Genomic DNA, 144,179 nt, shown 5'->3' with positions numbered 1-144,179 from the left:
ACAAGCAAAATGGATAACTGTATTTTTCTCAACTGCCTATTTTTCCTCCCTTGATTACATTTGACTTAACCTCTTCCTCCATATGTTTTTCCTTCTCATTTCCTCTAGCTTCTGATTGGCACGATGGAAGAATCAAGCATTTGCAGGATAGGAGTAAAAGCACGTATGCTGTGTAAATCTCAGTCAAAGAATAATCTTCAGCATCGTGACTCAAATCCTGGTGGCAGAATTAGCAGACATTCACTGGAAGAGGATGAAGGCAATATCTGTATAACAAAGAACAGGAGTTTGGCGAGCCCAGTGTACTGCATCCATGTGTCAGGAGAGGAACCTCCTGGGCCAGAAGGTGGAACAGATCCCTCTGATAGTCAACAAGATACAAAGTGCAACAGGAACGAAGGACAAACCTTAGGTAATAATTAATCTCTGCTAGTGGTGGACGTTTTCACATGTTACTCATTGTCCTTATATTTTCTGCAGCACAGGTGATTGTGGAATGTGGCCTGTTTGAGGTATGTGCTGTTTAGCTAATATATCTATTTTCTTTGGTCTGCTGTAGTTATATGCAGGAAGCAGAAATGGCAGAGTAGGAAGTTTACTTACCGGAACCTTCGTCATTTCTCTGAATAATCAAGACTTGTTTTCCCTAAAAACATTTGTGGTCTTTGATTTGCCTTGTGTTTGATCTTTTAACACAATCCAACCAATAATTACTGTGAAAGCTGTTTATGTGCTCGATTTTCTTGAAAGAATATTCACTGAAATTTGGAAGTGACAAATGTGATCTGTTTTCTAGAACGTAGGTTAATAAGACTGGATTTCAGAGGATGTTTTCAGCTCTTGTGCTGTCTTGTTTTGATAGTTTCGCCTAAGAATGTGATATGTTGTATTTCATGAATGAAATCTGAAAGCCTTATTTTGCCTCACTGATTATTCCTCATTTTTTTATCCTGTTATGTGTAATGTTTCCATTGTCTGATGTAAGTGACTTCTGCCCATGATTACAACTGGGATTTTTTTCATTATCAATTTTATGTTATCCTTGAAGACTTTAAAGTTTACAGAAATAATTTTTAAACAGTATTTGAAACTTCTTGAAATAAGAATAATTCCGTCAGAAAGAAGAGCTCTAACAGTGTATATAAAATACAGCATCAGGTTCAAACTGTTTTGTTTAAAAGTGCTAGAGTTAAAATCTTCATCAAATTGCAGTTCACTACACTGTTATTTTTTTCATGTGCAGTATTTATAGTGTTATGTGCATAGGAATGTATTCTCTTTGAAGTCAGCCTCTTCCTCCCTCCCCCAATCCACAGCAGGCAATAAAGTACACCAAATATCAAAGTGTCCTTCAGATTAAAAACAACAACAACAACAGAATATCTCACAGAGAAGAGTGAACATTTTAGAAAATAAATAGGTACCCACTCCCAGAGAAAGAAATAAAACATCATCACTTACCTCAAAGCAGCATTTTTCCCTCATGGATCTCAGCCTCTACCTTCTCCCTGACACATTAAAAAATCAAATAAATTAAAATAATAAGCATTCCAGCTATCAAGGGCTGAGTTGTGCTGATAATTTATATAATGTTACAATTTTTCCTGTTACTCTTAAAATGACATATATACATATATGAGTGTGTGTGTATACATATATAATTTTTTAATTAATATTTGCATATAATACTATATTAGTTTCAGGTGTACAACACAGTGATTAAACATTTATATGATTTAGGAAGTGATCACTCTGATAAATCAGGTACCCAGTGGACACCACACATCATTATTACAGTATCAGGAACTATGTTCCCATGCTGTAGTCTACATCCCCATGTAATTACTATTTTGTAATTACCAATTTGTACCTTTTTAAAACCCTCCCCCTTCAAATCATACTAACCCCCCCACCCACCCCCTACCCCCGTCAAGCAACCATGAAAATGTTCTCTGTATGTATGAGTTTGTTCTGTTGGTTTATCGTCTCTAGATCCCACATACAGGTGAAATCATGTGACACCTGCCTTTCTCTGTCTGATCTACTTCTCTTAGCACAATACCCTCTTGGTCCATGCATGCTGCTGCAGATGGCAAGATTTCGTTCTTTTTTTGGCTGAGTAACGTTCCATTATATTCATATACATGTACCACGTACCCTTTATCCATCATCCAATGATGGACACTCAGGTTTCATCCATACCTGGACTGTTGTGAATACTCCAATGAACACGGGTGCACAGAACTCTTCAAAGTAGCATTTTGGGTTTCTTCAGGTAAATTTACAGAGGTGGGGTGACTGGGTCCTTCTTTGTCTTTTGTTATATCCTTTGATCTAATGTGTATTTTGTTTGATACCTGTATTGCTAACCCAGCTTACTTTTGTTTGTTCATTTCCATTTTCATGAAATGTCTTTTCCATCCATTTCATTTCACTCTGTCTTGTGATCTGAAGTGAGTCTCTTGTAGGCAGTTTATGTAAGGGCGTTGTTTGTTTCTCCATTCAGTCACCTTGTGTATTTTAGTTGGAGCATTTTATTTAATCCACTTCCGTTTAAAATATTTGTTGATAGATATGTAGTTATTGCCATGTATCTATTCATATTTTTGATCTTTTGTTCCTCCTCCTCATCTGCCCCCAGCCTACGCCCCCGTCCACCTGCTCCTGCTTTCTTCTTTCTTCCTCTTCTTTAAGAAGTCCATTTAAAATTTGTGTAATGCTGGTTTGGTGGTGATGCCCTCCTTAAGCTTTTTCTTACCTGGGAAGCTCTTTATCTGTTCCTCCATTCTAAATGATAGCCTTGCTGGGTAGAGTAAACTTGTTTGTAGGTCCTTGCTTTTCATCACTTTGAATATTTCCTGCCAATCCCTCTGGCCTGCAAAGTTTCTGTTGAGAAATCAGCTGTTAGTCTTGTGGGAGCTCCCTTGTAGTTGACTAACAACTTTTCTCTTGCTGCTTTTAAAATTCTTTGACTTTCACATTTGGCATTTTCTTTCCTTTTTTTAATTAAAGTTTATTGGGGTGATATTTGTTAGTAAAGTCACATAGATTTCAGGTGTATTTTCATTATGATGTGTCTTGGTGTTGGCTTCCTTCGGTTCTGCTTGTTTAGGATGCTCTGTGCGCCCTGGGCTTGTATGTATATCTATTTCCTTCACTGGATTAGAAAATTTTCAGTGATTATTTATTCACATAAGTTTTCAATCCCTTGCCTCTCTTCCCCTTCTGGTATCTCTATCATATGAATAGACACTTCATGTTGACCCACAGACCCCTTGAACTATTACATTCCTCCTCTTTCCTTTTTTTTAATTTTTATTCTGTTTCTTTGTGGTGAGCTGATTGGCTGTTTTCTGATACCTTATCTTCCAAATCATGGATTCAATCATTTGCTTAATGTAATCTTATACTATTGATTCCCTCTAGTCTTCTTTTTAAAAAAATAAAAGTATATTGGGGTGACAATTGTTAGTAAAGTTACGTAACTTTCAAGTGTACAATCCTGTACTACGTCACCTATATATAACGCTATGTGTTCACCACCCGGAGTCAGTTCTCCTTCCATCACCATATATTTAATCCCCTTTATCCTCATCTACCATCCCCACTCCCCATTTACCCCCTGGTGACCACTAAATTATTGTCTGTGTGTATGAGTTTTTGATTCTTCATTTGTTTGTCTTGTTCCTTTGTTGTTTTCAGTTTTATATACCACATATATCAGTGAAATTAAATGGTTCTTGTATTTTTCTGCCTGACTTACCTCGCATAATAATCTCAGGATCCATCCATGTTTTCACAAATGGTACTGTGTTATCTTTTCTTATGACAGAATGGTATTCCATTGCATATATATATATATATATATATATATATATATATATATATATATATAACATCATCTTTATCCAATCTTCCAATGAAGGGTACTTTAGTAGTTTCCATATCTTGGCCTTCATAAATAAAGGGTCAATGAATATTGGAGCACATGTATGTTTACACATAAATGTTTTCAAGTTTTGGGGGTCTATACAGAGGAGATGGATTGCTGTGTCGTGTGGTAGTTCTGTTGTTAATTTTTAAAGAAATCTCCACACTGCCTTCAATGGTGGCTGCACCATTCTGCATTCCCACCAACAGTGTATGAGGGTTCCTTTTTCTCCACAGCCTCTCCAACACTTGTTATTATTTGTCTTGTTGGTGATAGCCATTCTAACTTGCGTGAGGTGATATCTCGTTGTGGTTTTTATTTGCATTTCTCTGATGAATAGTGATGTTGATCATTTTTTCATATGTCTGTTTGTCATTTGTAGGTCCTGTTTGGACAAATGTCTCTTCAGGTCCTCAGCCCATTTTTCAATTGGATTGTTTGTTTTTTTGTTGTTGAGTTGCATGAGTTCCTTGTTTTAGTTGGGATAGTAGCCCCTTATTGGAGGCACTGTTTGCAAAAAATCTTCTCCCGTTCAGTTGGTAGCCTCTTTATTTTGTCGATGGTTTCTTTTGCTGTGCAGAAGTTTTTAAGTCTGATATAGTCCCATTGATTTATTTTAGCTTTTACTTTCCTTTAGGGTCAAATTCTTGAAATGTTCTTTGAACCCACGGTCCATGAGTTTAGAACCTATGTTTTCTTTATGAAGTTTATTGTTTCAGGTCTTATGCTTAAGTCTTTGATCCATTTTGAATGAATTTTGGTAGATGGTGACAGACAGCAGTCCAGTCTTTTTTTTTTTTTTTTTTTTTGCACGTGGCTTTCCAATTCTGCCATCACCATTTATTGAAGAGGCTGTCTTTTTTCCATTGTATGTTTTTTGCTTCTTTGTCAAATTTATCTGTATGTATTTATGTGGTTTTATTTCTGCGTTATCAATTCTATTCCATTGGTCTATGTGTCTGTTTTTTCTGCCAATATCATGCTGTTTTGATTATTGGTGCCCTGTAGTACAAGCTAAAGTTAGGGAATGTGATACCTCTAGTTGGTTGACTTTTAACTATTCAGTCTCTTTGGTAAAATGTTCTTTTTGTTCTTTGATTGTGTTTCTGAGTTCATTAAATAGCCTGCCTACGTTTTCTTCCTTGCTTTTTTTTTTTTTGCTTTTTTTGTTTCTTCAGAAGAGCAATCTTGAATTCTATGTCATTTGAGTCATATATTTCCATGTCTTTTAAGTTCATTTTCTGGAGACTTTTCATTTTCTTTCTGAGCTGTCTTGCTACCTTTTCAACAGGTTATTCATGGCAATTTATGAATTAATATTTAGGTTCCTAGATATCTGCAAGAGTATGTCAGCCACAGTTGATAGGAAGAGACCTTTTGCTTTCCAGTAGGTGTTGGTGGAATATTTAATTTTCTCTCATGCGGTTGTGTTATATTTTCTCTTGCACTGTTCTGGCTTCTCTCATGATGGGTGGGGTCCATGGAAGGTGGGCTTTTTCTTCTGTGAGCAGGTTGCCTGGGTCTCAGGGCAGCACTTCTGTATAGGGATGTGGAAAGCTTCTGAGTCCCAAAACTCTTCCTGCAAACATATTCAAAGACTGGTGTTTTCCTGGCTCTGTTTAGCCCTGCAGAGTACCTCCAGAGAGACGGGGTGGGGTTGAGGTAGCTCTGAGCTATGGCGGTGACTACCAGCACTGTTAATCTCGCACCTAAGCTTCTTTCTCTTCTGCTAGAATTAGTTGTCCTGTGAGTCTGTGGCTGCAGAGCTGCAGTTCTTAGAACATTAAATATTCTGTTCTTTTGATGTGACAGTGCTACCATTTCGCTTCTAGCACGTGCAGGGTTTTGGGTGGAGCAAGATCGGAGGGTGGGAAGGTGTCAGATAGGTTCCATGCCTATGTTTTCTGTTCTCTGCCTGTCAGTGAGGACTTAAACTACCGTTCTCAAGCTCATCAAAATGGCGGCGTGAGATGAGCCTCTGTAAAGCTCCCCTGGAATTTACAACTAATCGAATAACAATAACTCCACAAAGGACACCCTGCACAGCAGACAGGTAAGATGAAGAGGCCCACTACTGAATTCACCGAAAGGTGGGCAAATCGCGCAAGTGGGGGAGGAGAGAAGGCAGAAGTGCAGAGACGGAACCGCCGTGGGCGCAGGAGGCAGACCTAGCTCAGTGCTCCGAGCTCGCAGCATCCCGGAACTCCCGCAGCTGTGGGAGAGAGAAGAACTCAGACTTCTAGGGCTCTGCTTATGGCCCACAGGGCTGATGGGGCAACATATAACACAGCTGAAACCAACGCTCACGGCAGAGACCTCGCAGAAAAGACTGAGGGAAAAAGGCTGAAAACAGTGGTTTAAGCCCTCATGCCGAACAGAGAACAGAAGCCTTAGGCACTGAGACTAGCCGCCACTCCCTACACTCCCAGAGCTCGCCCCACTCCCACATGCCAGTGCTAGAAGTGGAACAGTAGCAGTGTCAGATCAAAAGAACAGAATATTTGCTGTTCTGAGGACTGTGGACCACAGACACAGATTCACAGCCCAACTATTTCTGGCAATGGGGAGGGAGTTGAGGAAGCAGGATCGGCTGTGGTGGTGGTCGCCGCCATTGGTCTGGACCACCTCTCACAACGCACCCCGCCCCTGGCCCCACCTATCTGGGCAGATCCCTGCAAGAGTAAACAGAACTGCTGAAACATACAGGTTCTGAATCGGGGGCAGGAAGAGCTTTGGAACTTCAAAAGCTCTCTGTATACCCACAAGGACACTGCGCCCTTGACCCAGGAGAACTATTAACAAAGGAGAAGCCCATCTCCCAGGGATCCCCCATTGTGTGAGAAGCTGGACTAGAGCGAGAAAACAGCACTACCATGTGAGAGAGAAAGAAAGGCTGCAGTCGGAGAGAAAATAAAACATTCTATGAACAAATACTGGAAAACAAAAGAAAGACCTCTTCCTATCAACCTGTTGAAGAAGCCACTCCTGTAGATGTCTAGGAAGAGAAATAATAAATCAGTAATTGCCATGAATAACCAAGGCAACAAGACAGCTCAGAAAGAAAGTGAAAAGTCTCCAGAAAAGGAACTTAAAGATATGGAAATGTGTCACTTAAATGACAGAGAATTCAAGATTGCAGTTCTGAAAAAACTCAACGAGATTCCAGAAAACACAGACAGGCAGTTTAATGAACTCAGAAACGCAGTCAAAGAACAACATGAGCATTTTACAAAAGAGATTGAAATTTTAAAAAGAACCAAATAGAATTTCTGGAGATTAAGAACTTATTAGAAGAAATTAAGAATGAAATAACCAGCTTAGGTAGTAGAGTTTACCAGATGGAGGAAAGAATCAGTGACATCGAAGATAGAAACCTGGAAATTACACAGATGGAAGAAGAAAGAGACTTGAGACTTAAAAGAAATGAAAGAACTCTACAAGAACTTTCTGACTCCATCAGAAAGAACAATAGAAGAATAATGGGCATATCAGAAGAAAAAGAAAGACAGAAGAGAACAGAGAATATATTAAAACAAATTGTCGATGAGAACTTCCCAAACTTATGGACAGAACTGGATGCTCAAATCCAAGAAGCAAATTGAACACCTAATTACCTCAATCCCAACAGGCCTTCTCCAGGGCACATTGTATTGAAGCTGTCTAAAATCAACGACAAAGAAAGAATCCTCAAGGCAGCCAGGGAAAAGAAGACGGTAACCTACAGAGGAAAGCCCGTTAGATTATCATCAAATTTTTCAGCAGAAACTATACAACCCAGGAGGGAGTGGAACCAAATATTCAAACTATTGAAAGAGAGAAATTGTGAGCCAAGAATAATATATCCAGCAAAGATATCCTGTAGACATGAAGGAGGAATAAACACCTTTTGAGACATACAGAAGCTGAGGGAATTTTCTAATACACGACCTGTAATACAAGAAATACTAAAGGCGGCTATTTGACCACCATCAACAGGGACTATTTGTGACAACCAAAACTCAAAAAGGGGCAGAGTAAAGGCCTGAACCGGAATACGGGAATAGAGAAAGTAAGCGTGCTGAAGAAAATGGAATACTCTAAATATCAAAATTTCTTTTACGTTAACTTAAGGGTAACCACTCAAAACAAATCCAGAATTGAAATATGTACTGTAATAAAACAAGAAACAGAGGGAAATATCATAGAATACCACCACACAGAAATAATAGACAACAACAAAAAGGCAAAGAAACAATGGAGACACAGCCTTACCAGAAAACTAAAGATAGAATGACAGGAAATCCTCACATATCAATAATCACCCTAAATGTAAATGGACTGAACTCACCAATAAAAAGGCACAGAGTAGCAGATTGGATCAAAAAACTAAACCCAACCATATGCTGTCTCCAAGAGACACATCTCAGCTACAAGAACAAGCATAGACTCAAAGTGAAAGGGTGGAAATTGACACTCCAAGCAAATGGTACCCAGAGAAAATCAGGTGTAGCCATAATGATATCAGATGAAACAGACTTCAGGTGAAAAAGATAACAAGAGAAAAAGATGGACATTTCATAATGATAAAGGGGACTATACAACAAGGAGACATAATAGTCATCAATATTTATACCCCCAATCAGGGAGCATAACTACTCAAATACTAACAGAACGAAAGGGAGAAATGACCAAAACACAATTATACTAGGGGACTTAAATATATCATTGACAGCTATGGATAGATCATCCAAACAGAAAATATAAAACGAAATAACAGCCCTAAATGACACATTAGATGAAACAGACATAATTGACATAGATAGAGCACTTCATCCTAAAACATCAGAATACACATTATTTTCTAGTGTACATTGAACATTCTCAAGGATAAAACATATATTGGGACATAAAATCAGCCTCAGCATATTTAAGAAGTTTGAAATCATACCAAGCATATTCTCTGATCACAGGGGAGATTTCAAGAAGCTCACCCCTCAGGGACATTGCTGTAACATAATCACTGCTCTAGTGAAATCTTGATTTTAGTAGCTGTGTTCCTCAATCCTGACTGGATCTTTTTTAGGTTTTGGTTTTCTGTTAACATTTTTATGTTTCCCATCACTTTGTTGAAGTTCTCACTCAGATCATAGAACATCCTTAAAAGCAGTGTTTTGAACTCTGCATATGGTAACTTGCTTGTCTCCAATTTGTTTAGTTCCTTTCGTGGAGCTTTATTCCATTCTTTCATTTGGGACATATATCTTTGTCTCTCCATTATGGCTACCTCCCTGTGCTTGTTTCTCAGTATTGGTTAAGGCTGCTATCTCTCCAGGTCTTAGTAGAGGGGTCTTATGTAATATGTGTCCTGTGGGGCCCAGTGGCACAGTCATACTGGCCACCAAAGCTGGGTGCTCCAGCTGTGTCTCTTGTACGGGTTGTGTGTTCCTTCCTGTTTTGCTTGAGCCTTGGTTGCTGCTTTCCCATCAGTGGAAATGATTGACGCTTTGGCTTGTTGGTTGTGAGGATGGGCCCTGTCTACAGTGGAGGTGCTATTGTGCAGGTGCTGATCCTGTGGAGCAGGATTTGCTTTTGTGGGGCTCTGGTGCCTGCCAAGTGTACCCACTGGCTGTGTCTTTTGTGAAGATGATTGGATGGTGCACTGGTGTGGTCTGATGCAGGCCACCCAGTGTGTTGGTTCTGCAGCCCCTGGGCAAGAGCTGTGTTGCTTTTCAAGATAAGTGCTGGCTGTGCCCTTCCTTGGTTACTTGGTATGAGCTACAAAGTGATCTGCTGATGGCCACCACCACACTGGGCTTGGACGTTCCTGGGAAAGGCTAAACTGCAAAGAAGCTTTGTGCTGGTTGTGCTGGCTTGGGGCTCCTCACCAATTGTTGTCAGGATGGCTGAGGCCAGATTTGCTTGTTTGGGGTTTCTGAACCTATTCGAAGTTATATGTAAATCTGCAGTATTCATCATTAACAGGCTGTTTGTATGGAAAATTGCCTGCAAGTATCTTGGGTGCGTCTGAAAGTCAGGTGGGGCAGGGTTTCAATGAGTCACCAGTGCAGGGTGAGTGTTGTTAGCTGGATTGATTCATGTCAAGATGACGAAAGTAGTTTTTTAAAAACTTTTCCTCAAGGGTAGAGCTGATTTGACTTTTTCTTGGCACTAAACTTGGTTAACACCCACAATATGCTTAGTAAGACATCACAAAATAATCATAACTCAAATGATCTCAAGGGGTTATGTACATTTTTATATAGGCAGTGTGTTATAGCTACACAGCTTTTTGAATTCAGAGAGGAGGGAGCTTTTAAAATCTCTCACAGCCTTTGTGAAACAACTTGGAATCAGTGGTTAGGCAAGCATTTTTAAAAGCTCAGTAACTGTTCTTACTTTAAGTGCTAGTTAAGTGCTGGTTTTAAATGCTAGTCTAAGTGCTAGTTAGCTAAAACCAAGCAGTGCTAATCAGTAAGTGAAGAAATTTGGGAGTGGGGGCTACTAAATCATAATTTGAAAATAGGTTCTCTAATTTAGCAGGTGGCTCGATAGCAAATCATAACCTTAAATTATATTCTGGATGTCTGAACATACAGCTTATGTAGAACTTACTGATTGGATTAATTTTCTGTTATGGTAAATTTTTCTTGTATTTTATTAATCATCAGGAAAAGACGTATTGTTACTGATGCAAGCCTTAAGCACTCTTTCAACTCCAGAGGAGAAGCTGGCAGTTCTCTGTAAGAAATATATCGATCTCGTGAGTATTAACGGAGCAAGATCTGTATAAATAGAGCAAAAATTGTATATGCTTGGCAAACTTTTAAAATAGAATATTGATACAGCTTTAAATGTAAAATTATATTGTATTTGAGAATTGAAGGGAAGAATCTCGTTTCTTAGGACTTGTGGTGATGGTCAGGCTTTGTTTTATGATACGATGCATAGAACATTGTAATGCTTTTCTGAGATGTGTGATAGATATCCTAAATTTAGTGAGCCTCTGCATATCTAGGTCAGCATTTTCATTTGTATGTTTACATGCCTGTCATTTGGGAGTGGATGATGTCTATGTTAAATTCTAGACATGAAATGCTATACATGAAAGAATGTTCGAGACAAAAGATTTAACCATTTTGATTGAAATTGTGAGTTACATGATACAGTCTTAAAAAGTACTCTTTCTCAGGAAATATTTACTCAGCATGTCCTATATGCCAGGCATTTTTCCTTTTCCCATCTTCAAATCAGTTGACTCATGAAGGAGTTTGTTCTGGCCTATGTTATTTCAAGTAGCAGCAGTTCTTTTTTGGGGTTTATGGATGCACTGTCAATGTGTAAACTATGCCATCATTTTAAAAGAAAAGAATGGGAAAGTCATAGAACCCTTCAAGAACAGTGTGAGAAGTCTATGGGAAAGTAAGTTGTAATGTAAGTGCTAAAATTCTTAAGTTTTGTGAACTACTTATGTGACTTATAACTGACAGCTTTTGTGCACATTCATCTCTTATTTATGTATCTATATCATAAACATTTCCTTGTTCTGTCAATAACTGGCTCTTACAGCTGGGACAAGTATAGTTATTATTCCTCATATTGTGCACGTTTACCACGTTTAGTAGCCTGTCACTTTCTGATATGGTGTGAGAAGCAGAAATCCCTGAGCATCAATGAAATGGCCTACAACTGTCCAAATGCAAGTATGGCAGCCATTAGTGTTGTTGGATTGCTGGCTGCCAGAAAAAGAAGTTTAGCATAAGGATATTTCGGAAGCTAGTCTCTCTGGGTGTAGCCACATGATGAAAATGAAGTGAGCTGTTGTAGGAAAAGAAGACCAAACCCAAAAAACAGAAAAAGAAAGTTGTGCAAATGAATGAAACTTAGGTAGAAAAGTAACAGAATCCACGGTTAGGTCGTTGTATCAATAAGTATTATCGATTGCTGTGCATCGACTTAATTTTAAGGTCCGATATGCAAGACACACCACCACAAGCCAGGATAAAGGGGTTAAAGAGTTTTATTACAAAGCAAAAGTAAGTAAGACAAGACAGAGATTAGGGGAATATATCATCATACTACTAACAGGCAAGGTCCAGGTCTGGAAGCACATGTCTTTGAAAACGTGGTGGTGGCTCACACCCAGGAGATCCAAAGGCTGTGATGAACTGAGAAACACCTGTTAAGGAATTCATGCACAAACTCGCTAGCCTTAGAGTCCAACAGAGAAGCAGCTGCTGAAAAGCCTCCAGACTCCATTAGAAAGGGATTGCTAATCTTAACATCTTGGGCTTAGGGACAGGGTCCTGTTGGGATACTCCTCAGTGATGGAAACACTGGTGCACATTTTTGCACCCTCTTTTTAACTCAGTAAAGCTGCCTTGTGCCTTTTCTTCACCTGTATAGGCTTTTTTTTCTTTTTCAATTTGTGTTTTTGGCGAGTCCCTCCATTGAACTTTCCAGTGAGTGTCGTTTTTGTGCTTTCCCTGTATCTTGCTTAAGTCTTTCTAAAGGCAGCAGGAACACCATTTCTTTTCTCTTTTTCCTCAGTAGTTGCCATCTTTGCACTTCACCTGTGCCATCTTCACACTCTACCTGTGCTACTATCTCTGGGAGGGTAGGTTTTACACGTGTCTGGTGTATGGTTTTCCTGTCTATTGCCCCCGATCTTCTGACTCTGGAAACTGAGAGCGTGTATTTCTGGGGCCCATGGGCTTGTAAAATCAGGCAGATGGCATGCAACAGACTACCACTCACAGGGCACTGCACAGAGCAAACTGAGACATGCTCATTATTTCTGAGGAAGAGGTCTATTTTCTTGTGCAGCAGCTTTGGCCTGAAGGCAGGCTTCCGGTAAGGCACACTCCTGGAGGTGTGTGCTGTCGGGGAATGGAGCTGTGGATGCAGTATTTGAGCTCTCACTATGTCTTGCTGCAGCTCCCAGTATCTCCTAGTAGGAAGATTATACACACATCTGGAGTTCTGATTTAGGGACTGTCATCCAGGGGGCACCTTCAGATCTCCTGCTGTGGTGGCCAGGAGCACTTAACTTTGTGTTCCCAACGGATTGCATATATTTGCATTCTTTAAAAGTCATTGGCTAAGGGTCAGGGACCTCCAGAGTGGTGAATGAGATTCTACCCTGCACCCCCATTGGGACACTGACAGGTCTTGTCACACCGTCAGTGGCTGGAGCTAGTAAAAATGAAATAGGCTTCTTGGAATGTCATCAAAGTTCAAGAGATAAGTAAGATGTGAGGCACAGTTGAACAATGGGCTCATCTCTTACACGAGGCCTCCACTTCAACACTGGGAGAGGTGGTTGTTAAATCTTATGTAGAAAAATAGTAAAGAGTATCAGCAAAATGAGGAAATAGAGGCATGTATTCTACTGTGTTTCCCCAAAAATATGACCTCGCCAGACAATCAGATCTAATGCGTCTTTTGGAGCAATAATTAATATAAGACCTGGTCTTATTTTACTGTACCATTAGACCGGGTCTTTAATATAATATATAATACAATATAATACGATATAATACAATATATAATATAAAATATGGGTCTTATATTAATTTTTGCTCCAAAAGACTCATTAGAGCTGATTGTCCAGGTGGGTCTTTTTTGGGTGGAAACAGGGTCAACGAAAGGTGAATAAAATCTCAGAAAAAAGAAAAAAAAATCCTTAATGAATGGACATGAGTCCTTGCCTAACAAAGGGTTCAAAGTAATGGTTATAAAGACATTTACCAAACTTGGGAGATGTATGGTTGAATACAGTGAGAATTTAAATAAAGAGGTGAAAAATAAGAAAATTGCAATGAAAATAACAAAACTGAAGAATACAGTAATGACAATGAAAAGGACACTGCAGGAGTTCAGCACCAGATGACAGGGAATGGGAAAATGATCAGTGCACTTAAAGACAGCACAGTGTGTTTCAGGCAGTCAGAGCAGCACAGATAAAATAAGAAAAGTGAGGGCACCTTAAGAATCACAAGGGACAAACCAAGTGCAGTAATGTTAGCATCGCAGGGGGGACCTAGAATCAGACCAGAGAGATAAAGTGGTAGAGAATTTATTTGAAGAAAAATGGCTGAATAGTCCCTAACTTGGGAAAGGAAACACACATCCAGATCCAGGAAGCATAGTAAGTTCCAAAAAGGACTGATCACAAATAAACCCACAGCAAGACATATTATACTTAAAATGTCAAAATGTAAAGACAAAGAATAAAGACGCAGCAAGAGAAACTTTGTTATGTACAAGAGGACCCTATTTAGACTATCAGCAGGTTTTCTAGCAGAAATTTTCCAGCCCAAAAGGTCAACAACAAACAAAAGAGCTTCCAAGTAAGAATACTCTACTGGCAAAGGTACCATACAGAATTGAAGGAGAGATAAAGTGTTTTTCAGACAAAGAAAAGGTACATGAGTTCATCACTAAACCATCCTGTGGATTACTTATACAGTAGTATGAAGCTTAAATATAAACGGTAGGAAAACATATGGTGAAAGGAGAACTAACTGACTCTGGGTGGTAAACACACAATGTGATGTATGGATGATGTATTACAGAATTGTACACCAGAAACCTATGGGATCTGACAATTAAATTCAAGAGCTTGTTGCAACCATGTTGCTAACCTTTTTTTTGATATCAGGGATTATTCATTATGAATTTGTACCAAGTGGACAGTTAACCAAGTTTATTATTTGGAAGTATTGAAAAGGCTGCATGAAAAAGTTAGACGACCTGAATTTTTCATCAACAATTCATGGCTCTTGCATCATGACAATGCACCAGTTCACACAGCACTGTCTGTGATGGTATTTTTATCCTACTATATTGGAACACCTGCCCTACTCACCTGATCTGTCCCCCAATGACTTCTTTCTTTACCTGAAGATAAAGGAAATATTGAAAAGAAGACATTTTGATGACATTCAGGATATCAAGGGTAATACGACGATAGCTCTGATGGTCATTCCAGAAAGAGATCTAAAATTGCTTTGAAGGGTGGAGTCGGTCCTTACCTTTCCAAGGGAAGTACTTCTAAGGGGACCGTAGTGATATTCAGCAATGAGGTGTGTAGCACTTTGTGTAGGGTGAGTTTGCAAACTTAATTGTCAGAACTGCGTATGTAACTTTACTAACAATTGTTAATAAATTGTTAACAATTTATTAACAATTGTTAAATAAACTTTAATTTTAAAAAATAACAACAACGGTAGTAACAGTAATGGTAATTACAATAATTAGTTGAGATAAACAAATAAACAATGTAAAATGTGACATCAAAAACATAAAATGTGATGAGGTCAAATAAATATATAGAGCTTTAGAGTGCGTTTAAACTTACCAACTAAAATAGAGAGCAAATACAGGCTTTATATGTAAGGCTCATAATAACCACAATGAAACATCTATAGTAGATATAAAAAAGATGAGAAATGAATTTAAGCATACCTCTAAAGACAGTTTTCAAACCTCTAAGGAAGAGAGCAAGAGAAAAATATCTAGAAATTAATTTACCCAAAGATGTGAAACGTCATACACTGAAAATTGTAAGATATTGGTAAAGATTTTAGTGAGACACAAATAAATAGAAACAAATTTTGTTCTCATGGATGGAAGAATTAATATTGTTAAAGTGCCCATATTACCCAAAGGAATCTACAGATTCAGTGCAATGCCCATGAAAATTGCAGAAGTATTTTTTAAGAGGAATAACCAGCCAGGTCTCAAATTTGTTTGAAACCGCTAGAGACTCCAAATAGCCAAAGCAAACCTGCAAAAGAAAAACAGAGCTGGAGGCATCATGCTCCCTGATTTCAAACTATATTACAAAACTATAATAATTTAAACTGTGTTGGCATAAAAACACACAGAGTTGAATGGAATAAAATAGGAGCCCAGAAATAATCCCATGCATCCATGGTGAAGTGATATATGACAAAGAAGCCAAGAATGTGCAATGGAGATAGAACAGTCTTTGATAATTGTTACCTGGGATGATTGGACAGCCACATGTAAAAGAATGAAGTTAGAATACTGTCTTATACCATATCCAGAAAGGAACTCAAAATGGGTGAAATAATTGAATGTAAGACCTGAAACCATAAAACTCCCAGAAGAAAACATAGGCAGTAAGCTGCTTGATACTGGTTTTTGTCTTCAATTTCTGGATATACCCTTAAAAGCAAAGGCCAAAAATTAAATAAATAAAGATAAATGAGACCTCATCAAACTAACAGCTTTTGCTTGGCAAACGAAATCATCATCAAAATGAAAATGGGAGGGTACGTTTGCAAGTCATATACCTCATAAGATTAATATAAATATATACCAAGAACTCACACTACTCAGTAGTAGGGAAAAAAAGCTTACAAATAATCCAACTAAAGATGGAGAGATCATCTGAATAGACATTTGTTCTCAGTTTTTCTGTTTTGTTTTTTACTTTATTAAATGTTTTCCTTTTTTTTTACAGTTGACATTCAGTTACAATTGACAGTTGACATTTAATCTTATGTTAGTTTCAGGTGTGCAACATACTGGTTAGGCATTTGTATAACTCTCAAAGTGACCCCCTCCTCGCCCCTGGGTAAGATGAATAGACGTTTTTCCAAGGAAGACATATAGATGACAAAAGGTGCATGAAAAAATGCTCATTGTCACTAATTGTCAGGTAAATGCAAATCAAAACCACAGTGAGAATTACTGTGTGACCTCAGACCTCTTAGAATGGCCATCATCCGAAAGATAAGAAATAAGTGTTGAGAATGGGGAAGAAAGGGAACACTTGTGCACTGTTTGTGGGATTATAAAATCGTGCAGCCACTGTGGAAAACAATATGGAGGTTACTCAAAACATTAAACAGGGTTACCATGGTTCAGTAATTCCACTTTTGAAATTTTATCTAAAGGAAACAAAAATGCCAAGTTGTAATTCAAAGCAGAATTATTTATAGTAGCCAACATGTGGTACAACCTAAGTATTCACTGGTGTATAAATGGTGAAATAGAATATGTAGTGTGTGTGTGTATGAGTGTGCATTATGTATGTGGGTGTGCATATATGTATACACAAACATACACAGAAGGTCTGACAATTAAGTGTGTAAGCTCCTCTTAGAAAAAGTACTGAATGTCACTACAGTCACCCTTGAAGTACTCCCTTTGGGAAGCTATGCTTCAATGACAGCACATAGTCCACCCTTCAAAGGGGGTTTGGGACTCTTTTTCTGGAATGACCTTCAGAGCTGTTGTCATATTACCCTTGATGCCCTGAATGTCATCAAAATGTCTTCCTTTCAATATTTCCTTTATATTCGAGTCAAGAGAGTAGGGGAGTAGGGAGGATGTTTCAACACAGTTATTTGTTTACTGGCAAAATCTCTCTCACAGACAGTGCCGTGCAAACTGGTACAATGTCGTGATGCAAGAGCCATGAATTGTTGGCGAAAAGTTCAGGTCGTTTTTATCTAACTTCTTCAAGCAGCTTTTCAGCACTTCCAAAGATTAAACTTGGTTAACTGCTTTTGCAGTTGGTACAAAATCATAATGAATAATCCCTCTGATATGAAAGAAGTTTAGAAACATCATTTTGACTCTTGATTCGGACTGAAGGGTATTTTTCAGTCGTGAAGAATTGGCTGACTTCCAGTGTGCACTTTGACGCTGTGTTTCAGGGTCATATTGATACACCCATGTTTCATCACATTGCCCAAAGCTTTGCCTTGCCTCTTCTAAAGGTCTTGGCAATCTTCAACTCCACTTTGCTTTTGTTCATTGGTGAGCTTCTCCAGGACTGTTTTTGCCACACACCTTTCTCATGACAAAATTTTTGGTTAAGACTTTCCTGTTTCCCTATCAATGTTTACTTGGTCTGCTATGCTTCTCAGAGTTAGCGGACAATATTGATACACAATTCGACACATTTTTTGCAATGTTTTCATGAGTTCTGCTTCTTCATTACTGAGCATCCTGACCTCTCTTCATCAGTGACTTGTTCTCTCTGCTCAGAAAAACATTTAATCTATTTGTACACTGCCGTTTTCTTCATGGCATTATCCCCATATACATGGACTAACATTCCCTGTATTTACTTCCATTCTTGCCAAGTTTAACAAGAAATTCAATGTTTGTTTGTTTCTCTAATTTAAGCTCAGAAATTCTCATGATGGCAGGCAAGAACACACAACAACAATAATGAACAGCACTCAGCAAGACACCACCAGGTTAACACGAACTGAGACCCTGATATACCAAGGTTATGAAATCTTACCGAGCTGTTTGTACAGTGCTACAAATGTAAGCGCGTGGTGACATATTCACAAATTGAATTGTCAGACCTCCTGTGTGTGTGTGTGTGTGTGTAATATAAAATATATATAGTTATGTAGCATACTATTGTGTATATGTATATATGTAATATTGCTCATACATATTGAATATATATGACATGTATATAGTTATGCAATATACTATTACATATATACACATGTGTGTGCTATGTATGTATGTATGTGTGTATATATACACACACATATACATATATACGCACACACACATGTATGATGGAATACTATTCCGTCAAAAAAGAATAAAATTTATCTTGCCTTGCTGGACCTTGAGTACACTATGATAAGTGAAATAAGTCAGACAGAGAAAGACAAATACTGCATGATCTCTCTTATAAGTTGAATTCAAACAAAAAAGAAAAAGAAAAACCTGTTTTGGTACAGAAAACAGATGGATGGTCTGGGGCTAGGTGGTGAGAGGTGGGTAAAAGGCTTGAAGGGGAGTCATAATGTACAAATTTACAGTTACAGCATAGAGATGTCATGGGGATGTAATACAAACCCTGGTGGCTATGGTTAATAATAGGGTTTTGCATATTTTAAAATTGCTGAGAGAGTAACTAGAATGGCTATCATCAGGAGACAAATAATAACAAGTGTTGGAGAGGCTGTGGAGAAAAAGGAACCCTCATACACTTTCGGTGGGAATGCAGATTGGTGCAGCTGATATGGAATTGTGGAGGTTCCTCAAAAGATGAAGAATAGAATTACAATGTGACCCAGTAATCCTTCTCCTGGGTATCTCCCAAAAATATCTGAAAACATTTATGTGTAAAGATATATATGTTCCAGTGTTCACTGCAGCTTTATTTATAGTGGCAAGACACGGAAACAACCAAAATGTCCTTCCATAGATGATTGGATAAAGATGATGTGGTATATATAAATAATGGAATACTATTTTGCCATAAGAAAAGAAAGGTGATATTTCATTTATATACCATGTGCGATAATATGGATGGTTCTTGAGATTATTATGCTAAGCGAAATAGGTCGGACAGAAAAAGTTGAGAACCATGTAATTTCACTGATATGTGGGATATAAAACTGAAAGCAACAAAGGAATAAGACAAATAAAGAAACCAGAACTCATAGAAACAGACAATAATTTAGAGGTTACTAGGGTAAGGGGGGAGGAGGTGTTAGCTGAGGGCAAATGTGATCAAATATATGGTGATGAAAGGAGAACTGTCTCTGGGTGGTGGACACACGTGTGATATAAAGATGATGTAATTGTACACTTGAAACACATTTAACTTTGCTAACTATTGTCACCGCAAGAAAATACAATTTTTGAAAAGTCTGCATAAAAAGACTAAAACGTCTTTTGTAACTATGTGTGGTTACCAATGTTAACTACACTTATTGGGATCCTTTTACAATATACACTTCTCAAATCATTATATCATACTCCGGAAATTGGTATGATGACCTTTTTAAAAAGTCAAATGCAAAGAAAGCTAAAACAAAGGAAAAAATACGAGTAAAAACTGGAATTAAGTAATGTGAAAAGGAAAGCAAAGGCAGGATGCACATAACAGTTAGGGTTATAAGTATCTCCAGTCTGGGAATGCCTGGGCACAATAGGTAGAGCTAGGTAATTGTTAATATTTAGGTTTTGTGTTGGGTGGAAAGTAAGTCAATAGGTCTTGCAAATATCCATGAGTGTATCATGAATCAAAAATTGAGATTAGTCCAATTCTGTGTACCCGAAGCCCAGAATATGAAGAAAAATTACCTATATGTATACCCACTATCTGGAGGGAAGCTATTCTTCAAGTTTGTGTCTTTTTTGTGTATGTATGTATATGTATATATATATATACACATACACACATGCATATATATACATATATACATGTGTATATGTAAATATACATATATACATGTGTGTACATATATACATATACACACGTTTGTGTGTGTAACTATTTAGATATGTGTATTTTTATACAGATTGGACATATCTGTGTATGCATAATTTAATATGTTTCCATTTCCCATTATCCTGTGAATGCTTACACGTTTATAATTCTGAAAAGCCCATTTCAAATAGATAACAAGCACTGGGGAAACTTTCTAAAGGCTCTTGGCGTGTATGTGATTTCAGGAGTTACAGAATCCATGCTGTTGTGGTCTTTTAAGGAAATACAGGCATTAGAGGTATCACACATTAACATAAAAGGGTTTTGGTTTCCATTGGCATTGCCACGACATATCTACATGACCTTGGGAAAGTAACATCTCTTGAGTCTTGTTTTTGACATTTTTTTTTTTAATGGGGGAAATAATTACAAGATGAAGTATGGGAAGAAGGTATACTACATGCTCAGTACATAATGCTTATTAAATAGAAAATACCTTCTCATTGTTTGCACTTCTTTGACTATAATATATAATATTTTTACTTTTTTTTTTAAATTAAAATTTATTGGGGTGATAGTTGTTAGTAAAGTTACATAGATTTCAGATGTACAATTCTGTAATACATCATCTATACCTCACATTGTGTGTTCACCACCCAGAGTCAGTTCTCTTTCCATCACCATATATTAGATGCCGTTTACCCTCTTCTAGAGCCTCCCTCCCCTAATACTCTCTGGTAATCCCTAAACTATTGTATTTTTCTCTGAGTTTTTGTTCCTTCATTTGTTTGTCTTGTTCTTTTGTTGTTTTCAGGTTTGTATACCACATATCAGTGAAATCATGTGGTAGTCTACTTTTTCCGTCTGACTTACTACCCTTAGCATTGTAATCTAAAGATCCATCCGTGTTGTCACAAATGGTACTATTTCATCTTTTGTTATTGCCAAATAGTATTCCATTGTGTATATATAGCACAACTTCTTTATTCATTCATCTATCGAAGGACATTTTGGTTGTTTCCATGTCTTGACCACTGTAAATAAAGCTGCAACGAATGTTGGAGCACACATGTCTTTATGGATAAATGTTTTCAGATTTTTTGGGTAGATACCCAGGAGAGGTATTACCGGGTTATATAGTCACTCTATTCTTAATTTTTTGAGGAATCTCTTACACTGCCTTCCACAATGGCTGCACCAATCCAAATTCCCACCAACATCGTATGAGAGTTCCTTTTTCTCCACAACTTCTCCAACACTTGTTACTATTTCTAATTTGATGATAGCTATTGTAACAGGTGTGAGGAGGTATCTCATTGTGCTTTTCATTTGCATTTCTCTGATGGTTAGTGATGTTGAACTTTTTCTCATATGTCTGTTGGCTATAAGAATGTGTCTTTTTTAATTTATTGGCAAAATGAATTGTTTTTATTTATTTATTTTCCTAGATATTTCATTGTTAATATATAGGAATGCTATGGACTTTTGTACATTGATTTGGTAACCGGCAACTGTATCTGTTGATTGTTTCTAATAGCTTTTTGGTGGAGTCTTTAGGGTTTTTTTATATATAACACCATGTCATCTGCAAAGAGTGACAATTTAAGTTGTTCGTTCCAATTTGGATGTCTTTTATTTCTTTCTCTTGCCTGATTGCTCTAGCCAGAACTTCCAAAAGTATGATGAAAAGCTGACGTGATAGGGGACTGTCCTGTCATGTTCATGGGTGGAGCGAAGTGCTTCGGTATTTCACCATTAATTATGATAGTATCTGATGGTTTATCATGTGTGGCCTTTATTACGTTAAGGTATTTTCCTTCCCTACCTATTTGATTAAGTGTTTTAATCATAAATGGTGATATATCTTGTCAAGTGTTTTTTCTGTATCTATTGATATAATCATATGATTTGTTTTTTATTTTGTTTATGCGGTGTATCACATTAATTGATTTGCATATGTTGAACCATCCTTGTACCCCTGGGATGAACCCCACTTGGTTGTGATGTATAATCTTTTTTATGCATTGTTGCATTTGATTTGCTAGATTTTTGTTTAGGATTTTTGCACCTGTATTCATCAGAGATTGGTCTGTAATTTTCTTTTTTGTGTGTTATCATACCAGGGTTTGGTATCGTGGTAATGTGGGCCTCATAAAATGAGTTAGGGAGTATTATCTCGTCTTCAATTTTTTTGGAAAAGTTTGAGTAGGACAGGTATTAAATCCTCTTTGAATGTTTCGTGGATTTCACTGGTGAAGCCATCTGGTTCCGGACTTTTGCCTTCGTGAAGGTTTTGGATGACTGATTCAATTTCCTTACTGCTGATCAGTCTATTTAGATCTTCCAAGATCAGCCTAGGAAGGGTATGTTTCTAAGAACATGTCCATTTCTGTAGCCATTCATAGTGTTCTTGGATGATCCTTTGTATTTCTGCGGCATCCATGATAACTTCCCTTCTTTCATTTCTAATTTTGTTTGTGTGTTTTCTCTTTTTAGCTTGGTGAGTCCAGCCAAGGGTTTGTCAATTTTATTAATCTTTTCAAAGAACCAGCTCTTTGTTGCATTAATTTTTTTCTGTAGTCTTTTTGTTCTCCATTTCATTTAGTTCTGCTCTGATTTTAATTATTTTCTTCCTTCTGCTGACTTTGGGTTTCATTTGTTCTTCTTTTTTCTAGTTCTTTAAGGTGTCAACGAAGGTGTTCTTAAAAGCTGTATATATGTAACCTAATGAAAGTGTTTTTAATATCTGTGAATATGGTTCTTGACAGGCTTCTTGGGCATGAGGTACTCGCTTTTCAGATGTCTGACTTATCGACATCTTTTCTTCATGAAAGCTTTATTGAAGTGTCAGGAAGACTGCCATTTTATCTGTTAGGGTACAATAGAGAAATTTGCTCTGTATCTGTAACATTGTGTTCTCATGAGAACTCCTGAAAATTTGCTCTCTGTCTGTAATGCTGTGTTCTCAAGAGGACTCCTGAGGGCTGGTTATTTGTTCAGCAATTAGCTTTTTTACGTTCTTGTAGAAAAGTAAAGCTAGGCGGTGTTGATTCATAAGAAGATTTCCTAAAAGATTCATTTTTGTGTTTAAGAAAAAAGACATTCAAATTGGTTTTCTTTGTACAGTTAATTATTTGTATACTTTCCTACCACAACTGAGTAAGGGGGTATTAGAAAAGGTTCCATGAGTGTAATTCCAATACTTTCACCTGTGACTTAGAAGTTTTACTGCACTTTCTAAATGTAACTTGCTTGTTACTTTAGCTGGAGGATAACAGAAATAATCAGAGGGGAATGAAGATTCTAAAGAAGACACAAGCTCAGATCATGAAAGAGACAGTTCATTTGCATAGTAAATACAGCAAGGCTACCTTGGTGAGAAGCAAACTAAAGTCTCTTTGCAGGGAACTTCAGTGTCACAACAAGACATTAAAGGTTAGTTGGTTCACTGTGCATCTATTTGAAGTAAATCCTTGCTTCACTTTTTTTAGTGGCACTTAGTTACTATTATGGCTCCTGGGCTATTTCGAACCTCTGGTACATTAGGTTCCTGAGAGAGAAGAGAGGTCTTTGTGGGTTCTCAGACACCTACTACCTTGATGTGTATCTTTCTTGGGCTAGTGCTGTGCAGTGAGGTCATTGTAAATCTAAGATTCCCTTTCTATGTAACTTTTGTTTTCAGATGCAAGGTAGAGCTCCTTCATGGTCCTCACATTTGATCACAGGGGACCTAGTGTCCTGCTCAGGAATGTTATGTCCACAGTTCTCCTGCTTAGGAAGCTCAAGGTTGCCAGATATTCTGGTGGTCATTAATATAGTTGATTACCATGTTGTCCTTGCATAAGCAGGGAACAGTCTAGCTGAAGTGAAGAAACGAGTAGCAATAGACTTGACTCGGAAATTGTTTGAGAATGAAAAGCAGGTTGTACAGCTCTGCTATGGATGCTGATTGGCTGGTTTACTTAACTACTCTCTGGCCTTCTTCAGCTGTTCAGTTGCTAAATACTTGATTGAGACTATTACTTTTTCCTTGGTTGATGATAAAGGAAGAGGGAGCAGGTTATCAAGATTTGCATTGACAGGGAATGAAGGAAAGAGCAGAATCATTAGAAGTAATCCCCATGATGGAAACGCGTCTGCTTTTAGCAATAGGTAAGAAGGTACAGTTGAAGTATGATTTCAAGTAAGCAGAATCTCTAATTACCCTATCACAGCAAACACCCACGGTCCTAGAATGCAGGACCCTTCATGAAACTAATCCTCACCAGTGATGAGGGTGTTCTTTTCTTGCTTTTGAAACCCAGGATTTTGATAGAATAAAAATAGATGGTTGTCCCCTGTCCTCCACAGCAAGTCAGCGTTTTGACTGCACTGACAATTGTTTAGGGAAAGATCTTTGATGCTTATATCATAGGAAGAATTGAAAGTAAGCTTTTTAAAATACAGATTCATTTGTCCCTTGCCCTCTATGGGATGGAAGGTGTAACACAAAAAGTAAACTGCTAGATGTGATAATCTCTTCCAGCTGATGTGATGCAGTTGATGTCCTGCCTAACCACTGAGTAGGGTAGTTAGGAAAATAATGTATAAGGACCTAAGCAGACTCTGTGGAGAAGCTCCTCACTTGTACTTCAAGTGCAGGGAATATCCATCCAGATGGTTAGCAGGGTACTTTGTATATCTGATTATTTACTAAGGAGAATGTGGTTGTTTTTAAGTGAGAGCTTCTGGTCATAGATCAGGAGAAGGAATTGTCAGCCAGAAGCAACACCTTGGGCAGCAACACCTTGGGCAGCAGTAGCATCTTTTTTGAGTACTTTATCTATAGGTTTATTCTATTAACATTAATTATTTTGGATAACAAGGAAGAAAATATGCAGCAAGCACGAGAAGAAGAAGAAAGTCATAGAAAAGCAACTTCACATTTCCAATTTACTTTAAATGAAATCGAAGTACAGCTGGAACGGTGTGAAATACACAACACCAAACTCCATCAGGAAAACATTGAATTGAGAGAGAAGCTGAAGACTCTAACTGGACGGTGCACACTGAGCAAGGAGGTAAAGAAAGACCTTTTCTTTATTTAGCTCATTTTACCAAAAACATTTCACTATTCATTGCGAACTTAAAAATCATGTCATAAGGCAGCATTTTACAGCTTTTGTATGTGCACAGTGGAAGTCAGCAATCTTAGGAAAGGACTAGACACCATGTGAATGAAGGGCTAATTGGGATTGTCACAGGCATTAGTGGATTTGGACAAGTGAGGTAATTTTCAGGAGACAGGTTAAGTTCTACTTGTTTGACATGCGATACGGGAATAAGGTGATTTTCATATATAGATTGTTTTTTACCCCATTTCCAATGTAACAATAAATAATAGATATGTGGCCCCAAAATACCTAATATGTCAGATATATGATAATCTGCTACAATATATAATTACCTTTGCATTCCACCTTCTATACTGTTTGGAAGGGAAAAAAAATAAAACATGGACCTTTTATTCCATCACCACTCCTCTTAGTGTCCACTTAACCGGTGAAGAAAAACTTTAGAGGAACGATCTGTGGCTGCTGAACCTGATCATTGAATTTATTTTATAAGCTACTATGGAAGTCAAATAGTGTCTAGATTGGAAGGCAGTTTGGTGTTAACCTGCTCGTTTTAGTTTCCTGCCATTCAGTGATCAATTGTGCAAGGAGTAAGTGTTTTGGATTTTTCATAGGATGCGTCCCCTGCCATTATTATGCTAGAATTTAGTAAAGTGGTGTTTTTTTAATGTTTGTTGCATTTTTACAGAATAACAGATTAAAGTTAGTAATTGAACAGATTAAAGTTAATAATTGAAAAACTGACCAATTAAAATGGGTAAAGATATAAGTTGTGTATGAGGTCAGACAATTAAGTTTGAACAACTCCTAGAAAAAGTGCAACATACTTCATTGATGAATATCAGTACAGTCATCTTTGAAGTACTCCCCTTGGGAAGAAGCTGTGCTCCAATGACAGCACCTAGTCCACCTGTCCAAGCAATTTTGGAACTTTATTCTGGAATGACCATCAGAGTTGTCGACATGTTATTCCTGATATACTGAATGCCATCAAAATGTCTTCCTTTCAGAGAAATTATGAGCCAAGAATAATACACCCAGCAAAGATATCCTTTAGATATGAAGGATGAATAAAAACCTTTCCAGACATACAGAGGCTGAGGGAATTTTCTAATACACGACGTGCACTGCAAGAAATACTAAAGGAGGCCATTCGACCAGCATCAACAGGGACAATTTGTGGCAACCAAAACAAGAAAAGGGAGAGCGTAAAGGCCTGAACTGGAATATGGGAATGGAGAAAGTAGGCATGCTGAAGAAAATGGAATACACGAAATATCAAACATTATTTTACATAAACTTAAGGGCAACCACTCAAAAAAAATATGCAGGTCTGAAATATATACTGTAATAAAAGAATAAACAGAGGAAAACATCATAGAATACTACCACACAGAAATAATAGACAACAACAAAAAGGCAAAGAAACAATGGAGACACAGCCTTACCAGAAAAGTAAGGATAGAATGGTAGGAAATCCTCACATAACAATAATCATCCTAACTGTAAATGGACTGACTCACTAATAAAAAGGCACAGTTGGCAGATTAGATCAAAACACTAAACCCATCCATATGCTGTCTCCAAGAGAGACATCTCAGCTACAAGGACAAGCATAGACTGAAAGTGAAAGGGTGGAGATTGACACTCCAAGCTAAATGTATCCAGAGAAAATGAGGTGTAGCTATACTGATGAAACAGACCTCAAGGTGAAAAGGGTAACAAGAGACAAACATGAACTTTCATAATCGTAAAGGGGACTACACAACTAGAAGACATAACAGTCATCAATATTTTTGCCCCCATCAAGGCAGCACCAAAATATACCAAGCAACTACTAACAGACCTAAAGGGAGAAATTCACCAAAACACACTTATCCTAGGGGACCTAAATACATCATTGACAGCTATGAGCTAGATCATCCAAACAGAAAGTAATTAACAAAATAGGAGTGCAACATGACACATTAGATGAAATGGACATAATTGTTATTTATAGAGCACTTCATCCTAGAACATCAGACTAGATTTTTTTCTAGTGTAAAAGGAACATTCTCAAGGTTAGACCACATAAAACTAGCCTTAGCAAATTTAAGAAGATTGAAATCATACCCAGGATATTCTCTGATCATAAGGCTTTGAAATTGGATATCAACTGCAAAAGAAAGCAGGAAAAACAACACATACATGGAGATTAATCAGCATACTTTTAAAGAATGACCAGGTCAAAGAATAAATTGGAGCAGAGATCAAAAGATACATAGAAACAAATGAGAATGAAAATACATCCTACCAAAATTTTGGGGATGCAGCGAAAGCAGTTTTAAGAGGGAAATTTATATCATTACAAGCCTATCTCAAGAAACAAGAAAAATCCCAAATAAGTAACCTAATTTCTTACACCTTAAAGGATTAGAAAAAGAAGAACAAATGAAACCCAAGGTAAGCAGAAAAAAGAAAATAATAAAAATCATAGCATAAAATAGAGAACAAAAAGACAATGCAAAATATTAATGTGACAAAGAGCAGGTTCTTTGAAAAGATTAACAAAATTGACAAAACCTTGGCTAGACTCACTAAGATAAAAAGAGACTACACTAATAAATAAAATCAAAAATGAAAAATGGTAAGTTATCACGGGATGCTACAGAAACACAAAGGATCATCCAAAAGCTTCAAGCAAGACTATATGCCACTAAATTCAATAACCTAGAAGAAATGGACAAGTTCTTAGAAACATATAGCCTTCCAAGGTGTACAATGAAGAATTGGAAATGAGAAACAGATGATATAGGAACATTTGTGACAAAATTGATGGATCTTGAGAGAGTAATGCTGATCGAAACAAGTCAGACAGAAAAAGCAGAGAACCAGATGATTTCACTGATATGTGGTATATAAGCCAAACCTTTAAAGAATATCTAATACCAATCCTGCTCAAACTCTTCCAAAAATTGAAGAAGAGACAGTACTCCCTAACTCGTTTTATGAGGCCAACATTACTGTGAGATACCAAAATCTGGTAAGGACAACAGGAAAAAAGAGAACTACCGACCAGTATCTCTGATGGATACAGATGCAAAAATCCTAAACGAAATTCTGGCCAATTGAATGCCACAATGCATTAAAAAGATTACTCATCATGACCGAGTGGACTTCCCCCACGGGCACAAGAATGGTTCACCATACGCAAATTGATGTATCCATCAATGCGATACATCACATAAACTACACAAAGGACAAGAATCATATGATTATATTAATTGATGCAGAAAAAGCATTTGACAAGATACAACATCCATTTGTGATTAAAGCATAATAAAATAGGTATAGAAGGAAAATAACATAATAAAAGCATGTATGACAAACCCCTCAGCTAATCTCAGAATTAATGATGAAAAACTGAGCCCTTTGCTGTCCGTTCAGGAACACGACAGGGCTGTCCCCTATCACCTCTGTTTTTCAACATAGTGTTGAAAGTCCTCGCCAGAGCCATTAGGCAAGAGAAAGAGATAACAGGCACCCAAATTGGGAATGAAGAAGTTACATTGTCACTCTTTGCAGATGACGTGATGCTATATATAGAAAACCCTAAAGGCTCCACCAAAAAACTATTAGAAACAATCAATGAATACAGGAAAGTTGCCAGCTATGAAATCAACATACAAAAGCCCATTGCATTCCTATATACTAACAATGAAATCTTAGAAGAAATAACAAGTGTTGGAGAGGCTGTGGAGAAAAAGGAACCCTCATATACTGTTGGTGGGAATGCAGACTGGTGCAGCCATTATGGAAGGCAGTGTGGAGGTTCCTCAGACCTACCATATGACCCAGCAATCCCTGTCCTGGTTATCTACCCCAAAATTCTGAAAACATTTGTCCATAAAGACAAGTGTGCTCCAATGTTCATTGCGGCTTTATTTATGGTGGCCAAGACATGGGAACAACCAAATTGCCCTTTGATCGATGACTGGATAAAGAAGTTGTGGTATGTATGCACAATGGAATACTATCCGTCGGTAAAAAAGATGAAATTTGTGACAACATAGATGGGTCTTGAGATTATAATGCTAAGCGAAATAAGTCAGCCAGAAATAGCAGAGAACCATAGGATTTCACTGATATGTGGTATATAAACCAAAAACAACTAAAGAACAAGACAAAGAAATGACAAACAAAAACTCATACACAGATAATAGTTGAGTGGTTACCAGAGGGGAAGGGGGGAAGGAGGTGGTAGGTGATGGTAAAGAGGATCAACTAAATGGTGATGGAAGGAAAACTGACTCTGGGTGGTGAACACACAATGGGATTTATAGATGATGTAATACAGAATTGTACACCTGAAATCTATGTAACTTTACTAACAATTGTCACCCCAAATACTTTAATTAAAAAAATGTCTTCCTCTCAATGTTTCTTTTATCTTCGGGTAAAGAAAAAAGTCATTGGCAGCCAGATCAAAGGAGTTGTGAGACTGTTTCTATAGAGGTATTTGTTTACTAGCTAAACACTCCCACACAGACATTGCCCTGTGAGCTGCTGCATTGTCGTGATACAGGAGCCATTAAATTGCTGGTGAAAAGATCAGGTCATCTAATTTTTCCACACAGCCAGTTCAACACTTCCAAATAGTAAACTGGTTAAGTGTCAAGTTATTACAAATTCCTTATTAACTATCCCTTTGATATAAAAACAAGGTTAACAACATCATGGCAACAGTTTCATGAACTTAATTATCAGACCTTGTGTGTATTTTAGCACCAGAAAAAAAGATTCTGATGTTTATCCAGTTTAAGTTCAATTAATTGTATATTGCTCTGTTTTTAAAATTAAAGTTTATTGGTGTGACAGCTGTTAGTAAATTTACTTAGGTTTCGTGTGTACAGTTCTGTAATAAATCATCTATATATCAAACTGTGTATTCAGCACCCAGAGTCAGTTCTCTTTCTTTTCTTTTTGGGGGAGGTGTGGTGATAAAATATGTATGTATGGACATATTTTTAATTAAAGTTTATGGGGGTGACATATGTTAGTAAACTTACATAGATTTCAGATGTGCAAATCTGTAATACATCATCTGTATATCATATTTGTGTTCACCACCCAGAGTCAGTTCTCTTTTCATCACCGTATATTTGATGCCTTTTACCCTCATCTACCACTCCCCTAGGGGCTCCTTACCTTCTGGTAACCACTAAACTATTCTCTGTGTCTATGAGTTTTTGTTTCTGTGTTTCTGGGTCTTATTCCTTTGTTGCTTTCAGTTTGCAGTTTTATGTCCCACATATCAGTGAAATCATATCGTCTCAACTTTTTCGACTTACTTCTCATATCATAACAATGTCAAGATCCATCCATGTTGTCTCAAATGGCATCATTTCACCTTTTCTTATGGCAGAATAGTATTCTATTGTACATACATACCATATCTTATTTATCCAATCATCTATGGAAGGACATTTTGCTTGTTTGCATGTCTTGGCCGCCCTGAATGAAGCTGCAGTGAACATCAGAGAACATGTCTTTACAGATAAATATTTTCAGAATTTGAGGGTACATGCCCAGGAGAGGGATTGCTGGGTCATATGGTAATTCTATTATAAATTTTTTGAGGAACCTCCATAATGCCATCCATTGCGGCTGCAGCAATTTGCATTCTCACCAACAGTGCATGATGGTTCTTTTTTCTCCACAGTCTGTCCAACACTTTTTATTATTTGTCTTCTTGATGATGATAGCCATTCTGACTGGTGTGAGGTGATATCTCATTGTGGTTTTTATATGCATTTCTCTTATGATTAGTGATGTTGAGCATCTTTTTCATATGTTTATTGGCCATCTATATGTCCTCTTCAGAGAAATGTGTCTTCAGGTCCTCTGCCCATATTTAATTGGACTGTTTATTTTGTTGTTGTTGTTGTGTTATATGTGTTCCTTACATATTTTGGATATTAGTCCCTTATCTGATGTGTTGTTTGCAAATATGTTCTCCCATTCAGTTGGTTGCTTCTTAATTTTGTCGATGGTTTCTTTTGCTGTGCAGAAGCTTTTCAGTTTGATACAGTCCCATTCTTTTATTGTAGCTTTTACTTTGCTTGTCTTTCAGGTCCAATTCATTAAAAGCCTCTTTGAACCCGAGGACCATATGTTTAGTACCTATGTTTTCTTCTATGCAGTTTATAGTTTCAGGTCTTCTGTTGATCCATTGGGAGTTAATTTTGGTACATGATGACAGATAGTGGTCTAATTCCATTCCATTGCATGTGGCATTCCAGTTCTCTCAGCACAGTTTTGAAGAGGCTGTCTTTTCTCCATTGTATGTTGTTCGCTCCTTTGTCGAAAAGTATTTGTCCATATTTATGTGGGTTTATTTCTGGGCTCTCAATTCCATTTCATTGTTCTGTGTGTCTGTTTTTTCTGCCAATCAATACCATACCATTTTGATTATTTTTGCTCTGTAATACAAGCTGAAGTCAGGGAGTGTTATATCTCCAGCATTATTTGATTTTTAAGGATTTCTTTGGTGCTTTGGGGTCTTTGGTTCCATAGAAATGATTTTTTTTTGTTGTTTTATTTCTTTTAAAAATTCCATTGGGATTTTTTATGGGGATTGCATTAAATCTGTATATTGCTTTGGGTAACAGGGCCAGTTTAAGCATGTTGAATTTTCCAATCCCTGGAAAGAATTTTTCATAACATCTTTCCATTTCTTTGTGTTGTCTTTAATTTCTTTAAAAATGACTTATAGTTTAAGTGTGTAGGTCTTTTACGTCTTTGGTTAAGTATATTCCTAGGTATTTTATTTTTTTTGTTGTTGCAGTTGCAGAAGGAATTGTTTGTTTGTTTTATTTCTTTTTTGTGACATTTCATTGTTAGTATATAGTTATGCCGTGGACTTTTGTAAGTCTCTTATATAGCTAGCAACTTGACTGTATTCATTCTTAATGTAGTGAATTTGGAAAGTACATGTTTATGTCTTATGTCTTACTAATCTTGTTTATTTTAGCTATTACATAATTTTCTTTTTTTGGTGGGGGAATAATTGAATAATCTAACTGTTTGAAAAATTAATTAGATTGCTTGTTAGCAATCTGGAATATTGTGACTAAAAGAGTTACTATTTCTCCATCTGAGAATGATGTTGTGTTGACTTTATTGTACATAAATACCAGTTAACAATTCAGTTTGGGAAAAAATAACAACTAATTCTCTTACCAGATGTGTCATACATGCTAGGCACCAAGCACCTTAAATAATGTAAGCATTGTGTGATATCTTATAGTAACTCCATAAAGTAGATGACCTTGTCAGTCTTTATAGGTAAGGAACACGATTCATCAAGGGGTAGAATTTGTCCAAGACCATCCACTGTGCCAGGGTTTAACCCCTAAGAAATATGTGGAAATTTAATGAGGAGAAAAAAATGTCCAGGAATTTATGTGTGTATGATGAAAGCATTTAATTGTTTGATGTCCTTATCCATCTTTTCATTGATAGCTTGGGCCCAATGTTTAATGTAGAGCAGAAACAGGAAATACAAAGCCCGTTTGTGATGGGGTCAACTCACCTACAACCAAGGATGGCCCTGGGTAGGTAGTCAGTTGGGATTGTTTTTGCAGGTGCAGGAAGGTTTGTAAGGTGCTATAAATAGATGCTTCTCAAGCAGATGGACATAAAGACCCAGTGTTATTAGTTATAATTGTATTAGCAGGAAAAACAAGAAAGTGAGTTATTGCAGTTTGTCTTATATCTCATCACCAATAGTGTACCCTTTTTTATTAAGTGACAGAAGAAATTGTGTTTCTCCTACAGGATATTGATAAAGTGCTCAACCGCAAGGGACTGGAACAACAGCTGGTTGCCAAACTTCAGCAAACAACACAGCTAATACAGGAAACTGATGAAAAACATCAAAGAGAGAGAGAGTTTGTAAGTGCTATTTCTTTTTTAAAAATTGTTAAATTGTAACCAAAGCCATTTATAACAGTTAAACTCATTCAGTATTTTACACAGACGTGAGTCATGCAAAATGGGTTCTCACTGTCAAGATTGAGAAACTTTAGAATGCATGCTGTCTTTTATTTCAGATGGTATTTTCATATAAAAGAATACTGATTTTTAGATCAAGTTGATGGAGTCATTTGCACATGCTTTACTTTTCTTGAGTGTAGAGTATTAACTTGATTTTTTAGATAATGCTCAGCAGGTTCAAAATAGTGACAGTTATTTGACAAGCTAGACCTGTCAAGCTAGAGGCAATTAGATTTCACACCAAGTTTACTAACCATGAGTAACTACACTGGTATAATTTTGTCATAAAATTTAACAGAATTCTCTGTTTCCCAATCATGTCACAGTGTCCCCTGAGTGTATGCTCAGAGTATTTTACCTATCAGTAATTTTAAGCATAGTGAAATCCCCCATAGTAATATACACATCATAAACTATCTATGGTTAACTTAAATAAGTAAAGCAAAGAATGAATGTAATAATGTGTACTATCCCATCCAGTGTGTCATCGAGTTGCCTAGGCTTTGTGGTAAAGCGTGGTATGGAATACATAGTTCCTGAATCTTCCTCGTAATGTGAACAACTCGTACTAAGTGTGAGTCTGAGCTTACATAGGTGCATTTTCACAATGTGGACCTTTCAGTGCATGCCAATAGTGTGGTGTACTGCACAACTGAAGAAACAGTTGCCATTTTTGACCTGGAGTACACAGTAAACACACGCACACATGTGCACACCTACATATATTACATGTGTGTACTTTCTGGTGGTTCAAGTACCTTTAAGGCTTGTTTAGACTATGTGTATGATTTTGCTTCAGAAATTCAAGTACTGAATTTCAGAATTGTCTACTATGTAAGTTCACTATGTAATTTTCTTTAAAACTCATGTATATTACCTATCCTTTGCACTCTGCAGCTTTTGAAAAAGTAGTCCAAAATATGTTCTCTGTTCTGATGGTTTTGCTCCATACCTTTTCTAACAGCCTCACCTCGATTTAGAGTAAAGAGGCTTCTAAACCACCCAGATAATGTCAAGATTCATAGCTTTTGGTGTGTTATGTTTGTTTGTTTCCTTCTAACTGCAGGTTTCTAATTTCACCTCAATCACAACTGAACCCTAAATTTCTTAAGCCTTATTAAACTCCTAGGATACTTTTTTCCTTAATCTTAATCTTTAAACAGTTTAAAGGTTATTCCTGCATTCCTGTGCGCTCACAAGTGTTACAGATCGAAGATAGAGGTGATTGACAGTTGTTATTAGGATGTTTCACCCCCTGAACCGTGGTTCTTTCTAAAATAATGCAAGGAAGGGTTGAACCTACGTATCTGGTCATTTGACATTTTAGTCCTATGAGTAATTACTGTTAATACTTTGCCTAGTACATTGCCAGAATGTTTCTGTTTTCTAGTTATTAAAAGAAGCAACAGAATCGAGGCACAAATATGAAGAAATAAAACGTCAAGAAGTACATTTAAAACAGCAGGTAACTTGACAACAGAAGGTAGAAGAATTTGTGGGTCTTCTTGTTTCAAGGCAGTGCCAGCTAGAATGGAAGAATAGATCTCTTGTCCTCTTGGAATTTTCCTCTTGATTTGCATGACTAACTCCTTGTGGTTTGACAAGGACTTTTCTTGATTTTAGCACTGTAAGTCACGTGTTCCAGGAAACCCCTCATTCCAAGGAAATCTGGATGGCTGGTCAGCCTATTTCAGTGTGACCTTTCTATCATCCTACATATTTTCTCTACAATCATTCAAATTTTGTTCTACAAGGAAAATAAAACAGGCAGAAAATGCATGTTTGTTCTATAAGTAGTTTAAAAACTGCATATATTTACACAGGTCCAGTTCCAGGTAATGAATGGTGTGTGTGTGTGTGTGTGTGTGTGTGTGTGTGTGTGTGATATTTAGTGTAAGAACTCCCTTAGTTAGTTGTAAAGTACACTACCACTTGAAGACTAGCACACAACTCCTTTGAGTGCTATATTTCTTTGGGGACATTTTATAATGTAGTGATAGTCTGTAATGCTAGGCTAACTTACAGTGAAAATTGAAGAGGAATTAAATATGAAAAGTTTTCTGTACTTTCCATGATAATTATTATCCTGTTAGCATGGTTCTGGAAAATTTAAACCCCGTTACATAGTAGCCCTATGTATTCAACTGCCCACATAAATGGAGAAGAGAATTGATGTGGAAGAGGTTTAAAAAGTCTGTGTATCATTTTGAAGATGTCCTGGAAGGTGGGAGCCATTAATAGTTTTCCAATATAACTCACCAGAGGGCCTTCTAAGCAAGTTCTCAAGGCCAGCTCTGATTCTGGAGTACTGTTGTTATCAGTCTGCACTCTTCTGCGTTCTGCCCCTAAATTTTGATTCACGCTCGCCCTTGCCCTCGCCTTTCTGCAGGCCTGGTTTGGATATCTCATAGTCATCTTGTCTACTAATGCCAGTGGTAACAATGCTTTCAGTGAGTTTCTCCCTTTCACATAAAGCAGAGTTGGCTTTTAAATTCTTCCCACATGGCCCATCTCTCCTGATAATTGTGGGAGGGCTGATTCCATCCCATAGCCTACTTCCTCCCCATTCTGATCATGTGGATCTGTTCAGTATTCCTAATACAGCACTGATGAAAGGGGAAAGTGGAAAGGCAATTTCTTGGCCTCTGCTTGTCATTTCTTCTTTTCCCCTAGTCCGGGGCAAAACACTTTACAGTAAGTCCCTCTTACCCACGGTTTCTTCTTCCGTAGTGTCCGTTACCTCCGTCCAAGCATGCTAAGTAGAAAATTCCAGGAATAGACAATTCATAAATTCTAAACTGTGTCACATGCTGAGTCACATGATGAAATCTTGGAGTGTCCTGCTCTGTTCTGGATGATAAAATGACTCATATACCTTTTCCAGCATCTCCATACTGTATATACTACTGGGATAGCCAGTCTGTTATGAGAGATAGGTGCGGGGACAGGGACACAGAGAGGGTGAGAAGAAGAGAGGGACACCACATTTACATACCTTTTATTACAGTATATTCTTCAAATTGTTCTGTTTTATTCTTAGTCATTGTTAATCTGTAACTGGACCACATTGTGAATTAAACTTTATCACAGGTATGTATAGGAGAGAACAAACACATCAAGACAGATTGTGTGTGTGTGTGTGTGTGTGTGTGTGTGTGTGTGTGTGTGTGTGTGTACGTACTATGGTTCTGTATTACCCCTGGTTTCATGATGTATTAGGGGTCTTGGAACATGGTCCCTTGGAACATAGAACACTATATTTCTATGGGCCTCTGTTCCATTGTCCTGAAGATAATAATTATATTAGATCATCTCTAAAGCATTCCCTCCTGTTGTAAATAACATAATTTAGTGCACACTTGAGGTGTAACTCAGCTCACCCACATAGACTTCTGACCACTATTGTGCATGTTCCTTTTTCCCCCAGCCCCCCACCAACTCCTTTTCTGAAGGGGAAGGAAAAAGTGAGTCTGCATTGTGTATTCAGCTGGCATATTTTCCACCTAGAATAAAAATTCCTTGATGGTGGATTTAAAGAAAAATGATGTTTCTACCTGTTGTAACATTTTATCAACTGTACTCCCATAACATCTTTCTCCTCTAACCAAACCGTTCTTTGGCTTCTGCTATGTTACCATTCTACTTCAAGGAAAGAGATATCCTTGATGGCTCGCAAAGAACTGTACAGATAGGACCCTTAAAGGAATGCTCTTTTTCCTAGAACAAGTTTTCAAATGTAAGGAGAAGGTCTGGTGCATAAAGCATTATGGTTATTTGAAACTTATAGTTACATCACTACTCTTTAGCTCTTATTATAGTTGACGGGATGGAGCTAGTAAATATTTGTACATTTTAAGCATTTACATTTAGATTAAACCAACAAAATTTCTAAATTTCAATGCATTTCCATGCATTTCAGTCAGTTATAAGAATTTTACCCATCCCGTGGCTGTTGAGAGATTTAGTATGCATTTGTTCCTATTATTATTGCATATAAGAAGTCACTGTTGTTTAGCCATATTACGTTTTTTTCAAAATCTTTGGGATTTTGAAACCACTTACCTGAAACTCAGAATATTGTATGCTTTTTTTCCCTCTAGATTTCTCTTTATATGGATAAGTTTGAAGATTTCCAGACTATCCTAACAAGGAGGAGTGAACTCTTTACAACCTTCAGACAGGAAGTTGAAAAAGTATTTCCACATTTACATATTTAGAGTAGAATACTGCTACTAAATTTGTATGTGATCATATTAAGCAATTACCAGTTGGATGTGTCTATATTGATCTGATATGATCTTAACTTTATCTTTTCTAATGCTCCACTGGCATATTGAGGTATTGTGCCCTGAAATTGTCCCAAGTTACTAATTATCTCAATACTTTCAACATTCTATCATTGTTAAAGAGAATTCTTCTATTAAAGACAGTTTGTTGTTAGAAGTAGATTAAACAAACAAACATCACTTCACTGATCTCTCCCAGTTCTTTCCCAATGTGTTGTATAAATTATTTTTTCAGGATCCATGCCAAGGAAATTAATGATCTATTTTGATTGGAACAGAATGTCTCTGAGGATCTAAGCTAATGCCTAAAATACATTTACTCTTTTAAATTTTGTATTTGTACATACAACATTACAGGGACATCCATATAGAATTTAAAAACAAGTTGTTAATATTTGGTGTGGAAAATGGTTTGGTCATTCCAGTTCAGAATATGGGCTAAAAGGAAATTGCAAAGAATCTGGTTATCTCCATCAGTCCTGAAATAAACAGGGAGCACTTTGGTTAGGAGCATGGCCTCTAGCACTGAGACCTGTTGTTTGCTTTGTGTGACTTCCTTGGGGCAGGCTATTTACTTTGGCATTTCCCCTTTAAAATTGCCATTTTAAAAACTGGAGGTCATTAGAGAACAGTTGGGGTCTGGCGTTTTGTAAGCTGTCAGTAGATTGTAGTCATTATTTTCAGGTCTTACATAGTGGTTGACAGCACATACTTGTTAGTGAAATTTCTTGGATTAATAACAATTCTGGCATCATTTATTGTAGACCATTGACAAGTTGTTTAGCATTTCTGTTTCTTCATTGCTGAAAATCAGAACAACGAAAGTATCTGCTATATTTGAGGCAGCGCTTGGTCGTGTTAAGTGCTGTAGTTACCACCTGTGGGTATTTGTAGACCCAGTAGTGTGGAAAGGTCAGTGAGCCTGAACAGATTATTTCTGCCTGCCAGTCCTTTCAGGTGAAGCTTCAATGAGGGTGAACAGTGAAAGTGTGAGCTGGACTCCAGCACACACATGGTATGGAGAGAGGGGCTCCGTTTTGATAGAGGGGCTCCCCAGTTTCCTATCCTGGAGAATCCTCTGGACTGTAACACATTCCTCTTTGCTGGTGGTTGTAACGATCTCTGTATGTTAGCACTCTTCCCAGGCCTTCCATACCCTCTTCCCATTCTTTTTCTTCCCAGGCCTTTGTCTCACTCTGCCTTGTAGTACAGTTTTGTGGGTGATTACCCATAGCATAGGACTTTGGCTCTGTCTTATCCTTGTTTTCTTAACAGTGCCTGGCTTAGAATCCCTACTTGGGACAAAGGTGGTAGAGGAATATTGCAAACTAAGGTGATTGATGGGCATAGCTGAATCTTACTCTCAAGTTCTGAAAATTGGGATCTTGTACCATTGGATTAAGAACAGTGCCCTTAGCTTTGTAGTAATTTGATCTTTAACAGAATCTGAAGTAAAATATACATGTGGCTGGTGAAGATGCCTACAGCTAAGGATTTAGTAATTTTAACATCACTTTCCTTCTCACTTACCTGAATTATCCTGCCTCTACTTCTGATACTAATGTGGTTTTATTCTTAATCTATCCTTCCAAGGATCTGATGAATTTGTTTAATTCTCTCCAGAAAAGTAAAAAACATAGACTTTTTTTTTATAACACATGTAGGGAGATGGAAGCCTTGTCTCTTGCTACCTTCAACTAGAATGAGTTTCTAGCCTTAACTGAAAGACTTCAGAGTATAGTATCTGAAGCCCTCATTTGCTATTTCCTCTGAAATTGAGGAATCAAATTTGTTCTTCTGGTGATATGAAGCTCCCTACTTTGGTTCCTGCTGCCACCATCATCAGGGCTTCTCTTAGCTCTGCTAACAACAGACAGGCACAGCTACTTTTATAAAGGCATTCCTTGTTTCCCCCAAAATAATACTTAGCCTGACAAAAATAAGACTCAGCTCTAATGTGTGTTTTGGAGCAAAAATTAACATAAGACCAAGTATAATAGATCACATCACAATCACAATCACAACCACAATCATCACAATCACAATCACATTCCCGGTCTTATGTTGTAGTAAAGTAAGACCAAGTATTATATTAATTTTTGCTCAAAAGACGCATTAGAGCTGATTGTCTGGCTAGGTCTTATTTTCAAAGAAACAGGATATGTATTACTAGCTGGTTGAGGCAAGTATTATATCATAAGGAAGAGGAAGAACGTTATGAAATGTTTCTGTGGAGCTTCAGGGAGCGTGGCTTAGAAATTAAATTTGCAATTGTGTTGATTCACAGATGACAAAGAAAACTGCAAAAATGGAAAAAAAAATGATAGTTTGGCGCTCCAAATGGGAAGATAATAATAAAGTACTTCTGCAAATGGCTGAAGAGGTGAGAAGTTTTCACATGACTGGACAGTGCATACTCATTTATTTCAGTATTAAGGCAGACTTGAAGTTTGGGAAGTTTGCTAAACTAGTTGCAGGTTTTATTACTTTCCTGCAATAAATTATGTGGTCTTGAGGGAGGTATTTATCTTGCTTCACCAACTAATTCGGTCCGGTTTGTGTTGTATCCAGCTATAAAATATCTAGATTTTGCTTTCTTCTACAGTATGTGATCTTATGCAGACTAAATTTTATTAAAATGGGTATGTTGCTCCCCTCACAGTTTTTGATTCATTAAATTTTTTGGTGGGGGGGCACCAAATTCACATTTGTAACAAGTTTGCTGATGTTGCTGTTTCTAGGGCCACAACTTGAGAGTCCCGATTCCTTAGTAAAGATGAATGTTGTTACTCCCATTTCCTGTGGAGAGAGAACAAACTTGTAACTCAGCTGCTTTTCTAGCTCCACTTCTTTTGAAAAGGCCACAGAGGGTTTTTTTTGTCAGATTTGTTGTAAGTAAAGCTGACATATATGACCCATGTGCAATTATTAAGTTTGTTACTCTCATGAACTTGAACTTGACAGGACTAGTTTATAACATTTCACAAGAGAAAAGATTAGGGCTCAGAAATGGTGGAAGAGAAGAAGAAGCAATGTAGGAATGAAAATTTTAATGTATTCTTATTTCTAGCATATTTGGTTAAGATCCTGAATTTCCTTAACGTGAAGTCAAATTAGTACTTGATTTAAAGCCAGGATGTTTAGATAAGTTTAAGGAAATACAAGAAAGAGAATTTAATATTTTTACGTTGCTCCAGAATTTCACTGAGTAATAAAAGGTAGTTTCCAATATGGCTTAGAGTATGTTCTGGGTTCAGTCACCTAGTTTGTATTTACATATACAAAGATTACATAAATTTTTTTTTCCTTTGTTTTTCAGAAAACTATTCGTGATAAAGAGTACATGGCCTCTCAGATGAAACTGGAACGATTAGAGAAGCTGTTCAGAGCACTTCAGATGGAAAGAAATGAGCTCTGTGAGAAGGTGGAAGTCCTAAAAAAGAAGGACTCTGTAAAAGAAGCAGATGTAAATTTAGCAACACGTGTGATGCAGCCTCGCACTGCTCTTGAGTCTCAGAAAGAGTTGAACACTTCCTCTGAAAGAGCTCCAGGAGTGTACTTGCGAGTTGAGCCCAAGAGCGTGAAGAAAGCAAAATGCGGATCAAAAGCCCCTTTCCACATGATCTGATCTCTTCTGGGCATTGATTCAGTTGATGAGATGAACTGTGATCACTGTATTGAGAGAGATAGTTTGTGTATAACTTTTCTGTAGTAGTTAGTATTGGTTTCCTGATAAAAGTGTTCTTGCTTTTCCTATCACATCTGTATTTTCTTAGAACTATTGAGCTATGTATACAGAAGGCTGCTTAGCAGTTTTACAGTTTTAGGGTGTACATCTTCCATAGCTATATTGCCTATCTGCATATTTTCCCCTTCATGTCCTTGTCCTTTCAATGTGTCTGTTCATGTGTTCGTTATTTCATCATATAATCACCCAGCTGTTTGCATATAATTATCATAATTAAATTTAGATTTATTATGACAGTGGCTCCCTATGTGAAAACTAAAACTAATTTAAAATCTCTAGTCCACTAATATAAAAAGAGAAAATACAGAAATTATTATAGTTTTTTTTCCAGTAGCTCATTTAAATGCCAAGTGAAAAAAACTCGGCCTTGGGATATGAAATGAGCATAGCATGTTTGATATGGTTAGGTTTTTTACAATATTTTTATCACTGGATAAATTGACATGACCTCAAGTCTTGACTTTCTCAGAGTTGTGGCAGAATACGTATATGAAGATGTCATTTGTAAAGAAAGTGTGATGGATTGCAGGCGAGTCATTGGACAAACCGGTAATGTTTATATGATAAAAACAGCTATACTGCTTTAGTTTCAGGTTAGAACAGATGTCCAAATGAAAAAGCAAAATCAGTACGTAAGTACCTACATTTAGAATGGGGAATTTCCTGCATTTCATAGTTTTGTTCTATATTTTCCTGGGTGGTTTCAGTGTTCCTCTCACACTCGTGAACTAAAATGGGTGGTAATGGAAAATTATTTAATAGAAAAAAGAGCCCAGAGTGGAACTTACTTATCAATTCCCTCCACTGATCATGAAAATCAAGAGGCCAGACAGTGAAGGGAAAATATGGTACATGAAATCTAACAAATTTCATTTCTGTGCCCAAATTAGCAAAACCAAACCCTATCAATGTTTTATAAGCATCTCCTTCAGCTGCTCCTTCAGAATGAAATATTGGACCCATTTCTTTGAGAGGAAGTAAAGGTATGTCAAGTATACTTTCACTTCAAATGAATTCTAGTGGTCATACTTCAGCAGGACCCTTTGCTTGTAACTTCTTCACGTTTTATGAAGGTAGTTGTGTGGTTCTCCACACTTCCTTTGGGCACTTGGTTTGTGTGGAAGGTCAATCCACAGTGTGGATTGAGAGCAGTGTGATTGACAGCACTTGCTCTACTGATTTGGGTGAACTAACAATACAAGATCATAAAAGGATCTGGATTGTTTGGGAAGCTTGTGGTTGCCTTTCAGAATATTCCCTCTGGTTACGAAATTAGGGAAGGTGGGAAAAAAGACACAGCTTGAAGTTTTCCCTTTTAAATGGATCTGTAACATTTCTGGTATCTACTATATTCCAGAACAGGGCTGCTTTCATACTACAACTTGATTTGAGTGAGTCCTTAAATACTTGCTCTCTGATCCTTTGTTTGCAACCCATGTATGAAAACACTGTAGCTTGCCCAGGAGTAATTTAAATGCTGAGATCAGTAAAATTGTGTTTGTTGGACCAATTTTGTGAAAACTTTTGGAGTTGAATATCTGTAGTGGAAGTGGATTCCAATGTATAGAAAAAACATGGATCTAGACTATCAGACCGTTTCATCTTCAAATGTATACGAGTACATTCTGTGTTTATGAAATGTGCAGTTTTTATTTATGTTTGAAACACTTACATTACACCTGGTTATCGCGCTACATTTTTCGGGTGTTGCGTAAAAATCTGCTTCAAACTGTAAGTGAAAATAACTGGAGAAAAAAATGCAGTACTAAATACACTGCTTTATTTTGAAGCTTACATCTTTCATGGAGATAAAGAATTGATGAGACAGTCTTGTCAAAGATATTTTCTAAATATTTTTCATTAATATGAATGTTATTTTATGTACTCTGTTAAGATTTAGTAAATACGTAATGAGTAACAGTCTCTGTGTATTCTTTATATTTAATGTGATTGGAACTGTATCACAGCAATTAATTTCAAAGAAAATTGTTATAAATAGCTGATATTTCAAATCTTAAACGATGGTCAATAATTGCACAGAATTTCAGTAAGCAACACACTGTGATTGGTTGACAGAAGTCATTTTATTCAACCAGAAGACTGTGAGCATCTTTTTACCCCATTCAATTCTAGAGATTTCTGTGATGTAATTTGTGGCAAGGTGTAGAAAACAAGACAAAGAAACCAAAAGTCATAGACACAGATGACAGATTAGTGACTACCAGAAGGTGAGGGAGGAGGGTTTGGTACAAAAGGGTAAAAGGTGTCACAAACATGGGGGCACTTGGATATAGAATTTCAGGGACTTTTTATTGAATCATTAGGTTGGTGCAAAAGTAATTGTGGTTTTCACATTTTTAACCTTTGAACCACAATTACTTTTGCACCAATCTAATAGTTGTTGATGCGCACTTCCATCTAATCCTGTAAAATCAAGAAAGCAAACTTTTATGTTGCAGGTGAACAGCCCGGGAGGTAGTTACTATAGCTCTCCCACTTACGGTACACTATAAAAGACAGATGTCAAGAGTAACATCACTGGGGGATTACATGGTGTGAGGTGAGTCTCTTTAAATCTTCCCTGGAATTGATAAAAATTTAACAGCTATAATTCCACAGAGGACTCCCTGTGCAACAGACAGGCAAGATTAAGAGACATGCAACTGAAATCATCTAAAGGTGGTCAAAGTGGGTAAGCAGGAGAAGGAGGGAAGGAGGAAGTGCTGAGATTTGGGTCAGGTAGGGGGGATGGAATAACCCATGTTGAGCTCAGCACTCTCTGCTTCCTGCAAGCTGTAACTACATCAGTCTTGGAATAGGGAAGAATTCTTCTGACTGCTAGCGCTCCCCTTTATGGCCCACAGTCTCACCTGAGGGATCAGCATATACACGGCTGAACCCACCACTCCTAGGAGAGATCTCGGAGCAAAGACTGAGGGAAGAAGGGATAAAATGGCAGTATAAGCCCTCACTGCCAAGCAGAGGACAGACGGCATAGTCACAGAGCCTAGTCGATCCCTCCAGGAGCTGGCCCTACCCCCACCTGCACAGTGCTAGAAGTGGAACAGCAGCAGTATTGGATGAAAATAATACAGTATTTCCAGTTCTAAGAACTGCAACCCAAAGACACAGACCCATGGCTCACCTAGTTCTGGCAAAATGTAGGGAACCTGAAGTGCAGGACTGACTCTGCCGCCATTACACAGAGCCACCTCTTACAACCCAACACACCCCTTCCCCATGTATCTGGGTGGATACCTGCAGGGGTAAACAGACACTGAAACACACAGGCCCTGAAATGGGTGCAGGAGGAGATTTAGAACTTCAGATCTTCCCTCTTACACGGAGGCAGTGCCTTGAGACCCAGCCACCTGGTACCAGAGGAGAAAGCCCATCTTCCAGGGAACACCCTATCCTATTGTGTGAGAAGCAGGAACAGTGCAGAGAAAATATTACACTACATCATGAGAGAATAAAAGGCTGCAGTTGGAAGGAAAAATAAAACATTCTGCCAAAACCTATTGGAAAGGACACCTCTGCCTATCAGCCTATTGCAGAATCCACAACTGTACATACCTAGGAAGATAAATATTTCATTAATTGCCATGAAAACCAAGATAACAAGCCTTCTCAGAAAGAAAATGAAAAGTCTCCAGAAAATTAAGACATGGAGATATGTGACTTAAATGACAGAGAATTCAAGATTGCAGTTCTGAAAAACTCAATGAGATGCAAGAAACACAGGCAGTTTAATGAACTCAGAAACACAAAGAACAAAATGAACATTGTAACAAAGAAATTGAAGTTTTAAAAAGAACCAAATAGAATTTCTGGAGATTAAGAACACAATGAAAGAAATGATGATTGAAATAGCCAGCTTAGGTAATAGAGCTGACCAGATGGCAGAAAGAATCAGTGACATCGAAGACAGCTATCTGGAACTGACACAGATGGAACAAGAGAGAAACTTGAGAGTTAAAAGAGATGAAATAAATCTACAAGAACTTTCTGACTCCATCAGAAACAGCAATATAGGAATAATGGGCATACAAGAAGGAGAAGAATGGGTGAAGGGAACAGAGAATATACTTAAATAGTCAAAGAGAACTTCCCAAATTCTGGAAAGAACTGGATCCTCATATCCAAGAGAAAATAGAACACCTAATTACCTCAATCCCAGCAGGCCTTCTCCAAGACACATTGTATTAAAGCCATCAAAAATTAATGGCAAAGAAAGAATCCTCAAGGCAGCCAGGGAAAAGAAGACGGTAACTTACAAAGGAAAGCCCATTAGATTATATCATCAAAGTTTTCAGCAGGTACAAGTCAGAAAGGAGTGGAATCAAGTATTCAAATTATCGAAATAGGAAGTATGAGCCAAGAATAATATATCCAGTAAAGAAATCCTTTAGATATGAAGGAGGAATAAAGACCTTTACAGACATACAGAAGCTGAGGGAATTCTCTAATACACAACCTACACTACAACAAATACTGAAGGAGACTATTTGACCTGAAACAAAAAAGTAAAAGAATACAAAACCATGGTTAGTATTACGAAAAGATAGAAGCATGAAATGGCAATCCCTATACCAAATAGGACACTATAACACTTAAACATAACATACAGAGTAAATACGTGGGGAAAAACTCATTAAGAAACAGGAAAAGATAATTTGGTACTGCAGCACAAAAATCAACTCACATTATAAATAGGGATAACTTGTGACATCAAAAACATAAAAGGGACAGTGTAAAGATCTGATCCAAGACAAGGGAATAGAGAAGGAAGCGTGCTGAAGCCAATGGAATACTCTAAATATGAAAACTTGTTTCACATAAAGGTAACAATAAACATGAAAAAATCCAGAACTGAAATATGTAACATTAAAATAAGAAAAACAGAGGAAACATCGTAGAATACCACCACACTGAAATAATAGCAACAAAAACGCAAAGAAGCAATGCAGACACTGTCCTACCAGAAACCAGAGATAGAATGAGAGGACATACTCATATATTAAAAATCACCCTAAATTTAAATGAACTGAACTCACCAATGAAATGGTACAGAGTAGCAGATTGCATCAAAAACTAAACCCAAATATATGCTGCCTCCAAGAGACACAGCTCATCTACAAGGACAAATATAGACTCAAAGTGAAAGGGTGGAAACTGACACTCCAAGCAAATGGTATTCGGGAAAAGCAGCAGTCAAACTGATATCAGATGAAACAGACTTCAGGATAAAATAAAATAACGAGACAAAGACAAACATTTCATAACGATGAAGGGACTATACAACAATAACATAACAGTCACCAATATCTATACCCCTGTCCCGGAGCACTGAAATACAGCAACTATTAACAGAACAAAAGGAGAAACTGACCAAAACACAATTATGGTAATGGTAGGGGAACCTAAATATAGCATTGACAGCTATGGAGAGGTCATCCAAACAGAAAACAAAGAAAGAAAGGGTGAAGGGAACAGAGAATATACTTAAACAAATAGTCAAAGAGAACTTCCCAAATTCTGGAAAGAACTGGATCCTAGTTCCATACACTAAGTGTGCATGGAACTTACCGAAGTTGGACCATACATTGGGACATAACCTAGCCTCAGCAAATTTAAGAAGATTGAAATCATACCAAGCATAATCTCTGAAATCAAAGCTTTGAAATTGGATATCAACAGCAAAAAGAAAGTAGGAAAAAACAAGCATGTGGGTCATAAAAGTGGCTCAAGTGATATGGGCTCCTTGAGTTTTCCTCTGGAACTTACCACAAATTGCACATCTGTTACCCATCACAGGATTCTCTGCCTATCACAGAGAACAGCTAAGACTCATGAGAATTACTAGAAGAGGGGAAAACCAGGTGAGCAGGGGAAGAAGGAAGGGAGTGGTGTGGAGACTCAGCCCTCAACAGCCGCTGAGATGACATTGGGCCTCAGGATGTGGACTGGAGATGGCAGCAGCCAGGCTCTGGGCTCCTGCCCTTCACCCCACAGCTCATCTCTCCTGCCAGATCAGCATACCCAGGGTTTGTGGCAGTAACTTCAGCTGAGATCTCCAAGTGGCCTCCCAGTCAGACAGAAAGCAGACTGCATACCTGAGCCCCTCCTCCCACTCTCCCATAGCAATCCCACCCTACCCCCTTCCAGATCCTCAAACTGGTCTCTGAATTGAGGAGTGTCAGATTACAGAGGAGTTGCAGCACTCAACTGCCTTCCCTACCCCCACATTTTCTGGGCTGCTCCTGGCAGGACAATTATAACTGCAGAGACACACACAGGAGTTAGCAGCAGGTGGCAGAGGCAGCTCCAGGCTTTCAGCAGCTTAGAAATATCCTTCCCTCCATACACACCCCCACTCCCCCCATGGAGGAAATATCTTAAGACCCAGGACACCTGCGCACAGGGAATGAAACCACCTCCCAGTGGCTGGCTGTGGTGCAATCAGTGCACGTTTGTGCAGGCGACAGCAGAAACTGCACTGAATGTAAAAACTACTAACCACATTCCATAACCCCATTCATCTAGAACTGCCATGCCATGGTCACTCTGGACACCACCTTGCAGGCTATGCCTCCACAAGACAAAGAAGAGTCTTTACAGCAGAGGACAACATGACATAGCTTGGTGGGCTTAAGCCAAGACTGCATGCACTGCTTATTTTTTTGTTTTTTGGGTTTTTTTTTTTTTTTTTTTGCCTTTTTGTCACTTTAGTATTGTCATTTCTTAGCAAATATATATATATATATATATATATATATATATATATATGCTAAAATATATTTTAAAAGAGAAGGGAAAACATAATATACATATATATAACATAAATAAGTATATATATATATATATATATATATATATATATATATATATATATATAATATAATTTCCCCTTTCTCTTTTTTTCTTTTTCTTTTCCTTGCCCTACTTTTTCTCCCTCTTTTCATTTTTCTGTATTGATTTTTTTTTTTTTTTGGTGTTGCTGTTTTTTGTTGTGTTTCTTTAGTTTTGTTGTGTTTCTTTAGTTTTGTTTATTTTTGTATTTCTGATATTTTTGTCTGTGCTGAGTAATGTTTGTCGGTTGTTTTTACATGTGAGTGTATTTGGTTTTTTTCTTTGTTGTTGTTTTGTTCGCCTTGTGCTTGTTGGTTTGTTTTGTTCAGAAATTGCCCTACAGCAGGGCCCAGCCCAAGAGGTACAAGAATCAACACACTGAGAGATCAACTGCAGACCAAACCACTGTATTACTGGGTTTGACCTACAAAGGGAATTCTCTACACGCACAAGAGCCCATAGGGGCTAAGCCTAATCTGAGGGTTCAACCCCAACACAGCACCTCATCCACTGTGGGCATAGCTAGTTTTCACAGCTAGTCAGCCTTGGAGTCAATCCCACCCACTGACAAGCCAAAAGCAGTTAAAGCTCAACTTTAACAGAATATACAAGAGTCATCTCTAGAGCACACACACAGGAGAAGAAGGAGACTGCAATTCAAATATAAAGAACACATACTATATAAGACCATCCAGCAAAGACAGAGAACCCTAGGGGATCTACCTAATACATCAAAGAAACCACAGACAACCAGCCAGAATGAGGAAACAAAGAAACATGTCCCAAATTAAAAAACCACAAGATACCTCCAGAATTGAAACTAAATGAAACAGAGGTAACCAACCTATCAGAGACAGTTTGGAATACAGATAAGAATGTTTAAGGAGCTTAGTGATGTCATAAAGAAGGACAGAGAAATCATAAAGAACAGCCAGTTAGACCTAAAAAATACAATAACTGCAATAAAGAACACACATGAAGGAATTACCAGCAGGTTAGATGAGGCAGAGGATTGAATCAGCAATTTAGAAGAAAAGTAGGTAGAGATCACCTAAGAAAAACAACAAAAAGAAAAATGAATAAAAAAAATGAAATGTCTTATGAGACCTGTGGGATAACATCAAGCACAACAACATGGGCATCATAGGAATACCAGAAGGTGAAGAGAGGGAGCAAGGGATTGAGAACATATCTGAAGTAATAATGACTGAAAACTTCCCTAAGGTCGTGAAATAATTCGACATACAAGCCCAGGAAGTGCAGAGCGTGCCAACCAAGATGAACCCAAACAGGCCCTCACCAAGACACATTATAGTTAAAATGGCAAAGGTTAAAACAAAGAGAATTCTAGAAGGAGCAAGAGAAAGACAACAGGTTACATATAAGGAAACCCCTATAAGACTATCAAATGACTTTTCTATAGAAACTTTGAAGGTTAGAAGGGAGTGGCAGGAGGTATTCAAAGTGGTGAAAACAAAGGCCTACAACCTAGATTGCTTTATCCAGCAAGGCTATCATTTAAAATTGAAGGAGAGATAAAGAGCTTCCCAGAAAAGAATAAGCTAAAAGAATTCATTACCACCAAGCCAGAAATGCAGGAAATGTTAAAAGGGCTTCTGTAAGCAGAAGAAAGATGAAAAAATCTGATGAAGACCAGAAATACAAATAACAAAATGGCAATAACTATGTACCTATCAATAATCACTTTAAATGTAAATGGATTAAATGCTCCAATCAAAAGACATAGGGTGGCTGAGTGGATAAGAAAACAAGACCCTTGCATATGCTGTACACAAGAAACTCACCTCAGATCAAAAGACACACACAGGCTAAAAGTGAATTGTCAGAGGAAGATACATCATGCAAATGGAAATGAGAAAAAGCTGGAGTAGCAATTCTTATATCTGACAAAATAGACTTTAAAATGAAGAATATTAAAAGACAAATATGGGCACTACATAATAATAAAGTGATGTGTCCAACAAGAGGACATAACCCTAGTAAACATCTATGCACCCAACATAGGAGCACCTAAATATATAAAACAGATATTGACTGACATAAAGACAGAGATCAACAGTAACACTATCATATTAGGGGACTTGAACACACCACTGACAACAAGGGACAGATCCTCCAGACAGAAAATCAATATAGAAACAGAGGCCTTAAATGACACATTGGACCAATTGGATTTAATCTATATTTTCAGAGCATTTCATCACAAAGCTGTAGGTACACACATTCTTCTCAAGTTCACATAGATCATTTTCCAAGATAGATCACCTGTTAGGCTATAAAAGAAGTCTCTGTAAATTTAAGAAAATTGAAATAGTGTCAAGTGTCTTCTCTGACAATAGTGCTATGAAATTAGAAAACAATTACAAGAAAGAAACGGGAAGACGCACAAACACATGGAGGCTGAATAACATGTCGCTAAATAATGAATGTGTCAACAACGATATCAAGGGAGAAATCAAAAGATATCTTGACACAAATGAAAAGGAAAACACAATGATCCAAGCACAAAAGTTATGGGAAGCAGCGATAGCAGTCCTAACAGGAAAATTCATAGCAATGCTGGCCTAAGACACAAGAAAAATCTTGAATCAACAGTTTATCCTTACACTTAATGGATTTGGAAAGTGAAGAGCAAAGTAATCCCAAAGGGAGTACAGGAAATAGATAATAAAGATCAGAGTCAAAATGAATGAAATAGAGACCAGAAAAACAATACAAAATATCAATGAATCCAAGAGTTGGTTTTTAGAGAAGATAAAAATAATCGACAAACCTTTAGCCAGACTCATGAAAAAAAAGTGAGAGAGGACCCAAATGAATAAAACCATAAATGAAAGAGGAGAAGTGACAACAGACACCACAGAAATACAAAAATTTTTGGGAAATTACTATGAGCAACTATATGCCAAAAAACTAGACAATCTGGAAGAAATGGACAATTTTCTAGAAACATGCAACTTTCCAAGACTACCTCAAAAAGAAACAGAAAACCTGAATAGACTGATTACCATCAGGGAAATTGAATCAGTAATCAACAAGCTCCCAACAAACAAAAGACCTGGACCAGGTGGCTTTACAGGTGAATTTTACTAAACATTCAAAAAAGAATTATCACCTATTCTCCTCAAACTATTCCAAAAAATCATGAAGCAGGGAAAGCTCCCAAACTCTTTTTATGAGGCCACTATCACCCTGATCCCAAAATCAGACAAAGACATTGCAAAAAAAAAAAAGGAAAGAAGAGAAAACTACAGGCCAATATCCCTAATGAACACAGATGCAAAAATCCTCAACCAAATATTAACTAACAGAAATCAGCAATACATTGAAAAGAACGTACACCATGATGAAGTGGGATTCATTCCTGATATGTAAGGGTCTTTCAACATTCACAAATCAATTAATGTGATACACCACATTAACAAAATGAAAAAATCATATGATCATATCAATAGATGCAGAAAAAGCATTTGACAAAATCCAGCAGCCATTTATGATAAAAACCTTAAGAAAGTGGGAATAGAGGGACCATATCTCAACATAATAAAGGCCATATATGATAAACCCACAGCTAACATCATACTCAATGGGGAAAAGCTAAAACCATTCCCTTAAGATCAGGAACAAGGCAAGGTTGCCCACTTTCTCCACTTCTATTCAACATAGTGCTGGAAGTTCTAGCCACAGAAATCAGACAAGAAAAAGAAATAATAGGCATCCAAATTGGTAAGGAGGAAGTAAAATTGTCATTATATGCAGATGACATAATACTATATATAGAGAACCCTAAAGACTCCACCAAAAAACTACTAGAACTGATAAATTAATTTAGTAAAGTAGCAGGATGCAAAATTAATATTCAGAAATAAGTTGCATTTGTATAAACCAATAATAAAATATCAGAAGGAGAAATTAAGAAACAATCCCATTTACAATTGCTTCAAAGACTATAAAATACCTAGGAATAAATTTAATCAAAGAAATAAAAGATTTGTACTCAGAAAATTATAAGACACTGAAGAGAGAAATTAAAGAACATACAAATAGATGGAAACACATACCATGCTCATGGATAGGAAGAATTAATATAGTTAAAGTGTCCATACTGCCTAAGGCAATATACAGATGCAACGATTTCCTATCAAACTACCCAGACATTTTTCACAAAAATAGAACATATAATCCTAAAATTTATATGGAACCATAAAAGTCCCTGGGTAGCCTTGGCAATCTTGAGAAATAAGAACAAAGTGGGAGGGATCACGATACCTGACATCAAATTATACTACAAGGCTACAGTAATCAAAACAGCATGGTACTGGCATAAAAACAGACACATAGATCAATGGAACGGAATAGAGAGCCCAGAAGTAAATCCATGCCTATATGGTCATTTAATCACGACAATGGAAGCAAGATTTTAAGGTGGAGTAAAGACAATCTATTCAATAAATGGTGCTGGGAAACCTGGACAGACTTATGCCGTAAAATGAAGCTGGACCACCTCCTTACACAATATATAAGAATAAATTCAAAATGGATTAAAGACTTCAATGTAAGATCTGAAACCATAAAACTCCTAGAGGAAAATATAGGAAGAAACTTTACAGACATTACTCGGAGTAAGATTTTTACTGATATATCTCTTTGGTCAAGGAAGTAAGAGAAAAAATAAACAGTGAGATTACATCAAACTAAAAAAATATTTTTTATAGCCAAAGAAACCATCAATAAAACAAAAAGGGACCCTATTGAATGGGAGAACATATTTGCCAGTGACATGTCAAAGAAGGGGTTAATATCCAAAATTTATTAAAAAAAAAACTCACTCAACTCCAAAAAACAAACAACCCAATTGAAAAATGGGCAGAGGACATGAAGAGACATTTTTCTCAAGAGGATAAACAGATGGCAAACAAGACATATGAAAAAGTGCACAACCTCACTAATCATTAGAGAAATGCAAATAAAAACCCCAATGAGATACCACCTCACCCCAGTCAAAATGGTTCTCATCAATAAATCAACAAACAAGTGCTGGAGAGGATGTGGAGAAAAGGGAACCCTGTGCACTGTTGGTGGGATTGCAGATTGGTGCAGCCACTATGAAAAACAGTAAGAAGGTATCTCAAAAATCTGAAAATGGAACTACCTTATGATCCAGCAATTCCACTCCTATGTAACTAGCTGGAGAAATCCAACATTCTAATTTGAAAAAAATTATGCACCCCTGTGTTTATTGCAGCACTGTACACAATAGCCAAGACATGGAAACAACTGAAATGCCCATCAGTAGACATCTGGATTAAAGAACTGTGGTACATTTATACAATGGAGTAGTATGCAGCCATATAGAAGTATGAAATCTTACCATTTGAAACAATATGGTTGGACCTAGAGAACATTATGCGAAGTGAAATAAGCCAGACAGAGAAAGACAAATACCATATGATCTCACATATATGTGGAATCTAAAGAAAAGAATAAATGAACTAACCAGAAACAATCTCAGAAACATAGAGAACATACTGATGTTGTTAGATGGAAGGGCGAGGTGGGGACAAGGGGGAAGGTGAGGGAATTTGAAAGCACAATCAGTAACCACAAGATTGCCACAGGGATACGAAAGTCATTCTGGGGAATGTAATCGATAATGTTGTAAAGATTTTGTAGGGTATCCAATGGACACTTGTCTCATTAAGGAGACCACCTCAGGGATGATGTAGATGCCTGATCACTGCACTGTAGACCTGAAGCTGAAGCTGAACAATAATGAATGTCAACTACAATTTTATATATGTATATGGATACAAGAATTGGAGTACAGTGTTAGGAATAGAGACAGTGGAAATGTAATGGCTGTGTGCAATGTCAGAAGGGCAGTATATGGGGGAGGGGGATATAAATGATAAATGTGTGAGGGATATGAATGATAAATGTCTAACTATTAGGGATGGTTCTGGAAACACTTGAAGGCTGCCTTCCCTTGGACATTTGGTAAAATTTTTAATTTTAAATGTGAACAAAGAAGAAATAGTTCAAATATACTTTTTAAGGAAATGATCATCTAGTTCATGAGGCCAAATTTGCAAACCAGACAAAATCATTACAAGAAAAAAAAAATCCATAGACCAAAAGCAAATCCATTCCAGGAAAATATAAAAAGAATCTGAGACTGTAAATCCCAGGAATGCAACTGGTTTAGCATTAACAAAGCAATCAGTAAATTTCTGCATCAGCTGAAAAACATCGTAGAGATGGCCCCATAATAGTTGGTACAGATTCAACGCCCATTCATGATGATTCACAGTGAAATAGGAGAAGAAGAAAACAATCCATAGCCTGATGACAAAGGACAAAACAGGGCCAGTCTACGCTACTGCAGTGGCCAGATGTGAACCAGCCATGGCTCTGTCTCACACTGTCTGGGGATTATTTCATCTGATGAAATATGTATTTAGTCTCTAACTCACACATGTTGGACAATTGTTATATGGGTAAGGCTATCCATTGAGGTCAGAGAAACAGGACCAATAATTTATATCACATTGCTAATCAAACTTGGGCGTAGAACACCAGTTCTGTCTGAATTTCAGTCAGTCCCTCTTCATTCTGAGCCTCCGTACAGCGCGTGTGTGTGGGGTATTGGCTCACGTGGTTATGGCTGACAAGTCCCAGATCTGCTGGTTGCCAAGCTGGGGACCAGTGTTCCAGTGCAGTCTGTAAATAAGCCAGTGTCCCAATCAAAGGCGGCAGATACGGCTGTTACACTGGGAGGAAGCCTTCTGTCTAGGTGGCCCACCCACATTAGGAGGATAAACAGTTCCTCAATCTCCTGGTTTAAATGTTAACCTCATTAGAAACCTCACAGAACACCCAGAATACTTTGACCAAATAGCTGGGCACATCATAGCTGTTGTGATGGCCTGACCCATACAATTAACCATCACGCTGCCCCAGCACACTGAAGATCAAAATTGAGCCCTGGATTTCAATTTGCCAGACATGAGCTTGCCTTTTATCTCTGGTGGCACTTCTGCTCTTCCTGGCTCTGTGTGATTAGCCCCTGAGTCTGTGAAGAATCACCTCCTATTCTGTGCAGAAGGTGACTTTTTCTTGCTAGATTCTGAAGCAGAAACATTCCAGAATGTACACATGGGGCCAGCTCTTCCATTAGCCAGGAAAGACCCTGTCCAAATCTCCAGGGCATCTGTATGGTTTCCCAAAGAATCTGTAGATGCAGAGTCTGTAAGTGACTCAGAGCAGAAAATCCACATTTGGCGTGGAACACCTGTGTCCTGGCCCTCACTCTCCCAGTGGCCTCAGCCAGTCCTCCCCTCCTTCTGAGCCTCCGTTATGCTACCTGTGAAATGAGAACACAGTAATATTAGGTTGCTGCAAAAGAAATTAGCGTTTAGGTTAAGCAATTGCAAAACCAATTGCTGTAAATGGTACTCTTCTAAGTCATATCCAGTGTTAAGAAATATTTTATATTGAATAACAGAAAAGCGAACAAGAATAATACAATGAATCATTTCTACCATTAGAATTAGCCATTGTTAACAATTTGTATAGTTGTTTCCAGTCTTTGTGTCACAAGAAACACATATGGGTAAAGCTGAGGTCCCCTATCTGCCCCTCCAGTTTTCACACCCCTGGCTTTCCATTCTGAGTTTGTTGTACCTTTTACTTTACAACACTTTCAAATGTGCTTTTTTAGTATTGGAAGGAACCTCACCATGAAGGGACTGAGGCCCAAGGTCACATGGAAAAGTCTGTGCAAAGAAAATGTTGCCTAAAGCAAAGAGACCCAGAAGGAGTTAGATAATGAAAAGGAACCTTCTGAAAAAGATAACAACAAGACTGCGAATATTTTTCAGCCTCAGATGCAGTGTTCTAGAACCCAGAGGAAATTCCGGGAGGTGGGGTTGGGCTGTTATTCAGTCCTATTCCTTCCATCCTGCTTGTTTCCAGCCACTGCTGACAGTCTCAGCCCTTCAGTATTCATTGGAAGTGTCTCCACCTCCAGGGGCCGTGGGAGGACTGGCTCCCTCTGCACTGAGCTTGGCCCAGGTGGTGGGTGCAGGGACTGGGTCCTCCCTTTTGTGCTGTCTTAGACAGCCCACCTGCCAAGGGCCTGAGGTGTGTCTCCCAGGCAGCTAAGACATTTACTGTCTTACTAAACAGCACTTAATAATTCAAAGGTGTAGGAGCAGGGGCTAGAGCCACTTTGAGCCCCAGCCAGCCCTTGCAGGAGTCAGAAGGTGCCCCTGACGGCATGTGATTACTGTGTGTCTACAGGTGCCACCAAGACCAGGAGTGGTCCCACAGGCACTCACCACTTGTGACTTACCATTGCCAATGGGGGCCATATGGCAGAATACTTTTCCTATGGGGTTATGAAGTATGTATTATTAAATTAATTGGTTTTCTTTAATACAGCTTTTGTAACTTAAAAAAATAAGGATGAATTGGCAGAGCAGAGATTTTAGAAGTAAAATACTATATTGTGATAATGGTGGGTCCCTGTTATACATTTGTAAATCCATAGTATGTAAAGCCAACAGTGAACCCTCATGTAAGCTGTGGGCATATCAAAAAAGCACCACAGTTTGATGGGTAATATTTGTGCACATGCTATATGACACATTCACCATAGTGTGATAACTCAGAAACAGTCTATTTAATTTCACTTACTCCGTAGAAATTAGAACATTTTAAATGTGATTCACCTTATGTTTCTCTTGGACAGGGCTGTTTTAAACATGTCTGTCCTTACAGCCATGCAAACAGCAAAATAAATGCAAAGGACCAGACAGGCTCAGAAAGCGCAGGGGCTCTCTTTGGCAGCCTGTGGAAGGGCTGGGGACATGGAGGAGGATTCACCTCCAACAATTAGGGTAGCTCTGTTCTTACCTGTATTGGTTATTTATTGAGACTCTGCCTGAGAGTAATTCACTGCTTGAGAGCAAGAAAGAGTCCCTCCTCTTGTTCTGGAGAGACTGAGGTGGGGTGGGATGAGCCCACACTGGGGGAGGGGTTCCGTCATACGGCCATTGAAGAAGACAAACCACAATACAGTTTTCAGACATCAGCAAATGATGAATTCTTTTCTCATAGACTTTATTACAGCAGTTTTAGGTTCAGAAAAAATTGAGCCAAATGACAGATTTTCCATATAGCACCCCTTTCCCCAGCACCCCCATTAGCAATATCCTACACTAAAATGGTGCATTTGTTAACAACATGACTCTTGAAGTTGACACTGAATTTTATACAGATAGTTGGCATTGAGATTCTAATAAATGTGTGACGACTTGTATTATGATAGTCTCATATCATTTGTTTTACTGCCCTGAAAATCCTGTATGTTCTGCCTGTTCATCTCTTTCCCTGTCTTTTTATTTTATTTTAAAATTTGAGAATAATTTGTATTTATAGTGGTGGGGAAAGAGCCCCAGAGAGTAGTTTACAGGCTCACGGCCTCATGTGGAAGGGTGCTGGCTTGCGTGGTGGATGGCCATCAGCTGGGGCTGGTTGGCCGTCGGCTGTGACTGATTAGCCAATTGGCCGCTAATATAACTGCTGCGGCTATGGAGGAGAGCCGAGGAGAGCCGAGGATTGCCGAGGAGAGTCGAGGAGAGTGGAGGAGAGTCGTCGGTCGGTTGGCAGGAAAACGGACAGCAGGTCTCACGTCCGGTGAACCCAGCCTCCAGTGAGATCATAGTGGTATGACTCCCCTACCTATGGCTCCGGAGGGGTTTCTTTTGGGCCTCACCATATCCTGTGTTCTTACATGGGGAGCAGGACCAGAGACCCCTCAGGCCGCCCCAAAAGACAAATGGCCAGCGAGCAGGGTACGGTGCCGGCCAAAAGCTACTGAAGCATGGTGGAGTGGTTTGTGCGTGTGAGAGCCCAGCTTCGGGAGGACTATGAGGAGCAACACCGGGAACGGGAGGCGCGGTCTGCCTGGGAGACTCAAGCCTCCAGCTGGCACACCACCTTCTTGGCCATAGAAGGCGTTGTCCTCCTTTTGTTGATCTGCTGTGGCCTTAGAATCTGAGAGTGGTGGACATCTTACAAGGAGGCCTCCATCCACTCAGATTCCTGGCATGGTGAGCAAGATTCCGACCAGGTAGGAATGGCGTCTGACTCTGGGCAGGAGGATGTGTGGCCCCCACACATTGTATGGTGTCTGGTGGCCACTGTTCTCAGGATTTGGACCCTCAAGGAAAGGTGGGAGGACATGGACGGCTCTCCGGCCAGTGTAGAGAGGGCCCTGCGGGCTTTGGCTGAGCGGTTGCTGGCGGAGGAGAAGGCTACAGCCAGCCACATGGGCTGGATGTTCCTCACGGCCTTGAGTCTCAACACGGAAAATGCACTTAATGAAATGGCCCAGGTGCCGGACCAGGTGTCCCAGTTGGAAGCGCTGGAAGCCCAGGTCCACCTGTTAGAACAGGGGCCCCAAGGTGGAGACTCTGAGGCAGAGGCGGAGGAAGCAAGTGGAGACAATGTAACTCCCAACCCCCAAGCCCGGCCAATCTTGAAGCAAAGGGTAAAACATGAGCAACCTTTGGGCCCCGGGGGCGTTGCTGCCAGCAACCCAGCTGTGACTGAGTTCACCACCTACACCCCATACACTCCCACTGAGTTGCAGGAGCTGGGGAGTCAGTACAGACAGTGCCCTGGAAAGCCAGTCTCGGCTTGACTATTATATTTATGGGACGAGGGAGCAGACAACATTCTCTGCTCCCCAGGTGAGATGGAAAAGCTAGCCTTCGTGACAGTGCATCCGTCCATGCAACAAAGGTTACAGAAGTGCCATAGGTTGGCCCACGACCAGGGCAACCATTCTCTAATGGAGTGGCTCACTGCTGCGGTACGCACAGTATAGGAACAAGCTGGTGAGCTGCCAGACACTGTGAGTCAATGACAGTCATATACAGAACTTACACAAATAATCCGTGAAATGGGTATGAGATATTGTTATTTTTAACCTCAACATGCAGGGCCCAGATGACGAGCTTTTTACTGCCAGCATGAACAATCTGGTTTTGAATACTGCACCTGCAAGTGCTTTTGGATCCTTGGTTGCTATTCTTACACCGTATGTAGGGTGACCGATCCATGAAGTTACAACTGCCTTGGCCACCCTAGGGGATGTTGAAAGCCGGAGGTGAAGGAAGTTAAGACAGGAGGTCTGTGCAGTTGAGACCTGGAAGCCCAAACCAAAGGTAAAGGGGCGAGGTCGTGGGCCTCAGAGAGTAACATGTGCACAGATGTGGCGTGATCTCGTGTCAGCAGTGGTCGATAGGAAGAAAATAGACCGACAACCCAATGCACTCCTGCTGGAACTTTGGAAACAGTTGCGTCCGGAACAACAATTCCGAAGCATAAAGGAGGAGTCTGGGAAAGCGCGACCCGTGTCCCTCCAGGACTTCATGCAGCCGCTTGAGGCCGACTCCTTTCAGCTTGATTAGGGGTGGGGCCAAGGTACCCAGTCAGAGAGGATGAGCAGGGACCCGAGGCCCCATGTGGAACTGTCCATACATTGGTCCCCTTCTAATGTGCAGAGTGTTTTGGCTCTAGTTGACACTGGCGCCAACTACAGTCTCGTTTATGGGAACCCAGAACTGTTCCCTGGACCAGCAATCTGCATTGATGGCTATGGGGGAAAAACTGTGACTGTGAAAGCCATTTCCTTTCTACTGGGTATAGGAAGTCTTCCTCCTCGTACCTACAAGGTTTATGTCTCCCTGTTCGGAGTATATTCTAGGGGTGGCCTCAGCTACATGGCCTCAGCTTACAGATGTCGGTAGGAGAGTTCCGTCTCCGGATCCGGGTGGTGAAAGCGGTGACAGGGCATGCTCACCACCCTCCTCAAGTGTTGCCACAGCCCTGGAGCGTGGTTACAGTGCGACAGTACCGCCTGCCAGGAGGACAGGAGGAGATTGGTCGTACAATATTGGAATTGGAGAAGGCACATATTGTGAGGCCAATGCACAGTCCCTTTAACTCCCCAGTATGGCCTGTCAAGAAGCCAGATGGGATCTGGCGAATGACTGTCGACTATAGGGAGTTAAATAAGGTGACGCCACCCTTGCATGCTGCAGTGCCTTCAATTCATGATTTAATGGATCGTCTGACTGTCCGCCTGGGGACATATCACTATGTAGTGGACTTGGCCCTGGCAGGTCAAAAGCCCCCACTGTCAGTGGTTGGGCCTGATAGCCCCATGGGGGGCCGGTTTGACTCATGATTTGCAAGTGACGCCAGGGGTAGTGGCTGAGTAGCCATCGCAAGTGACTATAGTATACAGAGGTCCCGATACCGGGATGATTTTGTGAGGAAACTATGTGCTCTCACTATGGCCTATTATGGGGTCCCCTGTTCTGTTAGATGTTGAAACTATGCAAGGGACCCCAAGCACTGCCATAAAGGTCTGGTACCACAAACCGGGAAAGGTGCCAGTGGCAGCGACCCTCCTTTCCCAGGACAAAAAGCTAGCATGTATCCTCCCAGATGGAAGGGATTTGCCATTGTTGGTTCCTAAGACTACTGTTGCTTTTCGTCCGTAGGTATCAGTAGGCTAATATGGCACAGGGACCCTCGTGGAAGACGCTTGTTGCGTAGATTGTGAGTCAAGACCCTGTAGGTGTGGAGTGTGGGGACAGAGCCCCAGAGAGTAGTTCACAGGCTCTCGGCCTCACGTGGAGGGGTGCTGGCTCGGGTGGTGGATGGCCGTCGGCTGGGGCTGGTTGGCCGTTGGCTGTGGCTGGTTAGCCAATTGGCTGCTAATATAACTGCTGCGGCTATGGAGGAGAGCCAAAGAGAGCCAAGGATTGCTGAGGAGAGCCGAGGAGAGCCGAGGATTGTTGAGGAGAGCCGAGGAGAGCCGAGGAGAGTTGAGGAGAGTGGAGGAGAGTCGTCGGTCGGTTGGCAGAAAAACGGACAGCAGGTCGCACGTCCGGTGAACCCAGCCTCCAGTGAGACCATAGTGGTATGACTCCCCTACCTATGGCTCCGTGGGTGTTCCTTTTTGGCCTCACCATATCCTGCGTTCTTATGTGGGGAGCGGGACCAGAGACACCGCAGGCCGTCCTGCATGACAAATGGCACAGCGAGCAGGGTCTCCCGCATGACACAGTTGCACAACTAGATTTAAATAAAAAGATTTAAAGAAAAATGTATGTTTTCCATGCAAACAGGAACCAAAAGACTACTGGGATATCTATACTAATAGCACATGAAACAGACTTTTGAATAAAATAAAATAAGTTTTCAAAGACAAAGAACTACATTATATATTGAAGAAGGAGTCAACTAGTCAAAAAATATAAGAATTGTAAATGTATGTTCGCCTAACAACTCAGTTTCAAATACCTGAATCAAACAAAAAAAATGACAAAATGTAAGAGAGAAAGAGATAGTTCACTAATACAATCAATAATGACTAGAACAAAATTTGAAACAGTAATGTCAGGTAACATGAGGCAATAGAACACCTGAGTAGCAAAATAAAGCAGTTGGATCTAACAGAAAATTGCACCTGTCGATGGCAGAATACACATTCCCCCTCAAGGGAACAAGGAGCACTCTCAAGGAGAGAATATATGTTAGGCCATGAAACACGTCTCCATAGTTTAAATGAAGTGAAATCATTCCGAGGGTATTCTCTGACCACAGGCAGTGAAACTAGAATAGAAATCAGTAAAAATGGGCAGAGGACATGAATAGACATTTCTACAAAGAAGACATACAAATGGCCGATAGACATACGAAAAAATGCTCAACATCACTAATCATCAGAGAAATGCAAATAGAAACCACACTGAGGTATCACCTCACACAGTTAGAATGGATATCATCCACAAGTCAAATAATAACAAGTGTTGGAAGGCTGTGGAGAAAAAGGAACACCTATACACTGTTGATGGGAATACAGATTGGTGCAGCGACTATGGAAGGCAGCATGGGCGTTCCTAAAAAAATTAAGACTAGAGTTACCCTATGACCCAGTAATCCCTCTCCTAGGTATCTACCCAAAAATATCTGAAAACATCCACAAAAATACATGTGCTTCGATGTTCATTGCAATTTTATTTATGGTGGATAAAACATGGAAACAACCAAAGTGTCCTTCACAAGATGATTGGATTATATATATAACATCTTCTTCTTTATCCAATCATCTTTATCCAATACACACACACACACACACACACAAAGAATAATATTCTGCCATAAGAAAAATTGAAATAGTGCCAATTTGTAACAACATGGATGGATCTTGATATTATTATGCTAAGCGAAGTAAGTCAGACAGAGAAAGTCAAGAACCACATGATTTCACTGACATGTGGGATATAAAGCTGAAAACAACGAAGGAAAAAGACAAACCAATGAAGAAACAAAAACTTATAGACACAGACAATAGTTTAGTGTTTACCAGAGGGTAAAGGGGGAGAGGGGTGGTAGATGAGGGTAAAAGGGATCAAATATATGGTGATGGAAGGGAAACTGACTCTGGGTGATGAACATACCATGTGATATATAGATGATAGATAACAGAATTGTACACCTGAAACTTATGTAACTTTACTAACAATTGTCACTCCAATAAACATTAATTTAAAAAAAGTAATGAATAATGGAAGGAAATTTGAAATTGGTAGCAAGCACTGTGGAAATCAAGACCACATTCCTAGATGACAAAGGGGGAGTTAGGATATATTTTCAAGTGAATGAAAATAAAAACACAAAATACTGAAGGAAGAGACACAGCTAAAGCAGTAGAGCGAGTCTTCAAATATCACCAGTTTGTTATGATGTTGAAATGGGATGAGATGCGGTAGGACCCAAACTATTGTTTTTTATCAGTTGGCCCACCGTAAAACTGGGTTTGTTATCCCTTGTATTCCTGAGAGTTGCAATATCTATTAATGATTTTAAGTGAGGACTTATTGAATCAAGAGGGGCATTTATAGCTGTGAATGCCTACCTAGAAAGGAAAAAAGGTATACTAAGCAAAACAAGTCACACAGAAAAAGTTGAGAACCATATGACTTCATTGACGTGTGGAACATAAAACTGAAAGCAACAAAGGAACAAGACCAACAGATAAAGAAACTAAAACTCATAGACACAAACATTAGTTAAGTGGTTCCCAGAAGGGAAGGGGAATAGTAGAAGAGGGTAAATGGGGTCACATTTATGGTGATGGAAGGAGAACTGACTCTGGATGGTGAAAGCACAATGTGATATATAGATCATGTATTACAGCATTGTACATTTGAAACCCATGTTATTTTACTAACAATTGTCACACCAATGAAAAAAAATAAAAAAGATAAAAGATATCAAATTAATTATCTAATTTTCATCTTCAGGAACTAGAAAATAAAAATCTAACCCCAAAGCAATGAGAAGGAGGAAAATGGTAAATACTAGTGTGTGGATAAAGGAAATAGAAAATAGTAGAGAGTCAACAAAAACCACAACTTTGTTCTTGAAATTACTAACAAAATTGACAAGTCTTAGTTAGGGGTTGAGGGAGGTCTAGCAGGCCTGAGCTGACCTGAACTGATGTAGCCACGGAGAGGCGGAACTTGCGTGGGACCAACAGATCCCATCGTGGCTGGGTTCAGAAATCTGACCTTGGGGTTCCACAAGCCCACAACTTGCCTGTGGAGTCTCAGGTCCGACATTCCTATCTAGGAGCCTCTTTCCTCACTGATCTAGCATACTGTTGGTGTGTGCCCCTGGAAACCTTAAACTAAAGTTATCTGTCAATCTCTCCTATTTGTGCTCACAGCTGGCAAGGTGAACCAGTCCCCTGAGAGGGACTCTTTGGCCTGTACTTCACCTGAAAAGATTTCTTTGTAACATTTTCCTTCAGCCATCACTCCCCTGGCTGGATTCCTGCTCCCACAATACCTTTCAAAGCTCTGAAAGGGACAGACCCTATGAAAGACTGTGTGGGCCTGGCACTCTTTCAGAGACACCTTGGTCACATCTCGCCCTGTCTGTAGCTTCTTCAGAGATTCCTCTGGACGTACATTTCTATTTAGAGACAGTCCCCCATTTTCCTCTACGTAAGGATTATGGTACATGCCTTTAAATACTTCTTCCTTACAGTATTACATTCAGAGACATCCATGGGCCCAGTATTTGTATCTCACCTTTCCTACCTCTATCATACCCTCTTCTATCAGAAACCACTGTGGGTCCAAAATTGTCCTTCAGTGGCATGCCTCAGTATCTACTTTTGAAGAATAAACCTGTTTTCATGGTTCCACGGTACTTGTCCTATAACCCCCAAGTATCTTTCTTCAGAATCTCTGGTGGGATGTGATATGAAGGAGGAAACGTTTGGACACAACACAACATCAGAGATCTTTCCCCAACCTCACATCCCCTCCCACCAGCCTCTGCCCTTATAGACCCCATCAGATTATGGTCCTAAACAACACTATCAGAATATTTCTGAGCCTCACCCTGAACCCTGACTGCATTTCATATACCAACTGACTTCCAGCCTTCTCTTAAGACCAATTAACTCTAGGTCATGCTTTATAGTCTACCCTCAGAGCCTTTTGAAAGTTTCCAGAATCCTTGTTCAGAAGCTCCCAGCTTCTGCTTTTGGCATTATAGGATCCTGCATCCTTATCAGACTCCCCTTCCAATAAAGGCTCCCATCAGTGTAGATCCACTTCTCTGCACCTACGTAACACTCATGAGACCCGGCATCCTTGCTCAGAGAAGCCGAGCCCAAGTTCCAGACTTAGCCAGTGTCAGCTCACTCAGCCCTTTAAACCTAACGTGTGAGAGCTCAGCCTAACATATATCCACCCCTCAGAGCAGCCCTAGTAGCGAGAACATCTCCTTTATCTTCATCATCTATGAAATGGTGATAGTAGTACTCAAGGCCTCTTCCCGGAGTCACCACTAACAAAAAGAAAAGCCTACCACATCTGGGAAGCTCCTACCCTCACATGTCCAGCTTGCTATCATCCAAGAAACACTATATCGCTGGACCTAATTCAAAACAAAGTTCAACTGCACCTCTGCCTATTTTGTGATGTACAAAGTGCCCTCAGAACCAAGCAGTGAGTGTCTTCTCCCTGGAGACTCAGGTGGGATTGTAGGGTGGTTGGCGGGAAAGAACATCTGTCTGTTATCTGTCTCAGGTCCATTGCTGCTATCTCCCTGAAGCTGCATGTTCCCCTCCGTTTCTAGGAAATGGAAAAAGAGGCAGTAAAACAGATATAGATGAAGGTCTTTTGTCCCATCAGCTGTAAGTGTGCCTAAGCCTTGGGATGTGAGCTGGGAGGGGCCACAGGGAAGATGGGGTTGGGTGGGCTGAGCCTTGACCCAGAGTCTCCCGGCACCTGTCAGATATGTGCTTGGTTATGAGGCCATGAAGCATCTCCAGACATCCAGTGGGCTGGTGTCAGGACTCTGGGGCCTAGGTGTGGAGATTGCCAAGAATATCATCCTTGGTGGGGTCAAAGCTGTCACTCTGCATGACCAAGGCACTACTGAGTGGGTTGACCTCTCCTCCCAGGTACCTCTTTCTGACTCTCTCATTCCCAGGCACCAATGCCCTGTTCTCTGCATCCTGTTCACTTGTTTCCTACCTGTACCCTCTTGTACAGGTAGGATAACTTCACAGGATAACATACAGGAGGATAACTTCAGTAAAAACCACGCTGAGGTATCACAGCCCCGTATTGCTGAGCTCAACTGCTTTGTGCACGTGCGCACCTATACTGGGTCAGTCACTGAGGACTTCCTTAGTGATTTCCATGTGCCTTGGAGCAACCCCCTGCCTCCTGACTACTTTTTCTCTGATCCCAGTTCTGGTTTGCTTGTCCACTATTTGTTTAATGGACTAGCCCTGAGTTCCAGGTTTTGTGCTGGGTGCACAGAGGATAGAAGGCAGAAATTAGAGCCTGGACTTATCCTTGGGGGAACTCACATCTATGCAGGAGGGAAGAAATGGCCAGGTAAAATGTTTATGAACACTGAACTCTGATGCCAAGCTTCCCTGGTATGTGAGCTCTTCTAGTTGTATTACTGTGAACAAGTAATTAAGTCTTGCCTCCTTCAGTTTTCCTATCCATAGGATGGGAACAATAGCAATACCGATCACAGTTGTTGTGAGAATGAAACATGTAGAATAGAAGCTGTCATATGCTAAGCTCCATAGAGGCATTTCTTGAATTACTGGAGTGGGAAAAGCAGTTATGGGTGCTGATAGGCTGCCCTAGTGTTTCCCAGAGAACTAGGATACTGGAACTCCTGATGTAGAAGTAGGAACTTGTTCGGGTGCATAAGGAAGGAGACTGAGAGAGAGATCCCTGCAGATCATGGCTAAGCATGCATATGGTTTGTTTTTGCTTTGTTTCAATTTTACTTTTGGTGTCGAGAATTGAAGTAAGTGAATGTGGGATGGGGGTAAACCCAGACTAACGTTGGTAATAGAGTGAGACTTTTTTTTTTCTGACTCCCTCAGAGTTGTAGAGATGCATAGATGGGTGTTTATTTTATATATATATATATTTGTCTATAAATGTTTTTAGAAAAGGGCTGAACCAGCAAAACTTGAGGCCTGACATTCCACTACCGCTTCCTTTCTTCTTTATTTTCTTAATGCCCATATGACCACAATACCAGGCCTTGTGCAGGAGCTTTCTCCTCTTTATATAGGTGGTGGTTTTCAGCAACACCCCTTGGAGGATCAGCTGTAAGTTCTGGCACAGCCATGGAACCAGGCTGGTTGTGACAGATACATGGAGCCTGTTCAGGTGAGTGCCGGCCTCTCCGCTTCCTTCCAACCCCTGACAGTTGCAGCAGAGGCCCCCTATCTCCTACTGCCACCCTGCTACCCACAGCCAGCTAGGTCTTTTTGTTCTGTATGTTCAGCTCTTCCCATGTGTCATGAGCACCATCTAATGGCCAGCAGTGATGGTTGAGTTTACTCAGGAAGTATTCAGTACATCTTGAAGGACACACAGGGGACCTGTCAGCATGGGTCTCAGGTACCCATTCTGTTGTCTCCCTCTATAGGCAGTTGTTCTGTGACTTTGGAGAGGAAATGATCCTCAGAGATTCCAATGGGGGGCAGCCTCTCAGCGCTATGGTGTCTTTGGTTACCAAACTAAGGAGATTGTCCCCAAGGTTTCTGGCAGGAACCTGGGCAGCAACAGTCATCTGATATGCTCGTGGTTGCCTGGACCTACCTCTGAAGCTTACTTCTCTTCCAACCAGGGCAGCCCAGGTCACCTGCTTGGATGAGACCCAGCACGGGTTTGAGAACGGCGACTTTGTCTCCTTCACAAAAGTTCAGGGAATGGACGAACTCAATAGCAGTTGCCCCGTACAGATCAAAGTTCTGGGTATGCCAAGGTTTGGGGCAAAAAAGGGATTGCTGGAGGAAAGACAGCAGTCCTAGCTCAGTTGTCCCTTGGGTGCACTGGCCCAGAGGCCAAGAGGTGACTGCATATCTATAGTCCGAATTGTGCCGACAGCCATGGGGAGCTGCTTGTCTGAAATCTGAGCTAAGATGTATGAGTGATGTGTCCATGGGAACTTAACAAAGAGATGTGAATTGAGCGAAAGACAGAAGAGTTTTAAGCACCTACTGTCTGATTGTATTTTCTTTATGGTTTTTTAGCTCTACCTCCTATTTTAAGTGTTTGCTTTAAAATGATAGTACACAACTTTAAGTGCACTAAGGATAGTCTCTCAGTGATACTTTTTCATTGCACATGTGTAATAGATCCTTATAATAACAATAAAAAAATTCATTTCCTGGTTTTCTCTTTGCTACTCTCAAGTATTTTATGGGTCATAATATTCTCAATACATTAATTTTGGCTTAATAGTTATCTTTCTGAAGAAATTTACAGAACAAAAAACACTTATTCCTCACCCGCACCCCCTACCTCCCACATATCACCATTGACAGTGCACTTTTCTGTAGCTCAGGTTTACATCTGATTTAATTTTTCTTCCACCTGAAGGATGCCTTTGACATGTGTGGTAGTGTGGCAACTGATGGTGGTGACTCTTTTAAAGTGTTTTCATGCTTGAAATGGTCTTTACTTTGACTGAGGTTTTGAAAGATATTTTTGGGAAGTATAGAATTCCAGATGGGCAGTTCTCTTCATTCCTTTAAAGGTGTTGCTCCAGTGCTTGTGTTATTGTCTGCACGAAGACTGCTGTCTTTCTTATCCTTTTTCATCTGGATGTAGCATGCTTATTTTCTGTATCACTGATGTTAAGCAAGGTGATTGTGAAGTACCTTAGTGTAGTTTTCTCCATGTTTCTTTGCTTGCTCTTTATTGAATTTATGTTATCTGTGGGCTTATGGTTTTCTCTAATTTGAAAAAGTACTGCTCATGTTTTTCAAAATATTGCTTTGTCACTCCCTCCCACCAGAACATCTCTTTCCAGATCCCAATTTACATGTGAGGTCTGTCAATTAAGTTTGCGAACTTGTTGCAACAATGTTGCTAACCTTTTTTTTTATCATTAGTTTCAGGTGCACAAAACAATGTAATAGTTAGATATTTATCATTTATATCCCTCACAGTGTCAACCCCCTCCCCGCATCCACTATCCCTCTGACATTGCACACAGCCATTACATTTCCACTGTCTGTATTCCTAATGCTGTACCCTGATTCTTGTAGATATATATATATATCATATGCACTTGTTGTTTGTTGATTTATTGATGATAGCCATTTTGACTGGGATGTGATGGTATCTCATTTTGGTTTTTATTTGCATTTTCTCTAATGGTTAGTGAAGATAAGCATTTTTTCATGTCTGTTTATCTGTATGTCCTTTTTAGAAAAATGTCTCTTCATGTCCTCTGCCCATTTTTTAATTGGGTTGTTTGTTTTTTTGGAGTTGAGTTGAGTGAGTTATTTATAAATTTGGGATATTAACTGCTTATCAGATATATCATTGGCAAATATCTTTTCCCATTCAGTAGGATCCCTTTTTGTTTTATCGATGGTTTCCTTTGCTGTGAAAAAAATTTTTAGTTTGATGTAATCCCACATGTTTATTTTTTCTCTGATTTCCCTTGCCCGAGGGGATATATCAGTAAAAATCTTTACTCCAGGTAATGTCTGTAAAGTTTCTTCCTATATTTTCTTCTAGGAATTTTATGGTTTCAGATCTTACATTTAAGTCTTTAAGCCATTTTGAATTTATTTTTGTATATGGTGTAAGGAGGTGGTCCAGCTTCATTTTTTTGCATGTGTCTGTTCAGATTTCCCAGCACCATTTATTGAATAGACTGTCTTTACCCCACCATAGATTCTTGCTTCCATTGTCGTAGATTAATTGACTATATAATCATGAATTTATTTCTGGACTCTCTATTCTGTTCCATTGACCTATGTGTCTGTTTTTATGCAAGTACCATGCTTTTTTGATTACTGTAGCCTTGTAGTATAATTTGATGTGTGGTATCATTAGGCCTCCACTTTGTTCTTATTTCTCAAGATTGCCAAGTCTATCTGGGATCTGTTATGGTTCCATATAAATTTTAGGATTATATGCTCTATTTCTGTGAAAAACATCCTTAGTAGTTTGATATGAATTGTGTTAAATATGTATATTGTCTTAGGCAGTATGGACATTTTAACTATATTAATTCTTCCTATTAATGAACGTGGTGGTGTTTCCATCTATTCGTATCTTCTTTAATTCTTCTCTTCAGTGTCTTATACATTTGTGAGTACAGATCTCTCACTTCTTTGGTTAAATTTATTTCCAGGTATTTTATACTCTTTGAAGCAATTGTAAATGGGATTGTTTTCTTAATTTCTCCCAATGTTTTATTATTGGTATATACAAATGCAACTGATTTCTGAATCTTAATTTTGTATTCTGCTACTTTACTGAATTCATTTATCAGCTCTAATAGTTTCTTGATGGAGTCTGTAGGGTTCTCTCTATACAATATTATGCCATCTGCATATAATGACAATTTTACTTCCTTTTTACCTATTTGGATGACTTTTATTTCTTTTTCTTGTCTGATTGCTGTGGCTAGAATTTCCAGGACTATGATGACTAGAAGGGGAGAAAGTGGGCAACCTTACCTTGTTCCTGATGTTAAGGGAATCGTTTTAGCTTTTCCCCAATCGAATTGATGTTGGCTGTGGGTTTATCATATATGGCCTTTATTATGTTAAGATATGATCACTCTATTCCTACTTGCATAAGGGCTTTTATCATAAATGGCTGCTGGATTTTGTCAAACGCTTTTTCTGCATCTTTTGATATGATCATATGATTTTTATTTTTCATTTGTTAATGTGATGTATCACATTAATTGATTTGCAGATGTTGAACCAAACTTGCATACCAGGAATGAATCCCACTTGATCATGGTGTATGATCTTTTTAATGTATTGCTGTATTCTGTTCGCTAATAATTAGTTGAGCATTTTAGCATCTATGTTCATTAGAGATATTGGCCTGTAGTTTTCTTTTATTGTATTGTCTTTGTCTGATTTTGTGATCAGGGTGATTGTGGCCTTGTAAAAAGTGTTTGCGAGCCTTCCCTCCTTCTGGATTTTTTGGAAGATATTGAGGAGAATAGGTGATAATTCTTTCTTCAATGTTTTGTAAAATTCACCTGTAAAGCCATGTGGTTTTTCCAGGGCTTTTGTTTCTTGGAAGATTGTTGATTATTGATTCAGTTTCCCTGGTAGCAATCAGTCTATTCAGGGTTTCCATTTATTCTTTTTTTTTTTTTTTTTTTTTTTTAATTAAATTTATTGGGGTGACAATTGTTAGTAAAATTACATAGATTTCAGGTGTACAATTCTGTATTACATCATCTATAAATCCCATTGTATGTTCATCACCCAGAGTCAGTTCTTCCATCACCATATATTCGATCCCCCTTACCCTCACCTCCCCCCCCCCCTTACCCTCTGGCAACCACTAAACTATTGTCTGTGTCTATGAGTTTCTGTTTCTCATTTGTTTGTCTTGTTCTTTTGTTGTTTTTGGTTTATATACCACATATCAGTGAAATCACATGGTTCTCTGCTTTTTCTGTCTGACTTGTTTCGCTCAGCATTACTCTCTCAAGATCCATCCATGTTGTCACAAATGTTCCTATATCATCTTTTCTCACTGCAAGGTAGTATTCCATTGTGTATATGTACCACAACTTCTTTATCCATTCATCTATCGAAGGACATTTTGGTTGTTTCCATGTCTTGGCCACCGTAAACAAAGCTGCAATGAACATTGGAGCACACGTGTCTTTATCTCTAAATGTTTTCAGATTTTTTGGGTAGATACCCAGGAGAGGGATTGCTGGGTCATACGGCAATTCTATTCGTAATTCTTTTGAGGAACCTCCACACTGCCTTCCATAACGGCTGCACCAGTCTGCATTCCCACCAACAGTGTATGAGGGTTCCTTTTTCTCCACAGCCTCTCCAACATTTGTTACTATTTGTCTTGTTGATGATAGCCATTCTGACTGGGGTGAGGTGATATCTCATTGTGGTTTTGATTTGCATTTCTCTGATGATTAGTGATGTTGAGCATTTTTTCATATGTCTATTTGCCATTTGTATGTCCTCTTTGGAGAAATGTCTCTTCAAGTCCTCTGCCCATTGTTCAATTGGGTTGTTTGTTTTTTTGTAGTTGAGATGCATGTGTTCCTTGTATATTCTGGATACTAGGCCCTTATCGGAGGCACTGTTAGCAAAAATCTTCTCCCATTCAGTTGGTGGCCTCTTTATTTTGTCAATGGTTTCTTTTGCTGTGCAGAAGCTTTTAAGTTTCATATAGTCCCATTCGTTTATTTTAGCTTTTACTTCCATTGCCTTTGGAGTCAAGTTCATAAAATGCTCTTTGAACCCAAGGTCCATAAGTTTAGTACCTATGTTTTCTTCTATGCAGTTTATTGTGTCAGGTCTTATGCTTAAGTCTTTGATCCATTTTGAATTAACTTTGGTACATGGTGACAAATAGCAGTCCAGTTTCATTCTTTTGCACGTGGCTATCCAATTCTCCCAGCACCATTTATTGAAGAGGCTGTCTTTGCTCCATTGTATGTTTTTAGCTTCTTTGTCAAAAATTATCTGTCCATATTTATGTGGTTTTATTTCTGGGTTCTCAATTCTATTCCATTGGTCTATGTGTCTGTTTTTCTGCCAATACCATGCTGTTTTGATTATTGTAGCCCTGTAGTACAAGCCAAAGTCAGGAAGTGTGATACCTCCATTATTGTTCTTTTTCCTTAAGATTGCTTTGGCTATTCGGGGTCTTTTGTGGTTCCAAACAAATCTGATGATTTTTTGTTCTATTTCTTTAAAATATGCCATTGGGATTTTGATGGGGATTGCATTGAATCTGTATATTGCTTTGGGTAATATGGCCATTTTAACTATGTTGATTCTTCCAATCCATGAGCACGGAATGTCTTTCCATTTCTTTGTGTCTTCTTCAATTTCTTTCAAAATGTCTTATAGTTTTCAGCATATAGGTCTTTCACATCCTTGGTTAAGTTTATTCCTAGGTATTTTATTCTTTTGCTGCAATTGCAAAAGGAATTGTTTTTGTATTTCTTTTCTGAGATTTCATTGTTAGTATATAGGAAGGCAATGGACTTTTGTGCGTTGATTTTGTAGCCAGCAACTTTACTGTATTCGTTGATTTTTTTCTAATAGCTTTTTGGCAGAGTTTAGGGTTTTCTATATATAGCATCATGTCATCTGCAAAGAGTGACAATTTAACATCTTCATTCGTTTTTTTCTTTCTCTGGCCTGATTGCTCTGGCAAGGACTTCCAACACTATGTTGAAAAGCAGAGGAGATAGGGGACAGACCTGTCGTGTTCCTGAACTTAGAGCAAAGGGCTTCAATTTTTTTACCATTAATTATGAGTTCAGCAGAGGGCTTGTCATATATGGCCTGTATTATGTTAAGGTATTTTCCTTCTATACCTATTTTATTAAGTATTTTAATCATAAATGGATGTTGTGTCTTGTCAAATGCTTTTTCTTCCTCAATTCATTTAATCATGTGATTTTTGTCCTTTATTTTGTTTATGTGATGTATCGCATTGGTGGATTTGCAGATGTTGAACCATCCTTGTGCTCCGGGGATGAACCCCAGTTGGTCATGATGAATAATCTTTTCAATGCATTGTTGTATTCGATTTGCTAGAATTTTATTTAGGATTTTTGCATCGGTATTCATTAGAGATATTGGTCTGTAGTTTTCTTTTTTGTGCTGTCCTTACCAGGTTTTGGTATCAGGGTAATGTTGGCCTCATAAAATGAGTTAGGGAGTACTGTCTCTTCTTCAATTTTTGGAAGAGTTTGTGCAGAATTGGTATTAGATCCTCTTTGAAGGTTTGGTAGAATTCACTAGTGAAGCCATCTGGTCCCGGACTTTTGCTTTTGGGAAGGTTTTGGATGACTGATTCAATTTCACATTACTGGTGATCGGTCTGTTTAGATTTTCCAGTTCTTCATGGTTCAGCCTTGAAGGCTATATGTTTCTAAGAACTTGTCCATTTCTTCTAGGTTGTTGAATTTGGTGGCATATAGTCCTTCATAGTATTCTTGGATGATCCTTTGTATTTCTGTGGTGTCCGTGATAACTTCCCCTTTTCGCTTTCTGATTTTGTTAATCAGTGTCTTCTCTCTTTTTATCTTAGTAAGTCTAGCCAAGGGTTTGTCAATTTTGTTAATCTTTTCAAAGAACCAGCTCTTTGTCACATTAATTTTTTTCTATTGTCTTTTTGTTCTCTATTTCATTTATTTCTGCTTTAATTTTTATTATTTCCTTTCTTCTGCTGACCTTGGGTTTTACTTGTTCTTCTTTTTCTAGTTCTTTAAGATGTAACATGAGGTTATTTATTTGGGCATTTTCTTGTTTCTTGAGATAGGCCTGTAATGAGATAAATTTCCCTCTTAAAACTGCTTTCGCTGCATCCCAAAAATTTTGGTAGGATGTATTTTCATTGTCATTTGTTTCTATGTATCTTTTGATCTCTCCTCTAATTTCTTCTTTGACCCAGTCCTTCTTTAAAAGTATGTTGTTTAATCTCCATGTATTTGTGTTTTCTCCCACTTTCTTTTACAGTTGATATCCAATTTCAAAGCCTTGTGATCAGAGAATATGCATGGTATGATTTCAATCTTCTTAAATTTGTTGAGACTGATTTTATGTCCCAATATATGGTCTATCCTTGAGAATGTTCCGTGTACACTAGAAAAGAATGTATAGTCTGATGTTTTAGGATGAAGTGCTCTATAAATGTCAATTATGTCCATTTCATCTAATGTGTCATTTAGGGCTACTATTTCGTTATTTATTTTCTGTTTGGATGATCTATCCATAGCTGTCAATGATGTATTTAAGTCCCCTAGTATAATTGTGTTTTGGTCAATTTCTCCCTTTAGTTCTGTTAGTAGTTGCTTGGTGTATTTCGTGCTCCCTGATTGGGGGCATAAATATTGATGACTGTTATGTCTTCTTGTTGTACAGTCCCCTTCACCATTATGAAATGTCCATCTTTATCTCTTGTTATCTTTTTCACCTTGAAGTCTGTTTCATCTGATATCATTATGGCTACACCTGATTTTCTCTGGGTACCATTTGCTTGGAGTGTCAATTTCCACCCTTTCACTTTGAGTCTATGCTTGTCCTTGTAGCTGAGATGTGTCTCTTGGAGACAGCATATGGTTGGGTTTAGTTTTTTGATCCAATCTGCTACTCTGTGCCTTTTTATTGGTGAGTTCAGTCCATTTACATTTAGGGAGATTATTGATATGTGAGGATTTCCTGTCATTCTATCTTTAGTTTTCTGGTAAGGCTGTGTCTCCATTCTTTCTTTGCCTTTTTGTTGTTATCTATTATTTCTGTGTGGTGGTATTCTATGATGTTTCCCCCGTTTCTTCTTTTATTTCAGTATATATTTCAATTCTGGATTTATTTTGAGTGGTTACCCTTAAGTTTATGTAAAAGAAAGTTTGATATTTAGAGTATTCCATTTTCTTCAGCACGCTTACTTTCTCCATTCCCATATTCCGGTTCAGGCCTTTACTCTCCCCCTTTTTGAGTTTTGGTTGCCACAAATTGTCCCTGTTGATGGTGGTCGAATAGCCTCCTTTAGTATTTCTTGTAGTGCAGGTCGTGTATTAGAAAATTCCTCAGCTTCTGTATGTCTGGAAAGGTCTTTATTCCTCCTTCATATCTAAAGGATATCTTTGCTGGATATATTATTCTTGGCTCATGATTTCTCTCTTTCAATAGTTTGAATATTTGGTTCCACTCCCTCCTGGCTTGTAGAGTTTCTGCTGAAAAATCTGATGATAATCTAATGGGCTTTCCTTTGTATGTTACCGCCTTCTTTTCCCTGGCTGCCTTGAGGATTCTTTCTTTGTCGTTGATTTTAGACAGCTTCAATACAATGTGCCTTGGAGAAGGCCTGTTGGGATTGAGGTAACTAGGTGTTCTATTTGCTTCTTGGATTCGAGGGTCCAGTTCTGTCCACAAATTTGGGAAGTTCTCATCGACAATTTGTTTGAATATATTCTCTGTTCCCTTCTCTTTCTTCTCCTTCTGGTATGCCCATTATTCTTATATTGCTCTTTCTGATGGAGTCAGAAAGTTCTTGTAGAGTTCTTTCATTTCTTTTAAGTCTCAAGTCTCTTTCTTCTTCTATCTGTGTCATTTCCAGGTTTCTATCTTCGATGTCACTGATTCTTTCCTCCATCTGGTCAACTCTACTACCTAAGCTGGTTATTTCATTCTTAATTTCTTCTATTGAGTTCTTAATCTCCAGAAATTCTATTTGGTTCTTTTTAAGATTTCAATCTCTTAAAATGCTCATGCTGTTCTTTGATTGAGTTTCTGAGTTCATTTAACTGCCTATCTGTGTTTTCTTGTATCTCGTTGAGTTTTTTCAGAACTGCAATCTTGAATTCTCTGTCATTTAAGTCACATATTTCTGTATCTTTAAGTGCCTTCTCTGGAGATTTTTCACTTTCTTTCTGAGCTATCTTGTTGCCTTGGTTATTCATGGCGATTACTGGTTTACTATTTCTCTTCCTAGACATCTACAGGAGTGGCTTCTGCAACAGGTTGATAGAAAGCGTCTTTCTTTTGTTTGCCAGTACTTGTTGGTAGAATGTTTTATTATTTCTCCAACTGCAACTTATTTTTCTTCTCCCACACAGTAGTGCTATGTTTTCTCTGCACTATTCCAACTTCTCACACAATGGGGGGATTCCCTGGGAGACGGGCTTCTCCTCTGTTAATAGTTCATCTAAGTCACAGGGCGCAGTGTCCCGGTGGGTATGCGGAGAGCTTTTGATGTTCCAAAGCTCTTCCAGCTCCTGATTCAGAGCCCGTAGGTTTCAGCAGTTCTGTTTACTCCTGCAGGGATCCGCCCAGATAGGTGGGGTCAGAGGCGGGGTGAGTTGTGAGAGGTGGCCCAGAGCAATGGCGGCAACCACCACCACAGCCGGTCCTGCTTCCACAGCTCTCTGCCCTTTGCTGGAACTAGTTGGGCTGTGAAATTGTGTTTGCAGTCCACAGTTCTCAAAACAGCAAATTTTCTGTTGTTTTGATCTGACACTGGATCCAATCTGCTACTCTGTGCCTTTTTATTGGTGAGTTCAGTCCATTTACATTTAGGGTGATTATTGATATGTGAGAATTTCCTGTCATTCTATCTTTAGTTTTCTGGTAAGGCTGTGTCTCCATTGTTTCTTTGCCTTTTTGTTGTTGTCTATTATTTCTGTGTGGTGGTATTCTATGATGTTTCCCTCTGTTTCTTCTTTTATTTCAGTATATATTTCAGTTCTGGATTTTTTTTGAGTGGTTACCCTTAAGTTTATGTAAAAGTAAGTTTGATATTTAGAGTATTCCATTTTCTTCAGCACGCTTACTTTCTCCATTCCCATATTCCGGTTCAGGCCTTTATTCTCCCCCTTTTTGAGTTTTGGTTGCCACAAATTGTCCCTGTTGATGGTGGTCGAATAGCCTCCTTTAGTATTTCTTGTAGCGTAGGTCGTGCATTAGAAAAATCCCTCAGCTTCTGTATGTCTGTGGTATTCCTCCTTCATGTCTTTCTTTTCTGATTTTATTAATTTAGGCTCTTTTTTTTTTTTTAATGAGTCTGGCTAAAGTTTTTCAATTTTGTTTATCTTCTCTGAAAACCAACTCTTGGATTCATTGATCTCTTGTGTTGTTTTTCTGGTTTCTATTTCATTTATTTCTGCTGTGATCTTTATTATCTCCTTTTTTGTACTCCGGTTGGGCTTATTTTGCTGTTCCTTTTCAGATCCTTTAATTGTGAAGAAAAACTGTTGATTAGTGATTTTTCTTGTTTCTTGAGGTTAGGCCTGAGATGCTATGAATTTCCCTCTTAAGACTGCTTTCACTGCATCCCATAGATTTGGGGTCATCATATTTTCATTTTCATTTGCCTCAGATAACTTTTGATTTCTTCCTTGATCTCTAGTTGACCCATTCATTATTGAGTAACATGTTATTCAGCCTCCATGAATTTGTATGTCTTCCAGTTTTTCCTGTAGTTGATTTCTAATTTCATTTCACTGTGGTCAGAGAAGACAATTGGTATGATTTCAATTTTCTTAAATTTATCAAGACTTGTTTTGTGGCCTAACATGGTCTATCTTGGAAAATGTTCCATGTGCTTGAGAAGAGAATGTATTCTGCAGTTTTGGGGTGAAATGACCTGAAAATATTGATTAAATCCAAGTGGTCCAATGTGTCATTTAAGGCCATTGTTTCCATATTGATTTTCTGTCTGGAAGACCTGTCCCTTGTTGTCAGAGGTGTGTTGAAGTCCCCTACTATGATAGTGTTACTGTTGATCTCTGTCTTTATGTCAGTCAATATCTGTTTTATATATTTAGGTGCTCCTATGTTGGGTGCATAGATGTTTACTAGGTTATGTCCTCTTGGTGGATCAATCCATTTATTATTATATAGTGCCCATCTTTGTCTTTTAATATGTTCTTCATTTTAAAGTCTATTTTGTCAGATATAAGTACAGCAACTCCAGCTTTTTTCTCATTTCCATTTGCATGAAATATCTTACTCCAACCCTTCACTTTCAGCCTGTGTGTGTCTTTTGATCTGAGGTGAGTCTCTTGTATACAGCATATGCAAGGGTATTGCTTTCTTATCCATTCAGCCACCCTATGTCTTTGATTGGAGCATTTAATCCATTTACATTTAAAGTGATTATTGATAGGTACATAGTTATTGTTTTTAAATTTGTAGTTAGATTGTTTTCATCTTTCTTCTGTTTATAGAACCCCTTTTAATATTTCCTGCAATGCTGGCTTGGTGGTAATGAATTCCTTTAGCTTATTCTTTTCTGGGAAGCTCTTTATCTCTCCTTCAATTTTAAATGATAGCCTTGCTGGATAAAGCAATCCAGGTTGTAGGCATTTGCTTTTCATCACTTTGAGTATCTCCTGCCACTCCGTCCTGGCCTGCAATGTTTCTGTAGAAAAGTTATTTGATAGTATTATTGCAGTTCCCTTGTATGTAACACGCTGTCTTTCTCTTGCTGCTTTTAGGATTCTCTCTTTGTCTTTTACCTTTGCCATTTTAATTATAATGTGTCTTGGTGTTGGCCTGTTTGGGTTTATCCTGGTTGGAACTTTCTGCACTTTCTGGGCTTGTATGTTGGTTTCCTTCATCAGGTTAGGGAAGTTTTAGGACATTATTACTTCAAATATGTTCTCAATCCCTTGCTTCCTCTCTTCACCTTCTGGTATTCCTATGATGTGCACGTTGTTGCTCTTGATGTTATCCCAGAGGTCTATTAAACCATCTTCATTGTTTTTTATTCTTTTTTCTTTCTGTTGTTCTGTTTGGGTGATCTCTGCTAACTTCTCTTCTAAGTCGCTGATTCGATCCTCTGCTTCATCTAACCTGCTGGTAATTCCTTCAAGTGTGTTCTTTATTTCAGTTATTGTATTCTTTAGTTCTAACTGGTTGTTCATTATGATTTCTCTATCCTTCTTTATGTTGTCACTAAACTCCTTAAACATTCTTATCATCAGTGTTCTGAACTCTGTCTCTGATAGGTTGGTTACCTCTATTTCATTTGGTGCCAATACTGGAGGTTTCTTCTGTTCTTTTAGGGACATGTTTCTTTGTTACCCCATTCTGGCTGACTCTCTGTGTTTGCTTTGATGAATTAGGTAGATCCCTATGGTTCTTAGTTTTGCTGGGTTATCTTATGTAGTATGTGTCCTTTATATTTGGCTTGTACCACTTCCTTCTTCTGTGTGTGTGCTCCAAAGGTGACTCTTGTGTTGTGTATATTGTCCTGTTAAAGTTGATCTTTAATTGCTTTTGGCTTGTGAGTAGGTGCGATTGACTCCTAGGCTGACTAGTTGTGAGACTTGGCTCTGCCCACAGTGGATGTTCTGCTGTGTGAAGGTTGACCGCTTCAATGATGCTTGGCCACTATGGGCTCTTGTGCCTGTAGAGAATTCCCTCTGGGTGTGTTCACTTGTAGGTCAAACCTGGTAATACTCTGGTTTGGTCTGGAGTTGGCCTCTGGGTGTGTTGAATCTTGTGCCTCTTGAGCTGGGCCCTGGTGTAGGGCAATGTCAGAACAAGCAAATCACCAAGCACAACAACAACAACAACAAAGAAAAAATCAAATACATTCACTTGTAAAAACAACCGATAACCCACACTAACACAGGCAAAAATATCAAAGATACAAAAACAAAACAAAACAAAAAAAGCAGCACCAGTCTTGGCTTAAGCCCACCAAGTAATCTCCAGGTGGTCCTCTACTCTACCAAACGTCCTCTGCATATTGTACAGGCAGGGCTGGTTACCTGGTGCCCAGCGTGACCTTGGCATTGCAATTTTAGATGAGTAGGGCTATTGGGTCTGGATGGTAGTTTTTACAGAGTCAGTGCAGTTTCTTCTCTTGCCTGCACATATGTGCACTGAGAGTACCATCACCAGCCCTGTGCCCAGGTCTCCGGAGTCTTAGGGCACTTCTTCTGTGTGTGTGTGTGTGTGTGTGTGTGTGTGTGTGTGTGTGTGTGTGTGTGTGTTTATATGGAGAATGGGAGATTTCTGAGCTGCTGAAAGCCCAGAACTGCGTCTGCCACCTACTGCTGATCCCTGGGAGTGTCTCAGCAGTTGTAATTGCCCTGCCCTAGGCAGACCAGAAAGGGTGGGGGCTGGGGATGGAGGAGTAGTCTCTCTCCCAGACCAGCAGTGTCACACTCTTCCCGCAGGCCAGAAAGGTGGGGGCTGGGGATGGAGGAGTCTTCACTCTCCCAGCCAAGTAGTATCACACTCTTTCCTAGTCTCTCTCTGGGTCAGAGCTGCAAGCGGGTCTTCCCAGATCCTAAACTATAAGGCTCTTCTGTAATCTGACACTACTCCTCAGTTCAGGGGTCAGCTGAGTCTCTGAAAGGGCGGGGGTAGGATTGGGACAGTGGGGGCGGGGCCCAGGTATGGAGTTTAAGTCTTTTGTGTGACCTATGGCCCAGCTGGAGGTCTCAGGTGAGGTTTCTGTTTCAAATGCTGGATATGCTGCTCTCTCAGCAGGAGAGATCAGCTGTGGGATCCGGAAAGAGCCCACCTCCTGGATTTTGTGGTTTCTGTTCTGTCTTGCATCTCTGCAGCTACAGATGCAGGCGGCATCTCCACTCTGCTCCCTTCCCTCTTCCCCTGTTCCCCAATTTGCCCACCTTCAAGTAATGCTTGAACGAGTCTCTTAGCTGTTCTGTGTGATGAGCAGAGAGTCCTTTCATGGGTTATAGATGTTCAATTTGTGGTAAGTTCTGGAGGAGAATTCAAGAAGTCCACCTCGCTGCCGCCATTCCTATGACGTCCAGCCTAACTCTTTTTTTTTTTTTTTTTATCAGACGGATTGTTCATTATGAATTTGTACCAATTGGACAAACACTTACCCAAGTTTACTATTTGGAAGTGCTGAAAAGGCTGTGTTAAAAAGTTAGACGTCCTGAACTTTTCGCCAGCAACTTTTCATGTCTTGTGTGTCATAACAATTTACCAGCTCACAGGGCACTCTCTGTGAGGGAGTTTTTAGCTGGTAAACAAATACGAATGCGGTAAGCCCCTTGATTTTTGTTTTGTCTTTTTTTCCCTTCTTTGTTGCATTATTGATAGTTTCTTTTACTCTCTGAAACTTGCCAAACTTTTCTTGCACTGTTAATTTGATAAAATAAGTAAACCAAGAACATTCAAACAAATATTACAAATATATCCTGCATGTCAAAGTATCTCTAGGAAATCATACATGTGTTAAGGAGATCCTTGGGAGATTTTAAAGACACGAACTGCTACAAGTGAAAAACACAGGTAGTTTAATGTATTCAGTCCTGACAAATATGTGGGGCCTAAAAAGCTTTTTGATGAAATAGTAGCCCCAAGTTTACAAATGGGGTAAAGACTAAAGCCACAGATTGAGGATCAGGGAAGTTTTGATGGATGTCAGATAATTGTGAATGCTACATTTTTGGAGCTGGGTTTTGCTTATGTTCCTTTATGTATTTTTGTATTTGTTATAGAGAGATATCTAGTTGCATTGGACCATCTCAAGGCTTGTTTTTGATTTTTCAGTGTAGCATACAGGCATAGGGTCCCTGTGGTGTGTACACTAGATCTAGAGCAGAAGGAGTGATGGTTTCTGATGGCTGAACAGAGGTTGGAGCAGCAGTCTCCAATGTCTGAGCCAGTTCAGTACAGCTTTTTCATTTTTGTGGTGGAGGTACTGTTGATTTTGGGTGGTGGAGAAGGACTGTTGGTGAATGGAGTGACAGATAGCCCTCTATTCTATTCATCTCCTAGGTCCCTACACCTTTAGTATCTGTGATACGTCCAGCTTCGCTGACTACATTCTGCAGACATCGTCAGCCAGGACAAATTACCTAAACATTAGTTTTGTGAGTATGTGTGCAGCATGGCTGTAGAGTTACAAGCATTTCTAGGTTTTTCACTTCTCTGGTCCTGACTTCACACTTTCCACAGAAATCCTTGCTAGCCTCACTGGCAGAGCCAGACTTTGTGATAACAGACTTTGCCAAGTCTTCTTGTCCTGCTCAGCTACACATGGGCTTCCAGGCCCTGCACCAGTTCTGTGCTCAGCATGGCCGACACCCTCAGCCCCACAATGAAATATGAGGGTGGGCAAGCCATCCATAGTTCTTACTTCAGAGTTTCACCATTCTTTTCCATCTGTCTACTTTCTGACCCCTCCCTCTACCCACATTTGCATGACTGGTCCTCTTTTGGTTCCTTCTACCCCACCAGGAGGATGCAACCCAACTGGTGACACCATCACAGGCTGCAAATGCAAGCAGCGCAGCAGGGAAGCCTGGATGAAGACCTCATTTGGAAGCTGGCATAGGTTCTGGGGATCTGGCACCTATAAACTCCTTCATTGTGTGTCTGGCTCTCCAGGAAGTTATGATAGTCTCTGTGGGTAGAGAATGGTAGGGTTGGGGATGGACCAGGGCTTTCGTGACTCCATTCCTTGCTGTCCACCTCCTGGTGCTGGTTAAATACTGGCTGTCTCCTTTGTTTCCCTGTCCCTAAGCCTGCTCTGGGAAGTTTGTGTATATTATGCAGTGGCTGAACTTTGATGCCCTAGATTGTCTCCCTGAGGATAAAGAAGCCCTTGCAGAGGACAAGTGCCTCCTAATATGTGAGTGGGACCCATGGGGAAGGCATTATCATAGTTCTCTGTAAAACAGCTCTCTCTGACCCTCATCCTTTCACAGGACTCAGTGCCAGAACTGTTATGATGGACAGCTGGTTGTATTTGGCTCAGACCTGCGAGAGATGTAGGGCAGAGAGTTACTTCTTGGTGAGTGATCACATTGGACACCAGCTATCTTCATCTCTCCTAGCCCCTTGCTCCTGTCCTGGAGACTACTCTGTCTCAAAGTGGACAATGTTGGTTCTTGTACCCTTGTCTTATCCCCATTTCAACTTACTTCATACCAAATATTGGTGGGATAATAAAACCTGATGAGTCCTTTTATACTCACTCCCCTCTGATGGCCTCTTTAACCCCACCCCACCCCACCCCACCCCACCCCACCCCACCCTGAAGCCTCCTTCCTCAGGTGGCCATGGGATTTTGTAGTCCTGGGAGTGGAATATGCAGCACCTAAACCCGTTACCCACTCTTGGGTTTTACTTGTTCTTCTTTTTCTAGTTCTTTAAGGTGTAACATGAGGTTATTTATTTGGGAGTTTTCTTGTTTCTTGAGATAGGCCTGTAATGAGATAAATTTCCCTCTTAAAACTGCTTTCGCTGCATCCCAGAAATTTTGGTAGGATGTATTTTCATTGTCATTTGTTTCAATGTATCTTTTGATCTCTCCTCTAATTTCTTCTTTGACCCAGTCCTTCTTTAAAAGTATGTTGTTTAATCTCCATGTATTTTTGTTTTTCCCCCTTTCTTTTTACAGTTGATATCCAATTTCAAAGCCTTGTGATCAGAGAATATGCATGGTATGATTTCAATCTTCTTAAATTTGTTGAGACTGATTTTATGTCCCAATATATGGTCTATCCTTGAGAATGTTCCATGTACACTAGAAAAGAATGTATAGTCTGATGTTTTAGGATGAAGTGCTCTATAAATGTCAATTATGTCCATTTCATCTAATGTGTCATTTAGGGCTACTATTTCGTTATTTATTTTCTGTTTGGATGATCTATCCATAGCTGTCAATGATGTATTTAAGTCCCCTAGTATAATTGTGTTTTGGTCAATTTCTCCCTTTAGTTCTGTTAGTAGTTGCTTGGTGTATTTCGTGCTCCCTGATTGGGGGCATAAATATTGATGACTGTTATGTCTTCTTGTTGTACAGTCCCTTCACCATTATGAAATGTCCATCTTTATCTCTTGTTATCTTTTTCACCTTGAAGTCTGTTTCATCTGATATCATTATGGCTACACCTGATTTTCTCTGGGTACCATTTGCTTGGAGTGTCAATTTCCACCCTTTCACTTTGAGTCTATGCTTGTCCTTGTAGCTGAGATGTGTCTCTTGGAGACAGCATATGGTTGGGTTTAGTTTTTTGATCCAATCTGCTACTCTGTGCCTTTTTATTGGTGAGTTCAGTCCATTTACATTTAGGGTGATTATTGATATGTGAGGATTTCCTGTCATTCTATCTTTAGTTTTCTGGTAAGGCTGTGTCTCCATTGTTTCTTTGCCTTTTTGTTGTTGTCTATTATTTCTGTGTGGTGGTATTCTATGATGTTTCCCTCTGTTTCTTCTTTTATTTCAGTATATATTTCAATTCTGGATTTATTTTGAGTGGTTACCCTTAAGTTTATGTAAAAGAAAGTTTGATATTTAGAGTATTCCATTTTCTTCAGCACGCTTACTTTCTCCATTCCCATATTCCGGTTCAGGCCTTTACTCTCCCCTTTTGAGTTTTGGTTGCCACAAATTGTCCCTGTTGATGGTGGTCGAATAGCCTCCTTTAGTATTTCTTGTAGTGCAGGTCGTGTATTAGAAAATTCCCTCAGCTTCTGTATGTCTGGAAAGGTCTTTATTCCTCCTTCATATCTAAAGGATATCTTTGCTGGATATATTATTCTTGGCTCATGATTTCTCTCTTTCAATAGTTTGAATATTTGGTTCCACTCCCTCCTGGCTTGTAGAGTTTCTGCTGAAAAATCTGATGATAATCTAATGGGCTTTCCTTTGTATGTTACCGTCTTCTTTTCCCTGGCTGCCTTGAGGATTCTTTCTTTGTCGTTGATTTTAGACAGCTTCAATACAATGTGCCTTGGAGAAGGCCTGTTGGGATTGAGGTAACTAGGTGTTCTATTTGCTTCTTGGATTCGAGGGTCCAGTTCTGTCCACAAATTTGGGAAGTTCTCATCGACAATTTGTTTGAATATATTCTCTGTTCCCTTCTCTTTCTTCTCCTTCTGGTATGCCCATTATTCTTATATTGCTCTTTCTGATGGAGTCAGAAAGTTCTTGTAGAGTTCTTTCATTTCTTTTAAGACTCAAGTCTCTTTCTTCTTCTATTTGTGTCATTTCCAGGTTTCTATCTTCGATGTCACTGATTCTTTCCTCCATCTGGTCAACTCTACTACCTAAGCTGGTTATTTCATTCTTAATTTCTTCTATTGAGTTCTTAATCTCCAGAAATTCTATTTGGTTCTTTTTAAGATTTCAATCTGTCGTAAAATGCTCATGCTGTTCTTTGATTGAGTTTCTGAGTTCCTTTAACTGCCTATCTGTGTTTTCTTGTATCTCGTTGAGTTTTTTCAGAACTGCAATCTTGAATTCTCTGTCATTTAAGTCACATATTTCTGTATCTTTAAGTGCCTTCTCTGGAGATTTTTCACTTTCTTTCTGAGTTATCTTGTTGTCTTGGTTATTCATGGCGATTACTGGTTTACTATTTCTCTTCCTAGACATCTACAGGAGTGGCTTCTGCAACAGGCTGATAGAAAGCGGTCTTTCTTTTGTTTGCCAGTACTTGTTGGTAGAATGTTTTATTATTTCTCCAACTGCAACTTATTTTCCTTCTCCCACACAGTAGTGCTATGTTTTCTCTGCACTATTCCAACTTCTCACACAATGGGGGGATTCCCTGGGAGACGGGCTTCTCCTCTGTTAATAGTTCATCTAAGTCACAGGGCGCAGTGTCCCGGTGGGTATGCGGAGAGCTTTGATGTTCCAAAGCTCTTCCAGCTCCTGATTCAGAGCCCGTAGGTTTCAGCAGTTCTGTTTACTCCTGCAGGGATCCGCCCAGATAGGTGGGGTCAGGCGGGGTGAGTTGTGAGAGGTGGCCCAGAGCAATGGCGGCAACCACCACCACAGCCGGTCCTGCTTCCACAGCTCTCTCCCTTTGCTGGAACTAGTTGGGCTGTGAAATTGTGTTTGCAGTCCACAGTTCTCAAAACAGCAAATTTTCTGTTGTTTTGATCTGACACTGCTACTGTTTCGCTTCTCAGTGCCTTTTTATTGGTGAGCTCGGTCCATTTACATTTAGGGTGATTATTGCTATGTGAGAATTACCTGTCATTCTATCTTTAGTTTTCTGGTAAGGCTGTGTCTCCATTGTTTCTTTGCCTTTTTGTTGTTGTCTATTATTTCTGTGTGGTGGTGTTCTATGATGTTTCCCTCTGTTTCTTCTTATATTTCAGTATATATATTTCAGTTTTGGATTTTTTTTTGTGTGCTTACCCTTAAGTTTATGTAAAAGTAAGTTTGATATTTAGAGTATTCCAGGAGCTTCAGCAGGCTCACCTACTCCATTCCCATATTCCGGTTCATTCCTTTATTCTTGCCCGTTTTGAGGGTTGTATGCCTCTAGAAAATTGTTCATTTTTTCCAGATTGTCAAATTTGTTGGCATATCGTTGCTCATAGTAATTAATTAATTATTATTATTTTTGTATTTCTGTGGTATCTGCTGTCACTTGTCTTTCATTTCTGATTTTATTAATTTAGGTCCCCTCTTTTTTTTTTTTTTTTTTTTTTTTTAATGAGTCTGGCTAAAGTTTTTCAATTTTGTTTATCTTCTCTGAAAACCAACTCTTGGATTCATTGATCTCTTGTGTTGTTTTTCTGGTTTCTATTTCATTTATTTCTGCTGTGATCTTTATTATCTCCTTTTTTGTACTCCGGTTGGGCTTATTTTGCTGTTCCTTTTCAGATCCTTTAATTGTGAAGAAAAACTGTTGATTAGTGATTTTTCTTGTTTCTTGAGGTTAGGCCTGAGATGCTATGAATTTCCCTCTTAAGACTGCTTTCACTGCATCCCATAGATTTGGGGTCATCATATTTTCATTTTCGTTTGCCTCGAGATAACTTTTGATTTCTTCCTTGATCTCATAGTTGACCCATTAATTATTGAGTAACATGTTATTCAGCCTCCATGAATTTGTATGTCTTCCAGTTTTTCCTGTAGTTGATTTCTAATTTCATTTCATTGTGGTTGGAGGAGACAATTGGTATGATTTCAATTTTCTTAAATTTATCAAGATTTGTTTGTGGCCTAACATGTGGTCTATCTTGGAAAATGTTCCATGTGCTTGAGAAGAATGTGTATTCTGCAGTTTTGGGGTGAAATGACCTGAAAATATTGACTAAGTCAAAGTGGTTTAATGTCCCATCTAAGGCCATTGTTTCCATATTGATTTTCTGTCTGGAAGACCTGTCCCTTGTTGTCAGAGGTGTGTTGAAGTCCCCTACTATGATAGTGTTACTGTTGATCTCTGTCTTTATGTCAGTCAATATCTGTTTTATATATTTAGGTGCTCCTATGTGGGTGCATGGATGTTTACTAGGGTTATGTCCTCTTGGTGGGTCAATCCATTTATTATTATATAGTCCCCATCTTTGTCTTTTAATATATTCTTCATTTTAAAGTCTATTTTGTCAGATATAAGTACAGCAACTCCAGCTTTTTTCTCATTTCCATTGCATGAAATATCTTACTCCAACCCTTCCCTTTCAGCCTGTGTGTGTCTTTTGATCTGAGGTGAGTCTCTTGTATACAGCATATGCAAGGGTATTGCTTTCTTATCCATTCAGCCACCCTATGTCATTTGATTGGAGCATTTAATCCATTTACATTAAAAATGATTATTGATAGGTACATAGTTACTCCTGTTTTTTAAATTTGTAGTTAGATTGTTTTCATCTTTCTTCTGTTTATAGAACCCCTTTTAATATTTCCTGCAATGCTGGCTTGGTGGTAATAACTTCCATTAGCTTATACATTTCTGGGAAGCTCTTTATCTCTCCTTCAATTTTAAATGATAACCTTCCTAGATAAAGCAATGTAAGTTGTAGGCCTTGAGTATCTCCTGCCTCTCCCTCCTCGCCTGCAGTGTTCTGTAGAAAAGTCATTTGATAGTCTTATGGGAGTTCCCTTGTATATAACTCACTATCTTTCTCTTGCTGCTTTAGGATTCTGTCTTTGTCTTTAAACTTTGCCAGTTTAACTATAATATGTCTTGGTGTAGACCCATTCAGGTTTATCCTGGTTGGAACTCTGTGCACTTCCTGGGCTTGTATGTGGTTTTCTTCCTAAGGTTAGGGAAGTTTCAGACATTATTACTTCAAATATTGCCTCAAACCCTTGCTTCCTCTCTTCACCTTCTGGTATTCTTATGATGTGCATTCCTATGATGTTGCACTTGATGTTATCCCAGAGGTCTCTTAAACCATTCTCCTTGTTTTTCATTCTTTTTTTTGTTTTTGTTGTTCCATTTGGGTGATCTCTGCTAACTTGTCTTCTAAGTCGCTGATTCGATCCTCTGTTTCATCTAACTTGCTGGTGATTCCTTCAAGTGTGTTCTTTATTTCAGTTATTGTATTCTTTAGTTCTAACTGGTGGTTCATTATGATTTCTCTATCCTTCTTTATGTCGTCACTGAACTCCTTAAACATTCTTATCATCAGTGTTCTCAACTCTGTCTCTGATAGGCTGGTTACCTCTATTTCATTTGGTTCCAATTCTGGAAGTTTCTTCTGTTCTTTTTAGGGGGACATATTTCTTTGTTACCCCATTCTGGCTGACTGTGTTTGCCTTGATGAATTAGGTAGATTCCCTACGGTTCTTAGATTTTGCTGGGTTATATTATGTAGTATGTGTCCTTTATATTTGGCTTGTACCACTTCCTTCTTCTGTGTGTGTGCTCCAAAGGTGACTCTTGTGTTGTGTATATCATCCTGTTAAAGTTGATCTTTAATTGCTTTTGGCTTGTGAGTAGGTGCGATTGACTCCTAGGCTGTCTAGTTGTGAGACTTAGCTCTGCCCACAGTGGGCATTCTGCTGTGTGAAGGTTGACCGCTTCAATGATGCTTGGCCACTATGGGCTTTTGTGCCTATAGAGAATTCCCTCTGGGTGTGTCTTCTGTAGGTCAAACCTGGTAATACTCTGGTTTGGTCTGGAATTGGCCTCTTGGTGTGTTGAATCTTGTGCTTCTTGAGCTGGGCCCTGGTGTAGGGCAATGTCAGAACAAGCAAATCACCCAGCACAACAACAACAACAAAGAAAAAACCAAATACATTCACTTGTAAAAACAACCGATAACCCACACTAACACAGGCAAAAATATCAAAGATACAAAAACAAAACAAAACAAAAAAAGCAGCACCAGTCTTGGCTTAAGCCCACCAAGTAATCTCCAGGTGGTCCTCTACTCTACCAAACGTCCTCTGCATATTGTACAGGCAGGGCTGGTTACCTGGTGCCCAGCGTGACCTTGGCATTGCAATTTTAGATGAGTAGGGCTATTGGGTCTGGATGGTAGTTTTTACAGAGTCAGTGCAGTTTCTTCTCTCGCCTGCACATATGTGCACTGAGAGTACCACCACCAGCCCTGCGCCCAGGTCTCCGGAGTCTTAGGGCACTTCTTTCGTGTGGGTGTCTGTGTGTGTGTGTGTGTGTGTGTGTGTGTGTGTGTGTGTGTGTGTTTATATGGAAGGTGGGGAGATTTCTGAGCTGCTGAAAGCCCAGAACTCTGTCTGCCGCCTACTGCTGATCCTTGGGTGTGTCTCCACAGGTGTAATTGTCCTGCCCTAGGCAGGCCAGAAAGGGTGGGGGCTAGGGATGTAGCAGTAGTCTCTCAGCCAGCCCAGCAGTGTCACACTCTTTCTGCAGGCCAGAAAAGGTGGGGGTTGGGGGTGTCTTCTCTTTCCCAGCCCAGCAGTATCACACTCTTTCCTAGTCTCTCTCTGGGTCAGAGCTGCAAGCGGGGTCTTCCCAGATCCTAAACTATAAGGCTCTTCTCTAATCTGACCCTACTCCTCAGTTCAGGGGTCAGCTGAGTCTCTGAAAGGGCGGGGGTAGGATTGGGACAGTGGGGGGCGGGGCCCAGGTATGGAGTTTAAGTCTTTTGTGTGACCTATGGCCCAGCTGGAGGTCTCAGGTGAGGTTTCTGTTTCAAATGCTGGATATGCTGCTCTCTCAGCAGGAGAGATCAACTGTGGGATTGCCGGAAAGAGCCCACCTCCTGGATTTTGTGGTTTCTGTTCTGTCTTGCATCTCTGCAGCCGCAGATGCAGGCCACGTCTCCACTCCACTCCCTTCCCTCCTCCCCTGTTCCCCCAATTTGTCCACCTTCAAGTAATGCTCGAACGAGTCTCTTAGCTGTTCTGTGTGAAGAGCAGAGAGTCCTTTCATGGGTTATAGTTGTTCAATTGGTGGTAAGTTCTGGAGGAGAATTCAAGAAGTCCACCTCGCTGCCACAATTCCTATGACATCCAGCCTAACCTTTATTTTTTTTTTTTATCACACGGATTGTTCATTATGAATTTGTACCAATTGGACAAACACTTACTCAAGTTTACTGTTTGGAAGTGCTGAAAAGGCTGTGTGAAAAATTAGACGACCTGAACTTTTTGCCAGCAATTCATGTCTCGTGTATCATAACAATGCACCAGCTCACAGGGCACTCTCTGTGAGGGAGTTTTTAGCTGGTAAACAAATATGAATGTGGTAAGCCACTTGATTTTTGTTTTGTCTTTTTTTCTCTTCTTTGTTGCATTATTGATAGTTTCTTTTAGTCTCTGAAATTTGCCAAACTTTTCTTGCACTGTTAATTTGATAACCCAATCTAGTGGATAAAATAAGTAGACAAACAAATATTACAAATACATCCTGCATGTCAAAGAATCTCTAGGAAATCATACATGTGTTAAGGAGTTCCTTGGGAGATCTTAAAGACACGAACTGCTACAAGTGAAAAACACAGGTAGTTTAATGTATTCAGTCCTGACAAATATGTGGGGCCTAAAAAGCTTTTTGATGAAATAGTAGCCCCAAGTTTACAAATGGGGTAAAGACTAAAGCCACAGATTGAGGATCAGGGAAGTTTTGATGGGTGTCAGATAATTGTGAATGCTACATTTTTGGAGCTGGGTTTTGCTTATGATCCTTTATGTATTTTTGTATTTGTTATAGAGGAGATATCTAGTTGCATTGGACCACCTCAAGGCTTGTTTTTGATTTTTCAGTGTAGCATTTAGGCATAGGGTCCCTGTGGTGTGTACACTAGATCTAGAGCAGAAGGAGTGATGGTTTCTGATGGCTGAACAGAGGTTGGAGCAGCAGTCTCCAATGTCTGAGCCAGTTCAGTACAGCTTTTTCATTTTTGTGGTGGAGGTGATATTGATTTTGGGTGGTGGGGAAGGACTCTTGGTGAATGGAGTGACAGATAGCTTTCCATCCTATTCATCTCCTAGGTCCCTACACCTTTAGTATCTGTGATACGTCCAGCTTCGCTGACTACATTCTGTAGGCATTGTCAGCCAGGTCAAATTACCTAACATCAGTTTTGTAAGTATGTGTTCAAGATGGGCTGTAGAGTTCCAAGCATGTCTAGGTTTTTCACTTCTCTGCTCCTGACTTCGCACTCTCCACAGAAATCCTTGCTAGCCTCACTGGCAGAGCCAGACTTTGTGATAACAGATTTTGCCAAGTCTTCTTGCCCTACTCAGCTACACATTGGCTTCCAGGCCCTGCACCAGTTCTGTGCTCAGCATGGCCGACACCCTCAGCCCCACATTGAAATATGAGGGTGGGCAAGCCATCCAGAGTCCTTGCTTCCGAGTTTCACCATTCTTTTCCATCAGTCTACTTTCTGACCACTCCCTCTACCCACAGTTGCATGACTGGTCCTGTTTTGGTTCCTTCTACCCTACCAGGAGGATGCTACCAAACTGGTGACACCAGCACAGCCTGCGAATGCTTGAGTCCTACAAGCAGTGCAGCAGGGAAGCCTGGATGAAGACCTCATTTAGAAGCTGGCATAGGTTCTGGGGATCTGGCACCTATAAACTCCTTCACTGTGTGTCTGGCTCTCCAGGAAGTTATGATAGTCTCTGTGGGTAGAGAATGGTAGGGTTGGGGATGGACCAGGGCTTTCGTGACTCCATTCCTTGCTGTCCACCTCCTGGTGCTGGTTAAATACTGGCTGTCTCCTTTGTTTCCCTGTCCCTAAGCCTGCTCTGGGAAGTTTGTGTATATTATGCAGTGGCTGAACTTTGATGCCCTAGATTGTCTCCCTGAGGATAAAGAAGCCCTTGCAGAGGACAAGTGCCTCCTAATATGTGAGTGGGACCCATGGGGAAGGCATTATCATAGTTCTCTGTAAAACAGCTCTCTCTGACCCTCATCCTTTCACAGGACTCAGTGCCAGAACTGTTATGATGGACAGCTGGTTGTATTTGGCTCAGACCTGCGAGAGATGTAGGGCAGAGAGTTACTTCTTGGTGAGTGATCACATTGGACACCAGCTATCTTCATCTCTCCTAGCCCCTTGCTCCTGTCCTGGAGACTACTCTGTCTCAAAGTGGACAATGTTGGTTCTTGTACCCTTGTCTTATCCCCATTTCAACTTACTTCATACCAAATATTGGTGGGATAATAAAACCTGATGAGTCCTTTTATACTCACTCCCCTCTGATGGCCTCTTTAACCCCACCCCACCCCACCCCACCCCACCCCACCCCACCCTGAAGCCTCCTTCCTCAGGTGGCCATGGGATTTTGTAGTCCTGGGAGTGGAATATGCAGCACCTAAACCCGTTACCCACTCTTGGGTTTGTGATGATAATGGGTATCTCTGCTACACTCAGTCACCCTAACCAGCCTCTGTCCCTCTTCTTGCCAACCTTCCTGGGGACTGTGCAAGGACTGAGCTGTGCAAGAACTTGTCATGATTTGGATAGGCTATCACCAGACGGGGCAATCACCATTACAGACATGGACACCACTGAGAAGTCCAATCTGAACTGACAGTTTTTATTCCGGCTCTGGGATATCACAGTGAGTGAGGCAGACATGGTGAGTGGGTGAGGTTCTTTGTTCACTCGTCTGTTGTCTTTTTCTTGTTATAAGTCTCTGTGGCTTAGGTCTTTTTGCCTCGTATCTTTCCTTCAACTCTTCCCTCATGTATTTTTCTGCATTGTCTAAGTCTTTCTTTCAGTGCATATTTTTGGGTTTTTTAGTATTATAGTTTCAGGTGTACAAAACAATATAATAGTTAGACATTTACTCCCCTCACAAAGTGATATCCATCCCTCCACCAATCTACTACCCCTCTGACATCATGTGTAGGTGTTACAACTCCATTGACTCTATTCCCTCTGCTGTACTCCACATCCTGGGATTTCAAAAAAAAAAAAAAAAAAATGTATACCCATGACTTGTATTCATCTTTTGTTATCAGTATATGTGATTAGAATCTTGATACAGTATTTCCTTTCTTAAAATGTGTATACTGTTTTTGTATATATTTATTATAGTTGCCATTCAACATTTTTCAGCTTTAAGCTCAGGTGTATAGTGCAGTGGTCAGACATCTATCTACACAGTCCATGAAGTGTTTCCCTAATAACAAAAGTGCCCATCTGACCCTCTCAAATCTTTACAACATTATTGATTATATTGTCTGTGGCGAGCCAGCCGCCATGAGTCGAATGGTTCCTGACAAGGGGAGTGGGAACAAGCACAGAGCCAAGCAAATACAAATACCCAAAGTGAGAAATAATGTAATCGAATGGGTGATTGTAGGCAAAGAAGGAAAAGTATTCTTCAAAACAGTAACAAAATTAGAGGCAGCTTGAGCAGCATCAAATTTCAAAGGTTCAGCTTCTCTCAAACTCTGAATCTCATCATGAAGTCTAAACATATCCAGAGATAAATTAGCATTATGCCAAATACCCTGAAGATGCAGACGAACTCGATTTTAATCATACTGACTATTATTATATTTTTTGGAGGTAACACAAATCCAATGATATTTTGGATGACACTCTAGATGAGATTTAACCTTCATACCCTGAATAACATCTCCCATATATTGAACGGTATCATAAAGGACATTCACCTTTTGCTCCAATTTCTCATCAATAGCCTCTTGGGTTCCCAAGGCTAAAGAAACATTCTTAGAAAGGGTATTTACATACTGAGCATTCTGAATGGTTTGAGAAAGAGCAACAGCCGCTGTAGCTGCAGTGGCAATTATTGTAACCAAAGCCATAATTTCTGCAATTAGAAGTCCAATAAACCATTTTTGTCTACTCAAGGCATACTCAATTTTTTTAAAAATCTGAAAACTTCTTTCAGCATACTAGTGTCCAGAAATGTTAACAGGAAGCATTACAAACGAGGGCTGCTTTAAAACCATAACTTGGGTTCCCGAGGGTACCCAGGAAACACAATTAGTCAGAATACAATTATTACAAGACACATTAAATTGATCTCCCACAAAATGTACACTAATATTTCCAATCAGCAAAGCATAAGGGGAGGGAACACAAGCAGATATGTTAACAGTTTTAGTAACAGTATCCCAATTTTTAGTTCCATCTTCCAAAATCTTCATAGGCAGGGAGAGCCAGGTTTTAACTTTATCCATTGCTCCCAAAAGTCTCCATAATGAATTTTGCTGATACTGCGTATCAGAACTCCATAGTCCAGAAATCAATTCACGGGTCCGTCCGGACCGGTTGTTTCTCAACCAGTCAATGATATATCTGCCTGTTTCAGGGATGTCATAACGAACAGGATCACTACCAGGGCAAGCTCTCCATGGAACAGTCTCAACATTTAATTTTAACTGTTTAGCACAAGATGGACGTGATGGAGGGATGGGCAGTTTTACTTTGCGTCCCCCGGACCAGTCGCCTAGCATGTTAAGACGAACAGTCCATCCAATTAAAGAATCATCAATATGCATAGTGACAGGGGAACTATGCAAACACCCAGTCATGGAGCTATTCTTTGCAATACAAATAGGCAATCCCAAACCTATGCCATTGTAAGTGAAATTCTTTTCCAAATGCTGTCTCATATGTCCATCAGAAGGCAATCCTAAGGCATGAGTATCATTGACATATACTGGAATTTCCGGACCTTCCCAAATAGCAGGATGAAGAATAGGTGGATCGGGCACATAGGCCCAATACATCTGGTCAGGTTCCGCTGTCACTTGGCAAAGCATCAGCAACATCATCAATGGGCTGAGGGTCCACATGTCGCACCAATCTTTCTGGCAGCCACCGAGGGCCTTCTGCATCCTGTGGAAAAACACAAACATGTCCTCGGCCCCATACGAGGACTGGGTCTGGGCCATGCCAGGAGCCCATAAGTGGGTCTTTCCATTTAACCAAAGCCTGAGGGGCTGCAGAAGGATGCCAAAAGCGCTCTGCAGCACTCTTACCATGGGCATCCAAGGTCAAAAAATTTTGAATAAAGAGAGAATGAGACAAATAATTATGAGGTGTCAGGGGGTATAACTCCCCCTTTTTTATTTTTTGTAAAGTGATTTTTAATGTTCCATGAGTACGTTCAACAATCCCTTGTCCTTGGGGATTGTAAGGAATGCCAGTAACATGATCGATCGAAAATTGCTGGCAAAATAGAGCAAATTTTTTGCTGGTATAACATGAGCCATTGTCTGTTTTAAGTTTTTTAGGAGTTTCAATCATGGCAAATGCAGCAAGGCAATGTCTAATTACATGAGATGTGGCTTCTCCTGTTTGAACGGAAGCTGCAACAAACCCAGAGAAGGTGTCAATGGAAACATGAACATATTTTAACTTTCCAAACTCAGGGATATGAGTTACATCCATTTGCCATAGATCATTAGGACGTAAGCCTCGGGGGTTGACTCCATAATGAGGCACAGGCAGAAGATGTGAACAATCTGGACACTGTTTTACTATTTGACGTGCTGCTTTTCTGGTTATTTTATACTGCAATCTTAGGCTCTGACTATTTTGATGGTGGAGGCTATGAGCCTTTTGTGCTTTTTCTATTCGAGTCAAGGCAACAAGCTGAGTAGCAGAGTCTGCAATTTGATTTCCTGAGGCCAAAGGACCTGGAAGATTAGAATGAGCTCTAATATGGCCAATGTAAAATTTTTCACAGCACAGCTGAATGGCCTGTTGTATCTGAAGAAATAGATCCTGAATAACAGGATTACTGGTACTAATAAAGGGTACTGTTTCTAAATTTTGGACAGCACGGACCACATAATGGCTATCAGAAAATAAATTAAAAGACTGGGAAGCAAAGTCAAGCAATACCATATGAACTGCTCGAAGCTCAACTATTTGAGCTGAAGCTGGAGGTGTCTGCACTCTTTTGATGACCTTATTATCGAGTGCATAGACAGCTACACCATTACTAGATCCATCAGTAAAAATATTAAGTACAGCAGGAAGAGGAGCATGTGACACAACCGAAGGAAAAATAGGAGCATGATGCTGAAAAAATTGAAGCAATTTATGCTTGGGATAATGATTATCCAATGTTCCTGCAAAACCAGCCAATGCAACAGGAAAGCTATCAGTAAACTGCATCAAACCTTGAATTTGGATTTTTGTAAAAGGAACAACAATAGAATCTGGCTCTCTTCCATAATATTTTCTAGCTTCTATGCGGCTTTCTTGAATTAAACTAGCCACAAATTCATAATAAGGAGTAAGATTTTTCTGAGCAGTCACAGGAAGATGTATCCATCTAAGTGGCCCTTCTTGCCACAAAACTGCAGTGGGTGTATGCTTAGTACTTAGTACATACACATCCAAAGATTTATCATAATCAAGGAAGGAAACATGTTGTTCCTGGATAGCCTTCTCTACTTTAAGGAGCGCTTCTCGTGCAGGCTCATTAAGAGACCTGGGAGAGGTTGGATCAGAATCCCCTTTTAAAATTTCAAACAATGGTTTAAGATCTCCAGTAGTTAGTCCCAAAGAAGGACGCAGCCAATTAATATCTCCCAACAGCTTTTGAAAATCATTAAGAGACTTAAGATGATCTTTTCTGAGTTCTATCTTTTGAGGGGAAAAATGTTGAGCAAATAACTGAAATCCCAAGTAAGAGTAAGGCTCACTTCTCTGTACTTTCTCAGGTGCAATAATAAGACCTGAAGCCAGAAGGTTCTTCTTCATATCTACAAAGCAGGCTAACAACATTCCTTCTTTCTTACAAGCCAACAAGATGTCATCCATATAATGAATGATATACACAGAAGGAAATTGTTCTTTGGTGTTATCAATTGCTTTACTAACAAACTTTTGACACAAGGTGGGGCTGTTTGCCATGCCCTGGGGAAGAACCCGCCACTGATATCTCCTCATTGGCTCTTGAAAATTTGGACTAGGGACACTAAAAGCAAACCTTTTGCAATCTTGCGGATGAAGGGGAATAGTATAAAAACAATCCTTCAAATCCAAGACTATTTTATAAGTGTCTTTTGGTATGGCAGAGGGATGAGGTAATCCTGGTTGCAAAGCCCCCATAACTTTTATAGTTTTATTTACTTTTTTTAAATCCTGTAACAATCTCCATTTTTTTGATTTTTTTTTAATTACAAAAATGGGTGAATTTCAAGGAGAGGTTGATTTAGTTATGTTGCCTTGTTTAAGCTGCTCCTGTACTAGCGCTTGAGCGGCCAAGATTTTTTTTTTAGTAAGGGGCCATTGATCTATCCACACAGGCGTATCAGATTTTCAAGTTATTGCCTCTGCTGTTTTTTGGTGGAGTACAGGTAAATCTATGACCCCTGGGGAAAATACCCCAAACCTGTTTTTTGTAAATTGGGGTTGGGCGATATAGGTTTCTGATGTCCTTGTCTTGCGCTTTCTAAGCCTTTCCCGGGAAGAAGCCCCTGATCAAACATCTGCTGAGTAACTTGAACACTCGGGCTGTAAAGATAAACTCCCATATTGCTCATAATATCACGTCCCCACAAATTCACTGGCAAACCGGGAATAATATAAGGCTGAAATGTTCCTTGATGACCATCATCATCCTGCCATGATAACAAATTACTACTTTGCTGTGGGGCGTGAGACTGACCGATACCTTGCAGGCTTGTACTCGTACTTTGCATCGGCCAATTAGATGGCCAATGTTGCGCAGATATGCAAGATACATTGGCCCCAGTATCTAAAAGCCCTTGAAAATCTTTCCCAGCAATCTTAAGCTGTAAAACAGGTCGATCTTTCTTTATTTCTTGAACCCAATATACATCCGAGGAACCAAAGCCTCGATCTCCTCATTCTTGGTCTTGTCTACTTTTCCCTATTTTCATTCTAGGCAAAATTATTAATTGGGCAATCCAAGTTTCAGAGGGAATATTGGAAATAGTCAGGGGTGAATGAACCATAATCTTAATTTTTTTGGTAAAATCCTCATCAATAACTCCCGGGGAAACTTGAATTTCCTTCATGGTTGTACTACATTTCCCTAATAAAAGCCCAATGGTTTTTGGCGGCAGCGGCCCAAAAACCCCTGTGGGTAGGGCTTGCATTTTCATTTTAGGAGTTAATACGATGTCGGCGGTGGAACACAAGTCCAATCCTGCGCTGCCTGAGGTGGCCCGGAATAAATCTGTGATGTATTTTTTTTTTGAGGTTCGTTTCCTTTTTGCTCGGGAACCTGCAGAGCCCCATAACATTGCTGATTCGGGGCCTGGGGCTGGCCCCTCACCCAGTTTCCCTGAATCGGTTTTTTATCTTTATCTGTTTTAGATTTACACTCATTAGCCCAATGTTTCCCTCTTCTGCATTTAGGGCAGACATCTGGAGGTTTCTTAGCAGGAGCAGATGCATTTTCAGTTTCTCCCTTGTCTGGGCATTGGGCTGCTCGATGTCCCCTTTTTCCGCAAGTAAAACATGCTCCAGTACGATTTTTTGTATTAAATCTTGTCTGTTGATATAGCACTTTCCTCATAGGCTTTTCTTGAATAGCAGCTGCTATCGCTATTTCCTGGGTAAAAGAGGAGCCCACATCAGTGCACAGGCGAATGTAATTAGATAATTTTTTTTTTTTTTTAATTGGCCTAATAACAGCTTGACATGCCGAATTGCCATTTTTATAGGCAAGCTGTGTTATAAAGGACTGGGTAGCAATTGATGTCCCAAAAATCCTTCCGGCTGCGGTGGTAAGGCGGGACACAAAATCTTGGAAGGGCTCGTCAGGTCTCTGTCTTATTTGAGATACATGCTCCTCTTTACGGGAGGTATCAGGCAGTATTTGCCATGTATCCTTTGCAGCTACAGAAGTTTGTGCATAGGCGCCCGGGGCAAAACCCATTTGGTTTTTTAGATTAGCGTATATCCCTTCACCTGCTAGCATTTTAAAAGTAATGGGAACTCGCCACAAGGCATTTTGATTAGCCTTTTTCTTGCAATTTTCATAAAATTTTGATTTTTACAAAAGGTAATCGCCCCCAGAAAGGCAGGCATGGGCAATATGTTTTCAATCCTCAGGGGGAGTTGCTTCTCCTGACAAAGCATCTAAAATTGCCATGGTAAAAGGAGCTATGGGTCCATACTGCACACAAGCCTCTTTTAACTCTTTTATTTTTTTTTTATTGAAATGGCTCCCAATGCCGAACTTTGATTTTTGTTTTTCTGTCAATTTTATCAAAAATAGGATAGACCCCGAACTGTTCCGTAGATTTTCTTTGCCTATGTGCTTGTTCACAAGCCATTTGAAGTGGCGATTTTACATCAAAGGAATCAGATCCCGGTTTAACATAACCCGGTGGAGGCTGAGTGGGCATATCCCAGACAGGAGGCTGTAATGGAGGATCCCACATTCCAGTCTCATCGGGGGGCGGTGCTGAAGGATCAAAGGGAGGATCCCCTCCCCCCGGATTTTAGGGATCTCTACAAGAGACTCGTGAGCCTCGAGGACCGTTTCCCTCATTTTTTGAAACCTTTAGTTCTATTAATTGTCCCTGAATCTTTTAAATCTGTTTTGACAGTGTAAGAAGAGCATCAGATGTCGGTCCCTCTTCTTGGGCCATAGCCACAACAGGGGGATATTTCTCCTTATCACACTTGGCAGCCTCATCCTCTAATTCTTCCTGATCTTTAGGGTCCAGGTTTTCCCATATATCGTCAGGAAATTCCTGACTAACAGGCTCTTTCTTTACTTTGAGAATTCCTTCTAACACTTTGGTGTCCCCTTTTTTCTCATTGCCGGCTTGTTTCACTTTTTCTAATTTACATCCTTCATGTTTTAGGTCTAAACAATCTCGAATTAAAGTCCATAGCCCAAATGTTTCAAGCGGGACCTGCTGCGGTCCATGGGCAGTATAAAAATTCTGTAATTGTTCTCCCACTTTCTGCCAGATTTCCAAGCTGACTGTTCCTTCCTCAGGAAATCACGGACAGACTTTTTTTATAAAGTCTATGAATTTATCTAACTGCTCTCGGCTTACATGACTACCGCGAGCGGCAAGCAACTTCCTAAGTCCTCTAATATACAGGTCCTTGCTGGTTGCGAGACCCATCCTTTTCCCTGACTCGGTCCTTCTTTTACACAAAGATCAATCAGGTGCCCGTCTGGCTGTGACTCTCACGGGACTAAATCTGTCTTAGCTAGAGGCGCTCCAGTATAAATCCCCGGACAGGTGGGCCGTAAAGCCCAGTCGCCGTTATGCCGTATGACAGAACCGGAACCGCAGATTGGGGCCCAATCAAGCTCCGTAACACAAAGTCGTGGAGCTATCACTCACTCACACACTCATTCGACCGAGGGGACAGTGCCTTACTCACCGCGCATCCACTGATAAGCTCTATATGAGCCGGGCCCTTTCCACGTGGTGTTCCTCACTATTACCCCTATATTCAGGTCCCTGTTCGGGCGCCACTTGTGGCGAGCCAGCCGCCACGAGTTGAACAGTTCCTGAAAAGGGGAGTGGGAATGAAAAAAGGCACTCACACAAATGCTAATGCGGCCGGTCTTCAGTGGTCCTGAAGCACCAGGTTTATTTTCTCTGCTGAATTTATACCTTTTGAGTACGTGCAAGCTCACAATCACAAAAATGCATTACATCATTAACAGTTGATTTTTAACTTTTTCCCAGAAACTTACATAATCATTGAAACTCCCCAAAATGATTGTCCCATGACAGAATCCATCAATTATCCTGATTAGCATCACTATGTCTTGAAACTGGCCGTTCCCACCTCATACCTCAAATGGCTTGTAAGCACCCTCCAGGTGCAGGCAAAGACAATGCCGCAGGAGCAAAAACCAGTTATACATTAACTGAGCCATTAAGGCTTGCAATTAGCTGTAACCATGGCTCCCCACAATTGTCCCACTGTTTTTCATATCCCCATGGCTACATTGTGGCTACTAATTTGTACTTTCTAATCCCATTACCTTTTCCTCCATCCCCACTCCTTTCAGCTGAAAATCCCATCGATAGATGACTGGATGAAGAAACTCTGGTATATTCATACAATGGAGTATTACTCAGCCATGAAGAAAAATGAAAATACTGCCAATTGTAACAGCATGGATGGACCTAGAAAATACTATGCTAAGTGAAGTAAGTCAGATGGAGAAATGATAAATACCATATGATCTCACATGTATGTGGAATCTAATAAACAGACTAAACAAACATACAAAACATAAATAGAATCATAGATTTAGAGGAAAAAAACTTAGTGTATATTTGTTGAGTGCTCAGTAGGTATTTAATTTCATTTGTCATTGTACACCTCCCATACGTTTTGTATTTTTGTTGTTTTTTTTGAAGTTTTAGTCACTGCTAATGTGGATCTATGAAAAAGCTTGGGTGGTTAGAGAGGGACCTATCTGGGAAGGCTACTGTAAAGGTCATTGTCAGTTTTGCCCGCTCTGAGTCTATCTTACCTTTCATTTAATCATCTAACTACTAGGACATCTCCAAAAGTCTGGAATACATAAGGTAGCCAAAGAAAATTTCTGCCTTTGATTCATGAGAAGACACAGAATAAATGAGAGGAAAGTTCTCAAAATGTGTTGTGAGGTCCTCTGAAGGTCCACAACACACTTTCATCCACTCTGCCACATCACAACTATTTGAAGATAAAACTAGGACATAACTTCCCGGTTACAGCCTTAGTTTATCAAATGAAAGAGGAATTTTTCACTCTATTAAGCCTTTCATAACTCAGTGACACAGTATTTTGCACATCACTAATTCATGATGACACAAAGTTTTGCATTATCTAGAGAGCCATTGAAAAGGAAAACAAAACAAAACAAAACAACAACAACAAACAGAAATAAAGGGAGTTATTGTGGATCCAAGATTTCACCTTACAGCTAAACTTTAAAACACTGCCTCTTGAGAAGCTTTGATATAGGTTTTTAAATACGATCAATTATTTTGGTTCGGATTACATGTACCTTATAAACTTGAATCAAAACCTAGAACAGATAGAACCCAGTAGTTATGAGAATCCAGTGGCATTCTAAGAGATTGTCACTTTAAACAGGTTTGCTATTATACACAATGGAATACTACACTGCTGTAAGAAAAAATGAAATAGTGCCACTTGTGACAAATTGGAATGATCTTGGAATTATTATGCTAAGTGAAATAAGTCAGACAGAAAAAGTTGAGAACCATATGATTTCATTGATTGGCGAGACATAAAAATGAAAGCAACAAAGGAACAAGACAAACACATAAAGGAACAAAAACTCAAATGATGCCTTAAAAATGGTGGCATGAGGTGAGACTTGAAATCTCCCCTAGAATTTACAACAATCAGACAGCTATAAATCCATAAAAGCCTCTCTGCAGAGCAGACAGGCAAGACTAAAAGATGCCTAACTGATATCATCTAAAGGTTGAGAAACTGGGCGATCGGGGGAGGGGTTAAGAGGAATTGTGGAGATGAGGGCCGCACTGGGGCCGAAGGATGGTCACAGACTGGAACTCAGAGCTCAAGCTCCCTGAGTTCCAGAGCAACAGCAATTGCGGGAGAGGGAAGCATTGAGACTCTTAGTGCTCCATCTATGGCCCACAGTCCTGCCTGAGAGATCAGCATATAACACGGCTGAACCCATGGCTCATGGCAGATACCTCGGAAAGAACACCGAAGGAAAAATGATGAAAATGGTTAGGCCCTCACTGCCAAGTGGAGGACAGGAAGCAAAGGCACGGAGCATAGCTTACCCCTCCTTATCTTCCTAGAGCTCACTTCACCCCCACCTTCCCAGTGCTAGAAGCAGAAAGGTACCAGTGTCAGATCCAAAGAACAGAATATTTGCAGTTCTGAGAACTGTGGCCTGCAGCCATGGACTCACAGCCCAACAAGTTTCAGTGAAGCCTTGGGTGCAGGATTGGCTCTGTTCTTGATAACTCAGAAACACCTCTCACAACACACCCAGCCATTGCTCCCACCTACCTGGGTGGATCCCTGCAGAGGTAACAAAACTGCTGAAACACACAGGCACTGCAACTAGTGCAAGAAGAGCTTCAAAATTTCAGAAGCTCTTCACATCTCCCCACAGAGGCCATGCCCTGAGCCCCAGATGACCGTCTCACAGAGAAGTTCACCATCCAGGGAATCCCCCTATTGTGTGAGAAGCTAGGACAGTGCAGAGAAAACAGTACAGCATGAGAGGGAATGAAAAAGACTGCAGTCAGAGTGAAAATAAAGCATTTTACCAACACCTAACAGGAAAGCATAAGAAAGACCTCTTGCTACCAACGTGTTGTAGAACTCATTCCTGTAATTGCCTAGGAAGAGAAATACTAATTCATTAATCACCCGGAATAACCAAGGTAACTAGGCAGCTCAGAAAGAAAATGAATAGTCTCCAGAAAATGAACTTAAAGACACAGAAATATGTGACTTAGATGACAGAGAATTCAAGATTACAGTGCTTGAAAAATACAATGAGATTCAAGAAAACATAATCAGGCAATTTAATGAACTCAGAAACACAAGCAAAGAACAAAGTGAACATTTTACCAAAGAGATTGAAATTTTTAAAGAGAACCAAATAGAATTTCTGGAGCTTAGGAACTCAATAAAAGAAAAAAGAAATGCAGTAGCCAGCTTAGGTAATAGAGCTGACCAGATGAAGGAAAGAATCACTGACATCAAAGATAGAAATCTGGAAATGACACAGATGGAAGAAGAGAGAGACTTGAGACTTCATAAAATGAAAGAACTCTACAAGAACTTTCTGACACCATCAGAAAGAGCAATATAAGAACAATGGACACATCAGAGGAGAAGAAAGGGAAAAGGGAATACAGAGTACATTCAAACAAATAGTTGATGAGAACTTCCCAAACTTGTGGAAAGAACTGGATACTCAAATTCAAGAAGCAAATAGAACACCTAATTATGCAATTCCAAAGGCCTGCTCCAAGAAATAGTGTATCGAAGTTCTCAAAAACTAACAACGTGAATTCAAACAGTCAAAGAGGATCTAATACCTGTCCTACTCAAACTCTTCCAAAAAGTTGAAGAGACCAACATTACCCTGATACCAAAACCTGGTAAGGATAACACACAAAAAAGAAAACTACAGACCAATATCTCTGATGAATACTGATGCAAAAAGTATTAAGCAGAATTCTGGAAAATATAATGCAACAATGCATTAAAAAATTATACGTCATTATACATCAATTGAGGTTCATCCCAGGGGCACAAAGATGGTTCGACATACACAAATCAATCAATGTGATATACCACATAAATACAATAAAGGATAAAAATCATATGATTATATCAATAATGCAGAAAAAGCATTCGACAAGAACAAAATCCATTTATGATGAAAAACACTTTTAAAATGTGGATAGATGCAAAATACCTTAAAATAATAAACACTATATAAGACAAACCCTCAGCTAATATCTTAATCAATGGTGAAAAACTGAAGTACTTTGCTCTACATCCAGAAACACAACAGATCTGTCCCCTGTCTACTCTCCTGTTCAACATATTATTAGAACTCATAGCCAGAGCAGTCAGGCAATCGAAAGGAATAAAAGGCATCCAAATAGGAAATGAAGGAGTTTAATTTTCACGTTTGGCAGATGACATATTGCTATGTGTACAAAACCCTAAGGACACCACCAAAAAGCTACTAGAAATAATAAAAAACACAATAAAGGTGTCAGCTACAAAAATCAACACAGAAAAGTTCATTGCATTCCCATTACTAACAATCAAATGTCAGAAAAAGAAAAAAAAAATTCTTTAGCAAATGCAATGAAAAGAATAAAATACATAGGAATAAACTTCCCCACGGATATGAAATACCTATACGATGAAAAGTGTAACACATTTTTTAAAAGAAATTGAAGAAGACAAATAAAAGACATTCCATGTTCATGGACTGGAAGAGTCAACATAGTTAAAATGGCCATTTACCCAAAGCAATATACAGATTTAATGCAATCCCCATAAAAATCCTAGTGGGTTTTTTATTTTTTTAAAGGAATAGAACAAAAAAATCATCAGATTTGAATGGAACCAAAAAGACCCCAAATACTGAAAACAAGCCTGAGAAAAAAGACCAATGGTTGATCAAAATGGTGGTATGAGGTGAGCCTCTGTAAAGGTCCCCTGGAATTTACAACTAATCGAACAACAATAACTCCACAAGGACTCCCTGCACAGCAGACAGGCAAGATGAAAAGGCCCACTACTGAATTCACCTGAATGTGGGCGAATGGCGCGAGCGGGGGAGGAGGAAAGGGAGAAGTGCAGTGACGGAGCCTCGCGGGTGCAGGACGCAGACATAGCTCAGTGCTCTGAGCTCGCTGCATCCCGGAACGACTACAGCTGTGAGAGAGGGAAGAACTCGGACTGCTAGGGCTCTGCTTATGGCCTACAGGGTTGAGGAGGCAGCATATAACACGGCTGAACCCAACGTTCATGGCAGAGACCTCGGACAAAAGACTGAGTGAGGAAGACTGAAAATGGTTGTGGTGGTTTAAGCCCTCACTGCTGAGCAGAGAATGGAAGCCTTAGGCAATGAGACAAGCAGCCCCCTCCCTACCCTCCCAGAGATCACCCCGACCCCACCTGCCTGGTGTTAGAAGTTGAACAGTAGCAGTGTCAGATAAAAAGAACAGAATAATTGCTGTTCTGAGAACTGTGGACTACAGACACAGATTCCCAGCCCAACTAGCTCCAGAAAAGAAGAGGGAGCTGTGAAAGCAGGACCGGCTGTGGTGGTGGTCGCCGCCATTGCTCTGGGCACACCTCTCACAAATCACCCTGCCCTTGGTCCCACCTAACTGGGAAATCCCTGCAGGAGTAAATAGAACTGCTAAAACACAGGGGCTCTGAATCTGGTGCAGGAAGAGCTTTGGAACTTCAAAAGCTCTCTGCATACCCACAGGGACACTGCACCCTGTGACCCAGGCAAGCTATTAACAGAGATGAAGCCCGTCTCCCAGGGAATCCCCCCATTGTGTGAGAGTTGGAATAGTGCAGAGAAAATATAGCACTATCATGTGAGAGACAAAAAAAAAGGCTGTAGTCGGAGACAAAATAAAATATTCTACCAACAAGTACTGGAAAACAAAGGAAAGACCTCTTCCTATCAACCTGTTGCAGAAACCACTCCTGTAGATGTCAAGGATGAGAAATAATAAATCAGTCATAGCCATGAATAACCAAGGCAACAAGACAGCTCAAAAGAAAGTTAAAAGTCTCCAGAAAAGGAACTTAAAGATATGGAAATATGTGACTTAAATGACAGAGAATTCAAGATTACAGTTCTGAAAAAACTCAATGAGATGCAAGAAAACACAGAAAGGCAGTTTAATGAACTCAGAAACACAATCAAAGAACAACATGAGCATTTTAAAGAGATTGAAATTTTAAAAAAGAACCAAATAGAATTTCTGGAGATTAAAAACTCAATAGAAGAAATTAAGAATGAAATAACCAGCTTAGGTAGTAGAGTTGACCAGATGGAGGAAAGAATCAGTGACATCGAAGATAGAAACCTGGAAATTACACAGATGGAAGAAGAAAGAGACTTGAGACTTAAAAGAAATGAAAGAACTCTACAAGAACTTTCTGACTCCATCAGAAAGAGCAATATAAGAATAATGGGCATACCAGAAGGAGAAGAAAGAGAGAAGGGAACAGAGAATATATTCAAACAAATTGTCGAAGAGAACTTCCCAAACTTGTAGACAGAACTGGATCCTCGAATCCAAGAAGCAAATAGAACACCTAATTACCACAATCCCAAGAGGCCTTCTCCAAGGCACATTGTACTGAAGTTGTCTACAATCAATGACAAAGAAAGAATCCTCAAGGCAGCCAGGGAAAAGAAGACAGTAACTACTAGATTATCATCAGATTTCTCAGCAGAAACTCTACAAGCCAGGAGGGAGTGGAACCAAATATTCAAACTATTGAAAGAGAGAAATTATGAGCCAAGAATCATATATCCAGCAAAGATATCCTTTAGATATGAAGGAGGAATAAAGACCTTTTCAGACATACAGAAGCTGAGGGAATTTTCTAATACACGACCTGCACTACAAGAAATACTAAAGGAGGCTATTCGACCACCATCAACAGGGACAATTTGTGGCAACCAAAACTCAAAAAGAGGGAAAGTAAAGCCCTGAACCACAATACGGGAATGGAGAAAGTAAGCGGGCTGAAGAAAATGGAATACTCTAAATATCAAACTTTCTTTTACATAAACTTAAGGGTAACCACTAAAAAAAAATCCAGAACTGAAATATATACTGTAATAAAAGAAGAAACAGAGGGAAACATCATAGAATACCACCACACAGAAATAATAGACAACAACAAAAAGGCAAAGAAACAATGGAGACACAGCCTTACAAGAAAACTAAAGATAGAATGACAGGAAATACTCACATATCAATAATCACCCTAAATGTAAATGGACTAAACTCACCAATAAAAAGGCACAGAGTAGCAGATTGGATCAAAACACTAAACCCAACCATATGCTGACTCCAAGAGACACACTTCAGCTACAAGGACAAGCATAGACTCAAAGTGAAAGGGTGGAAATTGACATTCCAAGCAAATGGTACCCAGAGAAAATCAGGTGTAGCCATAATGATATCTGATGAAACAGCCTTCAGGGTGAGAAAGATAACAAGAGACAAACAGGGACATTTCATAATGGTAAAGGGGAGTGTACAACAAGAAGACATAACAGTCATCAATATTTATGCCCCCAATCAGGGAGCACCGAAATATACCAAGCAACTACTAACAGAACTAAAGGAGAAATTGACCAAAACACAATTATACTAGGGGACTTAAATACATCATTGACAGCTATAGATAGATCATCCAAACAGAAAATAAATAACAAAATAGCAGCCCTAAATGACACATTAGATGAAATGGACATAATTGACATTTATAGAGCACTTCATCCTAAAACATCAGACTATACATTCTTTTCTAGTGTACATGGAACATTCTCAAGGATAGACCATATATTGGGACATAAAATCAGCCTCAACAAATTTAAGAAGATTGAAATCATACCAAGCATATTCTCTGATCACAAGGCTTTGAAATTGGATATCAACTGCAAAAAGAAAGCAGGAAAACACAAATACATGGAGATTAAACAACATACTTTGAAAGGATGACTGGGTCAAAGAAGAAATTAGAGGAGAGATCAAAAGATACATAGAAACAAATGACAATGAAAATACATCCTACCAAAATTTTTGGGATGCAGCAAAAGCAGTTTTAAGAAGGAAATTCATATCATTACAGGCGTATCTCAAGAAACAAGAAAAATCCAAATAAATAACCTGATGTTACACCTTAAAAAACTAGAAAAAGAAGAACAAGTAAAACCCAAGGTCAGCAGAAGAAAGGAAATAACAAAAATTAGAGCAGAACTAAATGAAATAAGAACAAAAGACAATAGAAAAACTTAATGTGACTAAGAGCTGCTTCTTTGAAAAGATTAACAAAATTCACAGACCCTTCGCTAGACTCATTAAGATAAAAAGAGAGAAGACACTAATTAACAAAATCAGAATGAAAAAGGGGAAGTTATCACGGACACCACAGAAATACAAAGGATCATCCAAGAATACTACGAAGGACTATATGCCACCAAATTCAATAACCTAGAAGAAATGGACAAGTTCTTAGAAACATATAGCCTTCCAAGGCTGAACCATGAAGAACTGGAAAATCTAAACAGACCGATCACCAGTAACGAAATCGAATCAGTCATCCAAAACCTTCCCAAAAGCAAAAGACCGGGATCAGATGGCTTCACTAGTGAATTCTACCAAACCTTCAAAGAGGATCTAATACCAATCCTGCTCAAACTCTTCCAAAAAATTGAAGAAGAGACAGTACTCCCTAACTCATTTTATGAGGCCAACATTACCCTGATACCAAAACCTGGTAAGGACAACACAAAAAAAGAGAACTACAGACCAATATCTCTGATGAATACAGATGCAAAAATCCTAAACAAAATTCTAGCAAATCGAATGCAAAAATGCATTAAAAAGATTATTCGTCACGACCAAGTGGGGTTCTTCCCGGGGCACAAGGATGATTCAACATCAGCAAATCCATCAATGTGATACATCACATAAACAAAATAAAGGACAAAAATCATATGATTATATCAATTGATGCAGAAAAAGCATTTGACAAGATACAACATCCATTTATGATTAAAACACTTAATAAAACATGTACAGAAGGAAAATACCTTAACATAATAAGGGCCATATATGACAAACCCTCATCTAATCTCATAATTAATGGTGAAAAACTGAAGCCCTTTGCTCTACATTCAGGAACACGACAGGGCTGTCCCCTATCACCTCTGCTTTTCAACATAGTGTTGAAGTCCTTGCCAGAGCAATCAGGCAAGAGAAAGAAATAAAAGGCATCCAAATTGGGAATGAAGAAGTTAAATTATCACTCTTTGCAGATGACATGATGCTATATATAGAAAACCCTAAAGACTCCACCAAAAAGCTATTAGAAACAATCAACGAATACAGTAAAGTTGCTGGCTACAAAATCAACGTACAAAAGTCCATTGCATTCCTATATACTAACAATGAAATCTCAGAAAAAGAAATGAAAAAACAATTCCTTTTGCAATTGCAGCAAAAAGAATAAAATACCTAGGAATAAACTTAACCAAGGATGTGAAGGACCTATATGGTGAGAACTATAAGACATTTTTGAAAGAAATTGAAGAAGACACAAAGAAATGGAAAGACATTCCGTGCTCATGGATTGGAAGAATCAACATAGTTAAAATATTACTCAAAGCAATATACAGATTTAATCCCCATCAAAATCCCAATGACATTTTTTCAAAAAATGGAACAAAAAATCATCAGATTTGTTTGGAACCACAAAAGACACCGAATAGCCAAAGCAATCTTAAGAAAAAAGAACCATACTGGAGATTTCACACTCCCTGACTTTAGCTTGTACTATAGGCCTGCAATAATCAAAACAGCATGGTATTGACATAAAAACAGACACATGGACCAACGGAATAGAATTGGGAACCCAGAAATAAGACCACATAAATATGGACAGATAATTTTTGACAAATAAGGTGAAAACATGCAATGGAGGAAAGACAGCCTCTTCAATAAATGATGCTGGGAGAATAGGATAGCCACGAGGAAAAGAATGAAACTGGACTGCTATCTGTCACCATGTACCAAGATTAATTCAAAATGGATCAAAGACTTAAGCATAAGACCTGACACAATAAACTGCACAGAAGAAAACATAGGTACTAAACTTATGGACCTTGGGTTCAGAGAGCATTTTATGAATCTGACTCCCAAGGCAATGGAAGTAAAAGCTAAAATAAATGAAAGAGACTATATGAAACTTAAAAGCTTCTGCACAGCAAAAGAAACCATTGACAAAATAAAAAGGCAACCAACTGAATGGGAGAAGATTTTTGCACACAGTGTCTCCAATAAAGGGCTAATATCCAAAATATACAAGGAACTCATGAAACTCAACAACAGAAAAACAAACAACCCAATTGAAAAATGGGCAGAGGACCTGAAGAGACATTTCTCCAAAGAGGACATACAAATGGCAAATAGATATACGAAAAAATGCTCAACATCACTAATCATCAGAGAAATGCAAACAAAACCACAATGAGATATCACCTCACTCCAGTCAGAATGGCTATCATCAACAAGACAAATAGTAACAAGTGTTGGAGAGGCTATGGAGAAAAGGAGCCCTCATACACTGTTAGTGGGAATGCAGAGTGGTGCAGCTGTTATGGAATCAATGTGGAGGTTCATCAAAACATTACGAATAGAATTACCGCATGACCCAGCAGTCCCTCTCCTGGGTATCTACCCGAAAAATCTGAAAACATTTAGAGATAAAGACAGTGTGCTCCAATGTTCATTGCAGCTTTGTTTACGGTGGCCAAAACATGGAAACAACCAAAATGTCCTTCAATAGATGAATGGATAAAGAAGTTGTGGTATATATACACAATGGAATACTATTCAGCGCTAAGAACAGATGATATAGGAACATTTGTGACAACATGGATGGATCTCGAGAGTATAATGCTAAGCGAAATAAGTCAGACAGAAAAAGCAGAGAAACATCTGATTTCACTGATATGTGGTATATAAGCCAAAAACAACAAAAGAACAAACAAATGAGAAACAAAAACTCATAGACACGGACAATAATTTAGTGGTTACCATTGGGTAAGGGGGTGGAGGGTGGGAGATAGCATACAGGGGATCAAATATATGGTGATGGAAGGAGAACTGACTCTGGGTGGTGAACACACAATGGGATTCATAGATGATGTAATACAGAATTGTACACCTGAAATCAATGTAATTTTACTAACCATTGTCACCCCAATAAAAAAAAAATCAATGGTGGAAGTATTACACTCCTTGACTTCAGCTTGTACTACAGAGCAACAATAATGAAAACAGTATGGTATTGCCAGAAAAGCAGACACACAGACCAATGGAATAGAATTGAGAACACAGAAATAAATCCACAGAATATGGACACATACTTTTTGACAAAGAATCCAAAAACATAAAATTAAAAAAGAGAGCCTCTTCAATAAATAGTGCTGGGAGAGTTGGAAAGACACATGCAATAGAATGAAACTAGACCGCTGTCACCATGCACCAAAATTAACTCAAAATGAATCACAGACCTAAACATATGACCTGCAACAATAAACTGCACAGAAGAAAACAGGTACTAAACTTATGGTCCTAGGGTTCAAAGAGGATTTTTTGAATTTGACTCCAAAGGCAAGGGAAGTTAAAGCTAAAATAAATGAATGGGACTCTATCAATTTGAAAAGCTTCTTCACAGCAAGAGAAACAATCAATAAAATAAACAGACAACCAACCTGATGGGGGAAAATATTTGCAAACAATGCCTCCAATAAAGGGTGAATATCCAAGTATATAACAAACTCATAAAACTCAAGAATAAAAAACCAATCCAATATTAAAAAATGGGCAGAGGACCTGAATAGACATTTCTCCCAACAGGACATACAAATGGTCGGTAGACTTATGAAAAAAACGCTCAACATCACTAATCATCAGAGAAATGAAAAGTAAATTCTCAATGACATATCACCTCACACAAGTTAGAATGATTACTATCAACAAGACAAATAGTAACAAGTGTTGGAGAGGCTGTGGAGAAAAAGGAACCCTCAGACACTGTTGCGGGGAATGCAGAGTGGTGCAGCCACTATGGAAGGCAGTGTGTAGATTCCTCAGAAAATTCAAAAGAGAATTACCACATGACCCAGCATGCCCTCTCCTTGGTATCTGACCAAAAAATCTGAATATTTATCCATAAGTATACATGTGCTTTGATGTTCATTGCAGCTGGATGTGTGGTGGCCCAGACATGGAATAACCAAAGTATCCTTTGATAGATGATTGGATAGAGAAGATGTGCTATATATACACAATGGAATTTTATTTTGCCATAAGAAAGACGAAATAGTGCCATTTGCGACAACATGGATGGATCTTGACATTATTATGCTAAGTGAAATAAGGCAGAAAAAGTTGAGAAACATATGGTTTCACTGACATGTGGTATATAAAACTGAACACAATAAACAAACAAGAAAAACAAATGAAACAACTAAAAGTCGTAGACAATAGGCAATAGTTTTTGGTTACCAGTGGGTTTGGGAATGGTAGTAGATCAGGGTAAAAGGGATCAAATATGTGGTGATGGAATGAAAACTGACTTTGTGTGGTGAACACACAGTGATACATAGATGATGTATTGCAGAATTGTATCCCTGAAACCTATGTAACTTTACTAACAATGGTCACCCAACAAACTTTTATTTTTAAAATAATCTAATAACAACTGTAAAAACAAACAGATTTTCCAAAATGTATGGGCAACTTGACTATTGTTACTGCAATTTTATTTTGGAACTTTTTTTTTTTTCCCAAAATTGTATACTGTGTATTGGATTTAACTCCATTTTTAAACGGATTAAAACATTTTTAAAGTTTCTCATTTTTAATTTCTCATATGGGAACTACTGTTAGGGACATAATAGAGACTCTTTTTAAGACCATTATATATGAGAACCTCTGCAGAAAACTGTAAATACAATATAGGAGATTAATATAGGAGATACATTATAGGAGATACAATATAGGAGATTAAGAACATCACAGAGAGGAGTGTACCAGGTAAAGGTAATGGTCTCAACAAAACTATATAGTTGAAATATGCCTTGGTTATGTTTCAGGAATGGAGAGATCAGATGCAGGGTACCATGGTAAGAGATGAGGTTGTGGGAGTACCAGGGCTAATTCATTTCACCCTAAGTGAAAGTGGAAGCAAGTGGAGGGTTTTGACCAGAAGAGAAACGTGGCCTGACTTGGGCTTTTAGGGGGTCCTGTTTATTCTTTTGCCAGGATGTTGGTTTAGTTTGGGTGAATGCATCCTAATTCTGGCAGTTTTTAAACAAAAGAGAGTGACAGAGAGACAGCGAGGAATATGAATGATGCATAGAGAAAAGACCAGATATCTGACCCACTGTGTTCCGTTTGTGTCATTGTTTCCCTCTATACTCACCCCATACATCACTTGTCCCAGCCGCAGCCATGTGGCATTTGTCATAGACCATCTCTTCTGATAAACCAGGGAGACTCCTGAATGTGGAGCCTAGGTGGCACCCATCATTATAGAAGTCAATCCTGAGGACAGCTTTACAAAGCTTTGTTGGGTGAATGTTTGTAACAGCTCATTCCCCATCCCCATCCAGAAACTGAAGTCTGCAGCTGCGCATGAAATCAATGGAAACATCCACACCATGAGCTGTCAGAACCGTGTGGGCCCTGACATAGAGGGTATCTATGATGACGATTTCTTCCAAAACCTGGATGGTGTGGCCAATGCCCTGGACAATGTGGCTGCCCATAAGTTTGGAGGCGTGTGAGGAGAGCAGAGCCGGTGTGTATTTCAGGGTGCACCTGTCCCTCCTCACCTGTTCTGATTCTGTCTCCCCCACCTCCCCACAGGGATATACATGGACTGCTGCGCTATGTACTACCATAAGCCACTACTGGAGTCAGGTACACTGGGCACAAAGGGCAGTGTACGAGTGGTTATTCCCTTCTTGACAGAGTCGTATAGCTCCAGCCAGGACCCTCCTGAGAAGTCCGTCCGTTCCCACCTGCACCCTGAAGAACTTCCCCAATACCATTGAGCACACCCTGCAGGTCATCAAAGTGAAGGGAAGAGGGGAAGACACACCCGGGCACGTAATAAGGGTTTGGAGCACCTGGGCAGTCTCTCGGCCACTAACCCCTTGATGTACCCATGAAGCAAGCCTCCATGTCTCTCACTGTACACCCATATCTCTCACTGTACAGCCTCAGCTTTTCAAAATTATTCATTTTTAACGTTCAAGTGTTTATTTTGGAAATACACAGACATGTAGTTTAATTAAATCAGCACACATCAGAAAAGTGAGGAGAATATGTTTTCTTGCTGAACAAAATTAATTGTTAATATCATATGTGCTAGTTATGTAATGTCCTCTGATATTAAATGCAATTACAGACTTCCTTAACTGTTGCCAAAAAATATGTGTAACAGCTGGCTTGTCAGGAAAATTCTGTTTGTATAATTCATCTACATGCAGAAGAATGTACATATGATCAAGATGGACAAAGTAAACTTGTCCAGTAAACCGTTTATATTTATTGTATTATCCAAATGATTACATTGTTTTGTACACGCCTGAAACCAATAAAAAAATTGCCACAATCACCATTGTACCATCAAAGTGATTGTTAATGCAGTCTTTTAAGGCTAAGTTTAGTAGCAGAATGTGGGTAGGAACAAAATGAGGAGAAAAAGAAACAGCTTTGTTATTTTTTGTTCCATACAAGCAGCTACAGAATGGATTATTTATATTTGTGCACTCATTACAGTGTGAGTGTGTGTGTAGTTGTGTGGCCAACCTCCAACGAACGACATACCATGCATGTGTGAAATACACTCTATTACTCCCTGCCAGACATGTAGGAAGGTGTATGAAACAGTTTTTAAAACAAATTTACTATGAGACTCTGGGACTTGACCTCTTCATGCTTCAGATTCCTTATCTGAAAAACTGTCGCGTCCAGCACAACACAGGCAGTGAGATAACGAGAAGGGGTGGTGAAGGGTTAAGAAAGAAACAGAAATCAAGAAAGTTATGAAACGGGGCCAAGGGTCTCCCAGCCTCAAAGGACTGAGAGCCCCGAATCGGGTCGCCTTCTGGCTTTTATTGATATACACACAAGGAAGCAGCATTGTTTTCTCCACGGTCTGTGAGTCTCATACCTCATACCAGAAAACTGATTCAAAACAATCACCCTTGCCTGCAAACAGCCGGAACAGTAGACCCATTATGTCTTAACAATTATGATATGTGCCTCCCCAGGAACAAATCCTTTATGCTAAAACTTATTGTTAAGAATGGAAGGAGAACTGATGTTATTACATTATTGGCTCACTTCCCAAGCAGATTGTGTGAAGGAATATAGCCACATAGACAGAAACTCTCCTTAGCTGGAGGAAGGTGGGGGCTGTGCCCATCTCTATTGACCCTGTGAGTTCTCCTGTTGGTCCACCTGGCTTGGGTTGTTTCTCCCATGAGGACTCTTATCCGTCATTGGCTGACCAACCATCTTTTGGGGCATGAAGTGTAAACACAAAGGTGAAGCAAAGTCCCTGAAAGGAACAGTCTCACAGACTCTTCTTTCTTTAGGGATAGGCACGAGGAGACAAATGGTTAGGCTGCTGCGTGACAACAAAAAACGACAATGATCGTAGCATTTTTCACATGGCTTTGGGAAGCACTTACCACTTAACATGCACATGGCATTGTTGAAAGTAAGCTTTGAATATGTACATTCATTCATTCATTCTTTCATATCAACCCCATGAGACATAGATATTACTGCTTCAATATATGATTTTGAAATAAGGGTACAGAGTGAAAGGTATCATCTTGTGTATATACCTGAAGTTCCAAAACAGAGACAGAGCTGGGGTTTGGACCACCCCAGCATTGAGATGCTCAACATCACTCCACCAATGACTATATTTATCAACCTCGTAATTTTTTGGAGGGCAAAACCTCTATATTGTTTTCTGCCCAGTCCCCAGGACCTGCATAGGGAGCATTTATATTTTCTTTTTGGTGTGAACATTTTCCTATTTTACTGAGGCCTAACACACCTAGAATAAGGTCCATGCATCTTAAGCATAAGTTATCACACATGTGAGCATGTGTAACTACTACCGAGAACAAGGTCATTCATTTTTAAATTGAGGTGCTGGGGGCTTGGGACATTTGAGGAGACACATTGTGGGGCTTTGCTCCTGTGTTCTCCTGTGGTAGGTAGTCATGTTGACCTATTTGCCTTATTCACTGATCGTCTTTCTAGTGTCTACAGAAATCCACGTTGTCGCCCATAATCCGTGTACTCTATTTACTTTGTCTGTGATGGGTTAGGGGTGAGTTTGAAGGCCTCTTTCAGGAGCCGCAGAAAACGTGAACCAGTATCCCATGTGAATAATCCACCCGCCCAAACGGTCCCTCACCCTATCTCCTGCCTGCCAGCCAAGGCATGATGTGAACACTAACACTGAGTACATGGCACACTTTTTGGGTCTATCAACAAATACTTGGTCCTCGTCCTGTGGATGGGCTTTAGGACTGGCTTTCCATTGAACAAAGTCCTGTCCTGTGACCTCCCTTTGATTCCTGATAGGGACTCCAAGTTTATGGATAGTACACTATGGCTGGACAGCACACAACCACTGAAGAAACTGGAAGCTCTTCGGCGCAGCCTGATTCTGCAGCAGCTGCAGACCTGAGCCAACTGTGTGAGCGGGCTTGCTGGCACCAGCATACCCAGTAGTACAGCAACATCCAGCAGCTGCTGCACAACTTTCCTCTTGACCAGGTACAATATACTAGCTGGGTCCATCTGGCAGACTACATATCCTGGAAATAGGGAACTAACCACAGGTCCTTGTCAAGGCTGACTCCACGTAAATCAGCAGTGGCAAGCGCATCAAGGCATGGAGCCCATAAAATTACTAAGTCCATGCTTTTTGCAGTGAAATACCTCCCCCCACATTCCCTGTCTCAAACAAGATATTAGTTTCTATTTCCCTTACCTGTAGTATAGGATGAGACATAATCAAAGGCCATTCGGGACTATGGAGATTATAGGAGAGAAATTTGGAAGATAAGGGCACAGGAAGTCCCAGTTCCATTTGACCTTGGGTAAAATTGTGTATTTTCCCTGTACACCTCACTATCCCCACCTGTGAGGTTGGGATACTGGTAACTGATTTATTGGGAGTTTGGGGAGGATGAATTTCTTCATTAAATTGATAGGTTAATTAAGTTAGGACGGTGCCTGGAAATTCATAACGGTTTGATCAATAGCTGTGTTTCCGGAAACAAACCTGTGTTTCTGGCAACAAAGCCCAGGAATACTGAGTAGGAAATCCTGGGGCAGAAATGAGGAGGCAGGATTGTCAAGAAAACTCTCCTCTCGGGTCCTTCTCTCCCAAAAACCTTTCTCTCCTTTTAGCTTACAAACTCAGGAGACCCGTTCTGGTCTGGGCCCAAATGCTTTCCACACCCGTTCATCTTTGATGTCAACAATGTAATTCCCCTCTCTAGAGTGTCCTAAGATATCTCTCCTCATCTCTCTCATCTCTGTGTCCATAGCTGATCTTCAATTCCAGCTGATCTTCCCTACAATCAGTTTGCTCAGTGATACAGGAGGTGACCTGTTACTCATTTGTGAGGTTCTCCCTCTCTCTCCCTGTCCTGGGGCGTGCTCTATAAATCTGCCTCTAGGTTGGATGTCCCCCATGCATATATTTCCATTTCTTCCTCTTCATATCTCTCCTCTTCATACCTCTCCCTTGTTTCCCTTTCCAAATACTGTTTCTATCATGTTCTTTCTGTATGTTTCATTCTAAGTGTCTTCTCTTCTTCTGTTTTCTTCATCTCATCCTCCATACATACACTTAACAATGGTACCTCGGTTTTTGAATGTATTCTGTTCCAGAAGACCATACCAGTTCTGAAACATTCGAAAACAGCCGAAAGCTAGGCCTCAGGATCTTGCACTTAGCAGAAGCCTTGTGACATGTTTGACTTCCGAAACATGTTAAAAAACTGAAGCATTTACTTCGGGGTGTATGGTGTTCGTAAACTGAAATATTTGTCAGGGGAGACGTTTGAAAACTGAGGTACTACTGTACTTCCACCATTCTTCCTCTTGGTTACCCTTTTCATATTTTCTCCAATTTGTCCTTTTCCATATTGCTCTCCTCTTCCTGGTCTGCATTTCCTCACAGTGCCCCTTCATGTATCTTCTCCTACTGTATGTGTCCCTTGATTCCCTTATATCTTCTTCTGTGTCTCTCCATCACCCTGTGCTTCTTCATTCTTCTTCAACATCATCTGTGTTTGCATCTCCATCTACATGCTTTTTAAAAACACTTGGTTAGAAAAACACCTAAGATTTACCATGTTAATCAATTGTTCATGTACTGTTCATGAGTATTAAGAACATCCAGACTGCTGAGCAACGGATCTCTGGAACTTTCTTGCAAACCTGAAACTTATCCATTAAACAATAATTCCACATTCCCCCTCCCCCCATTCCCTGGCAGCCACCATTTTACTTTCTATCTCTATGGTTTTGAATGTTCTAGGTACCTCATACGAGTAGGATCATAGTACTTGTCTTTCTGTCTCTGGCTAAGCATAATGTCTCTGGCTCCATCTGTGTTGTTGCAAGTGACAGTGTTTTCCCACTTCTTAAGACTGAGTGAAGGTCTATTGAATGCATAGACCACCTTCTGCTTATTCATTCAGCTGTCACTGGATCCTGGGTTTCTTGCATATGTGCTGTTATCGATTGTGAATAGTGCTGCTATCAGCATCCTTTTTAAATGTGTTTACCTCTGTTCCCCACTATCTGCAGACATATGTCTCTTCTTGTCTCCACTCCTGTTTACCTCTTCCTTTTTGTGGGTGTTTTCTGCTCTATCTTTTCCCATCCACACTGCTCTTTCCCACAGTGTCTTTCCCTTTGAAAACCCTTGCCTACCTGAACAACTCTGCCCACCCTGGGATCCTTCTTTTTCACACCAGACCCTGACCTGGGACCTAAAGGACTAACATGTCCCTCACTTCCTGCAGACAGTAGCCACCTGCAGACGGGCACTCAAGGCCATGCTGCCCAGCCCTGAGAAGCTCACTGGATTTAAGATGTACCCCACAAACTTTGAGAAGGTTGTAGGAGGGTGCCCTTGACGGGAGGAGAATGGCTGAGCCATATTAAGCTTTTGTGTGAATTCTAGGCTTGTCTCCATAGTCATTGTCTAGGCTAATCATCCTTTTTGTTCAGGGGGAGTCTTTGGATAGTGTGGCAGGTAATTGAGGTGGATAATACTTGAGTCTCTAATAATCAGAGCACCTTTCTTTCCTCTAACCCTGTCTCCCCATCCTTCCTCCCTTTCCACTTACAACAGGATGATGACAGCAACTTCCATATGGATTTCATTGCGGCTGCATCTAACCTTCAGGCAGAGAATTATAACATTCCCCCTGCAGACTGTCATAAAGTAAGGATCATCTAGACCTAATATTTCACCTTTGCTTCAGCTGGAATCTACCATCTACCACATTGGATCTCTTCTGGAGACCCTGAGCCTCTCAAATGACTACCTGGTCACCTTCTGTGTCACAGAGTAAGCTGATTGCAGGAAGATCATCCCAGCCATCACCACAGCCACAGCAGCTATAGTTGGTCTTGTGTGTCTGGAGCTCTACAAAGTGGTGTAGGGACAACAGGAGCTTGCATCCTAGAACAGCTTTATCAACCAGGTCCTGTCCTTCTTCAGCTTTTCTGTGCCCCTTGCGCCAACTCGTCACCAGGGAAGATTTTAGTGTTGCTCATGAGTGACTGAGATGGTGTGTGGGGGGATAGTAGTGTGTTTGTGAGTGTGTGTGTATATGTATATGTATGTGTGTGTGTATAGAATTGGTCAAGTGTCTACCATCCTAGGTGAGGCTTTGTATAATCAGCTACCCATACCATTGGCGTACCCTTTGCTCATTCATCATAAAGTTTGAAAGGGCATGTTTTAGGAATGATAAGGAGAGGTCCAGTATAGTTAGGGGACACTAAGTGGGAAGGTTAAGCAACATTGGATAGGAGTGAGAAAAATAGCAGATTCTCCATCGTGTTTGACCTTGTTGCTCATTGTAAGAATATCATTTGCTGACTCTGGGTGGTGAATTCACGGTGTGATGTATAGATGATATATTGCAGAATTGTACACCTGAAATCTATGTAACTTTACTAAAAATTGTCACCCCGATACAAATTAATAATATATACACACACACATACATATACATATATATGAATATACAAGTCACATCTGACTTCTGCAATTACAAGAGGAACTCAAAGTGGTTCTCATTAGCATCCAGACACTTCTGATTTTGGTGAACTACTGCTTGAGCAACATTGACCAAAGTGTCCCCTTATACACATTTTTTGGCACACCCTGGTATGATCTGTCCATAGACTATTGCAAAGTCACTAAAAATTACATTCATGATATGGTGTTAGAACGCAGGACGTGAATACCTCTAGGGTGTGGGGAGTGGCTGGCAAGGGACATGAGGGGGCTTCTGAGAGTTGACAATATTCTATTCCTTCATCTGGGTGCTGGTTATACAGGTGTGCTCATTTCGTGAAAATTTGTTGTGTGGTAGTCTGGATATGTTCCCTTTTCTGGATGGATGTTATACTTCAATAAACATTTAACTTAAAAAAAATCAGTTGCTTCCTCAAGATGAAATGGGGCCACAAGAAGGTTTTGAACAAAACGGTGTAGTGATTGATCAAATCTCACATGTCAAGAGCAGAATGATCTGGGATGGCCCCGATTCTACTCCACTGTGCTTTGTCGCACAGTACAATAACCAAGAATAGATATTGTGGGATTGCTTTGAGGTACAGGTGGTGAAGCATAGCAGTGAAGACATGATCCTCAGGCAGTTCCTCAATTACTTCAAGGCAAGGCCTATCCTTCCCTCACTCCCCCTGGGGCAGCAATTTGTGCAAGTGACTTGGACTCTCCATTGCAGTGACACTCTTGTTCCTCCTCCTTCTTCTCACATTCTCCAGACAGAACACACATTACAGATCACCATGCTGTGCCAAAGAAACTCGATGCTCTACTCCTTTTTCATGCCAGCCATGAGCCCCAGGAACAGTTGGATCAGCCATGAGTTGACAACTGGACCAGGCTGAAAAAAGCCCAGTGTAAGGTGGCAAGTCTCAACTTGTAGCTAACCACTTACCTTCCCTGACTCCTCCACCGTTTTTGCCCCTATGTGTCCTTCTCTTGCTTTCCACCTTCCTGACTCTCTTCTTTCTCACCCAGAGTAACAGAAATCAGGAGCCATGTGTCAAATCAAAAGTAGGAGGACCAGGTGTGGACACTTGTGCTTGAGCTGTGCTGCAATTATGAGAGTGGTGTGGACGTTGAGATCCCCTATGTGCAATAGACCATCCATGACCCCTCTATGCCCCTGTAACTCAATCTCAGTCATTCTATTTACAGAACCCCACTAGCTATGGTGAAAGCGGGGTCCAGCCCATTACATAGGCCTTACAATCTTCTACGAAGTTTTATTTGCTGGTGCCCAGCACTGTTTAGAATTGAAATTCTTAGTAAAGCGTTCTTAATCCAGATGTGCATAGTACTTGTATTGGAAACGTTCACAAGCCATCTCTGGGAAGGAGTGGGCTTCTGGTAGATCTGAAGCTTCAGGCAATAATCCACCCAAAGGGCTCATCACTTCTCCAGCAACTTGAAATATGCCCAAATCCAAGGTTCTGAGACAGAGAAAATAAAGTTCCCCTGTCCTCCTAAATGTGAGATGTGTCACCTTTTACTCTTGTCCTTTCTAACAAGAGAGAAACATAGACAGCAGGTAGCCATAGAATAGGTCCATCCTTGCCTCATGTGTTAGTCTGACTCAGGCTGTAATCTACCTGTTTGATCCCCAACTACATGGCATGTCTGGATCTGAATATAGTCTTGTCAATGAGCATAATATTGCCCATGTCACATTTTCTGCCTCAAATTCCTCATATGTAAAATAAAGGGATGAAGGTATGTTAGCAGGAACAAATGGTTTTAACATCTGTGGGGCACTTGTACTTAGCATATAGTATGTGTTGCACATCCATTTCCTGGTGTTTCCCAATGTGCTTCAACTTCCCTGAAGCTTTTTCTTCTGCTATAGCTTGTTTCTATGCCCCCTCTCTTGATGCACTGAGACAATTTCAACCATGGTTGTTTGGAGCAAGGGGACCTGACCTAAGAAGCACCTCTGGACTGAGATGCCAGTGTCCAGGACATATGCTACACAGATTGAGGAAAGTATTTGGCTGAGAACATCCACAGAAAAGAGGACCTTTTCTGCTCCATCCCACCTCTGCATCCCCAGGTCTGCCTCTCTTCTTGAGCAGACATCTTCAGGCAGCCTATCACCAAGAAGAGCAGGCTGTAGAGATTGAGGAATGTTAGTGTGTTTGAACTGAAAGCAGGAGTCTCACTGCTGACATCACAAATACTGCAGGGCACACACCCTGTCCAGATGGCTGAAGGCACTAATCTTTCTAGCCATCTTCATATCTGTGCCTTCTTTGTTTTTACCAACTTGGGGTGCCTAAGGATACCACCACTCATTCCTCTATACCTCATGCAGCAATGCCCATCCCTCCATTCCACTTAAAAACAAGCTTCCGTACCTCCACCCAATCCTGGGTTAGTGGCATATCCCACACTGTTCTAGAACCTAGCTTGTGAGAGCCTGTGCCCAGGGTTCCCTAACTGCTACTGAACCAGCAAGACACAGTCTATACCACTGCATTTTAATGATCATATACTTGGCCTATTCTTCCATAGCTTCATTGTATTTCCTGCACACTGAGACATAGGAGGCACAAGTGCTTTGGTTCTGGTACCTTGTGTAATGGTAAAGCAGTCTGTCTTGGTTAAATGCAGAGGTTTCCAGACCACAGACACTTTTTCATTATTACTGCTCCAGAGGACCCAAGACAAACCTGTCTATAAGTGTGCATTCTTCTGCCCCCTTTCTCCGCTATCACATCTCCCAAATCCTCTAATCTAGCACCGTTTAATAGGATTTTCAGCAACTATGGAAAAGTTCTGTTACTTAATGCTGTACATACCAGGCCACATAAAGCTTTTTAGTACTACAAAGACAGTATGAGTGATGAACTGATTTTTTTAGGTTCAATTTTTTAATTGAAACAACTACTTGTGAATAGGTCCTACTGCATTGAACAGCACAGCCTAGAGTCCCCATTCATCTCTGTCCCTGGACTCCATCTAGACCAACATGTGAATCACTCAGGAACTCACACACACTGAATTTCTCTAATGTTTGACAACAGCATAGCTCCTGAAGCTTTGTGTCCCTATTCAATCATCTGCCCATTTGTCAAAGACAAAGTGGTTTACTTCTTTGCTGTATTTGTTCACCACTATACTCCTGGCTATATTGTAGAGAAAGAAAAAGATTTATTACTCCCTTGTTTTAGTTTCTCCACTGTCCTGGAAACACCATTCTCCTTTCTGTTCTCATTGGGAGTCTACACTTTTGTGTACATAGGGGAGAGAGAGAGAGAGAGAGAGAGAGAGAGAGAGAGAGACAGAGACAGAGACAGAGAGACAGAGAGACAGAGAGACAGAGACAGAGAGAGACAGAGAGAGACAGAGAGAGACAGAGAGACAGAGAGACAGAGAGACAGAGACAGAGAGAGAGGGAGAGAGATGATTATCCATATCCAGGTTAATGATGGAGAAGCATGTGAGGATGATGTTGGTATCCACCAGTCAACTCTAGGACAACTATTCCACCTACAGTGAGCAGGTAAATGGGGGTATGAGAAGTATCACATACTACTGTTGTATTAGTTATTAGTCTGGGCTCTCCAAAAGCAGAACCCGTTGGAGATATGCTAATATAGATACAAAGAGATGATATATGAGGCATATAGAAAGAGATACATAGAGATAAGTGAGGTATATAAGACAAAGATACAAGATACATATATAGGAGGTCATCAAAATGGCAGCGTGAGGTGAGTCTCTGTAAATCTCCCCTTGAATTTACAACTAATCAAACAATTATAACTCCACAAAGGACTCCCTGCACAGCAGACAAAGAGGTGCACTATTGAATTCACTTAAAGGTGGGCAAATTGCGTGAGCAGGGAAGGAGGGAAGGGAGAAGTGTGGAGACGGAGCCCTGCAGGAGCAGGACGCAGACCTAACTCAGTGCTCCGAGCTCGCTGCATCCCAGAACTACTGCAGCTGTGGGAGAAGGAAGAACTCCGTCAGCTAGGGCTCTGTTAATGGGTTACAGGGCTGAGGAGACAGCATATAACATGGCTGAACCAAATGCTCATGGCAGAGACCTTGGAGAAAGGACTGAGGGAAGAAGGCTGAAAATGGTGATTTAAGCCCTCACTGCCGAGCAGAGAACAGAAGCTGTAGGCATTGAGATTAGCCACCCTCTCCCTAAACTCCCAGAGCTCGCCCCACCCCCTCCTGGGCAGTGCTAGAAGTGGAACAGTAGCAGTGTCAGATCAAAAGAACAGAATATTTGCTGTTCTGAGAACTGTGAAACAGAGACACAGATTCCCAGCACAACTAGTCCGGCAAAGGGAGGGAGCTGTGGAAGAAGGACCGGCTGTGGTGGTGGTCACTGTCATTTCTCTGGTCCACCTCTCAAAACTCACCCCACTCCTGGCTCCACCTATCTGGGTGGATCCCAGCAGGAATAAAGAGAACTGCTGAAACATATGGGGTCAGAATCTAGTGCAGGAAGAGCTTTGGAATTTCACAAGCTCTCTGCATAATCACATGGATACTGTGCCCGGTGACCCAGGTGAACTATTAACAGAGGAGAAGCTCATCTCCCAGGGAATCCCCCATTGTGTGAGAAGCTGAAATAGTGCAGAGAAAACATAGAACTACAGTGTGAGAGAGAAAAAAAGGCTACAGTTAGAGAGAAAATGAAACATTCACCCAACAAGTACTGGAAAAAAAAGAAAGAACTCTTCCTATCAACCTGTTGCAGAAGCCACTCCTGTAGATGTCTAGGAAGAAAAATAATAAATTAGTAACTGCCATGAATAACCAAGGCAACAAGACAGCTCAGAAACAAAGTGAGAAGTCTCCAAAAAGGAACTTAAAGATATGGAAATATGTGACTTAAATGACAGAGAATTCAAGACTGCAGTTCTGAAAAATCTCAATGATATGCAAGAAAACACAAAAAAGCAGTTTAATGAACTCAGACACAATCAAAGAACAACATGAGCATTTTAAGAATGAGATTGAAATTTTAAAAAAGAAGCAAATACAATATCTGGAGATTAAGAACTCAATAGAAGAAATTAAGAATGAATAGCCAATTTAGGTATTAGAGTTCACCAGTGGAGGAAAGAATCAGTGACATCTAAGACAGAAACGTGGAAATGACACGGATTGAAGAAGAAAGAGACTTGAGACTTAAAAGAAATGAAAGAACTCTACAAGAACTTTCTGACTCCAAAAGAAACAGCAATATAAGAATAATGGGCATATCAGAAGGAGAAGAAAGAGAGAAGGGAACAGAGAATATATTCAAACAAATTGTCGATGAGAACTTCCCAAACTTGTGGACAGAACTGGATCCTCGAATCCAAGAAGCAAATAGAACACCTAATTACCTCAATCCCAACAGGCCTTCTCCAAGGCACATTGTATTGAAGCTGTCTAAAATCAACGACAAAGAAAGAATCCTCAAGGCAGCCAGGGAAAAGAAGATGGTAACCTACAAAGGAAAGCCCATTAGATTATCATCAGATTTTTCAGCAGAAACTCTACAAGCCAGGAGGGAGTGGAACCAAATATTCAAACTATTGAAAAAGAGAAATCATGAGCCAAGAATAATATATCCAGCAAAGATATCCTTTAGATATTAAGGAGGAATAAAGATCTTTCCAGACAGACAAAAGCTGAAGGAATTTTCTAACACAAGAGCTGAACTACAAGAAATAATAAAGGAGGCTATTCGACCATATCAACAGGGCCAATTTGTGGCAACAAAAACAGAGGGGGGAGAGTAAAGGCCTGAACCGGAATATGGGAATGGAGAAAGTAAGCATGCTGAAGAAAATGGAATACTCTAAATATCAAACTTTCTTTTATATAACCTAAGGGTAACCACTCAAAAAAAATCCAGAACTGAAATATATACTGTAATAAAAGAAGAAACAGAGGGAAACATCATAGAATACCACCACACAGAAATAATAGACAACAACAAAAAGACAAAGAAACAATGGAGACACAGCCTTACCAGAAAACTAAAGATAGAATGACAGGAAATCCTCATATATCAATAATCACCCAAATCGAAATGGACTGAACTCAGTAATACAAAGTCACTGAGTAGCAGATTGGATCAAAAAACTAAACCCAACCATATACTGTCTCCAACAGACATATGTCAGCTACAAGGACAAACATAGACTCAAAGTGAGAGGGTGGAAATTGACACTCCAAGCAAATGGTACCCAGAGAAAATCAGGTGTAGCCATAATGATATCAGTTGAAACAGACTTCAGTGTGAAAAAGATAACAAGAAACAAAGGACATTTCATAATGGTAAAGGGGACTATACAACAAGAAGACATAACAGTCATTAATATTTATGCCCCCAATCAGGGAGCACCCGAAATATACCAAGGAAGTACTAACAGAACTAAGGGAGAAATTGACCAAAACACAATTATACTAGGGGACTTAAATACATCATTGACAGCAATGGATAGAACAGAAAATAAATAACAGAATACCCCCCACCCCCATGACACATTAGATGAAATATACACAATTGATATATATAGAGCAATTCATCCTTAAAATTAGACTATACAATTTTTCTACTATACATGGAACATTCTCAAGGATAGACCATATATTGGGACATAAAATCAGCCTCAGCAAATTTAAGAAGATTGAAATCAAACCAAGCATATCCTCTGATCACAAGGCTTTGAAGTTGGATACCCACTGCAAAAAGAAGCAGGTAAAAACACAAATACATAGAGATTAAACAACAAACTTTTAAAGAATGGCTAGGTCAAAGAAGAAATTAGAGGAAAGATCAAAAGATACATAGAAACAAATGACAATAAAAATACATCCTACCAAAATTGTTGGGATGCAATGCAAGCAGTTTTAAGAGGGCAGTTTATCTCCTTACAGGCCTATCTCAAGAAACAAGAAAAATCCCAAATAAATAACCTCATGTTACACCTTAAAGAACTAGAAAAAGAAGAACAAATGAAACCTAAGATCAGTAGAAGAAAGGAAATAACAAAAATCAGAGCAGAACTAAATGAAATAGAGAACAAAAGGACAATAGAAAAAATTAATGTGACAAAGAGCTGGTATTTGAAAAGATTAACAAAATTGACTAACCCTTGTCTAGATTCACTAAGATAAAAAGAGAGAAGACACTAATTAACAAATACAGAAACGAAAAGGGGAAGTTATCACGGACAGCACAGAAATACAAAGGATCAACCAAGAATACTATGAAGGACTATATGCCACCAAATGCAATACGCTTGAAGACATGGAAAAGTTCTTAGAATCATGTAGCTTTCCTAGGCTGAACCATGAAGAACTGGAAAATCTAAACAGGCTGACCACCAGTAACGAAATGAATCAGTCATCCAAAACCTTCCCAAAAGCAAAAGTCCGGGACCAGATGGTTTCACTAGTGAATTCCACAAACCTTCAAAGAGGATCTAATATCAATCCTGCTCAAACTCTTCCAAAAAATTGAAGAAGAGACAGTACTCTCAAACTCGTTATATGAGGCCAACTTTACACTGATACCAAAACCCGGTAAGGACAACACAAAAAAGAAAACCACAGACCAATATCTCTGATGAATACAGATGCAAAAATCCTAAACAAAATTCTAGCAAATCAAATACAACAATGCATTAAAAAGATTCTTCATCACGACCAAGTGGGGTTCATCCCCGGAGCACAAGGATAGTCCAACATCCTCAAATCCATCAATGTGATAAATCACATAAACAAAATAAAGGACAGAAATCATATGATTATAACAATTGATGCAGAAAAAGCATTTGAAAAGACACAACATCCATTTATGATTAAAACACTAAATAAAATAGGTATAGAAGGAAAATACCTTAATATAATAAAGGCCATATATGACAAATCCTCAACTAGTCTCATAATTAATGGTGAAAAACTGTAGCCCTTTGCTGTACGTTCAGGAACATGACAGGGCTGTCCCCTATCACCTCTGCTTTTCAACATAGTGTTGAAAGTCCTTGCCAGAGCAATTAGGCAAGAGAAAGAAATAGAAGGCATCCAAATAGGGAATGAAGAAGTTAAATTGTCACTCTTTGCCGATGACATGGTGCTATGTATAGGAAACCCTAAAGACTCCGCAAAAATCTATTAGAAACAATGAACGAATACAGTGAAGTTGCTGGCTACAAATCAACGTACAAAAGTCCTTTGCTTTCCTATATACTAACAATGAAATCACAGAAAAAGAAATACAAAATACAATTCCTTTTGCAATTGCAGCAAAAAGAACAAAATAACTAGGAATAAACTTAACCAAGGATGTGAAAGACCTATATGCTGAAAACTGTAAGACATTATAAAAAGAAATTGAAGACTTTCGGAAAAATGGCGGAGTGAGGTGAGCCTCTGTAAAGCTCCCCTGGAATTTACAAAGAATCGAACAACAAAAACTCCACAAAGGACTCCCTGCACAGCAGACAGGCAAGACGAAGAGGCCCACTACCGACTGAAATCACCTACAGGTGGGACATTCGCGCGAGTGGAGGGAGGAGGAAAGGGAGAAGCGCGCAGAGATGGAGCCGCGCGGGCTCAGGACGCAGACCTAGCTCAGTGCGCCGAGCTCGCTGCTTCCCGGAACTACCGCAGCTGCGGGAGAGGGAAGAACTCGGACTGCTAGGGCTCCGCCAGGGCTCCACAGGGCTGAGGGGACAGCATATAACATGGCTGAACCCAACGCTCACAGCAGAGACCTCGGAGAAAAGACTGAGGGAAAAAGGCTGAAAACGGTGGTTTAAGCCCGCACTGCCGAGCAGAGAACGGAGCCTTAGGCACTGAGACTAGCCGCCCCCTCCCTCCCCTCCCAGAGCTCGCCCCGCCCCCACCTGCCCGGTGCTAGAAGCGAAACAGTAGCAGTGTCAGATCAAAACAACAGAAAATTTGCTGTTTTGAGAACTGTGGGCGCAAACACAAATTCACAGCCCAACTAGTTCCAGCAAAAGGGAGAGAGCTGTGGAAGCAGGACCAGCTGTGGTGGTGGTCGCCGCCATTGCTCTGGGCCACCTCTCACAACTCACCCCGCCCCTGACCCCACCTATCTGGGCGGATCCCTGCAGGAGTAAACAGAACTGCTGAAATATACGGGCTCTGAATCAGGAGCTGGAAGAGCTTTGGAACATCAAAAGCTCTCCGCATACCCACCGGGACACTGCGCCCTGTGACCTACATGAACTATTAACAGAGGAGAAGCCCGTCTCCCAGGGAATCCCCCCATTGTGTGAGAAGATGGAATAGTGCAGGGAAAACATAGCACTACCGTGTGGGAGAAGAAAAATAAGTTGCAGTTGGAGAAATAATAAAACATTCTACCAACAAGTACTGGCAAACAAAAGAAAGACCGCTTTCTATCAACCTGTTGCAGAAGTCACTCCTGTAGATGTCTAGGAAGAGAAATAGTAAACCAGTAATCGCCATGAATAACCAAGGCAACAAGATAGCTCAGAGAGAAAGTGAAAAATCTCCAGAGAAGGCACTTAAAGATACAGAAATATGTGACTTAAATGACAGAGAATTCAAGATTGCAGTTCTGAAAAAACTCAACGAGATACAAGAAAACACAGATAGGCAGTTAAATGAACTTAGAAACACAATCAAAGAACAGCATGAGCATTTTACGAAAGAGATTGAAATCTTTAAAAAGAACCAAATAGAATTTCTGGAGATTAAGAACTCAATAGAAGAAATTAAGAATGAAATAACCATCTTAGGTAGTAGAGTTGACCAGATGGACCAAAGAATCAGTGACATCGAAGATAGAAACCTGAAAATGACACAAATAGAAGAAGAAAGAGACTTGAGACTTAAAAGAAATGAAAGAACTCTACAAGAACTTTCTGACTCCATCAGAAAGAGCAATATAAGAATAATGGGCATACCAGAAGAAGAAGAAAGAGAGAAGGGAACAGAGAATATATTCAAACAAATTGTCGATGAGAACTTCCCAAATTTCTGGACAGAACTGGACCCTCGAATCCAAGACGCAAATAGAACACATAGTTACCTGAATCCCAACAGACCTTCTCCAAGGCACATTGTATTGAAGCTGTCTAAAATCAACGACAAAGAAAGAATCCTCAAGGCAGCCAGGGAAAAGAAGACGGTAACTTACAAAGGAAAGCCCATTAGAGTATCATCAGATTTTTCAGCAGAAACTCTACAAGCCAGGAGGGAGTGGAACCAAATATTCAAACTATTGAAAGAGAGAAACCATGAGCCAAGAATAATATATCCAGCAAAGATATCCTTTAGATATGAAGGAGGAATAAAGACCTTTCCAGACATACAGAAGCTGAGGGAATTTTCTAATACACGACCTGCACTACAAGAAATACTAAAGGAGGCTATTCGACCACCATCAACAGGGACAATTTGTGGCAACCACAACTCAAAAAGGGGAGAGTAAAGGCCTGAACGGAATATGGGAATGGAGAAAGTAAGCGTGCTGAAGAAAATGGAATACTCTAAATATCAAACTTTCTTTTACATAAACTTAAGGGTAACCACTCAAAATAAATCCAGAATTGAAATATATACTGAAATAAAAGAAGAAACAGAGGGAAACATCATAGAATACCACCACACAGAAATAATAGACAACAACAAAAGGCAAAGAAACAATGGAGACACAGCCTTACCAGAAAACTAAAGATAGAATGACAGGAAATCCTCACATATCAATAATCACCCTAAATGTAAATGGACTGAACTCACCAATAAAAAGGCACAGAGTAGCAGATTGGATCAAAAACTAAACCCAACCATATGCTGTCTCCAAGAGACACATCTCAGCTACAAGGACAAGCATAGACTCAAAGTGAAAGGGTGGAAATTGACACTCCAAGCAAATGGTACCCAGAGAAAATCAGGTGTAGCCATAATGATGAAACAGACTTCAAGGTGAAAAAGATAACAAGAGACAAAGATGGACATTTCATAATGGTGAAGGGACTGTACAACAAGAAGACATAACAGTCATCAATATTTATGCCCCCAATCAGGGAGCACCGAAATACACCAAGCAACTACTAACAGAACTAAAGGGAGAAATTGACCAAAACACAATTATACTAGGGGACTTAAATACATCATTGACAGATATGGATAGATCATCCAAACAGAAAATAAATAACGAAATAGTAGCCCTAAATGACACATTAGATGAAATGGACATAATTGACATTTATAGAGCACTTCATCCTAAAACATCAGACTATACATTCTTTTCTAGTGTACATGGAACATTCTCAAGGATAGACCATATATTGGGACATAAAATCAGTCTCAACAAATTTAAGAAGATTGAAATCATACCATGCATATTCTCTGATCACAAGGCTTTGAAATTGATATCAACTGTAAAAAGAAAGCAGGAAGAAACACAAATACATGGAGATTAAACAACATACTTTTAAAGAACGACTGGGTCAAAGAAGAAATTAGAGGAGAGATCAAAAGATACATAGAAACAAATGACAATAAAAATACATCTACCAAATTTTTGGGACACAGCGAAAGCAGTTTTAAGAGGGAAACTTATCTCATTACAGGCCTATCTCAAGAAACAAGAAAACTCCCAAATAAATAACCTCATGTTACACCTTAAAGAACTAGAAAAAGAAGAACAAGTAAAACCCAAGGTCAGCAGAAGAAAGGAAATAACAAAAATTAGAGCAGAACTAAATGAAATAGAGTACAAAAAGACAATAGAAAAATTAATGTGACAAAGAGCTGGTTCTTTGAAAACATTAACAAAATTGACAAAGCCTTGGCTAGACTTACTAAGATAAAAAGAGAGAAGACACTGATTAACAAAATCAGAAACGTAAAAGGGAAGTTATCACGGACACCACAGAAATACAAAGGATCATCCAAGAATACTATGAAGGACTATATGCCACCAAATTCAACAACCTAGAAGAAATGGACAAGTTCTTAGAAACATATAGCCTTCCAAGGCTGAACCATGAAGAACTGGAAAATCTAAACAGACCGATCACCAGTGAAATTGAATCAGTCATCCAAAACCTTCCCAAAAGCAAAAGTCCGGGACCAGATGGCTTCACTAGTGAATTCTACCAAACCTTCAAAGAGGATCTAATACCAATTCTGCACAAACTCTTCCAAAAAATTGAAGAAGAAACAGTACTCCCTAACTCATTTTATGAGGCCAACATTACCCTGATACCAAAACCTGGTAAGGACAGCACAAAAAAAGAAAACTACAGACCAATATCTCTAATGAATACCGATGCAAAAATCCTAAATAAAATTCTAGCAAATCGAATACAACAATGCATTAAAAAGATTATTCATCACGACCAAGTGGGGTTCATCCCCGGGGCACAAGGATGGTTCAACATACAAATCCATCAATGTGATACATCACATAAACAAAATAAAGGACAAAAATCATATGATTATATCAATTGATGCAGAAAAAGCATTTGACAAGATACAACATCCATTTATGATTAAAACACTTAATAAAATGGGTATAGAAGGAAAATACCTTAACATAATAAAGGCCATATATGACAAGCCCTCTGCTAATCTCATAATTAATGGAGAAATACTGAAGCCCTTTGCTCTACATTCAGGAACACGACAGGGCTGTCCCCTATCACCTCTGCTTTTCAACATAGTGTTGGAAGTCCTTGCCAGAGCAATCAGGCAAGAGAAAGAAATAAAAGGCATCCAAATTGGGAATGAAGAAGTTAAATTATCACTCTTTGCAGATGACATGATGCTATATATAGAAAACCCTAAAGACTCCACCAAAAAGCTATTAGAAACAATCAACGAATACAGTAAAGTTGCTGGCTACAAAATCAACGCACAAAAGTCCATTGCCTTCCTATATACTAACAATGAAATCTCAGAAAAAGAAATACAAAAAACAATTCCTTTTGCAATTGCAACAAAAAGAATAAAATACCTAGGAATAAACTTAACCAAGGATGTGAAAGCCCTGTATGCTGAAAACTATAAGACATTTTGAAAGAAATTGAAGAAGACACAAAGAAATGGAAAGACATTCCGTGCTCATGGATTGGAAGAATCAACATAGTTAAAATGGCCATATTACCCAAAGCAATATACAGATTCAATGCAATCCCCATCAAAATCCAATGACATATTTTAAAGAAATAGAACAAAAAATCATCAGATTTGTTTGGAACCACAAAAGACCCCGAATAGCCAAAACAATCTGAAGAAAACAGAACAATAATGGAGGTATCACACTTCCTGACTTTGGCTTGTACTACAGGGCTACAATAATCAAAACAGCATGGTATTGGCAGAATAACAGACACATAGACCAATGGAATAGAATTGAGAACCCAGAAATAAAACCACATAAATATGGACAGATAATTTTGACAAAGAAGCTAAAAACATACAATGGAGCAAAGACAGCCTCTTCAATAAATGGTGCTGGGAGAATTGGATAGCCACGTGCAAAAGAATGAAACTGGACTGCTATTTGTCACCATGTACCAAAGTTAATTCAAAATGGATCAAAGACTTAAGCATAAGACCTGACACAATAAACTGCATAGAAGAAAACATAGGTACTAAACTTATGGACCTTGGGTTCAAAGAGCATTTTATGAACTTGACTCCAAAGGCAATGGAAGTAAAAGCTAAAATAAACGAATGGGACTATATGAAACTTAAAAGCTTCTGCACAGCAAAAGAAACCATTGACAAAATAAAGAGGCCACCAACTGAATGGGAGAAGATTTTTGCAAACAGTGCCTCCGATAAGGGCTAGTATCCAGAATATACAAGGAACTCATGCAACTCAACAACAAAAAAACAAACAACCCAATTGAAAAATGGGCAGAGGACTTGAAGAGACATTTCTCCAAAGAGGACATACAAATGGCAAATAGACATATGAAAAAATGCTCAACATCACTAATCATCAGAGAAATGCAAATCAAAACCACAATGAGATATCACCTCACCCCAGTCAGAATGGCTATCATCAACAAGACAAATAATAACAAATGTTGGAGAGGCTGTGGAGAAAAAGGAACCCTCATACACTGTTGGTGGGAATGCAGACTGGTGCAGCCGTTATGGAAGGCAGTGTGGAGGTTCCTCAAAGAATTACGAATAGAATTGCCATATGACCCAGCAATCCCTCTCCTGGGTATCTACCCAAAAAATCTGAAAACATTTAGAGATAAAGACACGTGTGCTCCAATGTTCATTGCAGCTTTGTTTACGGTGGCCAAGATATGGAAACAACCAAAATGTCCTTCGATAGATGAATGGATAAAGAAGTTGTGGTATATATACACAATGGAATACTATTCAGCGGTAAGAAAAGATGATATAGGAACATTTGTGACAACATGGATGGATCTTGAGAGAGTAATGCTGAGCAAAACAAGTCAGACAGAAAAAGCAGAGAACCATGTGATTTCACTGATATGTGGTATATAAACCAAAAACAACAAAAGAACAAGACAAACAAATGAGAAACAGAAACTCATAGACACAGACAGTAGTTTAGTGGTTACCAGAGGGTAAAGGGGTGGGGAGTGGGAGATGAGGGTAAGGGGGATCAAATATATCGTGATGGAAGGAAAACTGACTCTGTGTGGTGAGCACACAATGGGATTTATAGATGATGTAATACAGAATTGTACACCTGAAATCTATGTAATTTTACTAACAATTGTCACCCCAATAAATTTAATTAAAAAAAAAAAAAGAAATTGAAGAAGACAGAAAGAAATGGAAAGACATTCCATGCTCATGAATTGGAAGAATCAACATAGTTATAATGGCGATATTACCCAAATCAATATACAGATGTAATGCAATCCTCATCAAAATTCCAATCATTTTTTAAAGAAATAGAACAAAATATCATCAGATTTATTTGGAATCACAAAAGACCCCGAATAGCCAAAGCAATCTAAAGAAAAAAGAACTATACTGGAGGTATCACACTCCCTGACTTTAGCTTGTACTACAGGGCTACAATAATCAAAACCACATGTATTGGCAGATAAACAGACACATAGACCAATGGAATAGAATTGAGAACCCAGAAATAAAACCACATAAATATGGACAGATAATTTTTGACAAACAAGCCTCTACAATAAATGGTGCTGGCAGAATTGGATAGCCACGTGCACAAAAAATGATACTGGACTGCTATCTGTCACCATGTACCAAAATTAATTCAAAATGGATCAAAGACTTAAGCATAAGACCTGACCAATAAACTGCATAGAAGAAAACATAAGTACTCAACTTATGGACCTTGGGTTCAAAGAGCATTTTGTGAATTTCACTCCAAAGGCAAGGGAAGTAAAAGCTAAAATAAATGAATGGTACTATATGAAACTTAAAAACTTCTGCACAGCAAAAGAAACCATCGACAAAATAAAGAGGTAACCAACTGAATGGGAGAAGATTTTTGCAAATAGTGCCTCCGATAAGGGGGTAATATCCAGAATATACAAGGAACTCATGAAACTCAAGAAGAAAAAAATAAACAACCCAATTGAAAAATTGTCAGACGACTTGAAGAGACATTTCTCCAAAGAGGACATACAAATGGCAAATAGACATATGAAAAAATGCGCAACATGACTAAACATCAGTGAAATACAAATCAAAACCACAATGAGATATCACCTCACCCCAATCAAAATGGCTATCATCAAGTAAATAGTAACAAGGTAGGACAGGCTGTGGAGAAAAAGGAACCCTCATACACTGTTGGTGGGAATGCAGACTGGTGCAGCCATTATAGTAGGCAGTGTGGAGTTTCCTGAAAAAATTACAAATAAAATTACCGTATGACCCAGCAATCCCTCTCCTTGGTATCTACCCAAAAAGTCTGAAAACATTTATACATAAAGACACGTGTGCTCCAATGTTCATTGCAGCTTTTTTTTTTACCGTGGCCAAGACATGGAAACGACCAAAATGTCCTTTGATAGACAAATGGATAAAGAAGATGTGGCATATATACACAATGGAATAGTATTAGGTGGTAAGAAAATATGGTTAGGACCATTTGTGACAACAGGGATGGATCTTGAGAGTATAATGGTAAGCTAAATAAGCCAGAAAGAAAAAGCAGAGAACCATATGATTTCACTGATATGTGGTATATAAACCAAAAACAAGAAAAGAACAAGACATACAAACAAGAAACAAAAACTCATAGACACAGACAATAGTTTAGTGGTTACCAGAGGGTAAGGGGAGAGCGGGGTGGGAAATGAAGGTAAGGGGGATCAAATATATGGTGATGGAAGGAGAACTGAGTGGGTGGTGAACACACAATGGGATTTATAGATGATGTAATACAGAATTGTACACCTGAAATTGAATAATTTTACTAACAATTGTGACCCCAATAAATTAAGGAAAAAGATAGATACATACAAGTTAGGTAAGTTGATGGTAGAGTAATATAACATAGATGAAACAATTAGATTGGTAATATAAATTGAATACATGAATGGATGATTAATAATGAATACAATGATACATATACAAAAATAGATAATTGATAAATGAAGAGATAGTTAAATGATAGATAGGATAAGATAAAAGATGAGATAAACATATTTCATTAATAAATAGATAATAGAGAGGTGATAAACAGAATAAGATATATCAGATAGATTATATCAGATATAGATAGATGATGATGAAGATAGTGAGATAGCTAGCAAGCTAGTTAGCTAGCTAGATAGACAGATTCCTAGATAATAGATAGAAGGTAGACAGAATAAGATAAAAGACAGATTACAGGACATCATAGAAATGGCAGAGTTTGGTGGGCTTCTTGAGTTCTCTCCTGGAAATTACAGCAAACAGAGCATTTATGACTCATCAAAGGATTTTCTGCTCATCACACAAAACAGCTAAGAGATTTGCACGAGGATTACCTGAATGTGGGCAAACTGGGCAAGGGGTGGAACACGGAAGGGAGATGTGTGGCGACGTGGCCCACAGCCATGACTGCAGAGACACAGAGCCCCAGGACACAGGCCGCAGATTGCAGCAGCCAGGCTGTGGGCTCTCTGCCTCACAGTCCTGCAGAGTGATCGGGTTATAAGATGTGTTCTAGTAAGAAACCTCAGCTGAGATCTGTGACTGGGTTACTTGGTCAGAGACAAAGCAGACAAAACTGCATACCCAAGCACACACTGCCACTGTCCCAGAGCCCTCCTCCCTCTGCACTTCCAGAGTCTTAAGCTGGTCCCTGAATGGAAGGGGAGTAGTGTCAGATTATAGAGGAGCTGTAGCACTCAAGAACTGGAAAAAAACAAGTATGCAGTTGTAACCTAGAGAACAGGCTGGAAAGGGAGACAAAGACACCTGCCTATTTAGCCTGCACCTTTTCTGGGCAGGTCCTGATGGGAATTATAGCTGCTGAGACACAGACAGTGGTCAGCAGCGGGTGGCGCAGGCAGCTCTGGGCTTTCGGCAGCTCAGTCCCTCCACAACCCCTACAGAAGAAGTGCCCTAAGACCCAGGAGACCTGAGCACAGGGAATAAGCCCACCTCCCAGTGGCTGGCTGTGGTGCAATCAGTTTGCATTTGTGCAGGCGACAGCAGAAACTGCACTTACTGTAAAAATTACCAACAATACCCCAGAACCCCTTTCATCTAGAATTGCAGTGTCATGGTCACTCTGGATACCAGGTGGCCGGCTCTGCCTGCTCAAGATGCAGAGGAGTTTTTGTACAACAGAGGACAATCTGGAGAAAGCTTGGTGGGCTTAAGCCAAGACTGGAGATTTTTAAAAAATATATATATACATATATATATAGATATATATGTATATCTATATAAAACTATATCTATATACATATTCTTTCTCAGAATATATGTGTATATATATACATATATGTATACATACATATATACATGTATATGTATACATACATATATATGTCTACACACATATATACATATATATGTGTATATATATATATGTGTATATATATATATATACATATATATGTATATATATATTCTGTCTCTTTCTCTCTCTCTGTCTCTTTTCTCTCTCTCTTTTTCTCCCTTTCTCTCTCCTTTACTTTTTTCTTTTCTTTGCTCTAAGTTTCCTCCTTCTTTCCACTTTTCTGTAATGATTATTTTTGGGGCGGTGTTGCTATTTTTTGTTTTGCTACTTTTGTTTTTTGCTTTTGTATTGTTGAATTTTTGTTTGGGTTGAATGTGGTTGTCAGTTGTATTTGGGTTGTTTTGTTGTTGTTTTTGTTGTACTTATTGATTTGTTTTGTTCTGCAATAGTCCTGTACTAGGCCCAGCCAAAGAGGCACAAGAATCAACAAACCAAGAGACTAACTCCAAACCAAACCAGAGCATTACTGGGTTTTACCTAAAAGTGACAAACCCAAAGGGAAGCCTCTATAGGCATAAGAGAATTTCGGGCCAAGCTTCATCTGAGGGGTCAACCCTCATGTAGCAGCTCATGCATTGTGGGCATAGCTAATTCTCACAACTAGTCAGCTTAAAAGTCAACTCCACCTACTGAAAAACAAAGGCAATTACGGTCAACTTCTACAGGAGAATACACACAACACAAGGGACACCTCTGGAACACATTCCCAGGAGAATAAGGAGACCACACAATTCAAATATAAAGGACACATACTACTGTATTTCCCCAAAGATAAGACCTAGAGGAACATCAGCTCTAATGAATCTTTTGGAGCAAAATTAATACAAAACCCAGCCTTATTTTAATACAGTATAAGTCTGGGTCTTTATAACATAATGTAATTAATATAACATAACGTAGCACCGGGTCTTATATAATATAATGTCATTCAATATAATACCATACTGGGTCTTCTAGTAATTTTTGCTTGAAAAGTCACATTAGAGCTGATGGTCTGGCCAGGATTTATTTTTGGGGAAACATGGTACATAAGACCACCTAGCAAAGACTGAGAGACATAGGGGATCTACCTAATAGATTGAAGCGACCACAGATAGTCAGCTAGAATGAGGAAACAAAGAAACACACATGTCCCAAAGAAAAGAACAGAAGAAACCTCCAGAATTGAAATTAAATGAAATAGAGGTAAACAATGTATCAGAGACAGAGTTTAGAACACAGATGATAAAAATGTTTAAGAAAATTAGTGTGCACATGAAGAAGGATATAGAAATTACAAAAAACAACATAATAAACTAAAGAATACAATAACTAAAGTAAAGAACACACTCGAAGGAATTACCACTAGGTTAGATGAAGCAGAAGATTGAATCGGTGATTTAAAAGACAAGATAGCAGAGATCGCCCAAGCAAAACAACAAATAGAAAAAAGAATAAAAAACAATATAAATAGTTTAAGAGACCTGTGGGATAATATTAAGCACAACAACATGCACATCATAGGAATACCAGAAGGAGAAGCAGAAGGAACAAGGGATCGAGAACATGTTTGAAGTTATAATGACTAAAAACTTCCCTAACCTTGTGAATGAAATCGACATACAAGCCCAGGAAGTGCATAGAGTTTAAACCAAGATGAACACAAACAGGCCCCCACCAAGACACATTATAGTTAAAATGGCAAAGGTGAAAGACTCAGAGAAAATACAGAAAGGAGAAAGAGACACACAGTGAGTTGCATACAAGGGTGCTCCCATAAGACTATCAGCTGACTTTTCTACAGAAACTTTGCAGGCCAGAAGGGAGTAGCAGGAAATACTCAAAGTGATGGAGAACAAAAGCCTACAACCTAGATTGCTCTATCCAGCAAGACTATCATTTAAAACTGAAGGAGAGATAAAGAGCTTCCCAGAAAATAATAAGCTAAAGAAATTCATTACCACCAAGCCAGCAATGCAGGAAATGTGAAAAGGGCTCCATTAAGCAGAAGAAAGATGAAAACAATCAAACTAACAAAGACCAGAAATACAAATAATAAAATGGCAACAACTATGTACCTATCAATAATCCCTTTTAATGTAAATGTATTAAATTCTCCAATCAAAAGTCATAGGGTGACTGATTGGATAAGAAAATAAGACCCTTGCATATGCTGTATACAGACCTCACCTCAGATCTAAAGACCCACACAGTCTGAATGTAAAGGAATGGAGTAAGATGTTTCATGCAAATGGAAATGAGAAAAAAAAGCTGGTGTAGCAAAAGTTATATTTGATGAAATAGACTTTAAAACAAAGAATATAATAAAAGACAAAGAAGGGCATTGCATAATGATAAAGATATTGATCCAACAAGAGAACATAACCCTAGTAAACATCAATGCATCCAACATATGAGAACCTACATATATAAAACAGATATGACCTATGTAAAGACAGAGATCAACAGTAACACTATCATAGTAGGAGACTTCAACACACCACTGACAACATGGAACACATCCTCCAGACAGAAAATCAATATGGAAACATTGGCCTTAAATGACACACGAGACCAGTTGAATTTAATAGATATTTTTAGAGCAATTCATCCCAAAGCTGCAGAATATACATTCTTCTCAAGTGCATATGGAACATTTTCCAAGATAGACCACATGTCAGGCCACAGAACAAGTCTCATAAATTTAAGAAAAGTGAAACCATATCAAGCGTTTTCTCTGACCACAGTGCTATGAAATTAGAAATCAATTACAAGAAAAAACCTGAAAAACACACAAATACATGGAGGCTGAATAATAAGTTACTAAATAAAGAATGGGTCAGCAACGATCGAGGAGGGAATCAAAACATACCTCGAGACAAACAAAAATGAAACCACAATGACTCAAAATCTATGGGATGCAGCAAAAGAGGGAAATTCATACAAATGCAGGCCTACCTTAGGGAACTGGAAAAAACAATAGCAAAATAAGCACAAAGGGTGTATAAGGAAGAAGATAATAAAGATTAGAGTGGAAATAAACAAAATAGAACTTGTCCATTTCCTCTTGGTTATTTGAACTTGGTAGCCTATACCAGGTCTGACAATTAGGTTCCCGAATTTGTTGAAACAATGCTGCTAACCTGTTTTGATATCAGAGGGATTATTCATTATGAATTTATACCAACTGGACAGTTAACCATGTAGACTCTTTGGAAGTCCTGAAAAGGCTGCATGAAAAAGTTAGACGACATGAACTTTTCACCAACAATTCATGGTTCTTGCATCACGACACTGCACCAGCTCACAGGGCATTATCTGTGACGGACTTTTTAGCCAGTAAACAAACAACTGTATTGGAACATCCTGCCTACTCACCTGATACTTCCACCAGTGACTTCATTCTTTACCCCAAAATAAAGGAAATATTGAAAAGAAGACAATTGGATGACGTTCAGGACATCAATGTTAATACAACAGCTGTTATGACTATTCCAGCAAAAAGAGTTCCAAAATTGTTTGAAGGGTGGACTAGGCACTGGCATTGGTGCATAGATTCCCAAGGAGAGTACTTTGAAGGTGACTGTAGTGATAGTCAGCAATGAAGTATATAGCACTTGTAGGATGAGTTCGTGAACTTAGTTGCTGGACCTCATAGTCCTTCAATGTATGATCCTTTGTATTTCTGCAGTAACCATAATAACTACTCCTCTTTCATTCCTGATTTTGTTTATTTGTGTTTTTTTTCTCACGTATTTTAGGGAGCTTAACCCGGGGTTTCTCAATTTTATTAATCTTTTCAAAGAATCGGCTCTTTATCACATTTTTTTTCTACTGGCATTTGTTCTCTATGTCATTTAGTTCTGCTCTAATTTCTAATATTCATTTTGTTTAGCTGACTTTCGGTCTTAATCATTCTTGTTTTTGTAGTTCTTTAAGCTGTAATGCTAGGTTGTTTATTTGGGATTTTTCTTGTTTCTTGAGATAGGCCTGTAATGATATAAATTTTCCTCTTACTATTGCTTTTGCTATATGCCAACAAGTTTGATAACATGCATTTTCATTCTCATTTGTTTCAACGTGACTTTAGATCTCTCCCTTCACTTCTTCTTTGACCTGGTCTTTCTTTAATAGCATGTTGTTTAATCACCATATATTGTGGTTTTCTTGCTTTCTTTTCACAGTTGATATCCAATTTCAAATCCTTGTGATCAGAGAGTATGTTTGGTAAGATTTCAATCTTCCTACATTTGCTAAGGCTGCTTTTATGTCGCAACATATGGTTTATCCTTTGGAATGTCCCAGGAATACTAGAAAAGTATATGCAGTCTGGTTATCTAGGATGAAGTCTTCTATATGTGTCAATTATGTCCACTTGGCCTAATGTGTCATTTTTCTTACTGATTGTTTGTATGATCTATCTATACCTGTCAATGACATATTGAGGTCCCCTACTATAATTGTGTTTGGGTCAATTTCTCCCTTTAGTTCTTTTAGTAGTTGCTTTCTATATTTTGGTGGTCCCTAACTGGGGGCATATGTATTGACATTACGTCTTCTTCTGGTATTACCCACTTTCTTATAAAATGTTCATCTTTATCTCTTGTTGCACTTTTTATCACTATTGATAATTTATTTAATATTTTAACAGGTGAGTGTTCTTAAGGCAGTTACACTTTTTAGTTAACTGTGCTTTATACCTAATTACAGGCAGACATGTACTGAGCTCTTATGAGGATTACTACTCATAACACCCAAGATTCTCTTAAATAAACTCTGAGTCATTCTCCCTGGTATTCCTGAGGCAGGAAAAAATAACAAATATGAATGGGTCAGTTACAGAGATGTCCTTAGCTTTATGACTTCCTATAAAAGTAGAAAGTTAAACATTTTGGAATGGTACATATACAATTAAGTGATGCCTCTGCAATACATATTTTAGGGAAAAATAACACTTACTTCAAGAGTACTATTCATTGAACAATTTTACAAGAAACATTTCCACTGGCCATCTGTCAAAACAGTGTATTTAAATTCCGAGACATTTAAAAAGAGATCCGTGTAGTTAGTTCCCAGTTGCTATGGAACTAAGAAAAAAAATTATGGTCCCAAATATCTTCTTGAGT

The 144,179-nt window shown here is 39.4% G+C and overlaps 1 protein-coding gene and 1 pseudogene across 2 annotated transcripts in view; both read left to right on the top strand.

Moving 5' to 3' along the window:
- Positions 1-41,862, top strand: part of LOC141569540 (gamma-taxilin-like) — a 300,573-nt gene extending 258,711 nt beyond the window's left edge. Inside the window, exons 1-9 of one of the 2 annotated variants that reach the window (XM_074323201.1) lie at positions 121-412; positions 10,579-10,670; positions 23,403-23,573; positions 25,004-25,198; positions 33,071-33,187; positions 34,680-34,754; positions 37,390-37,482; positions 39,863-39,958; positions 40,895-41,862. In XM_074323201.1, coding sequence (XP_074179302.1) covers positions 124-412; positions 10,579-10,670; positions 23,403-23,573; positions 25,004-25,198; positions 33,071-33,187; positions 34,680-34,754; positions 37,390-37,482; positions 39,863-39,958; positions 40,895-41,203 — 1,437 coding nt within the window. In that variant the 5' untranslated portion in view covers positions 121-123 and the 3' untranslated portion in view covers positions 41,204-41,862. Of the gene's footprint in view, positions 1-120; positions 413-10,578; positions 10,671-23,402; positions 23,574-25,003; positions 25,199-33,070; positions 33,188-34,679; positions 34,755-37,389; positions 37,483-39,862; positions 39,959-40,894 lie in introns of those variants that run through there. The other variant, XM_074323200.1, reaches the window with a different exon arrangement.
- Positions 41,863-65,190: 23,328 nt separating this feature from the next.
- On the top strand, positions 65,191-121,966 carry LOC141569720 (ubiquitin-like modifier-activating enzyme 1; annotated as a pseudogene).
- Positions 121,967-144,179: the final 22,213 nt, after the last annotated feature.

This window comes from Rhinolophus sinicus, chromosome X, assembly GCF_036562045.2.
Source record: "Rhinolophus sinicus isolate RSC01 chromosome X, ASM3656204v1, whole genome shotgun sequence".
Lineage (NCBI taxonomy): Eukaryota > Metazoa > Chordata > Mammalia > Chiroptera > Rhinolophidae > Rhinolophus > Rhinolophus sinicus.
Note: the sequence above shows the minus strand (reverse complement) of the source record. Positions and strands in the feature narration are given on the sequence as shown.